This window comes from Diabrotica virgifera, chromosome 1 (assembly GCF_917563875.1).
Source record: "Diabrotica virgifera virgifera chromosome 1, PGI_DIABVI_V3a".
Classification (NCBI taxonomy): Eukaryota; Metazoa; Arthropoda; class Insecta; order Coleoptera; family Chrysomelidae; genus Diabrotica; species Diabrotica virgifera.
The window spans coordinates 124,144,001-124,288,179 of record NC_065443.1 but is presented as its reverse complement, the minus strand read 5'-3'; positions in this window follow the sequence as shown (position 1 = coordinate 124,288,179).

Below are 144,179 nucleotides of genomic sequence, written 5' to 3'. Positions count from 1 at the left end.
GTATTTTGTCGGACTGAACTTCCAATTGATTTGTTACCCTTTCATTGAACTCTTATGCAAAAATCAGACTGCTATTACTACCCAGCATGATTCATGTCATTTGACATGTTCCTCCTGTTCCACTCATTAAAATGCGCAGTTGGTGATAAACACCAGTCTGATTTTTGCATGAGAGTTTAATGAAAGGGCAACAAATCAATTGGAAGTTCTGTCCGACAAAATACATCTGACGTTTTCGTAGACTGACGTTCCAAATTTTTAACCTGTTCCACCATTAAAACTTCCCCTGTTCCAGTGTTCCCATATATCAAAGTTTGTCCGACTTGACACCGTTAAAATATTAACAAATTTTCAGCTTGCTATTAATCAACTTTTTTTTCTTATACGGGATCCAGACCTATTAGTGTAATGTGTAGTGTGTGTTGAGTAAATATCTTGTTACTTTGAAAAGTCTAGTTCCCTGTTTTTACAAAAAAAGCTTATTGTGCTCTCCGGTGAGTACTGATCTCATAAGGATAGAAACTATTTTCATTTATTAATTTTTAATAACCGAACAACTTCCCACCCCTGATGAGATTTAAACTCGCGACCCCTTAATTCAAAGAAAATTGCAAAATGAGATGAGCCAGTAAAAAATTTCGGTGTTTTATAAATGTTGATAACTCTTTTAAAAATGAACATAAAACCTTCATATTACATTAAATATAGCACAACTTTTTTCTTTTAAAATCTTCTGAAAAAAGGAAGCTTTCCAAATATGACAAACTAATTTTCCTGTACTCAGGGGTTAGAAAGTTAATTCTAATTGTTCTATTCTAATTCTATTGTGCTAGTCTAACATGTATTGTGTGTCGAATATGTAAGCAAACATCGATATGTTTTTGCAAAATGCTATTGCAATATTTAGGATCGCCTTTAAATTTTTGTTAATCATGCTGATAGAATAAACAGTCTTCTTTCATAAACTACACCTAGAGTTACTTGAAACTTTATTAGTTTTTGGGAAAAACAGATAAAATAACTTTTAAACTATTTGACTGACCTCTTTGACATTTTGAGCATATTAAGCACCTTAGTCCCATCGTTTCATGTGATTTTAAAAAAGTTAAAAAATATTACACAAAACCGAAATCTTACAATTTTATAAGCAACAGATAAGATTAGAAACGTCTAAAATACAGTAGGAAACATGAAAGAATACCCATGATCGAACATATAAAACACGCTGTATTTTCCTGTCACCGTGTCATACAAAAAATTGGCCAGCGCAAGTACATGTAATAATTATTATTACATGTACTTGCGCTGGGCAATTTTCTTTGCGACACGGTGACAGGAAAATACAGCGTGTTTTATATGTTCGTTCATGGGTATTCTTTCATTTTTCCGACTGTACGTCAACTTAAAAGCATTTAATTTTAACTTTCTTAGTCTAAAATTTGTTTTAAATGCTTGACTTTTTGCTGACAGACGAAAAAAGCGAAAATTAGCCATTTTGATCTTAATTTATTAATTAAAATTAAATTTAAAAAATCGACTGCAGAAAACATATTATAAGTTCTTGTGATATAGGTCCATCATACTACTGTCGTTCTCCTGACCGAGTTTGTGTTCAGAATACTTTTTACGTATTTCTCTGAACTATTGCAATTACATAATTAATAGTTTTAGTCCTGTCGCCAGGGGGGTACAACGGCCTCCTTTATTCAGATGGACTTACCCAAGTTTTTTTTATGTATTTTGACCCGTAGAACATGAATTTTTTGGGTAACAGTTAATCCGGATGCCGATAAGATTGTTATTAACAAAGAACTTGAGGAATTTTATAACAGGGATTTTTCGCAAAACAGAACATGTTTTTGTATTTTTTGGGCCATTCTAACCAAAAAATGTTCTTACAAGTTTCTTTTGTAGGATGCATAATTTTCGCAGGAGCGTCATTTGAAATTTTGTTTGGGGGGGGCAAGCACTATATATACAATACATTATATATGATGCTATGATGAATATTGATGTATTTTTTGTAAATTTCAGTCATTTTCAGGGCCAGGGGGGGGGGCAAATGCCCCCCCCTGGACGCCCAAATGACGCCCCTGAATTTTCGAGATAAACGCGGTTGAACTATCAAAAAATCGAAAACTTGCAATTTTTGATCCCGAATAACTTTTGATTAAAAAATAAAATAGCAATTATGCTTACCGCATTTGAAAGTTCAAGTCAAATTATATCGATTTTGATTATTTGCATTTGTAAAAATTAATTTTTTTTATTGTTAAACAAAGCTATAAACACATAGTGCTTGAGTGATGTTTTCAATGCATCTCCCATATATCCTCCCGAACTCCCGAACGAGTAGGCGCTCCTACAAACAGGTAATTTGTACGTTAATTTTTAGCAATGCAAGTAACCAAAACCGATATAATTTGGCTTGAACTTTCAAATGCGGTAAGCAGAATTGCTATTTTATTTTTTAATCAAAAATTATTCGGGTTCTAAAATTGCAATTTTTCGATTTTTTGAAATTCAACCGCGTTTATCTCTAAAATTATGTATGCATCCTACGAAAAAACTTGTAAGAGCATTTTTTGCTTAAAGTGACCCAAAAAATACAGAGAAATGTTTTGTTTTGCGAAAAATCGCTTTTATGTCATTCCTCAAGTTCTTTGTTTATAACAAACTTCTCGACATCCGGATCAACTGTTACGCAAAAAATTCGTGTTCTACGGGTCAAAATACATTAAAAAACTTGGGTAAGTCCATCTGAATAAAGGAGGCCGTTGTACCCCCCCCCCCTGGCGACAGCACTAATTGACTAATCGTGTTTCACTGTCTTTATTTACCTAAATGCGTTTTATTTGATCTTTTACTGATAAGTAAAATAAAAAAATAAGACAGAAATCGTAAGTTTCGTGGAAAACTTATGTTTTTCTATCGAGTTAATGAGTATTTATACCATAGGGCCTGTAAAATTGTTCCGGATAAAAGTTTTCCGTTCTATCTATAGAACAAAGAAATGGCCTTAGATTAAAGTTGAAAATCGTTATCAAGGCGATTTGTTTCCCCGACTTTCTTACTTATCCTAGACACTTATGGATAAGTTTTCGCCGGCGTTTACCGTCGAAGTTTTCGACAGTTTTTATTGGATATATATTGACTCCGGTAAAATCTGATGAAAACTTAAGCGTTTCTACGATAAACACTTTATTTCTATTTTTAGGTTAACTGAAATTGACATTACACGCCATATTTATAGCTTCAACATACAATATGAGGCAATTTTATGGAATACAAACTTTTATACAATATTAGCAAATACGTAGAAAATAAATGATTGGTACGGATTTTATTGGAGGATTGGCAAAGAAAAAGGAAGGCAAAAAGGATATACCTTTGGTTTACTTAAACATCTAAAAATTCCCCAGTAACTTCCGAGCAATCTGTTTGCATCAATTTAGAGCCGAAAATTCTCGAAACTCTATAGATGACGTGCCTTGGCAGTAAACCTTAGCGCCAGATTCTCCGAAAGTCGCTTCTGATGTTGTATTCATGTTCAGCGACCCCAAAAACCTCCGAGTACAGAATGTGGCCTTTAATGTACTGATTTTGACATGTCTATGCAATTTTTAATGCATTATCGGCACTATAAATGCAAACATCCATCAACAAGCCGCCAAATTTTATTAAAATCAAGCTAATAGATTTTGCATAATAATTTTGCAATCTAACTTTTTTAAAAAAGTTAAAATTTTTTAAAAACTTAAAAAAAAGATCTGTTTAATTTTAAAAATGATTTGTTTACTTGTGTTTTTGAACCTTGAAAATCGTAGTTTTTCGATTTTTTCAGTTTTAAATTGTTTATAGCTCGGAAACGATTAACTTCTGAGAAAAATTACAAAAGACCTTTTTTGTTCCCAATGATCCATAGAACCTAAAATATTGTCTGCCTGGGCCGAAAAAATTGATTTTTATAAATTATTATTAAAATTTTCTTTTAAAAAATGTAGCAATAACTCCGAAATTATGGAATTTAGGTATAGGGTATATACAATACAATACAATACAATACAATACAAAAAATTTATTTTGCCAAAAAAACAGAATATTACAATATACAACAGAGAATATACAAAACTTTTTAGACAAAAAAATTGTGTCTAAAAAAAAGATTTTTTTTTGTATAACATGCATAATAATAAATATTTTTTAAGAACTTCAAAACGCAAAAAATATACAGGGTGTTCCATTTAAAATAAGAAAGTTCATTAGATTTCCAGAAAAACGGAAGATTTGACAGCAATGTAATTACCATTATAATATCGGCCGCATTAGGACACCCCTACCCACCAAAACTTCGCCTAACACCCACTTCGGCGACACCTAAAAATCGTTCAACCGGTTTCCGAGAAATCACCGTGTTTCCATACTTTCTCTCTACCCTGTATGTTACTGATAACAACAGTAATCAAAACTGCTAAGTATATTATAATAAACTTTATTTTACATGGTTGCAGTTAACGTTGAGTATAGAGAGTGTTTCATCTATATGTGTGAATATAAAAATATATAAATCGTATCTTTTGGACCCAATGAATTCGGTTTCTCTTATTTCTCTTTCTTCGAAAATAAAGTTACCACAACGCTATAATTTGATTTCGCTCCGTATAATATAACGATACTTTTTATTCTACGAAATTATATTTAGTTTTATATGGTAAAAGACTCGGTGAAGACTGGAATAGGGCGGCCGTCACGTCTTGTGTAAAATTATCTAAAAACAACATTTAAAACGAGAACAACATTTAAAAACGAGTGGATGACGGAGGGTCCTTTAAATTCTGTACATGAAAAACATAGATTGTAATGTTGTTCTGAAGCTATTTCCTTGTGGCAATTTTGTGATAAACTATTCTAAATTGTAGCTTCTTTCCCATTTAGAATAGTTTATTACATAGATTGTATGAGCTAATCCAAGATCCCACAAATGACTTGGTAAAACCACGATTAAAAAAACAAATTAAGACTTTTAATTAAAACATAAGAAATAATAACTGACAAAATAAAAACTGCAAATGAATTAAATACACATTGCAGTACATTAGGACAAAAGTATGGACAAAAAATACCCATTTGTAATGATATATCGTCATGATACATGTCAGACATCGTATCATATACCTACCTCAGCCAAAAAGTGTAAATAAAAATAATATACCAAACAACACAGCAAAATATCAAATATCAAAATATCTTCGTGCGACTCAATTCTTATTGTGTGAAAAGGACAAGTGCGTCAAAACTACCGCACGAGAAAACCCACGCACGTTCAAAATTCTTATAATGTGAAACAGCCCTAACTATCACTCTGGGCACTAAATATTCCAAGGCTTCATTTTGATGTCATATTCGTATATATCGAACCCAAAAAACACCGAGTAATCTGTTTGCATTAAATTAGTGTTAAAAACCCTCGAAATTCTAGAAGATCACCGGCTCCAGCAACGACTTTGGGTATCAGGCGCTCCAGGGGAAGGTTCTGATGACATACTCGTATTCAGAAATCCCAGAAACTTCCGAGCAATCTGTTTGCATCAATTTAGAGTCGAAAATTCTCGAAAATCTAGATTCCAGATGACGTGCCTTTGCAGTAAACCTGGACGCCAGGTTCTCCGAAAGTCGGTTCTGATGGTGTATTCATGTTAAGCGACCCCAAAAACCTCCGAGTACAGAATTTAGCCCTTAATATACTGATTTTGACATGTTTATGCAATTTTTAATGCATTATGGGCACTATAAATACAATCATGCATTTTCTCCCATGTTTGTATTGCAGACTTTTTTGCTGACGTCATCTCGAACACAATGCAAAAAGTTGTAAATCGATAGGCGCTGTATTTAAAAATCGACTTAATTTTTCCTAAGTTTCCCGTTCTATAAGTTAATATGATCAACTCTTTCTTCAATTCAGTCCAAACTTCAAATTAAAATTAAAAGTCGAATAAATACAGATTTTAATTCAAACAGTCAAAACTTGAAAGTCTTTAAAAACGTGAAATCGCTAAGAAAAATATTCCCAAGTTTGTGTAACTTTTAAAACGCTGTCGCGCGGTTTTTAGCCGATTCGCATCCTCAGAAAAACCTCATTAGTGTCGCTCTCAACCGACTTCATTAAAAGTAAATTATGACTAAGAGAAATAAATAATAGGACCCATCAAAATATTCATTAAGTGCCTTTACAGCCTGGAAGGCGAAGTCTTCCTCAGCTAATGATGCATTATTTTTGTTAAGCCAAACGACAAGAAGTGGTAGTCGATAAAAATATCGGATGCCTTTTAAAAAGCTTTCATTTTGTGTGGTGTAATCTGTAGATATTTATTTTGTTTAGCATATGACAAAATACATGATCTTTTTAAGCTGCCATTTTCTCAATGGAGATTGGCTACTACAATTATTGCAAACTCTTCTCTGTTCTTATTAGCTCTTGAAAATTTAGCCCAGTCCATATTTCTAAACCACGATAGTCTTTTTCTTCCTAGTTCTTTCCTTTTGTTGATCTTTCCTTTTACCGTTAGTTTAGCATATTGGTACTTATTATTTCTAAGTATGTGGCATACGTATGATGTTTTCTAACTTTCACTGCGTTAAAAATTTCTCGTTTCTTGCATATTATATATCACTACTTCGTTTGAGGTATAGGATGTCAATGACATTTTGAGAATTTTCAGGTAGATTTATGAGATTTCTACTAATTGGAGTATACCTCCACCAATATATTTGCGATTGATTATTGACTTACTTATACAGGGTTAGTTGAAAAAAATTTTGCTCAAAGGGATGAACACTATGGCAGAACTATTTAAAGCTTTTTATCTCTGAATAAATATGGATTATGATGTTGACTTGTTTATTATATAAGATGAGAGAGTGGTAAATCTGGCTCAAATTATCGATGTCAGTTCTTTCATTTAGGGCAGATGGATGTTTAAGAATTCGGCACATTTCGAGGAAGGATCGTTTTTGACAATTTGAGTATTTTGACTTTCGTGAAGTCGATCTGATGTTTCAAATGTTTGATGAGTGTGGCAAAATAACGCAAAAGATGGAAAACATAATATGTTGTGAATTAAAAAGAGATGAAATTAGTAGTGGTGCGAAATTATCGATAGACATTATAAATTTACATTATATTACATTACCACTGTCGATAGTTTTCCACCTTTAGACGTAGTGGAAGAATATGCCACTTACAACGACACGATGAGAGGAGAATTTTATAACATTCTCCTGTCACAGTGTTAGTTGCCATGCTCGTTCGGTACGGCCAAAGGTGAGAAACTATCGATAGTGGTAATGTAATAGAATGTAATTTATAGTTTTCTATCGATAATTTTCCTTGTCTACTAGTTTCGTCTCTTTTATTTCACAACGTATGATGTTTTCCACCTTTTGTGTTATTTTGCCGATTCTCAGCGCACTAATCACTGTATAATATAGGTACAGATTGGGAAAATCTAATGTTGGTATGTTCCTTCAATCGGTATGTCTACGTTAGAACAGCGTTGCCAAAATAGACTATAAAAAAAGGAAATTAACAAAGTAGAAAAATAATATCTTTAACTTTTTGTAAACGCATACAATAAACAACCAAATTATTTAAAAGAAAAAAAGTACATTACAAAATTAGTGCAATTTTATCGCAAATTACAAGTTGTAATGGTATGTATTTTCTATGCTTTGTGCCATTTTCTCAAGTAGCTATTTACACGACGATATTTTCCAGTAACTTTAATTTTTACGTTGACGTTCTTTGCTTAATCAAAAGTTTAGTTTGTGTTTGAAAACTATGAGAAAACTTCTCCTACTTTGTATAATCTAGAAAATTACTTCCTAGACTACTATATCATTTTTCACCCTGACATGGCTTCTGGAAATGAACTACGTCACCAAGATACTCCACTTCAAAAGTAATTAGTTCTGACCTTCAGAGACGAGCATATAAATAAATTTTTATGTGTTTCCGCTTTAGAATAAATTTTCTTTGATATCAGATAAACAATAATTATTTATAGACTTAGAACAAAGTTGTAAATAAAGGGTGGGCCAAGGAAAATAGTCCACCTCGATATTTGGCAATAGTTATTCGATTTTTAAGAAATGCCAAGACAGGCCGATTTTTGTTCTAAGGGGAACAGATTTTTACGATACATATATCTGTCATTTGTCAACGTGCTCCCTTCCACGTCCTAAACACCTTATTTTTAAATAAAGAATAGGAGTCGTATGGTTGCTCATTTACAAGGGTATTCAATTATCTTTTCAGTAATATAAACATTATCATAATTATTTACACAGGGTTCCCAAAAAATATTTTTTAATTAAATTAATCCACAAAAAAAGAAGAATGTATGTAATTTATTTAATTTATTTAAAATATATTTTACTGTTGTCAGAAAACAGAAATAAATGTTTATTTCACAAATAAAATAAAAATAGTATATTATTTCGCCAGGTATTAATGGCACACGAGTAAAGAGTCATGGGCTCAACTGTAGTTCAAGGGCAATTCAGTTCAAAGGTAGTGGTTTGTCTTTAGTTTCATGTGTGGAAGACAATGATGCTAGATAAATAATATGATAAATAGTATATTATCTCGCCAGGTATTATTGGCACACTAGTAAAGATCCATGGATTCAACTGTAGTTCAAAGGCAATGAGGTAGTGGTTTTTAATAACAGGCGGTACCTTGTTTGTCCATAGTTTCATGCCTGGAAGACAATGATGCTAGTTAAATAATATGATAAAAAGTATGTTTTCTCGGCAGGTATTAATGGCACACGAGTCAAGAGCCATGGACTTAACTGTAGTTCAAAGGCAATTGAGTAGTGGTTTCTAATAACAGGCGGTAGCTTGTTTTTCTTTAGTTTCATGCGTGAAAGACAATGATGCTAGATAGATAATATGATAAATATTATATATCTCGACAGATATTAATGGCACACGAGTAAAGAGCCATGGATTCAACTGTAGTTCAAAGGCAATTAGGTAGTGGTTTCTAATAACAGGCGGTAGCTTGTTTGTCTTTAGTTTCATGCCTGGAAGACAATGATGCTAGTTACATAATACGATAAATAGTATATTATCTCGCCAGGTAGTAATGGCACACGAGTAAAGAGCCATGGACTCAACTGCAGTTCAAAGGTAATTAGTGGTTTCTATTTTCTGATACCCAAATTAGATGGCGCCTACGTAATCATTTTCACTCCGTAATGAGAAATTTGGTTAAGATGCTTGCCTTTGTTAATATTTTTTGTATATTGATTTTATTTATAATTATATTAAATTTATTTAATTTCAATAAATTTCGTTAAGAGCTAACTATTTTATTTTGTTGCAGGTAAGAACTTGAAATATGAGACCATGAGACATATAGAGTTTGTATTGATTATATGTATAAGTAAGTAAGTAAGCTACAATAAACGATTTTATACGAAAACTGCTGTCTCTCTTGGACCGTCACTCCTAATGGAGTATTGGGCGCATCTGAGTTTCTTGGCCGATAGTGTAAGAGGGCTGGTGGCCAGCTTAGCGCGTCTGCTTGTGTTTATTCTCTGGTGTATCTGCGTACCAGTTCCTTCCAGTTCTCCTCTGTTTCTTGCTTTATTTTTCACTTCCCCCCAACTTAAGCCGATTACGTTGTGTTCTCTGGTTACTGTTTTCTTCCAGGTATTATCTGGTCATCCCCTCTTCCTTGTCCCCTCAGGTTGATATTCGAGTGCTTGTCTTGTGATGTTACTAGGATCTTTCCTTAACGTGTGACCAATCCATTTCCATTTCTTCTGTCTGATTGTTGTTATTATACTGGTTTGTTGCGTTCCCTTCCATAGTTCTTCATTCGTTATTTTATTAGGCCAGTAAATTTTTAGGACCTTTCTTAAGGACCTATTTACAAAAGTCTGTAGCCTTTTGTTGTGCTTTCGTCGTGCTTCCAAGTTTCTGCTCCGTAGAGTAATATGCTTTTTACACAAGTATTGGTTATATTGATTTTTGTTGACTCTGTTATTTCACTTGTTTGCCAGATTTTATTTAACGCATTGAAGGCGAATAATGCCTTCGTTATTCTTGCTTGTATGTCTTTCATGCATCCTCCTTTTCTTTTCATGATTGATCCCAAATAAGTGACTTTCTCTACTTCTTCAATTTCTTTTTATTTTATTAATTTGCGGGTTATCATTTTTTAAGATTTTTGTCTTCTCTGTATTTATCCGGAGACCAATCATATCAGAGTACTGTGTTAGCTTATCGACTTTTGTTTGCATGTGAGTTCTGTGTTCTGTTAACAGGCAGACGTCGTCAGCAAATTCAAACTGAAAAATAGTTTTAATAATTAAAAACAAACAACAACATAGTAGTTTTTATTTGTAGTATGGGATCGTAAGCTTAAGTACATATCATTCTTTTCTCACCGACGCATATCGACATATCTTGTATAAGTAAATGCATTAACACTTACTTCCCAACATTTTGCCTAAATAACGGGCTACGTCAATCACTGCATAGCTGATAAACTAAAGATCGTTGAGAATACATCTTGAGGGACATGCAGGATATAACAGAAGGTGCTCAGTATTTTGCTGTGTTCCACACTCGCACAGAGAGTGATCAGTTGTCCGATTTAATCTCGCTGTATAACAAAGAAGTATATTGTTCTATCATTATATCTGCAGATCAAGTTAAGATTAAAGAAGAAGAAATAATTTGGTTTGTTCTCTTCTCCAAAGCGATGACAGTTGTATATTTTTGTAAAAATGTAAAGACCAAAGAATAATTTTTCCATTGTTTGCTATGTAAGCCACAAATCTTTTACAGTCAAACCAATTCTCGTTATAATAAATCTCGAAGTATTTGTACTATAAATTCTATGTAAAACATCTTCCAAGAGCATCAGAAAACTATGTTGTTTGCTATTCCCATTACTATAATTTAATTCGCATAAACGGGTCTCCGAGAATTTTTGTAGTGCGGTTCACAAATCTCCTCGACGATGCTCTAAATCCCCCTTTTCGTAGTATTAACCCTAATAACACCAATAATTCTATATATGTTCCTAGAATGTACACACAGGACATTGAAAACATTCCTAGAATGTCCTCAAAAGCACAAGAACGTCCCCTAAATGTCCCAGGAAAGTCCTTTGTCAGCATTTTAAACATTCCTTGAATGTCTTGTTGGAACATTCCATGAATGTCTACGAATGTTCTTTGGACATTCACAGTATATTTTTTAGACAGTCCTTGGATATAGTCGCTGATGTGACATAATACCTCCGATTTTTTTTTCATGAGTTTTGTAAGAGATACTAAAAACTTTTCTTAGAGTCACCTCCTGTTTTCATATGATATTTTTTGACATGTTTTGTAGTAAATTCAACTATCTATTTACCCAAATTAGTTTGGGACATGTTTTTGACAAAACATATCAAAATTTACATGTGAAAACAGGAGATGACCCTAAAAATGATTTTTCGTCTCCTACAAAATTCACATCACAATTCACGTATTGTCACATCACCGATGATATACCAGAAGTATATGTGACCATACCAAATAATACATCCTTGATAAATATAAAAAATTTTATTGCACAGAATCTTGTCATACATTTTTTTCCATAATCATCACTACGCTGATGATTCATTGTATTGAATTATACATTACAATTACAATCTGGTCATAAATGACCAATGAGCAATTTTAATTTAACCTAAATTACTACAATTATTACATAGCGTCTCTTATCTAATCTAACAAGATCGTGCACTATTTTAACATACACAGGCACACAAGCACTATGCTTTGCTTTTCACTATCACCTATCACTCAAACTAGTTCAAAAGGTTTTGTCCTCTTCAATCTTTTAGTTTGCCCAGAAGTATCGAGGAGCTGGATTTCCTCAATATTCTCGTACTTAGGAAGTTGTTGCTCATGACTTCCTGCCATCTTCTTGATGATTATATCCAGGTTCCATTTCTAGGTCCTTATGGAGATCACTGTTAAGAAGCATCTACAATATTTCTCAGTATTTTGTTCTGGAATTTTTGTATAATTTTTATATTACTTGGTCTAGTAAGTACACCCCCATAGTGGGCATCCATAAGTCCATACAGGTCTTAATATTTGCTTATAAAGTAATAACTTATTATGCATCGACAATGTGGAGTTTCTTCCAACTAGCCAATACACTTTTTACAAATTTCTTTCTTTTGTCTTTCATAGCCTATACGTTTCCTTCCTTTTTTTTGTAGACCACTTTCAGCTGATTCTAATAAAAATTAAAAGGGATGGTCATTTTTCTATTCTTTACAATTAAGCATCAAAAGAAATAGGTACTACCTACAGGTAATAATATGCATATATAATTCGTTTCATAAAGAATATAGAAAATTGAAAACGGATTTTATAATATGTACTTACATAACTGTTTAAACAAAAGAGATCCAGCCAGAGCAAAACTAACATACAGAACAGCATAAAAAGCCACTATATAATTCTAATTTCCATTTTCCATCCAATCATAAATTTTTAGGTTATCATGAAATACCACGCGGCACGCGACCCTACTTACATAGAACACGCGCGGCAAATTTGAAAATTAACGCAAATTGAAATGTAAATGGCCTCACTTAAAAAATATAGGATATTGGTACTATGTTCATAGAATGTCTTGTGGTAACATTTCACCAATAATTTAATCAGATGTTCACCGAATGTTCCTTGAATGTCCACGACATTCAAACATTAATAGAACTTTGATAGTACATTCCTGGAATGTTTTGTGTTGTTAGGGAAAAAATTATTAGGAATTGGGACATAAAACGTTGTTACATAAAATGTTGCTATGGCACTGGTAATCAAATAATTTCTACCTACATAAAACGTGCTGAGTAACTTGCTTCCAAGAAATCAGTTAGTGTCAAGTTAGAATTCATCCAGTTAGGACGTAACATTTATTAGTTTAGAGCTACGACTCTCGCTAATTTTATATAGATATTGTGTATCTCGCGTGTAGTTTAAAAGCTACACGTTTCGCAAACGCTTATGATTGATTAAGTTTATTAGTACTAAAGTAAGCATCATTAGTTCATGTTCTAGTTAGTGACCTTTAAACTCTAAAAGTGCTATTGTGTTTGTATTTCCAAATAACAAATTTTTGTAAAAATGTTCAGATTGAAGAATTATTTTTCCATTATTTGCTATATAAGCCACAAATCTTTTCCAGTCAAACCAATTCTCTTGATAATAAGTCTCGAAGTATTTGTACTGCAATTTCTATGTAAAACATCCTCGAATAGTATCGGAAAACTATGTTGTTTGCTGTTTCCATTACTATAATTTAGTTCGCACAAACAGGTCTCCGAGAATTTTTGTAGTGCGGTTCACAAATCTTCTCGACGATGCTCTAGATCCCCCTTTTCTGAGTATTAAAAAGTTATTGGGACATAAAACGTTGATGGGAATCGCTCTTGGAGAATCTCGTTCTCGTTCTACCGTTTTCTGTGTGACGATTGCCAACGAGTCGGTGAGCACTTTCAAAAGGTAAATTTAGATGATGATACTATTCGATACTTAACCAGAGAACGTTGTAATCGATCCATTGTAGATACTGATTTTCAGTAGTAGCGAAAAGTACAGGGACGGGGGCGAAATGGAATTTTAGATTTTCATAAGAATATTAATGTTCAATTGAATTAGACCTAAGAATAATAAGAATATTAATGTTTCGTGGACCGTAAGAAAGCATTTGACAGGGTCACATTAAAGGACGTTATCCATTGGTTATATTTTAGAGAGGTACCTCTAGGAATAATTAAAAAAATCGAAAACATCTACCAGAATAACACAATAAAAGTAAAAGTGGAAGATGAACTAACAGACCCAATTGAAGATAGCAATAGGACAAGACAGGGGGATTCCTTGAGTCCTTCAACCTGATCATGGACGAAATAATAAAAAAAGTAATAACTAAAAAAGAATACCAAATGGGAGAAAAATAATTTAAAAAATAATCTGCTATGCGGATGATGCAATACTAATCTCTCAAAGTGAAGATGATTTACAACGTATGCTGCACCAATTCAACATAATCGCCAGAAATGTTAATTTCCTCAAAAAATACAAAATGCATGGTTATAACAGCAGATCCAATAAGATGTAAATTGGAGCTGGAAGGTCAGATAATAGAACAAGTGATGGAGTTAAATACCTAGGCATAATCACACTATCTAGCTACGGAAGGCTCTAAACAGAAGTGGAAGATCAAGTTAATAGAGCAAACAGAGCCGCAGGTTAACCGGATGACACAATATGGAGAAATAAAAATATAGGAAAAGAAACGGAAGGCAGAATTTACAAAACAGTCATCAGACCAATTGACCAATAATGACATATACGGCAGAAACACGACCCGACACAGAGAGGACAAAAATATGGCTCGAAAGAGAGGAGATGAAAACCCTTCGAAAAATCGATGGTAAGACTCTATGGGACAGAGCTAGAAGTAAAGATATACGACGGAGGGGCAAGGTGGACAACATTAATAACTGGGTAAGAAACAGAAGAATAGAATGGAATGACCACATAAGCCGAATGACAACAAATAGGGTAGTCAGGACAGCGAGAGACGATTCCCCAATAGGAAGACAATCAGCGGGAAGACCACGAAAACGATGGAACGACAACTTACTAGAGGCACATTGAAAAAACACACAGAGTCATGTCTATACAAAAAGAAGAAGAAGAAGAAAAAGAAGAAGAAGAAGAAGAAGAATTGAATTAGATTTTAAGATAAGATATTTCTTTTCTTCTTCTTAAGCTTTTTCCCATTATGAGTTCGCCGTTTTCGTCCTCCAGAGCACTCTATTCTCCCAGGCACCTTCTGTGAGGTCTGTATCTATCATAGCATTTTCTTTGTACGTTTTCTCATAGCAGGTCTCTTTCGTGGCATTAATTGTATTTGTCCGTAGCACTGCAGGGCTCTGTGCAGTCTAGGAAAAAAATTCAACGAAAGTTGGTTCCGTGTAATCACAATCTGAGTAATCTGAGAAAATAAAAAACAGCTTATGTTGCATTTCGGTCCAAAGATGATCAGTCATTCTCTTACGTACATTTTATTCTCCTCAGACCTCATCAGAGGGGCTACATGATCACCTTTGGTTTTTCAGCAATTTTATTGGTTTTCAGGTTTTCTTAAAATTCTGTTTTTTGATTCATTCCCTTATGTTGGACAATACAAAAGTTAGGTAATTTAACAACTAGCCATGTTCTTCATCAGTACAGGGTGTGTCTAAATAAAGGAGACAAACTTTAAGGGGCATTTCTGCATTAAAAAATAATGACAATTTGCTTTATAATCGTATGTCCGCAAATTATTCGTTTCCGAGATACGGGATGTTGAATTTTTTCTTATAAACTGCCGATTTATGTATTGCTTTAAAAGCGGTTGAGATATGCAAATGAAATTTGATAAGTTTTAAGAGACAGTTATTGCGCATTTTTTGACACACACTTAAGAATTCTATATTCACCATTCTCGTGCATACGGGTACAATGATCGGCCATATTACCCGTATGCGCGGCAATGGTGAATATAAAATTCTTAATTGCATGTCAAAAAATGCGCAATAACTGTCTCTTAAAACTTAGCAAATTTCATTTATTCATTTGCATATCTCAACTTGTTTTAGGACAATACATAGATTGTCAGTTTATAGGAAAAAATTCAACATCTCGTATCTCGGTCATTATTTTTCATGCAGAAATGCCCCTTAAAATTTGTCTCACTTATTCAGAAACACCCTGTACTGATGAAGAACAGGGCTAGTTGTTAAAGTACCTAACTTTCGTATTGTCCAACATAAGAGAATGAATCACCTGAGGCTATAGTTGGGTTTTAATTTAAGTATTTTATAAATGCTAGTATTCGACAGGGTGTTGCGAACTTAAAAAAAAACACAGTTTGATTCGTACACCCGGTATATAATGAAGATTTACTTATTTAGCAACAATATTATTACAGCGATATTGTTAAAGAAGAAGGCAATAACATGTTAAAAAAACTACTTAAAACGGACATCAGGTTTAGGAGATACAAGACATAAAAAATGACCCATTTTTTGGGGTGCCCGTTTTCTCTGACGCGCAGTGTATTTAGTACTTACTCGTTACTATTTGGCAGTAGATAAGTAGAAATCATCCTATATCTACAATACAATACCACAAAATTCACTTAGACAATTGTTTCCACGCCACTGACCGTTGTAATACGGGACGACGTGATTCCATCAAATTTTCAGTTGCGATATTATTTCAAAATCTCGTACGTGCTGACTTCAAGACAGTGCTTCTTTAGAACACTCCAAAAGGGCATAAGGACGATAATACTCTTGTCTCTTCTACAGCGTTTTTTTGCATGAAGACTAAAATAATATGGCTACTTTCATAAACAGAATGCTTTTCTTTTCTTTATATTTTTATTGCCGCTTTTTAAGTATACTAATATTTAAGAAATATTAACGTTTTTCTCAGTGAATAAAAAAATCACATCACTCGAATTAGAAAACAAAAACATCTCCAAAAAATTATTAAATGGCTGGTGGATGTTTCCAAGAAATTATGATACGAGTGCTATATACACGTATATCTATAGATAGATGGCATTAATGGATAATATACGTAAACCATGGATAATATGGACAACCCACACCACCAACGAAAACATTCTAAGGAGAATATGTACAGTTAGGGAACTGCTAAAAATTATTAAAATCAGGAAAGTTAGCTATAGTCGGTTCGCTAAACTCAGACACAACTGGCTAGTGATTTTAGTAGGTAATTTTTTTGTTTTTGGCCAATTTTTTCAAAATTGGCAAAATTACTAACTATTTACTAATTATTAACTATTTAATACTTGTTTTTTGACAATTTTACCAAATTGGCAAAATTACTTAATAAAATCACTAGCCAACTTAGCGAACCGACTATACCTGGGACACATAATGAGAAACGAAAAGTAACACCTTGAGCAACTGATCATCCAGGGTAGGATTCAAGGAAAACGTGGTACCGTTAGACGCCAGATTTCATGGCTTAAAAATATCAGAGACTGAACCGGCCTTGATTCAACATCTTTATTTAGAGCCGTATTGGACAGAGACAGATTTGCCTGTATAGTCGCTAACCTCCACTAAAGGAGAAAGCACCACAAGAAGAAAATATGCAAACCATGAGTAACAGACGCAAAATACCTTGGCATCATGTTGACCCACGCCTCACTTGGAAGAACAAGATTCAAACCAAAAAAGTCAGGTTGATTTAAAGTTCCGGTAAATGTACCGGCTTCTTATATGAAATTCAAATCATGATCATCATCCAGCCTTCTGTGTCGAAAGTTAAACATAGGCCTTCCCGAATTTCTTCCAGTTCTGTCGGTTTTGATCTTCCTGCAACTAATTACCAGCAATTCTTTGGACATCGTTTGTTTATCATGTAGTTGATCTATCTCTGCTTCAGCTCTTGGACTCCACACTGTAATTGTTTGGGTCCACCACCCGTCATTCATTGTGGCCACATGATCCGCTCAGTTTCACTTTAGCTATGCTTAGGGCTCTATTATATCTGACGCCTGAGCCATTATAAGAACTCAATTCTTAGCAGTACTTTTTCTACATAAAATTTGTATCCTTCACCCAGTTCTTTAGCTCCTTGTCCTTTCCACCTAGTCTGTTAAATGTAAGCAATTTGAAATTTGAATGAAACAAATGCTGAAGTCTTGGACCAAAATATTAATTTTATTGACAGCTAATGAATTATTACACTACAGTTGTTGGTTAGGTAAAATTTTATTATTAACTGATTTAAATTGACAGCTACTGATAATAATTTCACTCTGTCGGCGTAACTTCACATAATGATTTACGCACTAGAGTTATTAATCACGTAAGTATTCTAAATAGACTGCAACTCTAAACAGTCCGGATTGCTAATTTATAATCTCACCAAAAATATACAAGTCATCAATAAGTTTATTGGCTTTTGCATAGTAACAAACAGCTTTGTATTTTGAAAGCTTACAAATACAATTTAAACGTGGAAGCGACTGCAACACTATTAAGTACAATTTAGAAATAACACTATTTGGCAATTTATTCAGTTTTCAGGAAGACAAATAAACTCTAATTAAAATAATCGATATGTTGTTCTAAAGCTATTTCCTTATGGCATGTTTATAATTAAATATTTAGGTGGGAAATAAGCCACAATTAAATTTAAAAAATAATTTTATTAACGTTTCGACGCCCAAATCGGGTGTCGTTGTCAAAATACAAAATACTACCAAATTAAACAAAAATGTTGTTGCTTAGTAAAAAATGTTTCTAATCATGTATTTAATCTGACTCCGACAATAATAATAATAATTTATATGATAAATATATTTAAATGATAATTTAATAATTTATTTATTCTGAGTCAGATTAAGTAAATTATTAGAAGAATTTTTTACTAAGCAACAACATTTTTGTTTATCTGAGTCAGATTAAATAAATTAGAAGAATTTTTTACTAAGCAACAACATTTTTATTTAATTAAGTAGTATCATTGTGTAGTATTTTGTATTTTGACAACGACACCCGATTTGGACGTTAAAACGTTAATACAATTATTTTTTAAAGTTAATTGTGGCTTATTTCCGATCTAAATAGTTAATTATAATCGATATGTTTCACAATTATACACAATTATACAAAATAAAAAATCAATGTAACTGAAGTTTAATGTGGAAACAAAGACAATGTCGGTAAGAAAGATATATTGGGATGGATGTTTGGGTTTGCTTGGAAACCTGATGTTTTTTGGGAACATTAAATTCCTATATGATAAATAAAATAAAATTAAGTTTCATTTGCCGATGGTCGAAATACTAATCAACTTCAAACAACTAATGGAAATATGGTCATATTTCATTCTCCGCAAAACCTGTGAATCCATTTGTTTTAAAAGGATCTGCCTGAACATGTAGCTTTATTTCAGCGTATTTCCTTATCCTTTGGGAAAATATATCAATTGAAATAACAGAAGCTTAAAGACAGACAATAATAAATACGAGAAATATTCAAACGGCGATTATGGTAAATTTATAAATGGATTTTTTATTAGGTTTGTAAATAAACATATCACGGTTATTTTAACAAAAGCGATTTTAATTAAACTCATTCAAAAGAAATCCTCCATGAATATTAAGACTTAAGTCACTGTATAATCAATCTATAAATAATTTGCTAATTAAATATTTTAGAATGTTTGCAGAATTAGTCATCTTCCTCATCGGAGATTGCCTACCATAAACTGGAATCTTCTCTATCTTGTACTAATCATATAATTGTGCTGGTTTCACTTATATCGAGCTGTTGGCAAATATCGTAATCAAGAGAACTTCTTTCATTTGATGCCTAGTCTTTTTCCGATCAACTGCAGAAAACCATAACTTCCTTTTCTAAAGATATGGCCAAAATAAGCTACTTTTCTTCGCTTAACTGTTGTCAATTTTATTGCATTCCAAAACTCAATAATTTATTATTCTCTCGATCCATGGTATTTTCAGTAACTGCCGGTATAACCACGTATGAAATAATCCAGATGTGACATGGTTCTTGGCTTTAACGTCCTTCATCCAACTCCATAAAATAGTGTAGTGTAGATAGTACAATAATGACATTTAATTACCATCGAGTTTTCAGACTTAGGTCTCCATTTGATAGGACAAACCTTAGACCAAAGCGGTCGCATTTCGTCCAGCAAATTTTAAAATATTTTATACTGTAACCGTTAATGTGATTTTAATTATTTTAATGTGTTTTTAATATCATATATTCGAATGACCCGGTACTTGTTTTAAAAATAATAAACTCAGTTTTTATTATTGATAAATTGAAAGTGATTCCAATGACAAAACGGAAAAAACTCTCAGCGAAATGGATTACAATATTACTTCGCCGTTTCAACCGATGCAGCCACAGCCACAGCAGAATTTATACGGAGTTCCAACACCAGCGATGATTCAGCCAGGCCAATTTACAACTCAGCCAGTGGCGTACGCTCCGCAAGTTCAGATCAACAACGACCAACTAGTACAAGGTAACGTTTCATTTCCTCAGGTTTTACCCACACCATATTACCAAACAACACAACAACCCCTATACTTTAGCAATATCCCAGCCTTGCCAAACAAAAATAGCCAAGAAATTAGCCAAGACGAAGAATGGAAAACTATAGAAAACACTAGGAAAAGAGTCAGACTTAGCCCTGAACACAGAGTAACTAAACAGACCAAAATTAATGACTACTGGCTAAATTCACCTGTTCATACATCAAATCGATTTGAGGAGTTGTCTAACGACGCAGATAACGAAGCAAAAAATGAAGAAGTTCAAACTGAAAGAACTGAGATTCAAACTGAAAAAACCTCAAAACCACCTCCCATATTTGTAAATGGAGTGAAAAATGTGACCCCACTCACCACACTATTAAATAATATAGCCAAAAATGGATACGAAATCAAAGTTTTAAATCACGATCAAGTTAAAATACAACCTAAAGAAAAAGAAAATTATAGTACAATAACTAAAGCTTTAACTGAGAAAAAAACAGAATTCCATACATTTAGGCCTCGTGACGAACGCAGCTTCAGAGTAGTATTAAAAAACATGCATTACTCAGCCAATCTGACAGAATTAAAAGAAGAAATCGAAAAGCTGGGGCACTCGGTAGTAAATATGTGGAACATTAAAAATTACAAAACTAAGCAACCTTTATCAATGTTCTTCATTGACTTAAAATCAGCAGAAAATAATAAAACAATTTACGACGTTGAACACTTGCTAAACTACAAAATTAAATTTGAACCACCATACACAAGGAGGGAAATTCCACAGTGCAGTAGATGTCAAAGATATGCGCATACAAAAAAATACTGTCAACATAGGCCCAGATGTGTAAAATGCACCGGAGATCATGCTACTGAACACTGTACAAGAAAAGAAAGATCTGACGATGTTCAGTGCATTCTTTGCGAAGGAAACCACCCGGCAAATTATAAAGGATGTACTATATATAAGGAACTGCAGAAAAAAACATATCCAACCCTACGGCAAAAACAACCTACAACCCCACTAACGAGTAATATTGGAAGAACCATCAATCCAGGCATTAGCTACTCACAAGCAGTAACAAACCAACTACCTCAAGCAAGCACATCTCAGAATACTTTGCAAGCACCAAATTTAACGCATCCTACTCCTGCTAACGACCTGTCTGAACTAAAATCGATGTTTAAAGGATTTGCGGAACAACTGTCCACACTGCTAAACCTCCTAACGATAGTCGTCAATAATTTAACAAAATGAATAAGTTACTAAAAATTGCACTTTGGAACGCCAACGGGCTTGCCAAACATTGTCTTGAGGTAAAAACTTTCATCATTAGTCACGAAATTGATATAATGTTAATATCAGAAACTCACTTCACAAGTAGAAGCTACTTTAAAATACCTAACTACACAACTTACAATACTAGACACCCAGATGGTACAGCCCATGGTGGAACTGCTATTATAATCAAAAACAATATCAAACACTATGAGACTAATGACTTTAAAAAAGACTACTTGCAGGCTACTAACATAGTTATTGAAGATTGGCATGGCTCACTAACAATCTCTGCAGTCTATTGCCCACCAATACACAAGATAAAAAAAGAACAATTTGAAGAATTTTTTAAAACATTGGGTAACAGATTCCTGGCTGGAGGAGATTACAACTCTAAACATACACATTGGGGATCAAGATTAATCACCCCAAAAGGACGACAGCTTCTAGCGGCTATGAATAGTAACAACTACTCGTATATTTCCAGTGGTGAACCTACTTATTGGCCAACCGACGTGAACAAAATACCCGATCTACTTGACTTCTGCATAACAAAGGGAATTCCAAAAAGATCGCAAAGAATTGAATCTTGCTTTGACCTTTCCTCGGATCACTCGCCTGTATTAATCACGATAAGTACTGAACTTGTTGAGGTACAGCTACCACCGAAACTGGACAACAAATATACGGATTGGGAAAGGTTTCGGCGGGTGATTGAGGACAACCTAAACCTAAACATACCTTTAAAAACAAACTATGAAATAGATGAAGCCATACAAAATTTTAACGTAATTATACAGGAAGCAATCTGGCAAACAACACCCCTAAAAAACACGACGCTCATGAAACAAGAGCTACCAAACATAATCAGACAAAAAATCAAAGAAAAACGATATTTAAGAAAAACATGGCAAAGAACGCACGCGCCTCAGGACAAAACCAGACTCAACCAGGCTACACTTCAACTTAAAACTCTCCTAAATAACTACAAAAACGATGGGATTAAAGAATATCTTAGCAACCTATCAGCAACAGAAATTACAGACTATTCTCTATGGAAGGCTACGAAAAAATTTAAACGACCTCAATCAAGCAACCCTCCTATTCGCGCAGAAAACGGCGAATGGGCCAAAAGCAATAAAGAAAAATCAGAAGTGTTTGCAAAATATCTCACAGACGTCTTTCAACCTTTCCCTGCTGAGAATAATCAAAACTTTGAAGCATCCATCCAACAATTTTTAGAATTTCCATACCAGTTAGAACTTCCACCGGAAAAGTTTAAGGTAAATGAAGTGATCAAAATAATACAAAATCTTAAATCGAAAAAGTCCCCAGGCTTCGATCTTATATCCAGTAAAATTATTAAACAACTACCCAGGAAAGGAATTGTGTACCTCACTCAATTATTCAATGCAGTATTAAGAACCGCATATTTCCCTCTCCTCTGGAAAGTCGCAAAAATTATACTAATTCCCAAACCAGGAAAGCCGCTGGAAAATGTCAAATCATATCGACCCATAAGCTTACTGCCGATAGTGTCAAAGATCCTAGAAAAACTGATACTCTCAAGAATTCAACCACTCCTATCAGATCGAGAACTAATCCCTGCACACCAGTTTGGATTCAGATCCCAACACGCAACCATAGAACAGGTTCATCGGATATGCAGAACTGTTAATCAAGCATTGGAAGACAAAATGTACTGCACTGCCGCTTTTCTAGACATCTCGCAAGCATTCGATAAAGTCTGGCACACAGGCCTTCTATACAAATTAAAAAATATGCTTCCTCTCACTCACTTCCTAATTTTAAAATCCTACCTCCATAACCGTTACTTTTTTGTACAACATAGAGATGAGTGCACGTCTCTATTTCCAGTTGGATCTGGAGTTCCACAGGGCAGTGTTCTGGGGCCAGTGTTATACCTATTGTACACAGCAGACTTACCAACAAACTTTCAAACCACTACAGCTACATATGCAGACGACACAGCAGTGATGTCAGTACATCAGGACCCACGGATAGCTTCTCAACTTCTGCAAACCAGCCTCAACAAAATGCAAACTTGGTTAAAACGGTGGCGTTTTCAAACAAATGAAACAAAGTCGGTTCATATTACCTTCACAAACCGTAAAGGTCACTGCCCGCCTGTATATATCAACAACCACCAACTAAAACAGCAAGCAACAGTCAAATACCTTGGAATGCATCTAGACCAAAGATTAAACTGGAGAACACACATTTTTATGAAGCGTAAACAACTTGGTCTCAAATTACACAATCTTTACTGGCTGATTGGTCACAAATCATCACTTTCGATGAAAAATAAAGTACTTGTCTACAAAGCAATTTTGAAGCCAATATGGACTTACGGGATCCAACTTTGGGGTACTGCATCAAACTCCAATATCGAAATCTTGGAGAGGTTCCAGTCGAAGGTTCTTCGAATAATCACAAATGCCCCATGGTATGTTGCAAATATTATTATTAGACGCGATCTAGAAATTTCAACAGTAAAAGAAGAAATTACCAACTTTGCACAGAAATACGAAGACAGACTGGCACAACATCCAAATGTACTAGCCAGAAACCTGATGAGCCAACCAGTCAGACGGAGACTTAGACGAAATACACCTAGTGATTTACCATCGCGATTTTAGTTATATGTGCCGTAATTCCCAGAGACAAACAATTTTATATCTATGTAAAATATTTGTAAAGAAAATGATTATTGAATCATTTTCTCCAAGTCACCTACACTAGTGGTCACAACATTTACTTATTGTAACTTGTTTTACAGATTGTAAATAAATTAGGACGTTAAATAAAAAAAAAAAAAAAATATTTCATTCTCCGCAAAACCTGTGAATCCATTTGTTTTAAAAGGATCTGCCTGAACATGTAGCTTTATTTCAGCGTATTTCCTTATCCTTTGGGAAAATATATCAATTGAAATAACAGAAGCTTAAAGACAGACAATAATAAATACGAGAAATATTCAAACGGCGATTATGGTAAATTTATAAATGGATTTTTTATTAGGTTTGTAAATAAACATATCACGGTTATTTTAACAAAAGCGATTTTAATTAAACTCATTCAAAAGAAATCCTCCATGAATATTAAGACTTAAGTCACTGTATAATCAATCTATAAATAATTTGCTAATTAAATATTTTAGAATGTTTGCAGAATTAGTCATCTTCCTCATCGGAGATTGCCTACCATAAACTGGAATCTTCTCTATCTTGTACTAATCATATAATTGTGCTGGTTTCACTTATATCGAGCTGTTGGCAAATATCGTAATCAAGAGAACTTCTTTCATTTGATGCCTAGTCTTTTTCCGATCAACTGCAGAAAACCATAACTTCCTTTTCTAAAGATATGGCCAAAATAAGCTACTTTTCTTCGCTTAACTGTTGTCAATTTTATTGCATTCCAAAACTCAATAATTTATTATTCTCTCGATCCATGGTATTTTCAGTAACTGCCGGTATAACCACGTATGAAATAATCCAGATGTGACATGGTTCTTGGCTTTAACGTCCTTCATCCAACTCCATAAAATAGTGTAGTGTAGATAGTACAATAATGACATTTAATTACCATCGAGTTTTCAGACTTAGGTCTCCATTTGATTATAGTGCTTTCATTTTGAAGAACGTGCTCCTAGCTATTTAGATTCCAATGTTAACTTTACCATCAGGATCCCATTTGTCGTTTAGCCAGCTTGCCGTGTATAGTATAGTACATAGTATATAATATGTATATATTATATAGTATATATGATGCCATACCTCATCATCATCAACCCGTACGCGTCCATTGCTGGACATAGGTCTCCCTCAGCTTTTTCCATCTGTCTCTGTTTTGTGCGGCTTGCATCCAGTTACCGACGCGATTTTTTCGACAGCATCTGTTGTTTTTGTTCTACGGTGTGTTTCTTCGTTTGCGATTCGGTCTCTCAGGGAGACACTCAACATTTGGAGCTCCATATCCCTCTGAGTTACGCAAATCTTGTTCACCACCTTTTTTGTGAGTGTTAATGTTTCGACTCCTCCTAAGTGAGTACAGGCAACACACACTGGTTAAAGATTTTCCTTTTGAGGCAAATGGATAAGTCCGATTTAAATACATAGTTCCAGTTTCATAGTTTTACCAAACAGTGCCCAGGCTAATCCTATGCGACGTGTCTAATTATCGAGACTTCCACGTCTAGTTATCTCTACCCAACTGAATTGAATGTTACAAGTACTTATAAGATGCAGTCTGCTCAATATCCCTTTCATCAATAACAATATTACGATTTAGCACCAGATTAGTCATTATTTGCGTCTTGTTGATGTTATTCTTTAGTCCGACCTCTAAGGAAGCGTGATATTATTTATTCATCATTAATATTGCATCATCCATACGATCGGCTATAAGGACGATGTCATCTGCGAATCTCAAATGACTGAGCTTCTCTCCATTTATGTTGATACCATATTCGTTTAGATCTGCCTTACTATGCAATACCTATCCAGCAGTTAATAAAAATAAAGTTAGTATTATGTTGCAGATCAAACTGATTTTATTAATTAAATAAAAGTTCATCGTATAATGGAATACTGACAATGGTAGAGGAGCAAACAAAGTATGCTAAATTTGCAGTCACTCGAGCGTTATGGGGACCTATTGGGTTGTGATTATTAGGTCCTAAAACTAAAAATCTATAGTGGGGACTTTCCACTTTTTAATTAAATTTTCCATTTCCAACAATCGTTTTTTCCGATTATAGCGCCATCTATCCATAATTCGTAAAAATATCTCGAATAAAAGTTGCTTATTTTTACGTAAACAATTCAAATTTACAATAAAAATTTGGGGGTCCCATTTAAAATTTTAAAGTAACCCCACACCCCACCTCCGCAGGGTGTCGTGTTTGACACCATTCGATAGATTTTTCAAAAATATTTTGAAAATGAATTTTGCAGTTTTTCGATCTGATGTTCATTTTGCGAAATATCGCGGGGTTTGTATTTAAAATTTTAAATTTACCCCCACCCCTCTCCGTGGGGGGTCATGTTTAGTACATTCAATATATTTTGAAAAATATTGAAGACGTATTTTTTAGTTTTTCGATCTGATGTTCATTTCGCGAAATATTTGCTTTTTTGTGAAACTTTTTGACTCACCCATTTCCTTACGCCCCGCTCAAATCGTCAGATGTTTGAAATATACACTCTTTTGCATGTACTTTACTTACCTTATCTTAATCTGACAATTACGAGTATTTTTAAGGATATATTTTTTTCGGACCTCCCTTAACAAACGTCCCTGTGTTAAGAGCCAATATATGATAGAGGTACATCTGCAGGGTACCAGGTTTCTTCCCATATGATAATCTGACGCGCTCGAGTAACTGCAAAAATCCCCTCTTGGGCTCCTTTACCACAAAGAACTATTTAATTAACAAATTTTAAAAATCACTAACATTTTTTATTTTATGTATAAAATACTAAGTCAAAAACATAGTTTTATTTGTGTATGTACTCCCAAGCTAGAAAATAGCTTCATAGTGATGATGTAACTGCAGTCCATCACCGCCTAGACCATCACGTTCTCTGTCAACCGACGTGTTTGAAAAGGTCCTTCACGATCTCAACTCGAATCCTAATTACGCGTCAAGTTGTCTGCAATCTGGAGAAGTTTTCTTGCCCTTCCGCCTTTCCATCTCCAATCCTACGTTGTGACACACAAAATCGAGAAGAAAAACCCTTTGAAGAAGTCCCTGGCGCTTCCTGTGGTGGGTTTTAAAAGAACGACGACCGATGAAGTTAGCAGAATCGGGTCTGGCAGGGGAAAATTGGGCTATTGGAATAAATTTTACTTTTAAGGGACGTATACTGAAAAAGAACATTTATATAGTCGCAGACAAAAATATTGAATTTTTTATTATCGGTGTTCGCTTTTTTTGGATTTTGTATTAGTAAGTAATTGAGATAAAGACAAAATTTTGAAATAATATATGTTTTAATTAACAAAAAAAAAATGGATTATTTTTACGGTCATTCATTCTTTTGATAGTGAAGTGCGTCTTTTATAATGATGAATAAAATAAATTGTAAGTTTTAGATATAAAATTATGTTTAAGTATTTATGTTATAGTCACAGCCCGAATTTCAGTCACACCTAGGTTTGAGTAGGCAATCCTCAGGTCTGACTGACGGTCTTAGTCAAAGCCCGAAATAAATTACAGTTTCGGCCTTTGATCCTTTGACTAGTCAAACCTAGGAGAGACTAAGTTGGTCAGGCAAAGGTCGAAATTTAATTTTATGAAATCGGGGTTTGACTAGTTAAACCCCGATCATCTATTAAAATGTCGTAATTTGTTAGATTAGGTTTATTATAACGTCATTTTTTTATTTTAATAAAAAACTAGTGTTTATTCTCACATATTGGGGCAGTATGGCATTTAGTGTTGCACAATACGTTGACCTTTTACACTTACATAATTTTGAAGAGCATTTCTTATTGCAGTAGCATTTTTAAAAGTCTTGTCCTCCAAATTTAGAATATTTTGTACTAATTTCTCTTAGAGACAGCTTAACGTCTGGAACATCTTCGAAATTAAGAAAATGCTCTTTGCATTCTCTTACTTGATTTCTTGAAAAAAGTGTGTTTATTGTTCCGTATTTCGTACCAACTCTATATAAACCGTCAATTGTTTTATCTTGTAAGATACCCAAAATATTTCGAGCATCTCATTTGGCTCTATCAAAGCTGGGGATAGGTATTGTTACATTTTTTTCGATCGAAATTGGGGGAAATTACACCAAACAAATGTATGTTACACCATAACAAATGAGAAAAAAATTTCATTAAATAATTAAAAATATTATTAAAATTTTTACACAGAATAAAAATATTTTAAGGAAATAGCTTCCACAGAATTGTATGAGTTTAGTATACACTCCCAATATTTCCAATAATTCTCCTTTTTTTTAATGAAACGTTATTTAAGCTTGTAATATTGTGAGGCAGAAAATTTTGTGTTGTACGTTTCCCACTCTGAATCTTTCAAAATCCGTCTGAGTTGAGCGAAAGGAGTTTAATTATTATTTACACGTAATTTGGTAATTTCTTCAGATGTGGTTTGTTGTATTTGCCAAAAAGAGAGCTCTGACGCATATACGTGCATAATTTGTAATCAGGAGGTACATGTTGTGTGCGCTTGCACACTTGGTGCATACTATGAAGGTTTTGAAAGAAAAGTTACATGCATGCGTTGTGCACAGACAGAAAAATTAAAATAAATAAAGGAAAGGCGATTGAAGGTCTTCATGTGCAGGCTAATGCTATGAAACAATATAGTGAAAAAAAATTCTCCAATTTCGATCGGAAAAACTGTAACAATACCTATCCCAGCTTTGATAAAGCCAAAGGAGATGCTCGAAATATTTTGGGTAACATACAAGATAAAACAATTGACGGTTTATATAGAGTTGTTCCAAATATGTTCCAGAGGTTAAGGTGCCTCTAAGAGAAATTAGAACAAAAGATTCTAAACTTGGAAGACAAGGTTTTATAAAATGCTACTGCAATAAGGAAACTGCTCTTTAAAATTATGTAACTGTAAAAGGTCTAACGTATTGTGCAACTCTAAATGCCATACCTACTGCCTCAACATGTGAGAATAAACACTATTTTTTATTTATTTTAATTACGACAATATAAAAATAATAAACACTAAAATTAAAAGATGACGTTTTATTAAACCTAATCTAACAAATTACGACATTTTAATAGCTGAACGGGGTTTGACTAGTCAAACCCCGATTTCATAAAATTAAACTTCGCCCTTTGTCTGACGAACTTAATCCTTCCTGGGTTTGACTAGTCAAAGGCTGAAACTGTAATTTATCTCGGGCTTTCACTAAGACCACCAGTCAGACCTGAGGATTGCCTAGTCAAACCTAGGAGTGCCTGAAATTCGGGCTTTGACTATAACATCTATATTTTAGTATTTTAATGGAAATCAAAACGTGAAAGAAATCTTCAAACCACGATTGTAGCTTCTTCCCAATTAAAATAGTAAATTTCATAATATGTCACAAGAGGGCATAAGCTACCAAGCTTCAAAACAATAAATAGTTAATGTAATATATAAAGTAAAACGTATCAAGTGATGCATAAATAGGCTATTTTTGTAAATAAATTGTGTGAAAATGGTTGCAGTTTATGATTTGAAGGTTACTGATTTGCGGAAAGAGTTGGAAGACCGAGAAGTGCATTCTGTTGGAAATAATAATAATTTACTTCAACGTCTGAAGAAGAGGGAAATGATCCAGAAACTTATGTATTTAAAGACAAGCATTCTGCTATGATTGCGTCGATTAAATCTTAAGAAAACAAAATTTCTGGTAATACTACGTCGTTAGAAAATAAAGTTTCTGGTAACATTGCATCCCAATAAAACAAAGTTTTTTGTGATACATATTTAGAAAGTTTCTCTCGATCTGGCGATATCAGCTTCTGATGATCATCATATCACACCTGAAAAGCAAAATTTTTACTAACATGTGGAAATCTCTGCTAACATAATTGGAAATCTCTAAGTTCCCCTCTGATTTCGACAACAAAGTATCATCATGAAAAACCAAGTTGCTGCCTATATTTTGGGTTTCGAAGAAAATATAACATAAAATATAACAGGGACTGAGAACAGAGCAATTGAACCAATTTCAATAGAGACAAAAGAGAAGGAACCACGGGAATATATTGGGAAAATTTTAAGGGAGTGGAGGTTCTATTTGTGTTACAGTCCCAACCATCGACTGCAAATTATCATGGAACAACTCCATGAAACAGTTCGAATCAGGTGCAAGAGCAAATGGATGATCTCAAAAAGAAAATAATGTAAACCTGACTATTGCTCTTTGAGGAGATGCATTGTATGTGTTCTTCAGAATATAGCCGTAGAAGAGAAGCTAATTACGCGTAATTGTCTACAATCTGGAGAAGTTTTCTTACCCTTCCGCCTTTCCATCTACATTCCTACGTTGTGACACACAAACTCGAGGTGACAAACGTAGTTGTTACTAGGAACAGATCTTTTTGGAAATTGACATTAAAATAAACTCAAACAACACCACATTTTTAGTCTTTAATCATAACCCACATCCCGATGCAGTGCATCAATTAAATTAAGTCAAAGTTGAAAAAATTCACAAAATAAACATACACAAAAATTCACTTATATAAATAGAACGCACCAGGATAGCAATGACTAAAAGTAATTTTATGAAAATAAAGACATTTCTTTGCAATAATTATTTCAGTTTATAACTAAGACAAAGAATGGTTAACTGCTATCTTTGTGCTGTTCTTTTTTATGGTGCAAAAGTATGAACACTAAAAGTATCGGATATGAACAAAATTGAAGCATTAGAAATGTGGATTCATAGACGAATGCTGATATCAAAATATTTTAGAGAGCAAGAAAAACTAATAAGGAAGTGATAAAACATTCGTGAGGAGTCTCAGATATATCTAACATTATTTTCCATAATTATTATTCCAGGAAACTTATTCCATATTGCAGAGGATTAAGAAGTCGTCGAAATGGTGATTGCCAATGTTAGATCATTTTGATATGGCACGTGAAGAAAAAGTTTTTCATCGAAGCCTTCTTTAATGTGTTCTATTAGTGTGCTAATACTTGACTTGTACAAGATTTGCCTGTACTTTGTTACTCTTTTATACTCTATATTGTTTTTTTGCGAAGGTAAATAAATACTTTAATTTCCTAACTTAAAGAAAAATATATAATAAGAATGCAAAATCGAAGAAAACAAAATATTTATTCTTATTTACAAAACTATAAAATCAATATATATCTGTAATTATTTAATCTTAATTAATAATATAAAAAAAACTAAAGAAAGTGATAAAAAGCTCAAATAAAGTTTATGCTTGCCTCGAAAAATATTCTTTTTGGCGTACACCAATATTAAACTATGTAATAATATGTTACTATTTACAAAAACCAAAAGAAAAACAAGTTATCTAACTACTGTATCTGTATGTGGCGGTGACGGCTTAGACTGGTAGAACAACGTTTTCTTTGGGATAAAAATTTATCTGATCCTACCTTATATTTTTCTCGATGTTTCATTTGTCGTACGGGAAAAAACACACAACACTCTAGTTTCCTTTATTTGTTTCCACGGGCACTTAATAGTTTCTCCAAGTATATATCGGCCCTGAACAAGGTGTCTCAAAAAAATCCACAACATACAATTAATAGGGGAGAAAGAAAAATTGGCCTGAAATAAATAGTCACATCAGCATGCAAGTTCAAAAGGTATATATTTTAATAAAAACAAAGCTGCTAAAGGTTTCCTTTTAGACACCGAATCAGGTGTTAAAAGACAAGGCTTACTTGAAGTATAGCGAGTGGCCAAAAGAGAGAAAGGTCGTGAGGACCTAAATATCCGAGAATTATAAATCCTTGACAAGCAAGATACCCTAAAACTTCAGAAAGTTTAATATTTCTTGGTTAATTCTCAAGATGACTTCTTATTTAAAATCCTTACAAAGTTCCATAAGGCAACACTTGTCCTCATGAATTACGAATCAAAAGTGAACAAAACATGACACTAGATAGGTAAAGACAAAGAGATGACACTTACTAGACAGGTAACAATTTATACCTAAAGCCTACTTCATGCCTAATTTCCTATATGATTTCGGACTTAAAAATAGCTTGATAGCAGCTAATATTCAAGACAATATTATATAAGCTATAGTTCCTTAGCGACTTTTAACCCGTAACAACTTGTCAATTTTTTTTTCTATTCTGGAGAGGATGAGTCTCTCTAGTCGAGGAAATAAAACTGAAAAAATGGCAAAACCTCGCAATTTGTTCGTCCAGCATCGATTTGTACAAAAATTTGGGATAAGGCTCATTTCACCCTCTAGTTCATTTCCTATATTGAGTTGTTTCTTAAGGGTGAAAACTACCCCTCAAAAACTACTTGTAAAAAATTATAAAACAACATTTTAAACTTTAATATTGTCAACATGTGGTTCTTATTAGTTACATAATGATTGTTTTATGCTTTAAGGTATACTATCATAATATTTCAACCCTTAAAACCATCTTTGTTGGAGCTATATATAAAAATTACTTATCCTAAAAGAATAATTTCGGCTTGCATCGATTTACATAAAAATTTGGGATTAGGATCATGTCACCCTGTACTTTATATTCTATAACATGCTCAAGGGCGTCGATTATTTTTAGGGGTGTAAACTACCCCTTATTTTCAATAATTAAATAAAAACATTGTAGACTTTAATATGGGTATAATTTGGTTTTGACTGTCTAAAAATAATGATTGTTTTATGCTTTAGGATATAATATCATAATATTTCAACCCTTAAAACCACCCTTAAGAACATTACAATTTTTATAAGTAGATAATTCAATAGATCTATACAGAAAAAAAGTAGAATTAAAGAATTACAAAAACATTTAATTACACAAAAATACGATTTTACAAATATGTAGAAGTACAAATATAAATGGTTTTTAAGTCATCTTTCAGTATGCGAACCAGTTCTGTGGTATTATACATGCATTGAAAATGTTTCATGAGCGAACTATTCGAATATTTCGAAAAAAAGTTTTTTTTATACACAGTGCTCCTTCATTTTTGGCGATAAAAAGTTTTTTCAAAAATGATTTTGTAGGATTTTTGAAGAACTATAAGAGTGTGTAAATTAAATTCCGTTAGATCCCTTACTTTTTAATTGAGGTGGGGTTTAAAAGGCTCGGATAAGGGGGTTTGCTCGTAAATAGAGGTTCTAAACAGCTATATCTCGCTTACTATTCACTGTAATGAAAATCTATGCATACTATAAATTTAGCTATTAACAAAGCTACAATTTAGTAGTCTATCATTTTTTTTGTATATCCAGTATTTTCGGAGATATTTGGAAGTAAACAGTGAAAAATATGAAATTGCAAAAATCAATTTTTCTTTAAACGCCAATTTTTCTAAAATTAGGCATTTTAAATAGGTCAAACTTCTTAAGTGTATTGACAATACAAACATACAATTAATTACAGAAAGGTGAAGACCAATTTTAATTTAAGAGGGTAGTTAGGGGGTTATTTTCACTAATTTTTTCGTAGAGAAAAGCAGGTACCGACCTTTTTTTGACCATAAGTCGCTATATTTTTATGACAAAAATTGTTATTATTATTCTTTGAAAGATTTAATTGTATGCTTGAAAAAAGATAGTTCAAGTTTTCCTCGAAAAATACAAAGTTTTCCCATTATTTGGCTTTGAATATTTCAAATTATGCATTTGACGAGAAAAGCTAACCTTTAACTTGCCGTATCTCGGTTTGTATTGGTCATAAAGATATTATAGAAAAATAATTTAGAGTTTTTGTTACTAAAAGATACAATTTTGTTATCTGCAGTATTTTTGATTAAATGCATATTTTTCAAGGTATTCAAGGATTTACATGGTTATATATACAGTTCAGCTCAACAGGCCTTAGGGGCCCAAGGCTTCAATTGTTTTCTTCCATTTCTTTCTGTCTTGTGCTAGGTTTTTCCAATCTTGTACCCTCAGCGACTTCAGATCTTCTTTTGCAGACTCCAACCATCTTCTTCGGGGGCGTCCTCTTTTTCTTTTTGTACCAGCCTCCGTGTTTATTAGTTGATTGGGAACTCTTCCTTCTTCCATTCTTGCTATATGCCCAAGCCATCTTAATCTTTGAATTTTGGCGAGTGTTGTTATTTTTGGTTGTCCATATATTTGCATTATTTCTTCATTCGTTCTTCTTCGCCAGATATTCCCCTCTTTTAAACCTCCATATATCCTTCTGAGGATCTTTCGTTCCCATCTATCTAATTTTACTTCCATATCTTTATTTAATGTCCAGGTCTCGCTAGCATAGAATACCGTAGGTCGGATAACTGTTGTATATATTCGTTTTTTTGCTTTTCTGGATATTATCTTCGACCTCAGTATCTTATTTAGACTTCCAGCACTCTTACTACCTTTCGCCATTCTTTTTGCTATTTCTTGGTTCTCTTCGTTCCTATTTGTTAGTGTTACTCCCAAGTAATCAAATTGGCCGACAATTTCGAAGTTATATTCTTTACTTGGGATTTGTATCTTAAAGGACTGTCCCAGATGATTTTCATTTCCCTTCATCACCATATATTTCGTTTTCTCTTCGTTTATTTCTAAACCATATTCCTTGGCTGTTCTTTCTAGTCTATTGAAGATTTCTCTTAATTCTGCAGGTCTCCTTGTTATTAAGGTAATATCATCTGCGTATGCTACACATTGATGCCTGTGATGATAAACTGTGCCTTTAGTATAGATATTGCATTCTCGTATAATCTTCTCTAAAATTAAATTGAAGAAATCTGTTGATAACGGGTCACCTTATCGCAGGCCTCTATTGGTGATAAAGCTATCCGAAACCCGTCCTTCTATCATAACTTTACTTTTAGTGTCACTAAGTATGCATTTAGTCAATCTTACTATTTTTGGTGGAAATTCAAAATATTCTAGCGTTTCATATACTTTACTTCTTTTTATGGTATCGTATGCCTTTTTAAAATCAATAAATAACATATTTAATACTAGGTTGAATTCATATGAGCTAGATAAAATTTGTTTCATTGCAAAAATTTGGTCTATTACCGATCTTTGTGCTCTAAAACCCGCTTGATATTCACCTAGACAATTTTCCACTTTTGTTTTAATTTTATTCCTAATTAATATGGCCAGAATCTTATATACAGTCGGAAAAATGAAAGAATACCCATGAACGAACATATAAAACAAGCTGTATTTTCCTGTCACCGTATCACAAAGAAAATTGTCCAGTGCAAGTACATGTAACAATAATTATTACATATACTTGCGCTGACCAATTTTTTGTGTGACACTGTGACAGGAAAATACAGCGTGTTTTATATGTTCGTTCATGGGTATTCTTTCATTTTTCCGACTGTACTGTATCTTGTAGAGCTATTCCCCTGTAATTTCTACAATCTGTAACGTTTCCTTTTTTATGTACAGGACATAGGATAGCTTCTTTCCACTGATTGGGTATATTTTCTTTGATCCACACTTCGCATATTAACTCGGTGATTTCTTCTTGAAGCCCTTCACCACCATCTTTTAAAAACTCTGCAATGATACCGTTTTCTCCCGGTGCTTTGTTGTTTTTTAAGTTTTCTATGATATCTATAATTTCTTCCTTGGTAGGTACTTCTTCATTCACATTTGGGTCTCTTTCTTCTTCATGTGGTAGTTGCATTTGCTCTATTTCGTCTTGATCGTCTGTGCATAATATATTCTGGAAATAATTGGCCCATCTTCTTAATTTTTCATCTATTCCACCTATCAGATTTCCCTCTTCATCTTTATAATATCTTGATGCGGTTTTGTACTGGGTTCGGTCGCGTTTTATTTCTTGGTAGAAATTCCTGACTTGTTTATTTAAAAAATCTTCTTCAATTCGGTCTAATTTCTGCTCTAGATTTAACCGTTTCTTTCTTCTACAGATCTTCTTTGCTTCCCGTCTTTTTTCAGCATAGGCTTGTTTACTTTCTTCATTATTTCTCATTATGCTGTTTATTCTGGCTTTATTTCGGTCCCTAATTGCTTTCTTACAATCTTCATCGTACCAGTCTGTTTGTTTACTTTGACTTTTTCTTAGTAATACTAAGTCGGCTGCCTCTTGAATGTTTCCCCTTAGCTGTACCCATCTGCTTTCTATATCATCTACTGTTGTCTGGCTTTCTATTTTCTGTTCAATTTTATGCTTGAATTTTTTCTTAATCTCTTCATTCTGAAGTAGTGCACCGTTATATCTTTTCATTTTTGTGCAACTGGTCTTAGGGATTGTGGGAATTATTTGCTCCATTTTGACTCTGACCAAAAAGTGATCAGAATTTGCATCTGCACCTCTATAACTTCGGCTATCTTGTATGGCTCTTGCATGTTTGGCTTCTATTAGCAAATGATCTATTTGATTTACTGTTTGTCCATCTGGTGATACCCAGGTACCTTTATGGATTTCTATGTGGTCGAAATAAGTGCTCATATTTCGCATATTGTGTTCGAAAGCAAATTCTATTACTCTTTTTCCATTCAGGTTACTCTCCCTGTGTTTACTTTTCCCCCCTGTTATTTGTTTGTATACGTCCTCTCTGCCAATCTTGGCATTGAAATCTCCTACAATTATTTTTGTGTCGTATGATGGTATTTGGTAGAACAGATGCTCTAACTGTTCATAAAAGCTATCTTTAACATCTTCTTCTGTATTTTCCGTTGGTGCATGTACATTTATAAGGGATATTTTTCTGTATTTTCCCCTCATTCTTATTTTGCATAATCTGCTTGTGACTGCCTCAAAATCTATCACCAGACTGGCAAATTTTTTCTTTATAAGGAATCCAACTCCAAATATACGTTCATTGTCTCCACTGTTGAAGAATACATAGCTTCCCACATCTATGCAGAAATTTTCTTTTTGTTTAGTTTCTTGTATAGATCTATCTCATATTTCTCCAATGTATCTGATAAATTTTTTAGTGCCCCTACTTCAAAAGTCCCTCTAACATTCCATTGTCCTATCATAATCATATTTCGTGCCTTATTCGTTTCCGTATTTATCTGTCCACTGTGTTTGTTTAGACTTAGTTTTTTTCCATTTTCTCTAATTTTTCGGTACTATGGTTCCATTTCCACCATTCATCGTTTATACATATTTTCTGATAGCCGACTTTCGTTTCATTACCTTTTCCTTTTTCTTCTCTCGCCATATCTCTTAACTCTTTCTGTAGTCTGGCTTCGGTTTGTGTTAGATCACTTTCAATGAAGTACCGCGTTCCTCTTAATTTACTCTTGTTCAGTATTTTTAGTATTATTAGTGCAGTATTTTTGATTAAATGCATATTTTTCAAGGTATTCAAGGATTTACATGGTTAAAATGTAATAAAAAATTCCCACCCCCGAGATGGGGTGGCAACCACTCCCAAGGTTTTAACGTACAGCGGCATGATATAGGAAATGATCCTTGGGCTATTCCCTACCTTCTGTGAAAATTTCAAATAAATCCATGCTGGACGAAAAAATTGCGAGCCAAAATGCTTCATTTCCTTGACTACTCAATTAGTTTGAAAAAATGACAGCAGGGAAATATATCTGTAGTTGCTTGGATTTTTTCAGTCCTTCTCAGGTTTTTCCTTGGTTTTAACTCAGTTTTTACAGAAGATAAAACAACCACACTAAAAAATTTAAAAAATATTATTGTGTTTTCAATTTATCAATCAAAGGCAAAATGAAAATTAAATTAAAATTTTTTTTAAATAACGCGGGCACATAAATTTGATACACCCCGTATATTGATCTGTAAATATTTATTAGAATTTAGTTTGGATGTAAGTAGATTTCACTTTTAATGAGCTTTCCGATGAACCATTAAAGACTTTTCTGAATAATTAAAGTGAAAAGGACGATGTATTTAGTTTTAAAATGTTAAAAGATTGTTTATTACGGGAACTATAGAATCTACAGTTAGAGGTAATTATCATTTTCTAGAAAAATGGTTTAAAAGAAAGCTTGGAATTTTAATATCTTTGTTTCAACCCGAGTAAATGTTGTAGGGTTCCCCGAAAGTAATTAGGATGGTTGGAATAATTTTGAAAATTACTGTTTGTTTGTCGAATGGAAAAGAGAAATGTTTCTCATTCTTGGCAAGTTGGAAGGGGAAAAGTGGTTTGAATGTTGAGTGAATTTGAAAAAGAAGGCATTATGTTATTGGCATCGCTGAGGAGCAGTTCGACGTTTTCGTGGATAAGTAGTTAGCAAGTACTAGTGGTTGTTTGATAGTGGAGAATAGTGCTGAAAGTGGAACGAGAGACAGATCAAATTGAGACGAAATACCTCTATGGTTCTGTGTTATTGTGAGAAGGAGAGCAGAGAATTTTTGGAGTTTGTGTGAATCGAGTACTGGTCAAAAGAGGCTTTGGCTCGTTGGAGAATTGGTGCTGGTATGCTGATAGTTTTGAAGCTGGAGAGCGGAGAGGGCTTTGATGAGTAGCCTTTAACATAGTCAAGGAGGGAGAGCTGTTTTGGGTCACGAGAAGACATCAGAGTGAGTGAAGCAAAAGGTCAGTCAACTTATGTGAAAGATATTTTTATGTTCGGAAACTAAAATTTTGAGTAAAAAGCGTATGAATTAAAATTCCAATATTTCAAAAAGTAAATAGGAAATATAGGTAATATTGCGAATACATAAATTTGTTTTGTTTAATTTTGTTTTACCAAAGTCATCGGGAACAAACCGATAAATTGTTTTTTTTTTAACTATAATAAATTTAAGGGGTAAAAATTTCATTCGGACATCTGTGTCCACAGGTTTTAGATTTGATAGATTTTTAGAGTATTGATTTTGATAAATAAAAGACAATTCTGTATGTTTATTTTATATTTTGCTTTATTTCTTTTTCCTATTTTATCCCGATTAGGATCAACTAAGAGATACTGAAACCACGAGAGAAGATAAGTATAACGTAAGATAATTTAGACATTTTTTTAATATTATAAAAAGGCACCCTGAGATTTTTTATTCATTTTTTTATGTATGATTTGCGACAATTAAATAATTAATCAAGTAAATAATAATTAATATAAAATTAATAAGAAGCAGATCATAACAACATGGCGAGCCAACGTAGGACATTAAAGTATCTCTGGTTGTGAATTTGAAGGGAATAGGAAACGGAAAAACAGGTGAAGGAAAATTTATTTGCCCGTCGGAAAAAGCTGATATATTTAAAATTTTTGAAATATTTGTTTGACTTAATTTTTTTAACTAGGTACAGTTTTTACATATTTATTTTATTTTTGATTGATTTGAATTTTGAAACATTTAAAAATTTGTGGGATAAATTGATTATATTTGGGGAGAGAAAAATTTTCGTCTCGACAGCATACAAGGTATTTTCGGATTTCATATTAGGCGGGGATAAATTTTAAATACATGTCGATAACAACCAGAAGCAAAAGCAAAGAAAACAAAAAACAAGAAGAACATTTGGAACAAGAAGAACATATAGAACAAGAAGACATTTTTGAAACAACAATCATGGCATCAGAACAACAGGAATTATCAGGAATAGATAAAGTAATACAACTGATGCAACTCCAGTTACAAAAATGGGACGAAATATTAAATAAAAGGGATAAAAATCAGGAAGAAACATCAAAGAAGATGGATAAAAGGGATAAAATGCAAGAAAATCAGGAAGAAACAAAACGAGCGATGAAGGAAACACAACAAAAAATAGATAACAATCAACAGGAAACAAAACAAGCAAAAGAAAAAGAACAGGACATTCTGGAAATGGACAAGGAACATGAGAAACAGAAAAAGGATAATTTTGACAAAAAACAAACGGGGGAAATGAATTTGGCAATGAAGCAAGGACAGAGAAGAAAGAGGAGAAAGCAACAGAAGATAAATAAAAACAATGAAGCCTGGGATTCCTCGAAAAAAGAGATGAGCCCAGAAGAAGGAAAAGAAGAAAAAAGAGTGACAAAGGAAATTGACGATTGGAACTCCTCGAAAAAAGAGATGAGTCCAGAAGAAGAAAAAGAAGAAAGAAGATTGATAAAAGAAAATGAAGATTGGGATTCATCGAAAAAAGAGATGAGCCCAGAAGAAGAAAAAGAAGAAAGAAGATGGATAAAAGAAAATGAACATTGGGATTCATCGAAAAAAGAGATGAGCCCAGAAGAAGAAAAAGAAGAAAGAAGATTGTCGAAAGAAAATGAAGATTGGGATTCCTCGAAGAAAGAGATGAGCCCAGAAGAAGAAAAAGAAGAAAGAAGATTGACAAAAGAAAATGAAGCTTGGGATTCCTCAAAAGAAGAGATGAGCCCAGAAAAAGAAAAGGAAGAAAACATATTGACACAGGAAAATGAAGCTTGGGATTCCTCAAAAGATGAGATGAGCCCAGAAGAAGAAGAGATCAGAATAGAAAAAGAAGGCGAAAGAGATACCTTTGAAACTGTGTTATTTGAAGAAGAAGTAAACAGGGGAGAAGCCAGAATTGAAAAAAGTGGTATTTGCTTGCACAGCAGTCGCGCTGAGATAATATTTTATTTACGAAAATGTAGGCGGAGGAGAACCTGAACTTCGTTTTGTGCAACATCCCTTAATCGAACTAGAAGTTGATATTCCAAAAGAGGACAAAGAGGAAGAAGTAACTCAAGAAAACGTGGACTATGAAGACGATGTAGAATATTTGAGAAGTTTAGACCCTAAAGAATGGAAGTCACAAGATCATTACAAACTCCTAGGTATTCCAAATATAAGATACAAAGCAACAGATGACATTATCAAAACTGCCTACAGGAAGAAAGTCTTAAAGCAACATCCTGACAAACGTAAAGCGCTAGGGGAAGAAATCAAAACAGATGATGACTATTTTACCTGTATAACAATGGTTTATGAAACTCTAGGAAATATAAGTAGGAGAAGAGCGTACGATTCTGTTGATCCACAATTCGACAACGATCTACCTTGTACTAGTGATATAAAAAAGACTTTTATAAAGCGTTTATGTATTATTTTGTCTTAAACTCCCGATGGTCTGAAAAAACACGGGTGCCCAAATTAGGAACTGAAAATTCGACAAAGGAAGAGGTGGAACACTTTTATTCGTTTTGGTATGATTTTAAATCATGGAGGGAATATTCCTATGAAGACGAAGAGGATAAAGATAAATGTCAAGATCGTGATGAGAGAAGGTATGTGGATAAGTTAAACAAAGCTGAGAGATTAAGAAAGAAAAAAGAAGAAATAAAATTGATATGTGGAGAAGAAAAGGAGAAGGAACTGCGTGTAATATTGAGGGAATGTGAAAATTTAATAAATGAAGAAAACAGAGTAGCCAAAAAGTATGAAAATTCATTTGAGACTAAAGACTTAGGAAATTTTCGATCGAAAACTTACCATATCCCATCTAAGTACAGACACTGGGAAAAAGAAAGCAATTGTTTTTCAGGTGGGACTCAATATTTTGACACAATAAAAAAGTGTTGTTGTCGAGAAAAAATCATTTTTTTGTTGCACTTATTAATACTGATTTTATCTCAAAACAAGGCGGGGATGTTATTGTGTTTTCAATTTATCAATCAAAGACAAAATGAAAATTAAATTAATTTTTTTTTAAATAACGCGGGTACATAAATTTGATACACCCTGTATATTGATCTGTAAATATTTATTAGAATTTAGTTTTGATGTAAGTAGATTTCACTTTTAATGAGATTTCCGATGAACCATTAAAGACTTTTGTGAATAATTAAAGTGAAAAGGATGATGTATTTAGTTTTAAAATCTTAAAAGATTGTTTATTACGGGAACTATAGAATCTACAGTTAGAGGTAATTATCATTTTCTAGAAAAATGGTTTAAAAGAAAGTTTGGAATTTTAATATCTTTGTTTCAACCCGAGTAAATGTTGTAGGGTTCCGCGAAAGTAATTAGGATGGTTGGAATAATTTTGAAAATGACTGTTTGTTTGTCGAATGGAAAAGAGAAATGTTTCTGATTCTTGGCAAGTTGGAAGGGGAAAAGTGGTTTGAATGTTGAGTGAATTTGAAAAAGAAGGCATTATGTTATTGGCATCGCTGAGGAGCAATTCGACGTTTTTGTGGATAAGTAGTTAGCAAGTACTAGTGGTTGTTTGATAGTGGAGAATAGTGCTGAAAAGTGGAACGAGAGACAGATCAAATTGAGACGAAATACCTCTTTGGTTCTGTATTATTGTGAGAAGGAGAGCAGAGAATTTTTGGAGTTTGTGTGAATCGAGTACTGGTCAAAAGAGGCTTTGGCTCGTTGGAGAATTGGTGCTGGTATGCTGATAGTTTTGAAGCTGGAGAGCGGAGAGGGCTTTGATGAGTAGCCTTTAACATAGTCAAGGAGTGAGAGCTGTTTTGGGTCACGAGAAGACATCAGAGTGAGTGAAGCAAAAGGTCAGTCAACTTATGTGAAAGATATTTTTATGTTCGGAAACTAAAATTTTGAGTAAAAAGCGTATGAATTAAAATTCCAATATTTCAAAAAGTAAATAGGAAATATAGGTAATATTGCGAATACATAAATTTGTTTTGTTTAATTTTGTTTTACCAAAGTCATCGGGAACAAACCGATAAACTGTTTTTTTTAACTATAATAAATTTAAGGGGTAAAAATTTCATTCGGACATCTGTGTCCACAGGTTTTAGATTTGATAGATTTTTAGAGTATTGATTTTGATAAATAAAAGACAATTCTGTATGTTTATTTTATATTTTGCTTTATTTCTTTTTCCTATTTTATCCCGATTAGGATCAACTAAGAGATACTGAAACCACGAGAGAAGATAAGTATAACGTAAGATAATTTAGACATTTTTTTAATATTATAAAAAGGCACCCTGAGATTTTTTATTCATTTTTTTATGTATGATTTGCGACAATTAAATAATTAATCAAGTAAATAATAATTAATATAAAATTAATAAGAAGCAGATCATAACAATATATAAATTAATATTACATTTATTTTTTCTGAGTAACCAGAAAAGAACCATATATTGTATTGAAAAGATACATTGTAAATACATAGAAAGTGTTTTAGTTTTTTTTCTTTGGGTTAAACCGTTGATTGATATATTGGGGGTTAAACCATATTAATGTTTCAATCACCGGTTAAACCTAGAAACTCCCAAATATTTAGTTTTATTAACCATAGCAAACACCGATATGATAAATTCAAGATAATTTTAAAGATTATATTTTTATTATCAGATGCGTTTGTACTCGAGATTATATAAATATATTAAATATTTCCTAAATGTTCCTTACGGACCACTACTGCCTTGTTAAAAACAAAGAGAGCGTGTCAGTTTTGCCCTTTCACCTCATACACACGAAAAACGTGATTGAAAAAGTTGGAGCTTGTTGAGAAGACGAATGTCTAACAATTGTAGCGATTTTCTTCTTTTTTTATTTTGGTATATTTCATTTGGGAACCGTGTCTCTGTATTAGTTCATTATATTACAAAGTGAGTACAAAATGTATTGTTTGATTTATTGGTTGCTAATATGTGCAAAACGAATACTCTTAAATGTGATTGTATTAAATGTAATTTCTGTGCAAAAACAGATACACGAAAGTTGAGCTATACCGCAAATCGTTCTCACAGGTCTCACCGGATCAAAGGTACAATTTTTTAATAACTTCATGCTCCATCTGTATAAGGTTGATAGAAAACTACCTCTGTAGTTTCCCTAAATTACGTACAGTATACTTACATCATACATTTAGCTTTTAGTTGCATACACACACTCACACACATACAACAAAGTAAATCCCACCTATACTTTATTTCACGTTAAGAATAGAACGTTACGCTTATGGAGATCATTGTTGACAAACCTCTCAGGCACGGGTAGCTACTCGACTGCCGATATACGATCCATTTCAATCAGTACGGCGTGGCAGCGGCGCGCTTCTTCGCTATAGGGATGGGAAAAACCTACCGGTTATAACCTAAAACCGTTTTTTTTACTCCGCAATAATCGGTTTTTCCGGTTGTTTGTTTGTCCAGGTTATAACCGGTTTTTTCATTTTTAAGTAATAACCGGTGAGCAACCGGATAAGTGGAGAAAATAATGAATTCAGAGAAAAAATGGGAAAATTTTTCGCCGCTCGCACGCGAACGAACAAGTTTAAGCTGACTGAAACCGACTTGAAAACACTGATGACTGATATCGATTCGAATGGAGTATCGCAAAGTAAAGAGCAATGTAATTGTAGCCTACTGGGTATTGCCTATTGACTAAAAAAACCTAAAACCAGTTTTTGGAATAACCAGTTTTTTTGACCGGTTATAATCACCAGGTTAAACCATAGGTAAAAAAAAACCGGTATAACCGAAAACCGGTGTTTTGTCAACAACCGCCATCCCTACTTCGCAATGTTCTATTCTTAACGTGAAATAAAGTATACACGGGACATTAGATTCTCGGAGTGGGTTAGGATACGAGTACGTACATATTTAGCCACAAAATGCGCTGAAATTCTTTTGGAAGTGGAGCTAATCTTTTCAGCTGTTTCTCCTCGGTCACCATGGTTTGGTGATATATCCACACCATGAAAAAAGTTATAATGTGTTTGTAACGTTTTGCCAGTTTTTTCTGTTAAGGCTTGTATAGAAGACAACAGCTTGTAATGCGAGAAACTCTGGAAAATTAAACAGTCGGCATAAGAGCAAATGGAGTCTTAGTTAACAACATCAGATATGCAGATGATACAGTAATAATAGCCGATCGTTTACAAAACCTGCAAATACTCATGAGTAAAATAGTAAGGTGTAGAGTAGGGAGTACGGACTCTCTTTCAATATCAAAAAGACGAAGTTTATGAAAATTAGTAAAAACAACCATAATACTAACGAAATCTTGATAGTAGAAGGCCAGCAGATCGAAAGAGTAAAAAAGTACACTTACCTAGGAACACTTATAACCGAAAATAATGACTACTCTGCAGAAATCAAAGTCAGAATCGAGAAAGCACGTTCTAATTTTATGAAAATGAAAAAGGTCCTATGTAGCAAAGATTTAACATTAACTCTTAAAGTACGCCTAACAAAATGTTACGTATATAGTGTACTATACTATGGACTGGAATCATGGACGTTAAATGTAGAGACAATGAGACGACTTAACGCCTTTGAAATGTGGACCTATAGAAGAATTATGAGGGTTTCCTGGGTAGATAGAGTTACGAACAAAGACGTACTGAGAAGGACAGGTAAAGAGAAAGAAGTTGAACTTACAACTAAAGGAAGAAAACTACAGTATCTCGGACATGTGATGCGGGGCGAGAAGTATGGCATCCTGCGACTAATAATGCAGGGAAAGATATATGGCAGAAGAGGCATCGGCAGAAGACGAATTTCATGGCTGAAGAACCTCAGAGAATGGTTTGGATGCAGCTCAAAACAACTATTTAGAGCTACTGCCTCAAAAATTAAAATATCTATGATGATTGCCAACCTCCGTAGCGGAGATGGCACCTGAAGAAGAAGAAGGAAGACAACTACCGTGCACATAGTGCATACATGATTATATATACTATTATAGTCATACAACTAGATACTATTAAGTTGCTCATGCACATAACCTTAACTATTGGTACTTCTTTACCTTCTTTCGACCATTACCTCCGATGATAACAATTTTGTCAAAAGCACTTAGCTAAGGAACTAAATACATTTTACACATTTTGACATATCATGTTTTCACTTCCTCAAGAATATTAAAACTATGTGCTTACTTTCAAAAAGTATAATGTTACTGCTGTATTGAATAAACTCCATCTTTAACTGCGGAAATTTTGGTACCACGAATAAGCAACTTAGTATTGCAAAGAAAAAAAATCATCCTGTGGTTGATAAGTTATGTTCACGGTAACATTATCTGAGCTAATTAAAAATCGTGTCGTCCCGTCTTCATTCAATGCATGCGGAAATGAGGGAAACTAGAAAACTTTTTCCAGGTAGACTTGTTGAAGAGGGTTAAGACATTTTGATACGAAAGTTTTACTCAATGTAGGTACTCTAGTTATGGTATGTGTTGGTTCGTCCATTGAAGGTACAGGTATGTTATATTAAAGCAAATATTCCCTATGAGAAGCACAATGAGCGTAATTAGTAAATATAAGGCTATATTTACTCCAGAAAAATCAACAATTGACCAGGTTCATTCAATAAGGGATATCCTCGAGAAAATATTAGAATGTAACATTGAAACCCATCACCTATTTGTCTACTCCAAGACCGCATACGACAGTGTCAAGAGAACAGTACTATACCAATCAATGTATGAGTTTGGTGTACCAGAAAAACTTATTATCTTCTTCTTTTTCCTCTTTTTAAGCAATTCTGCTTGTTCATAGATCCCTCTGTGAAAGGTTGTCGCTCCATCTTTTGCGCCGACGGCCGATACTTCTTTTACCGATTGGTGATTTATCTCTTGCTATTTTGACCCCACGTGTCTCCCCCATTTTAGTTACGTGGTTATTCCATTCTCTTTTTCTATTTAGTGTTCATTCGTTTATACACTGTACGTTACATTGTCTTCTAATATCTTCACTCCTCTTTCGATCTCTCATTGTATTTCCTGTAATTCGTCTCAGTACTCTCATCTCTGCCGTCTCCAGTAGTCTTTGTGTTGTGGCTGTATCGGGTCTTGTTTCTGATGCATATGTCATTATTGGCCTTACACTGGCTTTATAAATTCTTGACTTCATCTCAGTGTTAATTTGTCGGTTTCGCCAGATAGTGTTATTAAGGCATCTTGCCAGTCTATTTGCTTTTTGTACTCGATTTCTCACTTCTTTGTCCAGGTCTCCGCAACTTGACAATGTAATTCCAAGGTATTTTAGAATGTATTAGAAAAATTTATTACAATAACGAGAATGATAATGTCTAACCTAAAAGTCAGTGTTAGGCTACAAGGAGAGAATTCTAAAACTTTTGATATACAGGATGGACTTAGACAATTTAATATTGCTTAAGAAAGGACAGTCTAAGACCCATGAATTTGAAACGGCAATACTATTTGAACTAAATCAATACATGTTGTTCTGAGGCTATTTCCTTGTGGCATTTTTATAATCAGTTATTTTTAATGGAAATAAGCCACAATTTTACCAAAAAAAAAATGATTTTATTAACGTTTCGAATCCCAAATCGGGTTTCGCTGTCAAAATACAAAATACTAAATAAATCAATACAAATTTTAGCATAAGCTAATGACGTTGAGACAGCGAGATATTGTTTAATATTTCACAGGTCGGTCGGATTAGTCATCAATCATCAAGACAAATCCAATTACATGTTCGTTACTAAGGACTAGGGATTGCAATCCAGCAGCATTTTCAATCCAGCTGGATTATTGCAAGATTGGCCTGAATCCAGCTGGATCCAGCGCGGATCCAGCAAAATGTGGAATCAAAATAAAAACACGGTTTTAATGTTTTTTTTGTCTGTATGCTAAATTTCTAAACAACAGAAACCTGAATTATTTAATTTTTTGAAAGTGATACCTTAAAAACATAGACCTTACCTACTTGGCACAGAAAATCCTTCCGGCCTCGGTGCTGGTTGGTTTTAAATTCATCAAATAGTCATAGACCATTGACAAACGATCGTTTTTACTCCTTTGGTCTCATAAACCGCCAATTCCTTTTCCAAAACCTTTTCGTTAATGATAAAACGTAAAATGATTCAGAGTTGGACCACCATCTCCATATAGCTATTTCAGCATCCTTATGCCTCATCGGTGAAGCTCAGAAATCTCAACTCTTTTCGTAATCTTTTTGTGAACCAGTTTCTTTGGCTATAAATGTTTTTATTTCTCGTTTCAATTCAATCTCAAGTTCTTGTTCCAAAGTAAAATTCACGGGCTCCGCATTAGTTGGCACTCTTCTTCCATTATCTCTTGCACTGGTTCCACAGTTACTTGTTTATTTATACCAATCAACAAATTTTTCATCTCTTATCGCATTTCATTCTTTTTCGGCTTGGGGAAGTAACCAGGTTTGTTTAGTCCTTCGTCATACTTTTTTTTTGATTTTGTAAATGCACTAATTTACCTGTAATGTCAGAGGCGCCGTTCCGTGATTCTGTTGCGTAGTGCTTCATATAGATTGGCATTAAGGGTAGAGTTCTGGCTATTTAGTTTGTCTAAGACAAATTTCATGGTTGTGTCGGCCGTTATCAAAGTGGACTCTTCTATTCTGCAAAGAGCTTCTACAGCCGGTTAAAAATGGAGATTAACTCATTGATTATTGACTACTCGCCAGCAGAGAATTTTATCGCAAAATCAATGTATATCAACGCTTTATCGATGCAAACTTTCAAGCTATAGAAACTTTCCAGCATACTGAGCTACTGCCAGCGCGATAGAATGGCAAGTTGCCGACTCACGGCTTTGATTAAAGTTGCTAATGAAGACATTAAATAACTTATTTCGAATTTGACATGTTTACGGATCCGCGCTGCTGGATCCAGCACCGTTTGCTGGATCCAGCATGTAAAAAAAAGCGCTGGATCCATCTGGATTGCTGGATGCTGGATCCAGCAAATGCAATCTCTACTAAGGACCTTATAGCAAACAAGGAACGGAAAACAGTCTTTGAAAGTCATATCTTTGAACGTGTTGACAGCTCACATACCTTGGCTCCCTACTAGTGACTACTATCAACAAAACAAGCGTTGAAATAAAAAAACGAATAAGTCTTACAAATAGGGTATACTATTGGCTCCAAGACAATTCCACTGAATGAACATCCATAGAAGGACTAAAATGATTGTACGTATACAAAACACGGCTGAGGCCGATCCCCACATATGGGGCAGAAACATGGACTCTAACGAAAAAGGATGAAATACTTTTGGAAATGTTATATGTATAATAATATTATATAATAATATTAAATTACTATTATCTAACTTCGAATTATACCAACTCTTTAATGAGCCAGAAATCCTAACGTTTTTCAAAACACAGCAACTTACATAGACTGGGCAAAGTATACGAATAGCAGAAAACAGGATTGCTACAAAACTAACTACAGGTACACCTTTAGGAAGAAAAAGCAGCAGCCCACAGTGAATTGGGTGGTTAGATAGCGTTAAGAATAACTTAGGGATATTAAAAATCAGAAGATGGCAACAGATTGCCAGAAACTGAACGTAATGGCGATGAAACTTAGAGCAGGCCAAGATCCACAAAGAAGTATCGAGCTGAAGATGATGATGATGATGATAATTATTTTATTTATCCTAACTTTGATCTATAAACAGTTCTTGGAAAAGTCAAAGAAAGACGAGGGAAAGTTTTATTAAATGAAAGCTGTACTGTAGTAGTCTTCATTTGGAAAAAATGTATAAAAAGTTCACATCTTTAGCATCATTTTCTGACAAATGCCACAAGTGTGTCATGAATAGTAACATGCTACTTGGTACCTGCTGAGTAAATAACTTAGTTATTTTTTGTTAATAACTGGTTGTTATTGAAACTAATTATATTAATAACTGTAGGTCTTTAGATTTTTCCTTATTTCGTCGTCGTCTTCTATTAGATCTACACGCCTTCGTCTTAGTAATACGTTTATAGTGAATTTGTGAATATGTTTATTGATAACACTTACAAAACTATGGTTAGCTTTTGTTACTAGGCACAAACACGTCTTTCTGCTGCTGATGGTAATATTCGACTCTCCTCTCCCGTCTCGCGCCTTGATCTTTTACTTAGCGGCGAACGTTATGAGCGCATATGTGGGGCATGGATATATACACATGTAAAACTTAAATTAATATACTGTAAAATATCTACATAACCAATTATTTAAAAATTATTGAGTACTCTATAATTTAAAGTCAAAATAATACGAGGACTGAAAGTCCGCACGCGTGATAGCAGAAAATTTTTAAAGCGCACCCGCTGAAGGGTAAACTATTTCACCATCTTTTGTAGCGTTGGTAGACGCTGCCTTACCCCTTACTGCCACGCAAAAACCCATTTTATCCTTATGAAGTACAGAGTCAGTGAACACCGCAAATTAGCGTAGCCATTCTTTTACATTTCGCTCCTAAAAACATCATTAAGCTTGCATTCAGCCGAAGAGCTATGGGGCTATGGCGTCGAGTAGAGAAAAAATGTAGCGCGATATCCTGTGTCTACCATCTGTGAAAAATCCGCCGTCCATCAAGCGAAGGGGAAATTTCTCTTTTAATGAGCTCATTTTAAAAATAAATTGTTGGATTTTGTATAAAGGAGACTTTAAGAGTTTAATAGTTTATATATACATATACATCAAAACGGAATCCGGCGGAACGTTGGAGCTGGTTGAGTGAAATAGAAAAATGTACCAGAAAAAGATAAAAACTGAAGACGGAATTCAACGCAACGTGAGATAGATTCGACGCAACGGGAAACAGCGAAATTTCTCTCAAAATTTATATTTATGATCCGTAAGGTAAAACCAAACTCTAATTTATTACTTTTGTACCCTATTTTATTGTTCTGAAGAGCGTGACTCTTTTTCCCATCATTTGTCGATAAAATGACACGGTTCAACGAAATTTAACATACAGGTGCTAAAGCGTCCCCCTTTCGACTGAGCTAGGGAGCTGATACGATCAGTGCAGTGGTAATTTTAATATGTAGTGGTCTGACTATGTTGTGTTAAGATTTTTATCATTGTACATTGTACACACTGGCGCTGTACCTTGATATTCTTGGGATATCGTCCGACTGATTTTATCATAAAAGTAAATATTTATTACTTTTACAGTACTCTGCGGTGCAAGCTCTGCTCTCTTTCCTTTTCACTATTATACATTTTATATATGTCCTTGCCGACGTTTATATTGGTACACCGCTTCAACACGCGCTTCAAACGCTTCGTTGGAATTGGGTTTTACATGGAAACTTATTTGAACACCGGATGGATGGGACCTTAATGATGTTGAAATTTTTATTAGAAAGGCAAAAGGCATTTGTTCGAGTCTTTAAGTCTTTTCTCTTATACAAATATGAGAACTCGAAAGAGAACTAGAAAGATAAAAATATCACAAGGAAAAATTCCTGTAACTGGCTGTATACCATAAATCACAAAAAAATAAAAACCTTATCTTGTAAAAGGTATATTTAAAATCCCCAAAAAGAGCTATATCACAACAAAACGTTTTCGGAATCAATATTCCATCTTCAGTTTTATCATAGGTTTACATTGCTTTAAGCCATCAAAATATACGGGTAAAAATCCTTGAGTTGTTTTTAAACAGTTGAGGTTACATTATATTATCCGATTTTAAAGGATGTTAAAAATATTTCCAGATTAACCCCTGGCATCACATGACATCAACCATATTGGTTGGAAAATTTGTAGGTAGGACCTTACCTGGCAGAGTTTAGATGACAACTCACTCGCTCACCAAACATATGTTTGGTCTTTTTGTTTGGCTTACTTCTGTTAAAAAAGAATTAATATTTGTCCTTCCTTCCATATTGACTGCGCAAACACGACTGTATATCTAATGATGTTGGTATATTTGATTGCTTTCATCTCGGATACATGTAATCTTAAAATATGTTTTTTTCTTTTTCATATTTTTCCTTTCTCATGTTTTTTCTTTCTCATGTTTTTTCTATTTTATTTTTTTTACCACTTTCGTTAAATCAATCCTGTAGGTAAATTTTTATTGCGGCTAGTTGTCTTTCTTTAATATTTTCCTTAGTTTTTTGACATACAAATAATATAATGTAGATATAAACCCACCAAATGATCACTACACTCTTCAAACAACTTAAAGATTCTTGAAAATACAAGACTTTAAAAGATTCTTGAATATAATACTCCTACCTTAAAGAACATAAACTTTCTAAAGGTAATTCACGTAAAGTGACCCTTACGAAAATTGCTCCAATCGATAGAGTGTTAGAGGTAACCATGAGCGTCGTTTTATTGAAGGATTGGGGATTTAAATACCTAAATTTAAATTTTGCAAATATTCTGTATTCGAAGAGACACAACAAGTATTAAAAAGATTAGTCAAATGAAAGATTTTTGCATATGTTTTTTGAAGTTATACTTCTTTACGATCCGGGCGCATGCGCATTATAACTTTGTTCTGATTGGATGTTCAAATGACATGTCAAAAATTATTCAATATATCGGCTGTGGCAAAGCTGTGGTTTGATTATTTATGGTTGTTGCGTTTTGAAATTTGTGTGAAAAGAAACAACAAACAAAAGTTAGTTAATAGTTATACTACCTTTTTTAAATTATGATTTTTTGGCGTAGATTTATTTATCTAGTTGGTATATAATGTTTTGATTTACATGCTTAATTTGATTACCAACAAAAGTTCTACCAATCTTCATCTAATATATTGTTTTCTTACTGTTTTGTTATATTTTAATATTTTCTTCCACAAAAATCAAACTACATAATTTGATTTAAATTCAGAATAACTGTCAAACAGTAAAACGTTCAGTTCCGTATTTTTCCACATGACAAATAATGAGTAATTGGATGAGTGAGTCTAGGCTTCGATTACGAATCAAAGCGTCCCCAAATTCGCGGGTTCCAATCCCGATGCAGTTTTTATTTTTTTTTTAATTTTTTTTATGCATTTTATGATTGTAAGTATATTTATTATATAATTTTTTTTTCAGAAAATGCGTATTTAAAATTTTTGACAACAATTATTATCGTTCAGAAATCATTTTTTCTTTGTGGCATTTGTCAATGTGTTTGTGTGCGTTTTATTCTTTTATTTTTTTTTAAATGTTTGGTATTGTCTTATAAAAAATTTTTGGAAAGTAGTAAGTATTAAAATTAGTTTAATATTTAAATAAAATATAAATATATTGTTTAAAGTACATTATATCAATTTCGTTAAAATCACATAATATGTAATAGAAGTATAACTTCTTACGTGCGTACAAAGTACACACACACACATTCTTTTTACCCATAACAGTTGTTGGAATTATCTACCGTACCTTTTTATTTACTTAAGTTAGATGTATATAACTTTTGTTACTTATTTATTTTCACTTTCCACGCTTTTATTCTATTTCCGTAGCTATTTCAAATTTCTAATGCTTATTCTTCTCACAGTATCGTCTGTTTCACATTGCCTTTAATTTTTTTTTAGGAATTTCACCTCTAGTGTGATTAATTGCCCTTTTAGTGTTCAGGTCTATTTATTTTTGCAGTAAAACGATTGTGTCTATTGCAACTTTACGAATACTTACTACTACTTTACTACTATATAGTTACTACTTTTTAAAAATTGCTTTTCTTTTATTTTTGTATTATCATACCTTTGCATTGAAACTATCAAAAGGCAGGTGTGTGGCTCTTTAACATTTAATTTAAGCGAAAAGCAATGTTTATTTATCAAATATTAAACATTTATTATTATTTCTGACAGCAGTAAAATGCATTTCGAGTTGAATACATTATATATATTCTTCTTTTGCCTCAGTTATTTTGATTAAATTTTTTTTGGCCACCCTGTAAAATAATGATGTTAATATTCATATTACTAAATAGAACATTGAATAACCTTTCAAATGAGCTCCCACACCACCCCTACTCCCATTTACAAATATGATCGATTATGTCATCACGGCCAAATGGATGACGTCACTATTATGGCATATAAATGTCAAAAAATCATAATTTAAAAATAATAATCGACCTGTCGTGGGATTTTTTCCAAAGTGGCCTATTCGAAAATCGAAAGTCTAAAATCTAGAGTAGTCTAAATCGAAAGAATGGATTTATTCCATAATTTTGAACCTCTCTGTATATTTAACAGAGTCTAAAAATGTACAATACAATAATACTTTTCCATCTCCATTTATCTACGCCTATGTTGTATGTTTCCCAGCCAGGCACGTATGTTTCAATAAAAAAAGAATAAAGCAGCATAGTCTTTGTTATCGTCTCTAATCAGCGTACTCAAGAGAGCTGTATAAAAATTAAATTTGAGTCAAATACAGAGAATCAGAATCAATGAGCAGAAGCCAATATTGTGTGGGTAAATATGTTCAGAGATGCAATCCTAGTTTTTATAATATACCCGAGGAAACGAAACTTTATTTATATATTTTTGATCAATTCATTATTTGAGTGCGGTCCTGAACCTAGTTGATTAAGTACACCTAAATTTAGTCTCGAAGTTTTTCATCGCTTTACCATAGTAAATCTTTAAATTAATTATAAGAAACATAACCAGTAGTTTAGTTATTAGTTGTGATTTGATTGCCGTAAGTACTTTTATCAATATATTTACGGTCTCATCAAAATCTTATAGAATTTCAATCCAGTCATACAGTTTCGTAAATTCAAAGGTGTTTAACAAAAACTTGTTTTTTGGCTTATCTTCGATAAGTTAGATACTTTGTAATTGACAGAGTCGTACTGACCCAATTACAATATAATGAAACGAAATTAGAAAATTAAAATAAAAAGTATTTAACAATTTTATCCGATGGCTGGTACTTCTGATTACAGGGGTCCTCCAATGTTACCCGACCAACAAACACCATCTTACTCTACAATTACCCAACAGAAAGCAGCTACATTCCCTTCGAAACTACAAGCCGTTATTATCCCAGCAGTAGACACACTAAAATTAGAAGACTACGTTACAGCAATAGGATCACTAGTACAACCCAAAAATATACTTTTTTCATCACGAATTTCTAACGACAGAATCTGCATCTACCTTTCCAGCAAAGAAGTTGTTGACACTTTTTTAACAGACTACGAAGGTATAAAAATAGGAGATAATGTTATCAGAGCAAGAAGACTAGTCACTCCTGCTAATAGGTTACTGCTGTCTAGTGTCGGTCCGTCTATTCCTCATCACATCCTCGAAATATATCTTGCCGAGAAGGGCTTTCATCTTCTTTCACCGATGTCTTTCTTAAGAGCGGGAATTCAAGATCCTCAATATAGTCACGTATTAAGCTTTCGTAGGCAGGTGTACTATACACCTAACGACAATCTTGTTATTCCTGAATCAATTCTCATTGACTTCGATTATACATCTTACCGAATCTTTCTTTCTGATGGACTCACTTGCTATCTCTGTCATCAATCTGGTCATATCGCCTCAACATGTACCTATACGGCCATCCAGTCAAACCCGTCCATACCTACATTCCAAACTGACCAAGACTCTATTATAATGCAACAGCTGAAGACAAAAATCACTCTGTCCAGAATCAAACAGAAAACACTGGTGAAGTAATAGACTCCCAAGAACTCCCTATAGAAATTACTATACCGAAAAGTTCTCATTCTGAAATATCGTCTCCACTTGATACACCACCGGTAGAAAACACAGAAATAGATTTTACAAAACCTAAAGCAAGATAAAAAAAAAGCCAAGAGTCACTAAATCTGATACAAAAACTGGAGAAACAGTTTCTACTGAATCACTTATCCAACCTGCAAAGGAATTTATTCATAAAGCTTTAACCCTGTTTGAATTAAACTATACAGAGATAGTCAGCTTTCTGGATAATGCACACGGTTCCCCCAATCCATTAAGTATCGCACAAGAATACACGAAAAACATAACAGCACTGTTGGCAATGCTAACAGAAATCTACCCCAAACTTGAAGAGAGACGCATTAAATCTAGAATTACACGAATAAGGAAGAAAATTCGTCGTCAACTAAATCTAGATAAAACTGAAGGTGATAACTCCGAAGATACAGATGTTTCCCAAAAAAACCTCAATTAAAAAAATCAATAAATGTGCTACGCCTGTGACGCCAATATAACTGTAGGTCACATTGTTATAGACTGTCCATTATATCATCTGCAAAGACAAGCTACTGGACTACCATGTGATATAAAGTGTGCGTTAAACAGTGCGGATTGTGACAAAATCATTAGGTTTTTAAAGGAAACTAAATTATATAACCAAATATGAGTACTACGTTTCAGAACAATCATAAATTAAAATCAACTTTGTAAAAACTGTGTAAAAAAACTTTGTAAAATAGTTTATATTTTGTATCAAATTAATATGTATCATTGTACCACCTCTAATAACCTTTTATGGTTGATGCGGGTTATTTCTAATAAAAAAAAAAATTTATTATTTGGTTTGATTATTTTTGTGTTTAAATTTTATGAAAACTGGAAATATTTCGGAGCAATAATAAATAATGGTCTAATGATAATACAGGAAATAAAGGCGAAACCATCATTATTTCAATACCTTTTTCTCTAATTTCCTTGAGTATCTCAACTGTTATTCCATTTACCCTACATGCCTTTCTGAATTTTAACTTTTTTATCGTCGCCTCTGAGAAAGCCTTCGACAGAAGGCGCAAAACTTTACAGAACACAGAAATAGATGATCATGATGTGAAGATAAGTGTACATTTGAGACAAAATAGTCTCGAGAGCAGCCTCGAGACTTCACTCACAAATTGTATATGGGTCTGAGAGGACTCTCCGAAACAAGCTGTGACTTGTCGCTGAGACTACGCTTATCACAAGTGGACATGCTTATTTATGGTCTCGAGATCTAATCTCTCGTCTTCGTACTTTGTCAGAAAAGCTGAGACTAGTCTCAGGTTGGTGTTTAGTGAAAAAGTAATATTAACTTGTTAAAAAATGAGTGCGCGGCATTGGACCTATAATGAAATTTTGAAATTGATTCGATGATGAATTTTAATAAGAATGAAACTAGTAAGCTTGTTTATGACACTTCTTGTTTTTGTTTCACGACGACATCCTTCTGTATTCGTTTTACTCCTATCTGAGTATCGAGACCTACTTTTCGTTGAAATTTTGCCACGTTGAATAGACGGGTAGTAAGATGCAAATTTTAGATCTTCTCTTTAGTCCTTTTAGTTCAACATTCGTATGGTTTACAAGTAACTACCATGAAGTTGTAACCAGAAAATAGGTCTCACTATAAGTTCATTTCTTCGGAAATAAAACTTTTATTTATTGTAAGCAGATATCGCTACGGCATCCGTCACTATCCTAGTGGGCTCGGTTTATTTTAGTTTGTTCAGAGATATCCATATATAAAATATCTGATGATTATTATTTATATGTACTGTTTACATTACGTAAATGGGTGACATTGCTTTTGCAATGTAGGCCACTCGTTTGGAAAACAACGGAGTCAGCAATTATGTTACTATTAGTATTTTCGCGGTCACATTCAGGTGTAGTCAATCATAACAAAATAATTACGATTTATTTATAGATACGGAGAAAGTAAAGAAGAGATTATTCATATTCAGACAGCGACGTGGTTAGATCAGATACGTTGTCCACCAACTAGTTACTGTCGTATTAAGTGTTCTAAATAAAGATATTCTGCTAAAAAGTGTTTTAAAAAATCAACCCCATCATCGGGGGTAACAACTCCCAGTACCAAGATACACCTCTCATTTTCGTTTCACGACGACATACCTTTGTATTAGTTTTACTCCTGTATGAGTATCGAGACCTACTTTTCGTTGGAATTTTGCCACGTTGAATAGACGGGTAGTAAGATGCAAATTTTAGATCTCCCCTTTAGTCTTCTTTCATCGAACATTCCTATGGTTTACAAGAAATAGAAACCACGAAGGCGTCACTAGAAACTAGGTCTCATTAAAAGATTATCTCCTCGGAAATAAAACTTTGAATTGTAACAATACAACTCTTCATAACCGCTGCAGACAGAGTAAAACGGACCATGATGATTGCCAATGTCCTTAAAGGATGAGGCACATCATGATTAAGAAGAATCGCATCAATTATTTCTAAGTTGTGTTTTTTTTTGTATAACTGCTTTTCTATGTATTGTTATCTGCCTTCTGGGTTTGTTATGGTATCTCCACTATTTATTATCTTTGATGATCTATATCTGCAGTTTAAATTATCTCGATAGATATTTGACTTTTGAGAAATGCTCTCTCGATGCTAGGTGGTCAGTATGTTCTTCTAGTAGTGCACATTTATATTTTTAATATAATTATTTTTGTCTCTTTTGCATAAGTGTTATATATGTAGTTGTATTTATGATGTTCATATCTATTTCATTCAGTACTGAATTTGATGTGACGCTGGCCGCTACTAAGTTTTCTTGTTTCTTCTATAATATTGAAAGTCTCTTCAGTTATCCAATGGATTTTTTCTATCCATTTTTGTTTTGGGATTTGTGTTGTTGATAACTTCAGTGATCCACTTCTTTACACATTGACCACGTTTGTTCAGGGTCTTCTGTAATCACTGATAGGTCAGCTTTTGCTAATGATTGTGTAAAATTTTCTGAGTATTTTGGGACCCATTTTTGTTTTGTATTTGTAACTATTGTGTAGCTTAACGTGAAATTCTCCTTGTAACATTTTGTGGTAGGAACTAGAGTCTGCAGCTGGTTTTGTCTTCACATTGATTACTGGGCTTCTTAATTGCTTAGTAATAGGAATATAATCTATTTGGTTTTTGTAGCGTTCTCCAGACGAACATGTTCATAATCTTTGCGGATGATCTTTAAACATTGTGTTTAGTTTATTAATATCTGAACTGAAGGAGCTGTTCATCCTTGTCATTTCAGTCGCCTAAGCTAGGGATGGCGGTTGTTGATAAAACACCGGTTTTCGGTTATGCCGGTTTTTCTTTACCTACGGTTTAACCTGGTGGTTATAACGTGTCAAAAAACCGGTTATTCCAAAAACCGGTTTTAGTTTTTTTTAGTCAATAGCCAATACCCAGTATTTTACAATTACATTGCTCTTTACTTTGCGATACCTACTCCATTCGAATCGATATCAGTCATCAGTGTTGTCAAGTCGGTTTCAGTCAGCTTAAACTTGTTCGTTCGCGTGCGAGCGGCGAAAAATTTTCCCATTTTTTCTCTGAATTCATTATCTTTTCCACTTATCTGGTTTTTTACCGGTTATTACTTAAAAATGAAAAGACCGGTTATAACCGGGACAAACAAACAACCAGAAAAACCGATTATTGCGGAGTAAAAAAACCGGTTTTAGGTTATAACCCTAGCCTAAGCCATGCTCAGTTATCGTTCTTTTCAAATGGTCATCTATTTTCGTCTTTTCTATTTTTGCATTCCAATGTCCTATTATCATAATCGGTTTCTTCTTTGGAATGTTAAGGATGGTTTCAGGTATCAGATGGTATGTTTCTTCTACTATGTCTTCTGCCCCTTCGGATGGTGGCGTATACCTGTATAATGTGCAAGTATTTTAACATCGTGCTTTGACATCCTTTTCGTACACTAGTATTTTATTATTTTCATTTGTTGATTTCATACAATGGTAAATAGACACAGATACATCATATACATGAGACAAAAGACTAGCAAAAGAATAGCTGTTGTTCAATTCGTGTAATATTATATTTTTGAAAACGTCTGGTCTTGTAATATGCATGTAAAGTTATTCGAAATGTTTCAAACTGCGTAATATATAGATTTTAAAGGGACACTACACAGCGTTTGAGAGGTACATGATCGAAATATTTGAGATTGTTTCCTGACAGATATTTTACAAGCGTACATTCTGCCGGAACAAATTTCGAATACCTTTAAAGTTCCCTGTAGCGGCCAGAAATTCGTTTGACAAATTAAAAGGACGAAATTAAAAACGTGGATTACTATTTGTAAGTCAAGATTTAATATATTTCGTTTTAATAAATCATAAAGAATTGCTACTTGAAAACTGTGTCAGCATTTTTTAGCGAAAAAAAAAAAATGAAAAAAAAAAACGGAAATGCGGAAAAGGTTTATTGCTACTAGGTTGTTCAATAAGTCTTGCGATTCGATAAGAGAGGGCGTTGCTACTAGTAGCCTAATTTTTTTTTGTTTTGTTGGTACACTCTTCATATGAACGTACGTGAAGTTTCATTTCAAACTGTCAATTCGTTATTTTTTTAAGAAGCCATTTAGTATCGGTGTGTCACAGTAGGGTGGTTCGAAAAGAACTTTTTTTTATTTCAGATCGCTATAGTGCGCAAAAGTTGCCATTGGTATAGACTTGAAAAAAGCACTAATTATTATTTTTTTATTAATTTGTCTTCCGGCCGCGCAATGCCATCAAAGTTAGCAAAAATTGTGAAAATCCTTAATTTTTCATATATTTTTTTTAACAGGCCAGATGGTTTTCATTGCGTTCCTATACCATGAATTGACTACTAAAAGTATGTAAAATCAATATAAATGCACTTATTATACATTTGTTTCCTAACTTCCGGTCGCGCAACAAAATACAAAATGAGTAAAATTAGTAGTTTTTGCAAAATTTCAAAGTTTGACTATTTGGTACAATTTAATCATACGACTTTTAGAGATGGTATAGTTTAATTTAATTACTATAATATATTTAAAATCCAAGCATAATATAAGATAAATTTTGGTATTCAAGTAGAATTCGGTCGCGCAGCTTCGTCAAAAACAGCAGACTACCGAGAGACGAGGCGAAAGTGACGAATGCCAGCGAAGCGCGCGCTGCCACAAATAAAGATACATGTGGGGATACGTTTACAATGGAGTATTTGTCTTCTCCATTACAACGAACTGCCATTCCACCACCTTTTCCAACACTTAGGTGAAAATACAACAGGCCCAATAGGATATTCCGGACCAATTGGAAAGGCCCTACCTGATTGTGAAAGACTACCACTTATTGATTTTAATCCTCTTGATTGTGAGATTCCAAAAGTTGACAAGCGTATTCTTAGCAAGCACCAATAATTGTACTTGCTTAAGATATCAGAAGTCACCAAGTCAGGACATTGTTCAGAAGACGTATCAGTGGGTACGTGATCCTATCCCAACGTCACATTCAAGGTGGCTTACTACTGCAAACCGAGTTTTGCGTTTATACATCAGTGTGTCCAATCCTTCTGAAAATCAGAGAGAGATTGTCACATTCATTCTCAAATGTTATAATATGCCTATGTGGTTTGCCACAAAAATAAACCACAAATTCACAGATGGGCCTAGACAGGATTACAAAATCATTGAATATTCAAGGTACTTACCAGAAGAGCTTCTTCAAGTTGTTGATCCCGTTTTACAACGGAATGCTTACTTTGCCTATCCCAAAAATTTACTTTTGGCTATGGTAACTGATGACATAAACCATATCCGAGAGCTGGGCTTTAGGCGTATCATGAAGGAAAAGCAAACAATATCTGAAAGTGACTCTATCAGAATCTTTAAACCACCAAACTGAAACTTTGAAGCTAAATAGTATTACGAAATTATCAAATGGAACACCAGTACACTGACTCCCCTCTAGTGCTAAGAACATTGACTAATGAAGAGATAAAACAGTATGTGAGCAATGACTTCAAGCCTGTTATGAGTATAGATACTTTGCCATGCCATACACAGGCAGTTGAAAGATGCGTTAAACTGGTGACCGTAGCTTCAAGTAAACTGTGTGGACACAGTTCCAGAGACCAATATTAGAACTACATTATTGCACCGGTCAGCGATGCCAACGATTAAAATCAACAACAAATGGTAGTCTTTCACAATCAGGTAGGGCCTTTCCAATTGGTCCGGAATATCCTATTGGGCCTGTTGTATTTTCATCTAAGTGTTGGAAAAGGTGGCGGAATGGCAGTTCGCTGTAATGGAGAAGACAAATACTCCATTGTAGAGGTCTTCCCACATGTATCTCTATTTGTGGCTGCGCGAGCTTCGCTGGCATTCGTCACTTTCGCCTCATCTCTCGGTAGTCTGCTGTTTTTACCGAAGCTGCGCGACCTAAATCCACTTGAATATCAAAAAGTATCTTAGATGCTTGGATTTTAAATATATTATTGTAATTGAATTAAACTATAGCATCTCTAGAAGTCGTATGATTAAATTGTACTAAACAGTCAAACTTTGAAATTTTGCAAAAACTACTAATTTTACTCATTTTGTATTACGTTGCGCGACCGGAAGATATGAAACAAATGTATAATAAGTGCATTTATATTGATTTTACATACTTTTAGTAGTTAATCCATGTTATAGGAACTCAATTAAAACCATCTGGCCTGTTTAAAAAAAAATTGAAAAATTAAGGTTTTTCACAATTTTTGCTAACTTCGATGGCATTGCGCGACCGGAAGACAAATTAATAAAAAAATAATAATTAGTGCTTTTTTCAAGTCTATACCAATGGCAACTTTTGCGCACTATTGAGATCTGAAATAAGAAAAAAAGTTTTTTTCGAATCACCCTAGTGTGACAGTATTTTTTACTACGGAATTAGTCCAGTATAGCACAGTGATTGCATTTTTATGTTTGGAAGGTTTAAAGACAAAGAAAATTTATGAACGAATGTTAAAAGTGTATAAGGACTCTTCGCCTTCAGTTATTACTGTAGAAAGTAAGTTGCTTAATTTAAGCGTGGTCGTTCAAGCCTTGAAGACGATCCACGTCAAAGACGCCCAAAAACGCCACCAGAAATCGTAGAAAAAACACAGGATATGGTATTGGAAACACGTCGAGTAACTGAAAATGATTTATAGGGTGTCCGGAAAGTCCCTTTACACTAATGAATTATTTTTTTTATACAACAGAGGGAAAAATAATAACACAATTTAGTTTGTAGGTTATTTAATAAATGTTTATTTATCTAAAACATGGGTTTGAATACCTGCATTGTCGCAACACAACTTGCAACACAACTTGCTTGAAGCCATGTTCGTATACTCATCCATCTCAGCATGTCCGGAGTTACTGACGTAAAAGCTGGGCGCAATCCGTTTCACAAATCCTCATTCGAAACATATCTGCATTTCTAACCTTCTCTTTAATGAAATTCCACAGTGAATTGTCCGGCGCTGTCAAATCTGGATGTCTTGGAGACGGAGAAATTGGAGAACCACGTCCAATCCATCGGTTCGGGAAGATTTCATTTAGGCGTTTGTGAACAACGAGAGTGAAATGGGATGAGGCGCCATCTTGTTGAAAAGAAATAGTGTCAGCAGTGCCCTGAGCTGTCGATTGCAATAATAATCTTTTTCTACGACCGTTTAATAACATGCTCATTATTCGCTATTTTTTCATAGATAATAGCACCCATTACTGTACCCGTGAGTAATAATTCATTACTCACGGGCTGAAGTTACTCACGGGTCTTTACTCACGGGCTGAAGTTAGATTCAAGTAGCGCATGCCACTTTTAATATTAATCGTATATAAACTGCAAATAAAATTACTTAAACTTGTTTATTTAATACAATAATTGTTGTAATTTATACCAATAATTAACTTCGAAAAATTTTTAAATGAATTTTAACTGTAACAATGTCAGTATATTTTTTACGCTTATATCTTGTTTACTAAAAATTTTGACGTTTATCATTTAATTTAGTGACAGTGACATTAGCGCATTTTGTTTATGTTAATTGGAATTTATAACTAATATTGTGTTTGTTTTTCAAGTTATATTGTGTTAAATATGTTATAACATATTATGTATAGTTATATTATTATATTATAATGTATACCTAGTTAAATGTAAATATACATTATAACTATATATGAAATACGTCCACCGAAAACAGCCATTTATTAGATTCACTGACAGTAGGTACAAATTTAAGCTTATAATTTTTCGAAAACGAATAGAACTTATATTGACTATTTCTAGTTGTATTTTTACAATAAATAAGAGTTTAGTAATAGTAGGCAACCAATTTTTCAGCCACGTACTAGGGGTAAATAGCATTTAGGTATTTTTGTAAATTATTATAATTTAAATCTAGAGTAGGTAGTTAATAATTAAATTTTTTACTAATTAAAATAAAAAAAGGTCGTAGAAAAAGTATAGTATTCTACTCGCATGTAATGGCTATTACTCACTCTGATGAATTACGACACTCGCCTACGGCTCGTGTCGCAAACTTCATCATCGTGAATAATAGCCATCATTACATGCTCGTTGAATAATATACTATTATTTGATTATCTGCAGATAAATAACTGTGATAAGTTATGGAACCTTCAAAAAAATATGGTCCAAACAGATAAGTTGAAATAATTCCAGCCCATGCCATAAGATGGGGCGGGTTTTTCACTTCCTCAAAGTAATGGAGTTTGTCATTTGCCTAGAAATAAATATTTTAATTTCGAGAAATCGCAAACTTATCGGTGAACAGAACATTTTATTTGTCATATTCTCTCGGAAAGCGTTGAAGCAGTAATTGACACTTTTCAATTGTAGACTCACTTGTGGCCGCCATCATGTTTCAATCGCATCTATTGTTGTCTGTCTGCATGACCAGACAGGTGCCCTTGAAGGTGCGCATGCGCCGAAACGCAAATAAATATTGGCTAGGTGTTGAAACATTATTATTATTATTAGTGTAAAGGGACTTTCCGGCCACCCTATAGTAGATAAAGTAGATTTTGTGCATCGATTCATCACAATGGATGAGACTTGGTCTATCGCCATGATCCTGAATTAAAACAAAAGGTTAAAAAGTGGTAGAATCTGGTTTCTCGGCTCCAAAACGAGTTTGTGTCCAGAAATCGACCAAGAAGGTTTTAGCATCAGTTTTTGGGATGCGAGAGGAAATTTGTTTTGTGAATTACTTGAAAACTGATAAAACAATAAATTCTGGATATTATTGTTACCATTTAGACGAGCTGAAGGAAAGAAATCGTGAAAAAAAAGCGGTTTGCAAAAGAAAAATGTCATTTTCCATCAGGACAATGCACCGTGTTATACGAGTATTTTACTAATAGCTAAATCCATGAATTAAAGTTCGAATTGTGAGGGCATCTACAGTATTAATCAGATTTATTTCCTAGCGATTTCCATTTGTTTCAATACTTAAAAAAATGTATGCGTGGAAAGCGTTTTTCATCAAATGATGAGTATATAACAGTGTATACCATTTTTATTCAGTTGCAATGCGAAGCCAAAACTGTCTTAATTTTCACTTAGTTCAGAGAGCGCAAACCAGCACTCTAATCGACGATTTCGCCTCTTAGTAGAGATATCATCAGCGAGGCATAGGCTTGCTATCTATGACCCAAGTGAAAAAAAAAACATTCACTTAAGCGCAATTTTTCGATTCTCCAATACTTTCTATGTAAATAGTATACTATTGATTGGTAAAAATGAAGTCATTAGTTTTCGAGATATTTGAATTTAAATATGAAACGGCACAGTTATTTTGATTATGTAATGTATTTTGTCGCTTCATTTTTAACTTCAAATATCTCGGGAATTAATGATTTTATCGTTACGAATGAAGAATATATTTACATAAAAAGTATTGAATAATCTAAAAGTTACACTAAAATAGCTAGTTAGTCAGTGGTGTAGAATTTTGAAAGGGTCAACCAGTCAATTTCCCCTGTCGTACGCCTCTGGTAGTAGACAGAAAGGATTATTTAACATACTTTAGTAGGGAGTACAGTACCCTCACTTTCTACCAAGTATGATAAGGATACGTCAAATAGTTTTAAAGTACTGGGTACAAATAATTTTTAAATATTAATCATATGAATCAATGAATCATATCATAAATTAATCAAAATAACTGTGCCGCTTTATATTTAACTTCAAATATCTCGAAAACTAATGACTTTAGCGTTACCAATAAAGAGTATACTATTTACATAGAAAGTACTTCAGAATCGAAAAATTGCGCTAAAATAGTAATTTCGCCAATGGCGTAGAATTTGGAAAGGGTCAACCATTCAATATCCCCTGTCGTACGTCTCTGGTAGTAGCTACAAACGTTTATTTATCACAATTTATTAGGGTGTATAGTAGTCACACTTTGTGCCAAGTATGATAAGGATACGTTAAATGGTTTTAAAGCACTGGGTTAAAATAATTTTTAAATTTTTAAATAAAACACCCTGTAACTCAGTAAGGAGCCATATTTTATTTAAGTAATTTGGGTCAAATCTTAATATTTTGCGGTCTACAATCTAGAACTTAGAGATTGGATATTCTTAATGACACACCCTGTATATTCCGGTCTCTAGGTTTGACATAATTCGGTTTTAAAATATCTCGTTAATATTAAATTAAATTCTTTCGATTATTTGTAATTAATCACATTGATTTTGCATATTTGAAAAAAATGTACATTATACCACATCTCGATGTAATTGATTGTTTCTCATCTTCTTATCTAATTAAAGACAAATGTTGTCATTTGGTTGGTACAGAATCCTTTTAGAAAAACCTGCGGTTATTTATTCGAATTTTTTGTCCGCAATATACAGGCTGCAACCTATTACTCTCTTTTATTTTCTTTTCCTTCTCTTCGCTATGTACCGAGGTGCTTTATTTACTCTGAAAATCCAAGTTTTGTTTGCCAAAGTCAATTAAATGCTGTAGTCGTAGTCGCATCTATGAAGCAAATTTGCTTTGTGGAAAAACTCACGGACACCTTTGCTCAACGGGGCAGGCAAAAGTACAGAGTGGACATTGCCAATACGAGAGAATCTACAAAATCCATACCTCGTTAACTTTCAATCAAGGATCAACCGAAATATCTAAAAAGATCAGCTTAAGTTGCAATGCAAAATTACAGGGTGTCCAGAATCTCTACCGACAAGCGAAGACAGGAGATTCCTCAAATAATTTTAAGAAAATTCAACTAAATTCACCTAGTCCGAAAATCTAAGGGAGCTAGAGCTCTTTGAAGATGGCGTCTTGTAATTAGTTTTTCTTAAATACCTCCAGAACTCTTCTGGTTAGAAAAACGAAAATTGGTACATATTTTATCTTCCAGAGTTAAATCAATTCCATCCATTTTGAATTTCTAGTACCAGTCGTTGGCGTCCGTTTTGGGTGGGGCAACGGTTATTTTATCGCATAACTTTTTCTAACTATTAAGCATTTTTGATACTGGATTATTAAATTGTGAGGCATTCTAGTATTAAAAGGTACTCTTGCATTAAGTCGATAGGACACACCGTTTTCTAAAAAATCGATTTGAAAATTTTTCGTTTCCCGTATTTAAAAAAAAGAATTTCAAGAAAAAAGGGTGTTTTTTACCAACTTAAAGCAAGAGTAACTTTTAGTACTAGAATACCTCATAATTTATTAATCTTGTATCAAAAATTCTTAAAAAATAAAGACAAAATTTATGCGATAAAATAACCGTTGACCTACCCAAAACGGACGCATATGACCGGTACTAGAAATTTGCAATTAATGAAATCGATTCATCTCTGGAATATAGATAAACGTACCAGATTTACTTTTTCTAAATATTTTTTTTGAATTGTTTTTGATATTCAAAAAACGAAAAATTTTCATATTGATTTTTCTAGAAAACGGTGTATCCTATTGACTTAAAGTAACAGTACCTTTTAGTACTATAATACCTTATATTTTAATAATCCAGACTATTCCAGACTCAAAAATGCTTAAAAATAAACAAAAAAGTTATGCGATAATATAACCGTTGCCCTACCCAAAACGGACGCCTATGACCGGTACTAGAAATTTGAAATTGATGTAATCGATTTATCCCTGGAAGATAAATATGTGTACCAATTTTCGTTTTTCTAAATGGAAGCATTCTGGAGATATTTAAGAAAAACTAATTACCAGACGCCATCTTAAAATAGCTCTAGCTCCTTTAGGAAGCATTTTCGGACTAGATGAATTGGGTTAAATTGTCTTAAAATTATCTGAGGAATCTGCTGTCTTCTTTGTCGGTAGAGTTTCTGGACACCCTGTATAAGTTAAGAACACTTAAAGTTTTACTGAATAAACGACAGGCTGTTTTTTTTCTTACCAATATAGTGGCATCTACCTTTGATATCATTATTGACAATGGATATACAAGACATAATTTCTTCTTGTTCGTCTTCTGTATTGGCTGTACAACTCTACAAGCTCCTTTACTATTATCCTCCACTCTTGCCGATCTTCTGAAATAATCTTCCATTATTGTACTCCAATCTTACGTAGATAATTCGGTACTGCATCCTTCCACCTCTTTCTTTGACCACCAACTGGCCTTCTGACGTTAGTCAATTTTCGTTTTTCTAAATGGAAACGTTCTGGAGATCTTCTTCTTTAAGTACCGTGCCCAAATTTTTAGGCGTGGGTAGCTTCCATAACAATTTGCCGATATCGTTCTCGATCTTGTGCGGCATGTAACAATTGATCTGCTGATAAGCCAGTCCATTGACGAAGGTTTCGGAGATATTTAAGAAAAACTATTTACCAGACGCCATCTTCAAATAGCTCTAGCTCCTTTAGGAATCATTTCGGACTAGATGAATTGGGTTAAATTGTCTTAAAATTATCTGAGGAATCTGCTGTCTTCTTTGTCGGTAGAGTTCCGGGACACCCTGTATAAGTTAAGAACACTTAAAGTTTTACTGAATAAACGACAGGCTGTTTTTTTTCTTACCAATATAGTGGCATCTACCTTTGATGTCATTAGTGACAATGGATATACAAGACATAATTTCTTCTTGTTCGTCTTCTGTATAGGCTGTACAACTCTACAAGCTCCTTTATTATTATCCTCCACTCTTGCCGATCTTCTGAAATAATCTTCCATTATTGTACTCCAATTCTACGTAGATAATTCGTTACTGCATCCTTCCATCTCTTTCTTTGACCACCAACTGGCCTTCTGACGTTAGGCCTTTCCCAGAAGATTGTATTTGGTAGTATTTCATTATTCGCTCTCAGTACATGTTTTGGTCATCAATTTGCCTTGATATGTCGTACTCTGTTTTCGTCTCCACAAAGTACTTGGAGTTACTGGTTGTGCCTTCGTCTCCAGTCTCCTGTTAGCTCGTCTCTCCAAGTCTCACTTCTTAATGTTGTTCTGAAGCTATTTCCTTGTGGTATTTTTATAATTTAGTATTTTCTATGGGAAATAAGCCACAATTTTACTAAAAAATGAATGTATTAACGTTTCGAAGCCCAAATCGGGTTTCGTTGTCAAAATACAAAATACTATTAAAATAAACAAAAATGTTGTTGCTAAGTAAAAAAATTCTTCTAATAATTTATTTAATCTGACTCATTTATATTGGCAATTCAGACGTATATTATACATTTTAAAGTAGAAGACTTTAAAATGATATCGCCAATATTTATGAGTTGCGTTCCAGTGACGACTTTAATAAAAGATAGTTCATTCGATTACATAAAATCATACAAAAAAATCATAGCATGTGATCTGTCTTTAAAAAGACAACCAAATGCAACGATGACAGTAAAATTCTCGCGTTAGAGATTCCATAGTAAATCACGAGGGAAAACCAGGAAAAAACCTCGTGATATATAAAACCAACACACACCAACAGATATCTCAATTACAAATCAAATCACAACATCAACGTTAAAAAGGGAATCATTAAATCCTTATATGATAGAGCCAAAATTACTTGTAACGAAAATTCATTTTTAGAAGAAAAACAATTGTTAACATCTGTTTTATTAAAAAATGATTATCCTTTATCGTTTATAAATAAGGAATTGACAAGATTGGATCGAATGGAACAGAACAACTTAGAACGGGATCCTACAACATTCACAAGAAATACTACGAGAAAAATAACAATACCATATATAAAAGGACTATCCTAGAAACTTAAAACAATAGGAAATAAATTCAACATTTAAACAACATTCAAAACAACAAACACATTGAGATCTATTCTATCTAAAACTAAACCTAACAATGAACAAGAAAGAACAAAGAATTGCATTTATAAAATACCTTTTCAATGCGAACAATTTTATTTATGTGAAACATCAAGACCATTAAACGTTAGAATAAGTGAACATCAGTCTTATATTAAAAATAGAGAATTTGATAGATCTCAAATATGTCAACACGCATGGGATAATGAACATAGAGTTCAGTGGAGAGATTCAAGTATAGTCCTGAAATAATCAGATAGTAAAAAGAGAAAAATCAAAGAAGCGGCTCTAATTATGCTAAATGAAACCAATTGTGTCGCAAATTCCTCGGTAGAATGCAGTCGGATGTGGTTACCCATATTGAAAGAGGAAGTCAATAGAAAGAAAATACCACGATTAGTAAGTCAATAACATATCGAGTTAGTACAAATTTTATATTTTAGTATTACTTATTGTATATCTATGCATTATTAATATTATTTATAATTTAAACATATTAAAATCAGAATTTGGTATTAGTTTTTTGAAAATAAATTAAATGTAAGACCAAATACTTACGATGTCGGGATAGTATCACGAGGTTTTTTCCTGGTTTTTCCTCGTGATTTACTATGGAATGTCTAACGCTAGAATTTTACTGTCATCGTTGCATTTGGTTGTCTTTTTAAAGACAGATCACATGCTATGATTTTTTGCGACGGATATTCTTGAGTTGGGATTGATTTCATGTAATCGAATGAGCTATATTTTAGTAAAATTGTCCCAGGAACGCAACTCATAAATATTGGAGATATCATTTTAAAGTCTTCTACTTTAAAATGTATAATTTACGTCTGAATTGCCAATATAAACGAGTCAGATTAAATAAATTATTAGAAGAATTTTGTTTACTTAGCAACAACATTTTTGTTTATTTTAATAGTATTTTGTATTTTGACAACGAAACCCGATTTGGGCTTCGAAACGTTAATAAATTGATTTTTTAGAAAAATTGTGGCTTATTTCCCATAGAAAATACTTAATTAAGTCTCACTTCCATGCGTTATTATGGGTCAAATTATAGCTTTATATACCTTTGTAAATAATTTAGTTTAAATAACGTCGCTAGGGCGTCTTCTTCTTAAGGTTCCATCTTCTATTGAAGGTTGGATCTCAATATGGCAATTCTTATTTTACTTACTTAGCTGGAGAGGGATATGCTATGTTTTCTGAAGTGAATGTAGCTTCTAAACATTTTTCATACTGGTTATCGGCTCTTATCGCTACTCCCAATTATTTGAATTGCTTGACAACTATTTCGTTTAATTTTTTAGTAACTACAATATACCTACTTAGTCATATATTCGTCAATTCCCTAGCCCCCTTTAAAAAGGGTAAAAACTTCTTTCGCATTTCTGGTGGATTATGAAATTGTGTCGACATCACTAGGAAAAGCTAACAGTACCTTTGGTCCCTGTCCATGTGTGCCCAAAATGCGAAATCCTTAAAATATCCATGTCTGCCTGTCCGTTTACAATTTCTCTGTTAATTGGAAACAACGAATCAAAGTTTGTAACGTAAAGATGATGGAAAAGTGAGAAATTTTATCTTGGACTTCTGGCTCCAGAGTTGCAATCAGAAGTAATGTTTTATAGTCCCTGAAATATTACAGCGATACATTATTCGACGAGCCTCAGCTACACAAGAACAAATATATTATTATACCTCCTGTTTCATGCCTGTCTGTCCATCAGTCTGTCTGTCCCATGAACGCAACCCTTCCGTCATTAGAACAAATAGAAGGACAAATGACGTATCGCATGAAAGCATCAGAGAAAATTGACTTCAAACTTTCTGTTACAGACCTGCAAACGGAGATACTGCTTTAAAGTCGCCGACATAGTACAAGCAATATATTATTCGACACGCCTTATCAACACAAGAACAAATATATATATATTTCTGGTTTTTATATCACTTCGGTGAAAGTTATAACCGTAAGTGCCACATTAAGGAAATATTATACGTGACATATATTATCAATCAACACAACATATTGAAAAGTCGAGATCGAATATTTATTTCCATTTGTGATGTCCTTTCCGTTTGAAAAGTTATGACCGGAAGTTTGTCAAAAATGACTAAAAATTATTAGTAAAACTGTATACTGTCTGTATATCAATCGTCGCAAATTTATACGAAGAGTTCAAATATCGATTTCTGATTCTAGTTCCGGTCACATTGTCTGAAAATCTAGGACTTACGAAGTCCAATTTTTTTCCAGTTTAATTTATCGTCATTTAACCCTCGCTAACCTTTTTTAGTAGAAACAGTGAGGACCAAGAAGGGTCAATAAATGTCCACACATAAATTAATCAAAAAGGTGCTTCTTTATTTAAACTAATTTAAAAATAACACTTTTATATTATTCCTATACGTTAATGGAACAGTTAAAAGATACTGATTTATAATTTACTCTGAGTCTTCGGCTTCAGTGGAATTGGCATCATCGTAGGATACAGAAATATTTTTTACTTCTTGCTGTGCCTACCGCACACATACTTGCATTTTGAACAAGCTACTAGGGATGGCGGTTTTTGACAAAACACCGATTTTCGGTTATACTATCTACCACTTATCCGGTTTTTCACCAGTTATTACTTTAAAAAGAACAAACCGGTTATAACCGGGACAAAAAAACAACTGGAAAAACCAATTATTGCCGAGGAAAAAACCGGTTTTAGGTTATAATCGGTAGATTTTTCCCATTCCTACAAGCTACGGTAGTTTTTGACCAATTATTGGCCTTTTTTCTTTTAGATTTTGCTAATTTAACACATGAATGATATCGTCCCTTTCCATTTTGGGATGATGATGAAGGTATTCAAGGGGATTATTTATAGTTCACTGTCAAGTTTTTATAAAAGTATTAGGAAATAAATTAAATTATAGAAATGCTAATTATGCCATTAGTCTGGGCTGATTATCGGAGAATAGGCCATTTTTGGGAAAAGTTCTTTACCAGCAATTTTATTGCTGGAATAGAATTATAAGATCCTATATATTAATAATATAGGTATGCAAAGTCCTCAGATAGTGTGCTACTTTTTTTATAAACAAAATGGCGCCCGAAAATCGTGTTTATTTCAATTATTGCTCTATAACTCCGAAGATTTTAACTTTACAACAAAAACACCAAAATCAAAATTCACCGTGACTAAAAAAAGTGCATAGAGGTGTGTTTTTCCCGATCTGCTCCGACGAAAACTTTCCTCGGAAAATGCGGGTTTCCCAACAAAATCTTTAATTTTCAAATAAAGTTTTATATAATTAATTATCTACCAATAATTAAATAATTTGGTGACTTAAAATCCTTTTTGGTTTAGATTATAGTTCCAGAAGCTGGTGAAAATTAAACCAATATATTAGCAACAATTCAATTGTTAATTAATAATTTACGGTCGCAGTAATAACCAAAATAATTATGATACACTGATCAAACTTTGAAATCTTATAAAGATGAGATGCCTATTTAACATTTTGTCGACAAAAAATAAACTTTTTATTTTTTTGCATAATCTTTAAATGTTTAAAAAAATAGTTATAAACAAATTAACGTTTCTCAGAAAGTTTTTATTACATTATAATTTAAAAAAATAGCTAAAATGCGCATTTCAAATATCTTGAAAATGAATGCTTTAAAACTTTTTTGCAACCATTTGCAAGAAAGTTATGAAACAGCAGAGTAAACATACGATTACTACGGTATTTATAATTTTTTTAAATTCTTTCAAAGCGTAGAAGTGAGTTTAAAGTACAAGCTAATTATTTACAAAAAAATATCGATTATCAGTTTAATGGTTATATTTTAATTAAAGATTATATATATATATATATATATATATATATATATATATATATATATATATATATATATATATATATATATATATATATATATATATATATATATATATTTTTCTGTAATTTACACGCGCGAAAGTAGACTAATACAGTACTGTAGCTAAAATTTTCACTCGGAGCGACGATCGGCCGCGCGACGTACACTTTTAATAAATAATGTATGCTGCGTGTCAGTCGCTTCGAGTGAACATTTTAGCTCCGACTCTGTATCAGGCCTACTTTTGCGCTAAAAATTACAAAAAAAAGTATTTTTAATCTTTGATTAAAATATAACCATTGCACTAATTTTTGAAATTCTTTGTGAGTAATTAGATTGTACCGTAGACTCACTTTTAAGCTTTGAAACAATTAAAACAAATTATAAACAACGGAGAAATCGTATATTTACTTTGCTCTTTCATAACTTTTTTGCAAATGGTTGGAAATTTTTTTTAAAGCATTCATTTTCAAGACATATGAAATACGCATTTTAAGTATTTTTAAAAATTAGAATATAATAAACAATTTCTGAGAAATGTTAATTTGTTCATAACAATTTTTTTAAACATTTAAAGATTATGCAAAAAAATGAAAAAATTATATTTTGTCGACAAAATATTAAATAGGCATCACACCTTTATAATATTTCAAGTTTGATCAATGTCTCATGATTATTTTGGTTGTTATTGCGACTGTAAATGGTTAATTAACAATTGAATTGTTGCTAAAATATTCGTTTCATTTACACGGCTTCTGAATTTATAATCTATACCAAGAAAGCTTTTATTTCACCAAGCTATATAATTATTGATCAATAATTACTGGCCCAAAAAATTTATTTGAAAATTCGAGATTTTGTTGGGAAAACCCACAGTTTCCGAGGAAAATTTTCGTCGGAGCAAATCGGTATGTAGAATTAAATTGGAGTGAATTTTTATTGGAGTGCTTTTGGTGTAAAGTTAAAATCTTCGGAGTTATAGCGCAATAATTGAAAAAAATACGATTTGTCGGCGCCATTTTGTTTATAAAAAAAGTAGCACACTATTTGCGGACTTTGCATACCTATATTAATAATATATAGGATCTTATAATTCGTTTCCAGCAATAAAATTGCTGGTAAATAACCCTTCTTTGTACTTTACTAATTAGACCAGCGTATTAAAATTTTTTTTTTCAAAATTTAAAGATTATGCAAAAAAAGAAAAATTTATATTTTGTCGATAAAATATTAAATAAGCATCTCATCTTTATAATCTTTATAATAGTCCTGTCGCCAGGGGGGTACAACGGCCTCCTGTATTCAGATGGACTTAACCAAGTTTTTTTATGTATTTTGACCTGTAGAACACGAATTTTTTGGGTAACAGTTGATCCGCATGTCGATAAGATTGTTATAAACCACGAAGTTGAGGAATCACATAAGAGCGATGTCTTGCAAAACAAAACATTTTTTTGTATTTTTTGGGCCATTCTAACCAAAAAATGTTCCTACAAATTTTTTCGTACGATGCATAGTTTTCGAGATAAACGCGGTTGAACTTTCAAAAAATCGAAAAATTGCAATTTTTGAACCCGAATAGCTTCTGATTAAAAAATAAAATAGCAATTCTGCTTACCGCATTTGAAAGTTCAAGTCAAATTATATCGGTTTTAATTATTTGTATCGCTAAAAACTTATTATTTTATTGTTAAAAAAAGCTATAAACACCTAGTGCTTGAGTGATGTTTTCAATGATTTCTCATTTAAAATCGACCGAGTAGGTAGAAGAGGTAAAAGTGCGAGCGGGGCTATTTCTACGTAGCATGCATTAAAACGCATGTATTAGGCACGGGAAACACTATGTGTTTATAGCTTTTTTTAACAATCAAAAAATAAATTTTTAGCAATGCAAATATTCAAAACAGATATTATTTGACTCAAACTTTTAAAGGCGGTAAGCAGAATTGCTATTTTATTTTTTATTCAAAGGTTATTCGGGTTCAAAAATTGCAATTTTTCGACTTTTTGAAAGTTCAACCGCGTTTATCTCGAAAACTATGCATCCTACGAAAAAACTTGTATTAACATTTTTTGGTTAGAATGACCCAAAAAATACAAAAAAATGTTTTGTTTTGCGAGAAATCGCTGTTATGTAATTCCTCAACTTCTTTGTTTATAACAATCTTATCGACATCCGGATCAACTGTTACCCAAAAAATTCGTGTTCTACGGGCCAAAATACATAAAAAAAACTTGGGTAAGTCCATCTGAATTAAAAGGCCGTTGTAACCCCCCTGGCGACAGGACTATAAGTTTGATCAATGTATCATGATTATTTTGGTTATTATTGCGATCGTAAATTGTTAATTAACAATTGAATTGTTACTAAAATATTCGTTTAATTTTCACCGGCTTCTGGAATTACAATCTATACCAAGAAAGCTTTGATGTCACTAAGTTATTTAAATATTGATTAATAATTACTTACCTAAAACTTTATTTGAAAATTAGAGTTTTTGTTAGGAAAACCCGCATTCTCCGAAGAAAATTTTCGTCGGAGAAAATCGTGAAAAACATATATCTATGCAGAATTTAATTCTGGTGAGTTTTTATTTGGGTGTTTTTGTTGTAAAGTTAAAATCTTCGGAGTTATAGAGCAATAATTGAAAAAAATACGATTTGTCGGCGCCATTTTGTTTATAAAAAAAGTAGCACACTATCTGCGGACTTTGCATACCTATATTATTAATATATAGGATCTTATAATTCGATTCCAGCAATAAAATTGCTGGTAAATAACTTTTCCATGAATTTTGCTAATTAGGCCAGAGTACATCTAATAGGGCACTAGTACGTCGACAACTACTAATTATTTGAGATTTTTAGGAACAAAGGTATTTAGAAAATCGGATGTAATGCAATGTTGTGGATAGTTTTTAACCCTCCTTGGTCCTTCTAGGGTTAACCAATATGTTCAATAGGTTTGGAGCTTTTTTTTTTTATTTTTAATTAACGTGTCTCGACAGCTACTGGTCATTGACACGGGAACAGTTTACATAGTTTACAATATTATAGATACAGATTATACATATACATTCATTATACATACATTATAAATACAAAAATATACATTTGGTATGACCAGTTCTTATTAGTGAAGGCAAACAATAAAACTTACAGATTAAACACTGTACACGTGTTAGATTAGATGGAATAAACCTGTTTCTTTTAGGAATTTTAGAAGACAGTCAAAACCATTTGGAACACTGAGGATGTCTTTTAAATTCCCTTTTAACTTGAACTTGTTTCTAGGGAAATCATACTGACAGCAGTCTATTACTACATGTTTAATAGAAAGGAGAGTATTGCAGAGATGGCATACTGGACGGTTTTCTGACGCCATAAGGTATCCGTGTGTGAGACGTGTATGCCCTATTCGTAGTCGGCGAATAACTGATTTTTCCTTCCTGTTCATGGAAGACATATTGGGCCGAGATAAGTTAGGTTGAATTTCGTGCAGTTTAGTTTTTGTTCTATTCCATTGGTATGCCCATGAGCTGAGAATATTTTGTTTAAACAATATTTTAAGGTCCGCGTAGGTTTGGACCTGTTTGAAGGCTGTGTCAGAAGAACATGATGCCTTAGCGGCCTGGTCTGCTTTTTCGTTTCCCAATATACCAACATGGGTTGGAGTCCAAATCATTGTGATTGTTATGTTATTGGAGTATAGTTGGTTGCAGATGTTGTGAATTTCCTGGACTAATGGATTTTTTGTGAAGATGCATCTTATCGAATGAATCGAGGAGAGAGGATCTGTACATATGGCGATTTTCTTGCTTTCATTTGAAGTAGGGTAAAGTGAAGTCTTTAGTGCCTGAAGTAGTCCATACAATTCTGCGGTGTAAACACTACAGCTTCTAGGTAGTCGCACAGAGCTTATTGTCATCGTCGTTGTGGACACAGCACAGCCACAACAGTCTTCATTCTTGGACGCATCGGTGTATAATATTTCATCAAATTGTGTTGAGTTGAGGATGTTTTGAAAGGATTTTCTGAGGAGTGAGTTTGGGGTTTCTGTTTTATCGAATCTGCATAAATCGGTATTGAGTACTGGAAGATTGTGTAGCCAAGGGGCTGTATTAGGAGTACAAATAGCAGTAGTATGCGAAAGGTTGATAGAATTCAATAAAGGAGATAATATTTGTGGTAACGTGAGAGTGTGATTGGATGCATTTTCTGTGGGAGGCTCTATGGATTTGATTAGATTTATTACCGGGTTACTTGTATTTTCTGATATTCATGCAAAGTATGTAAGTAGAAGTTATTGCCTTCTTAGGTGGAGTGGTGGCTCTGAAGCTTCTACACAGACACTTTCAGCGGGGCTGGACTTAAAAGCACCAAGACATAGTCGTAGTGATTTATTTTGAATTGGGTTTAGAGACTTTAGTGAGGAGCTACTGGATGTCATATAAAGAATACTACCGTAGTCTAGCTTAGAGCGAATTAACGCTCTATATATTTTAAGAAGGGATTCTTCATCAGCTCCCCAAGAGAAGCTCGAAAGAGATTTAAGTAAATTGATTCTTTGGGCACAGTTTCCTTTAATTTTCTAAATATGCTGTCTCCAAGTGAGCTTTTTGTCAAAGGTGACGCCCAGAAGTGTCAAATAGTTAACTGTTTCTAAACGAAGTCCGTTTAGACTTATAGAGGGTGAATTTGGTCTATACGTTTTGGAAAAGTGCTGGTGGTAGCTGAGACTCTGCCTTGGCAGTATAATATAATGTCATCGGCATATATCGAGTATCTGATTGGTGGTTCAATATATGAGTGAAAGTCATTCATACTAAGTATAAATAAGGTAGTACTTAAGACAGAACCCTGGGGTAAACCGTTGTCTAGTGCGTGTGGTTTTGATATTTTTCCATTTGTTAATACTCTAAAAGATCGATTTGTTAAGAAGTTTTTTACAAATAGATAAATGTTACCAGTTAGATTGTATTCTTCTAATTTTTTGAGGATTAGAGGTCTTTGTACAGCGTCGAAGGCACTTTGGATATCTAGAGTTACTGCTATGACTTCGTTTCTCTTCGAAAATGCGTCAACAATTTCGGTGTGTAGTGTGACCAAGTTGTCCATTGTACTTCTGTTTGACCTGAAGCCTGTTTGGAAAGGGTCAAGAAAATTATTTCTTTCTAGATGCCATAGCAGGCGTTTATTGACCATCTTTTCCAACAGTTTGCATAATGAACAAGTGAGAGAGATTGGTCTATATGACTGTAGAAGATTTGGAGATGAGTCATTCTTTCTGATAGGGATTGTAGTGGCTTGTCGCCATAACGTTGGGAATTGTTTTTGAGACCAAATCTTATTATATAACTTTAGTAGTTTGAAATGTGTATCTGGATGAAGATTTTTTAAGAATATTGATGGTATATCATCTGGACCAGCAGCTGAGTTTTTTAGTGAGGAGATGGCTTCGTTTAACTCTAGGAGATTAAAAGAAAGATTAATAGGACTACTGCTAAGCAACATTTTCGGAACGGAAATATTGATATCTGAGTTATTGGAAAGATTGGAAATATTTGATTTTTCTGAAAAGTGTGAGGCAAAGATGTCTGCAATATGTTGATCATCGGTAATTGTTTGATTTTGCAGAGAGATGGCAGAAATTTTGCTGTACGTATTATTACCTTTCATACGTCTTATCTTTGACCACATTTGCGAGGGTGAGGTGTCTGTTGTGATTGAACTAACGTACTGGTTCCATGAGGCTTTCTTACTTTCTTTTAAAATGCGCCTGGAATTGGCCCTAAATTTTTTGAAATTTATTAGGTCTGTAATCATACGAGTCTTCCGGTATTTATTTAATGCTTTTTTGCATTGTTTGACTGCTATTTTGCATGATCCACTCCACCATGGAACATGTTTCCTGAAAGGATCAATCACGCATTTACCGATACATTCCTCAGCAGCTTCAGTTAAACAGTTATTTAATAGTCTTACATCTGTATCTATATCATCGTTTAAGTGCAGTTCATCAGTTTTTTCCTTAACTGTGGTTCTGAAAAGTTCCCAGTTTGCTTGAGCGATTTTCCATTTTGTTATAGTTCTAGAAGGTATTTTTGACTTGTCGGAGATATGAATAGGAAAATGATTACTATCATAGAGACTGTTTAATGTGTACCACGAAAGTAAAGGAAATATTCCGGGATTACAGAAAGATAAATCTATGGAAGAGAAATTACCAGTTTGTAAGTGAAAGTATGTACTACTTCCTGAATTTAGTAGGTTTATATTTGTATTATTTAAAAATTTTTCGATGATTTTACCTCTACCAAATGTGTTTTCGGAGCCCCACATAGTATTGTGTGCATTAAAGTCACCCACTAAAATATAGGGTGTAGGGAGCTGAGAAGTTAAATTTTCAAGATCGAAACTTGTTATATTACGGCTTGGGGGAATGTATATACAACAAATGGTAATTTTGTAAGGACACCAAGCTGTAACGGCTGTAGCTTCGAGGTTTGTGTTTAGTGGAAATTCTTTATGGAAAATGTCATCAGAAACAAAAATTGATGCTCCTCCACTGGCTCGGATTTGAGTAGTTCGAATGTAGTGGTAACCAGTGAAACTTTTAAGTTTTCCGGAATATTTATCGCTAAAATTTGTTTCTTGTAGGCAAAGGAAGTCGGGAGAAAACTCAGAAATAAGCTGTTCAAGGCGTGGACGACGAGGATTAAATCCATCACAGTTCCATTGTATCAATGTGAAGACAGAAATTAATAGGTAGAGTGTTTGGATTTTTGCGAACTTTGTGAACTATCGGACAAGTAATCTTTATCAGACACATCCTGGAGATTATCTTGACTGTCTATACTTTCAGAATCATCTGTTGCGGGATTTATTTTAGATTAAATTTTTTTTATTAAGCGTGTAATTCTGACTTTTGGGGATCTTTCTTTTAAAGTTGGGTTTATTGATTGCAAAGTTAAAATGAGGGATTTAATATCTGTTGTGAATCTTAATGCTTCTGAGACAGGGTCACAGCTACCATAAGCGTTCTCGATAAAGGCAATTATATTATCAGGAGAGACTACAAACGCCTCCGGATTTTTTCTATAGGCCTCCTTTATTGCTTGCTTAGAGACAATGGATAGACTGGGGTCGACAGAAAAACTACGTTTTAATTTCTTTTTTGTATTGGAAGAGTTAGAGGAACTAGGAACTGTTTGATTGGGAGGAAGCATGGCTTCTTCTGTTGCAGGGTTTTCCCCAGATTGGATGTTTTGATCTTTTACGGATGATACAGAAGAGCGTGGCCTCTTCTGTGAAAGTGGAGATTTTAAACATGGTTTATCTGACTGTTCAGATATTGGTTCATTTTCGTAATTTTCTGTGGATGAAGAGAGATATGGTAAATTGGTTTGAGGGGAACACATTTCAGTATGGGAGAAATATTGTGTATTCTGTTGCTGTGGCGTAGATTCGGTGGTGGTGGTTAGGTCATAAGACATAGTAGAGTTTTGGGATAACACATTGTCTGTCACAAGTTGTGTATGCTGTTGCTGTGGCGTTGATTCGGTAGTGGGAGTTGGGTCATGAGAAAGAGTAGAATTTTGTGATAACAAATTGTCAGATGAAGTATTGGGGCAATTTGACGCAACGTGTCCAGCCTGTTTGCATACGAAACATTCCATCTTGTCCGTTGAAAGAAAAATTCTATTATCAGTGCCTTCAAAAAAAATTAACAAGGAGGTGTGAAGCTCGAAATTATCTGAGGGTGAAAAGACATACACTTGGCGGCGGAAACTGAGGATGTGGGAATATTCATCACCTGGAATTCCTGCTCTAAGGAAAGACACTGGGGAGGCTATTTGAAGACCAAGACTATTGATTGCATTTTCTGCAAGTTGGTGGGGAATATAAGGAGAGATATTCGAGATTAATATTCTTTTTGTCGGGGAGACAAGTTTTCTAATACTTAAAATTAGGGATCCGATTTGGATAGTTGGGTGGGAGTTCAGAAGTTGATCAACGAGATTTGGGTTGGCTAGATATATGCAGATTCTATTATTGGAGATTCTGGAAGCAAAGGAAATATTTTTTGGTCCGATGACATCACCAATAGCTTTAACGTAATCTAGAAGTTTAAGGTTTTCTTCTGCGTGAAGGACTATGGCTTGCTCTTTTTTTGGTAGGGATGGTGGTTTCGGCGAAGATTTTGCAGCGTTTACGTACGAAATTGATCTAGTAGCTTGAGTGTTTGTAGCACTTTGAAGGGCCATGGTTGAGGTAGAAACTGTAGGATTACTGTGTATGTTTGTACTTGTCATGCAGATACAGACAATAGCTTCGTGTTATATTTTTTCTTTAAATGGTTCTGGTATCAGAATTGCATTCAAAGCCATTATGCTGGATGGTCAGCAAGAACCAGCAAACTGGTGAAACCAGCCGCTGGTATGCACTTTTTTAAATTAAATACAATTTATAATGGTTTAATAATATAAAGAAAGCAATACGTACAAATTTTGTCCAGAAATCACTTTTTAAAATACACTTTTAAATCGAAATCAAATACACTAATTACTACTGATAAGGTAAACTAGATTTTATTTATACTTGGCACAGGTCTTACTCGTATGAAAGCTAGAACAAGACTCGTTTGGAGCTTTATATTTCATAAATTTAGCTGATTTTAGTGTAAAATTTTGATGAAAAAATTCTAATATTTGTCATGTTTTATTGTTTATTAGCCTCACCCTATAAACCACAACAACAACACCGACATTGTACGTACATATAGCGCTGAGGCTGCAAAATTTGCACCCATTAATATGTAGCGTACAAATATGGTAGTAGCATAATCATTCGCCCGAACAACCCCTTCGTTGGGGAACATGTTTGCACTGTTTTGTTTACCAGGAACGCAAACGTACGCCTTACAGATTTGGGGCACACTAGAAAATGTCTTCGAGAAGGTATTTTGCATAATTGAGTGCAAGAGTTATTAAGGTTTTGTACTTCAATATTTAAATACATCAATTATATTATTGGAAAAAGTTTGAATTAAAATTTGTACAACTGGTATTTAATGGAATTGGCTGTCAAAAATGGTCTTTTACAAAGATCTAAGAAAAAACTTATGTCAATGTTAGGTAGTGCCTTACATATTATGTCAAAGTAAATGACTGGTGATAGAATTCTTAATAAAAATAGTTTCCCGTTTTATACCGCTTTCGTGGGTTTGGGATTATATCAGGGTAGTCTGCTATATCTAGGTCCTACGGTATACAAGGAAGGTAACAGGAAGGAAGGCCTAATTATTCGTTGAAATCTCTACTTTCTTGTAGTGGAAAAATGTTATACATTACCATTGTTTAATAACTACAGGAGGAATATTTATAATCAATGACATTACTATACGAAGCTTTTTCAGAAAATATAAAAAAAACGAATACCATTTGACTTTGAAATTTCGTTTTTAAACATATAATATTATGTAAAAATTATGAGCTGTTTATTAAAATTTCCAATTTAATTAGTCGCAAGACATAATATTTCATGTTATATTAATAAATGAAAACATGTAGGTTCATGAAACAGAGATTTAAAAAATATGCGAAAGTAGTTGATTACCTAAATATTAAAAATGGGATTTAAAGGGGATTCTACCTAAAAAGTGTGACTGTTGACATTTTTTTCTTTCAGTTTTTCGTCCAGTCACTGGACTGCTCGTCCAGTAACTCGACGACCCCTTTTTCTCTCAGGTTTTTCCGTATAAAAAGTTTTTTTTTTGTTTTTTTTTGTTTTAAGCTATAACTTGCGTGTCAATTAGCCAGTCACAACTTTTTTCCTATTCATACATAAAGAAGGCAATTAGATTCTTAGAGTTCCGTTCCATAGCAAATTCTTCCACAGCTCTCTACTGAGTTCAACAGTTGCAGCTGGCCGCTATGGACTATCCAAGTTGCTCACCACATTTTTCCATTATACATCTTCTTCTTCTTCTCTTTTTATATGTACATGTATCAAATTATCAGGATTAATAAGTTTAGAGGTTTAGTTTCACAGATAACTTTCATTAAACAATCATTTTTTTATATTTATTTATTATTATTTATTTATTTATATTTTTGCTGTTCAGAGACAATATATAGGATATATTGAAACGTGGAAAACATTACATTTTATTAAATCTTCGATTAAATTATAAGTGTATGAAATGTGTTTTTTGCACTCAAAGAAAATGTGATTCAAATCACCCACTTTCTGACATTCAGTACAAAGATTTGAATGAAAAACTTTAATTCTTGCTAGATTTAGAGGGAAACATGCCTGTCCAAACTTCATTCTGATTAATGTTGTTATATATTATCTTCGAGGTACTTCATAATTTTTAAGCCAATATATATTTGGAACACAAGGTTGAATCAGTGAATACTGAGATTTGGATTGTTTACAAAGATCTCGCCATGATTGACTCCACTGATTTTTAACTCAATGCATAATATGTTAGCTAAATCAGATATACAAAACTTACGATTATTTGAAGTACCATACTCAATAGCTTTTTTAGCCAAACTATCAACATATTCATTATGCGTAAGTCCTATATGAGCCTTAACCCATAAAAAGTTCACTATCCTTTTATTTTTATGAATTTCAAAATGGATTTTCTTAACTAGTAGGATATAAATATTTGAATTGTTATTGGGAGATCTATAGTTTGAATAGCAAGAAAAACAGAGAGTGAATCGGAAATAATTGTTTCAGATATGTCTTTTGTTAGTTATAAAAAGTTGGAATAAAAGAAGCAGTATGACAATGCGCTTTTACTGCGATTAAATCAGGTACATTTCTCAAACGAGCTAAAATGTTTTTATCGAAATCATTTAAAGTGTTTTTTTGTGTATTTTTTTAGCAAAGTTGTTTAGTGCTTTGTACCTCAAATACTGGTTAACGGATTTTGCAGCTGCTACAAAATAATCTACAAGTAGTAAAGCACACCCCCTCTTAATCCTTCTCCACTTCACTAAAAAACGTCTCTAAGAAACCTTTTGATGACTTAAAATATTCCGTAGACCAATCAGGCATACCTATAGTTTAAATTAATAAGATCCTACAACTTTCGCAAAATATTGTACATTTCTTAAAAAGTTAAGTGTTATGTTTATATGGGATTGAGCAACAACTATTGGTGTAACGAAAGTAACATTTTTAATTAACTAATAATGTTTGACTTTTCGATTTTCGCTCCGGGAAAAAAATTATCTGGGAAGGTTGTACAATATTCTTCTTCTTCTTAACGTGCCCTATCAAGTCACCTTGACGTTGGCGATTAACATGGCGAAACTGTCTCTGTCTCGAGCTATTCTAAATAGTTGTTCTGCTTTCTTTATTCCTGTCCACTCTCGTATATTCTTCAACCAAGAGGCCTGCTTTCTACCAATTCCTCTGCGTCCTTCGATTTTACCCATCATAATAAGTTGAAGAATATTATACCGGTCTCCCCTTACTCCGTGTCCAAATTAGTCCATCTTTCTATATTTGATGTTATCAAGCAGCTCGCGGGCAGCATTTGCTCTCTTAAGGACTGCCACATTTGTCATCATAGCCGTCCATGATATTTTCAGTGTACGTCTGGACAGCCACATTTCAAAGGCCTCCAAACGATTAATGGTGGATATTTTTAATGTCCATGCTTCGACACCATACAAGAGGACTGACCAAATGTAACATTTAATCATGCGCTTTCGAAGTTGAAGTTGCAAATTATCATTACAGAAGAATGACCTCATTTTTACAAATGTCGTGCCAGCTATCTCGATTCTACATTTTATCTCTTTATCTGGATCTAGTTGTTCAGTAATATGGCAACCAAGATATTTAAATCTGGGTACTCTTTGAATTATATGACCATCAACATATAACCGTGAATCTTGATGGGCCAAACGGCTAAATACCGTATAATAATCTACATACATTTATTACGTGATGTGATATAACATATTTTTATATTCTTCTAGTCAATTAGTTGCAGATTTTCTTCTTCTTCTTCTTCTTTTTATATAGACATTACTCTGTCTGTTTTTCAATGTGCCTCCAGTAAGTTGTCATTCCATCTTTTTCGTGGTCTTCCCACTGATCGTCTTCCTATTGGGAACCGTCTCTCGCCGTCCTTACTACCCTATTTGTTGTCATTCGGCTTATGTGGTCGTTCCATTCTACTCTTCTGCTTTTCACCCAGTTATTAATGTTGTCCACTTTGCATCTCCTTCGTATATCTGCACTTCTAGCTCTATCCCACATCGTCTTACCATCGAGTTTTCGCAATGTTTTCATCTCTGCTATTTCTAGCATTCTTTTTGTCCTTTCTGTATCAGGTCGTGTTTCTGCCGCGTATGTCATTATTGGTCTGATGACTGTTTTGTAAATTCTGGCTTTCACTTCTTTTCCGATGTTTTTAGTTCTCCATATTGTTTCATTCAGGCAACCTGCGGCTCTGTTTGCTTTATTCACCTGATCTTCCACTTCTCTGTTTCGAGCTTTCCGTAGCTGCATAGTGTGATGCCTAGATATGTAAACTCCATGACTTGTTCTATTATTTGACCCTCCAGCTCTAATTTACACCTTATTAGATCTGCTGTTATATCCAGGCATTTAGTCTTTTTTGGGGAAATTAACATGTTAAATTTTCTAGCGGTTATATTAAATTCGTGCACCATACGTTGTAAATCATCTTCACTTTGAGAGATTAGTATTGCTTCGTCTGCATAGCAGATTATTTTAAGTTGTTTTTCTCCCATTTGGTATCCTTTTTTTGTTCTTACTTTTTTACTATTTCGTCCATGATCAGGTTGAACAACAGAGGACTCAGGGAATCTCCCTGTCTTATCCCATTGCCAGCTTCAATTGGGTCAGTTAGTTCATCATCTACTTTTACTTTTATTGCGTTGTTCTGGTAGATATTTTCGATCGTTTTAATTATTCTTGGAGGTACCTCTCTTGCGTACAATAAATGGATAACGTCCTTTAATTTGACCCTGTCGAATGCCTTCTTAAGGTCCACGAAACATAAGTATGTCGGTTGTATTCTAACGATTTTTCTTGAATCTGCCTCATTATAAATATAGCGTCGGTGCATGATCTTCCCGACCTAAAACCTTGTTGTTCTTCTGCTAATGTCATAATTTTATTCAGTTTGTTTGTTATCACTTTGGTCGTTAATTTTAGTGTTGTGTTTAATAAATTAATTCCTCTGTAATTCTCCGGGTCCGATTTTTCTCCCTTTTTGAAGAGAGGTATTAGGATGCTTGATCTCCATTCTTGTGGTATTCTGTTTTGTTCTATTATTTTTTGGAATAGTTTTAATAATTGTTTGGTCAGGTCTTGTCCTCCATACTTTAGGGGTTCATTCGATATTCTGTCCTCTCCTGGTGATTTTCTATTTTTTAATTCACTTAATGCTTCCGTTACCTCTGCTTCTTCAATATTTGTTTCTTCGTTTGTTGTCACTTCAGGTGTTGGTGGTTCGTTATCGTTATCTTTAGCAAACAGAGATCGAAAATAGTCTGCCCAAGTTTCCTTCTGAATGTGTTTCGTTTTTATTAGTTCGTTCATCTCTTTTTTTGTCCTCTGATCACTCTCCATATTTCCTTTTGTGTTCCGTAGAAGTCGTGTTCCATCTGTTTTGAGAAACTCTCCCAGTGTTCTCTTTTTATTTGTCTGACTAGAGTGTTTGTTTCGTTTCTAATTCTTTTATAGTGGTTGTATGCCTGTTGTGTTTGTTGTGTTCTGTATTGTAAAACTGCTTTCTTCTTTTCTTCACATTTTATCTTCACTTCCTCTCGAAACCATGGGGTTCTCTTTTTTGATATATTGGTATTCGTTACTTTCCTCTCTCAGTTGGCAGATTTTCAAGAAGGATAAATATTTGTCTCCAATGGTTTTTAACATTTCAACTTCTGTTGAATATTATATAGTAGCGGATCCTCCAAAAGTACACGTAAAAATAATAAAGTTATTTAGCTTATTCATTTAACAAAAAAAAAACAAATTCATTTATTTCAGTAAAGGCCAGAACAATATTATCGTATGAAACATATATGAACCCATTCTAAAAAGTTTGAGATAACTATGAGCTTTAATTGCAATGTACGAACAACCTGGAAAAATAAACAGAACGGTATAATATTGTTGAACACTACATCAAAAGTTTGGGAAAATGTGAAATATTCATTGTTTACTAGTTTTACAAAAAATCATAACTCCATAATAATGAGAAAAAATCTGTATTTCACATCAACAACATCAACACCACTTTTATTTTGACTGGGCCCCTACTGAATCCACTCTCACACTGTCTATTATCCTGCTTTTTTCGGAAAATACTAAATATAAACATTTTTAAAAGTGATTGATGGATTCGACCGTTACTTGATGGAAGAGTTTCAAATTCTGCATATCCAAAATAAAGGCCTTAAGCTATCTTTTTTAGAATCTATGGAAATTAATAAACTGAAAAATACAGATATAATTCTGAATGACCAACTCGAGACAAACAGCTCCCCATTCCTCAACCTCTTCAGTTAGAGACTTAAAAAGGCAAACACATTGTAAATTATATCACTTGAGAAAGGCACTCTGCCGAAACAGCTGTAGTCACATAGTTGTAAATAATAAATTTTGTGGAAGTATAGAAAACAAAAGTTTTCAGTGTTTTATTGTGAGATTTTTAAAAGTAGATTTCTGGAGAATTCTGGAAATTATAAAAATTTAAATAAAAAAGTAAGTACCTATATAGAGCAGTAAGGATCTGTTTTTAGGTGGATGTGAGAGGTGTCATTCAGGTTTTTGCGGATGAAGTTAGGTGATTAATAATAATTGATTTATGCTCCTTCTCAAATATGACCGGAACATTAATAAAAAAAATCAAATACTTAAAAATTTCAAAAAATTTGTTTTTTTTTCTAATTTTTTTGCTTATAACTTTAAAACGATTCATTTTGGAACAAAGTCATATAGGAATAAAACAAAGATAATTAAATTTTCCATCAGATGCGATTGGTTAAAAATGTCTGAATTTATCACCCTTGCTGAAAAATAGCAATAAATATAAAATATGGGGGCAAAACAAGCCTCTCCTTATTCAATGATTTTCCATCACTTAGGTTATACTTTGAACCTTCCTAATTCGCATAGAAAATTTTTGTAATGTGCTAAAACCGTACACCAAATTTCATTAAAATTGACTTACTAGATTTTGAATAATAATTTTGCTATCTAAACTTTTATTAAAAAATTAAAATTTTTTAAAATCTTGCACAACAGAAACTAGAACTTGTCAATTTTTTTACATATAAATAAGCACTCCACCTATCTAATGCACTTTACAGAATTAAAATCGGATAATTTAAGCAGTCTCAGCAATGTTTTAAAGTTATAAACAATTGTTTGGCTGATAAACAAATTAGTCCTGTGGCCAGGAGGGGGTGCTACGGGCTCCTTTATTTAGATGGACTTACTTAAGATTTTTATGTATTTTTTGACCCGTGGAAAACGATTTTTTTGGGTAACAGTTGATTCGGATGTCGATAAGATTGTTATAAACAAAGAACTTGAGGAATTACATAACATCGATTTTTCGCAAAATAAAACATTTTTTTGTATTTGTTGGATAATTCTAAGCAAAAAATGTTCTTAAAAGTTTTTTTCGTAGGATGCATAGTTCTCAAGATAAACGCAGTGGAACTTTTCAAAAATTCGAAAAATTGCAATTTTTGAACGCGAATAAATTTTGATTAAAAAATAAAATAGCAATTCTGCTGACAGCATTTGAAAGTTTAAGTCAAATTATACCAGTTTTAATTATTTGCATTGCTAAAAGTTAATTTGTTTATTATTAAACAAAGCTATTTTTTATACGCCAAAAATTGTTTATAAGTTTAAAACATTGCTGAGGCCCCTTAAATAATCCGATTTTAATTCTGTAAAGTGTATTAGATAGGTAGAGTACCTCTTTATATGCAAAAAAAAATTAGACAACTTCTAAACGGTCCACTTTTTGTTCAGAAAGATTTTAAAAAATTTGAACTTTTTAAAAACGTTTATATTGCAAATTTATTATGCAAAAAATTTGGTACACGGTTTAAGCATGTTACAAAGAATTTCCTAAGTGAATGACTAAGGTTCTAAGTGCCACCAAAGTGGTTAAAAACATTGAATAAAACAGGCGTATTTTGACTCCTTATTTTGTATTTATTGCTATATTGCAGAAAAGGTAATATGTTAAGTCATTTTTGACCAGTCGTATAGCATACAAAATTCAATTATCTTTATTTTATTTCTCTACGACTTTGTTCCAAAACGAATCGTTTTAAAGTTATAAGCAAAGAAAGCAGAAAAAAATCGACGTTTTTAGAAATTTTTAAATATTTTAATTTTTTTATTAATGTTCCGGACATATTTGAGAAGGAGAAGTCAATTATTATTACTGAAGGTGTCACCTAACTTTATCTGCAAAAATCCGAATGCCACCTTTCACATCCAAAAATAGAAGTTTTTTCACAAATCCTTACTGGTCTAATAAGCTAAAAATAAAGCATACATTATATTTGTTTGATGTGGGAAATTTTAAAAATGTTAACCTGTTGCCAAAATAACAATTATTATATGTAATATTATTTAATATAAATGAAAATGATGTTGGGTATCGGTAATAAAAAATTTCAAATTTTTCTTTTAAATTAGAAAAATGTAGTTGCATTCCAAACAACTTTTCATAATAACAATTTTCAATATTTTGAAATATAAAAGTAGGTACTTTAGGTACTCCTAATGGACAACCTCGTATAAGATTGATAGAATTTTATAACTGATGGTTGCATCTTAGGTTTTAGACCATGCAGAGGTTTTTATTAAGAATAACATTTTTTCGTAAAATTAATAATAGAAAGGTTTCCCATACGGTTCTAAGTTACGCAGATACACTGCATGATATACAAGAATAAAAAAGCGCTAAACGCCGTAAAAATGAGTGGCGCATACAATATTCCAGCTACAAAAGAGCTGATATGAGTATTAAGTGGCGCGAAAATGTATTTTCATTTTGATGGAAAATAAGATTCTAGTTTTATTTTTAAAGATTTTTTCCATAATATGTGCTTAATTTGAAGTAAAACGTGCCACAAAAGAATAACTTTGATACAGTTTGGATTTTGAGGCTCTTTTGTGGTGCATTTTACTTCAAATTTAGCAAATATTATGGAAAAAATCTTTCAAAATAAAACTACAATTTTATTTTCCATGAAAATGAAAATGCATTTTCGAGCCACGTAATACTCAAATGAGCTCGTTTGTAGCTGGAATATTGTATACGCCACTCATTTTTACGGCGTTTAGCGGTTTTATTCTTGTATCAGGAGTTTTTCCAAGTTTTTTATAAATTAGATGTATGAAGTTAAATTTAATTTTCTCGATTACACGCTAAGCGTTATAAATGGTCGCCTTTGTCGCATTCTCTCCAAAATGATCTAGTAGTTACGACACCAGACTTGTGATGAGACAATCCGGGTTCATATCCCAGCCATACCAATAATATGGCAGGCAAAATAACTCGAATTGCACGATCAATCTTAGCGTCGTAACCACTACAGCTACATAAACCATTAAATGGATTATACTTTTGGAGCTCGATTACTTCTGAACGGCTTAACCGATTTTGATCATTAAACATGAGTTTGAAACGTATTGACAAGTAGTATCTTACGCATTCAAGGTCAAGTATGATAACTGAAGGTATTACAGGAATAATTCAACTTGAAAAACCGTGTTCCCCATAAGAAATAAATTTGATCATAATTATGAAGCCTATAACTTAAAAATTTGAATTTTTCCAGATAAGAGGTATATACCGTTAGAGACGTCTGGAGTCCTCCTACAAACGCTTAGTTATTGGCGTAATTCGTAGGTTGAAATTTTAATTGTCAAAAAACCAAAATTATCAAAGTGTACTCTTTCAGTTTTTCGGCTATACTAAGCCGTATGTATGTCTGATCCTAACCGCTTAAACACCATTTGAAAGCTTAACTCAACGTTATTGATTTGGTATATTTGCGGTTTTCCTGTCTCTCGCTGAATCTAAGATATATACGCCCAAAAATACGCAATTTTGTATATACCAAGCCCTATAGCTGGCTTATGGGTGGTCAAAAGTCACAAACTACACCGGTTCTGAGTCGGCCCTGACCCCCCTTGAAAGACATGTTAAAATACATAAAAAAAATTCAGATCGGTGTAACTTTTCCACATACATACTATTGTGTTTCAATTTATCAATCAAAGATAGAATAAAATTTTTTATTTTTTTTTAATATAACGCGGCCACATAAATTTGATACACCCTGTATATTGATTTGTAAATATTTATTAGAAGTTAGCTTTCACGCAAGATGGTTTCTCCTTAATGAATTTTTCCATGAAGAATATTAAAAACATTTGTAAATAAAAGTGAAGTGAAAGTTATTTAGGATTATTATTTTAAACCTATTGTTTATTACGGGAAAGGTAGAAGCCATAGGTAATTAGTTCTTAGAAAATTAAGGTAAAGAAAGTTTGGAATTTTAAACACTTTTTGTTTAACCCCGAGTAAATTTTGTAGAATTTCCCTAAAGTAATTATTATGATGCTAGGAATATTTTTGAAAGTATGAGTGGTTTTTTTGAATGAAAAAAAGAGTGCGGAAGAAGAAATGTCTCTGACTGGTTTAGCAATTTGGAATGGGAAGGAGAGAAGGTTGAATTTTCAGATAGTTTTGGAAAGAGGGATTATTGTGTTACCGGCAGCAGAGAGGAGCAGTCAAAAGTTTTCGTGAGTAGTTCAGAAGCAAGTACTAGTGGTCGTGTTGATAGTGAGAGTAGCTGAAAAGTGGAACGAGAGACAAATCAAATCGAGAAGAAATACCTCTTTGATTCTGTAAAGTTCAAGAGAGTAAGTTAAAAGAATTATCGTTATTACAATTATTTGTGACACCAAGTAAAAAAGATACTTGGGTCTCAGGAGATTATTGTTGAGAGAAAGAGAGGAGAGAGTTTTGGAGTTTATTGAACGAGTACTGGCAAAAAGAGGCCTGGCTTGTGTTTTGGAGAAATAGTTGCTGGTGTCCTGCTAGATTGTTTGCTGAGAACGGAGAGGGCTTTGATTGGTAGCCTAGCATAATCAACAAGGAGGAGCTGTTTAGGTCAAAAGGAGACATCATTTTGTGTGAATAAAAAAGGTCAGTCAATAACCTATGTAATAGATTTTCTTTATAATCAGAAGTTGAATTTTTTTCCGAAAAAGCATATGCATTTAAGATTCCAATATTTTAAAAATTTAATAGGAAGTATAAGTAATTTGCGAATACCAAATTTGTTTGTTTAGCTTGTTTTTTATTAAGGGTATCAAGAACAAAGCGATAAATATTTGTTTGAATTAGATTAATTTATATGGTAAAAGTTTCTTTTGGACAGCTATGCCCACAGGATTTAATTGATAAATTTATAGAGCATTGCTTTTGATAATAAAGGTATTTGTATGTGTTTATTTATGATTTTTCTATTTATTTCCTTTTCCTATTTTATCCCGATAAGGATCAATTAAGAGATACTGAAGCCATGAGAAAGGATAAGTATAACCTAAGAGAATTTAATTAAATTTTTTTTGACAAAAGGCCACCCTGAGATTTTTTCTTAATATTTTTATGTATGATTTGCGTTAATTAAATAATTGATCAAATAAATAATAATAATATAAAAGTAATAGAAAGCAGATCATAACAATACATATCCACAAACATTTTCCTCTTTTTAAATAAAAATTAAATCATAGTTCTGAGCTCGGTAACTTTTGAATGGTATAACCGATTTTAAAAATTAGACATGCGTTGGAAAGGTAATGATCAGTACTATCAGAAGTTGTACAGGTCGGACTTAAATTATTGAAATTTTTGGGAGTTTTGGGGACGAGAACGAAAATGTGTATTTGATTTGAATATTCACATAAATTAACAAAAACTTATTTATGAACAACTGATTACGCAATGGGTTGTAATTAATTTAATATTATGTACAAAGTGAATATTAGTCGTAACTATCAGCAATCATAGTCTAACATTTAACGTACCAATGTACGAACACTAGGGGTTAGATGTTTCTTATTTTTCTTAAAGTGCAGTGAATGTCCGCTATTACAATAATCGCAAACTATCCTCTGTCTTCAGCTGTTCTTATTAGCTGTTCAAACTAGCCCTGTCTATTGTCGGATGTTTATTAGTATGTATTTTTTTATTTTCGGAAGCCACGATAGTCTTTTTGTTACTAGTCCTCTTTCCCTCGATCTGTCCTTTCAATATTAGTAAAGCATATTTGTACTTATTATTTCTTAGTAGTGTTGCCCAAAATCGATCTTGGTCTTGCAGACTTGGTCTTGTTCCTGCGTTTTCGCAAGAACAAGACCAAGACCGCCTAATTTTAGCAATACCAAGATCAAGACTTACCGTGCAAGACTTGAGCAAGAACAAGACTAAACCTACAAGACTCTTGCGTCTTGCAGTTAGAACTAGAGGGTCATTTTAGGGAGTATATAAGTTCGGCTATATTTTTAGATACTCTATGAGAAATAAAAAAAATTGTAAAAAACATTTTGAAAATTGGATTTATGCGCACTAGAAACAATACCATAAACATACATAGCGAATCAAAACATCCATTAAAAAAAACACGACACATTTGACATGTACTCAGAGGTCATTATTAAAATGTAAAAATAAAATATTTTGTACATGCTTTCCCAGCAGCCGAATTCTTCGCTCTGAAATAATTGTCCAGATTTTGAGAATAGTCGTCTTCTAAAATCATAACATAACATTTCTGCGTTGCGACGCCTACAGTAATATCGAATATCGTATACAAACTTTTTAAAAATGTGTCACCTTAGCTAATAGAAAATAGATTTAATAAGTATATAAGTAATTAATTTTTTTCATTATTAGTTTTCTAGGAATCCAAACACTAGAAATCTTATCGGTATACATAATATTATAGTAAGACTATTGTGTATTGTCTATGCTGACTGTGTTATGAGGTCACTCGGCTAAACAAAATTTGCCGAAACAGCGCGGCTATTATTTAAAAGTAAAATAAAATAATGATACGAGACAAAAGTACAGATAATACCAGATATCGTTTAAACAAAATACCGAAATATTATTTTAACGATATACATTTCTCCAAGAAATTAACGCATTACCTTAAAAACGGGTCATTTTTAATGTCTCAAATTTTCTAAACCTGTTGTCCGATTTAAGTGATATTTTTTAATATGTTGTCTTATTCTTTATAAATATTGCTGTAATAATATTGCTGCTAGACAGGTCAATTATTGTCATTTTATACCGGGTGTACCAATCAAACTGTGTTTTCTCTCACTCTGTGGAATACTCTAGCATTATGCTAACTTATTATTCAAGCATGTAATAGCATACTGAAATTAAAACCCAACTGTAGCCTCATATTTTCTTAGCATTATGTTTTTTTATTCATTTACTTATATTGGATAATAAAAAAGTTAAGTACTTTTTTAACCAGCCATGTTTTGCATCAATACAGGATATTATTAATAAGTATGACAAACTTTAATGGGTAATTCTGCACGCAATAGTAATGACAGTTTGTTTCATAAACGTTTGCTTTTAAATGCTTCGTTTCCCAAATAGGGGGTGTTGAAATTTTTCTTACAAACTGACGATTTATTTATTGCTCTAAAACCGGTTGAGATATGCAAATGAAATTTTGTGGGTTTTGAGAGGTAGTTTTAACTTTAGTAAGTTAGAAAATATGCAGGTATCACTTAGATCGTGGGTTCAAACCCCACCCGGTGTCAGTTGTTTAGGTATTTATTAATTTGGCTAGTCTTTACTATGGCTATGATACTCAAGCTTAAAATGTACCTCCCTGTTACGTTGTTCTAAGATATGCAATAGGCTAATGGGCAGCTGCGAGACTTGCAAGATACTTTCTACAAGATCAAGACCAAGACCAAGACCGGGAGCGCAATACCAAGACCAAGACCAAGATCAGGTGTACTGGCGTAAGACCAAGACCAAGAAGTCTCGTCTTGGTTTTGCATTTGGGAAACACTATTTCTGAGTATGTGGCCTAGGTTCGATGTTTATTTAACTGTAGTGATAAAAATATTCTCATTCCTTGCGTATTCTATGCAGTACTTCTTCGTTTGAGGTATGCGATGTCCATGAATTCTTGAGGATTTTCCGGTAGATGTCCAAGAATGAGGACCACCAATTTATTTACACTTGATGTTTTAAGGGTCCATGTTTTAACTGCATAGAGCAGAATCGACCAGACCATTTTGATAAACGTAGTCGAATTTTGAGTTTTATTCGAGAATCACATAGCAGTCTATTTTATTTTTTTTTTGAAAGATTTTATGGTCTGCTTGGCCAGGAGGGTGAACTTGTTAATCTGTTCCAAAATATGCTCGTCCATTGTGCAAACTTAAGTTACATTTTGGTTTCTTCGGTTTGATATCTTAAATCAATTGACAAATCTTGACAAGTGCAATCTTTAGGATAATATTATTAGTATTTTACTAAAAAAACACCATTTTCAGTTTTTTTAGTATATCCTCGGCAGATTTTTGGTTTAATAAAGCAATAATTAATTATCATATTATGACCTATTTGTCTGCTTTTATTTTGTGTATTACCTTAATCCAATGTGAGCAGCAAAATAAGTGAAGACACGAATAGTACCCTGTTTGAGTGTAGCCGAGGGCTGTAATATTGTATATTTTTAGAATAATAAATGTGAACAATGGACGCCTTTTCATTGCTATTTTACATATTCTGTGTTCTGTTTCGCATTTATACTTAAATAATGTTTCGAACTGTGTCCCTAATTTAAATTTGGAATTTCGTATATTTACATAATATTCCCTTATAATGGAATTAAAACCCTTTTTAGGTTTGCAGGGGTTCCGGCCAAAGCGATGACAAGATATTTCAATATTTCTTTAACGAGTCTGACCTTTGAATGTACGGTACAACGTGAAACATAGTTTGTAGGAATTCATAATTCATGCCGGCTTTAAATTTTTTGAATTATTAGGCGAGTGGCAGCAACCCCTAAAATTACGTTACACCGACCACGAAAATCAACTTTAAAGTGAATGACCAATTTTGGTCATTATTTATGTTTTCGAGGTCCCTAAAGCCGAATAGGAAGTTTATTTTTATCTAGATTTGGTGGAACAGGTTAAAAAATCAAATTTTATGCAAAAATGCGAAAAATCAATTTTGATGATTTTTCAACTTTACCTCGCTGTATATTTGGTCGCTGCAAATATTTTTTCTTTTGAAAATGTTACTGTGTCATCTTTGATGTATTTAGATAAAAATGCTATTTTTCCAAAGTGTTTAAACATATTCCAAGAGAAATTGTTAATTTTCAAACATTTTGTCGTCAGATTTCCTTAGTTTCGTTTCCTTAAAAAAGTTGAGTGACAAACTTTTTAGTTTATTTGTAATTTTAACCGACACAGCAATAAAATATAATTCATAAAGAAGTTTTTTGGAAAATTTTAAGTCAATATATGCAAAAAGAAAAAAGTTATGTGACTTTATAGACGAGCGGCACACCCCAAAAAACGCTTATTTCTCGAGATACTGACCACGGTGTGGTGAATGGCTAATTTTGATTATACTTGACGTTTTTGATGGTGCTGAAAACGAAAATTAGGTTTATTTTGAATTTTACATGGCGGAGCATTATCGAAATCGCAATTTTACCCTAAAAATAAAAACTACTAACTCATAGTATACTTGTTTGATTTCTTTGATCTATTTGTTATTTACCAGCCTATTTTTCCGTCGTTAGTAATTATACTTCCCAGGTATTCGTTATTCGTTAGTTGTAACTATTTCTAGTTCTGAGTTTTTACATTTTATCTTTATTTCATTAGATATCTTCCTTATCTTTTTTGCCGTTGATTATCATTACCTTACTTTTTCTTCGTTGGTATACCAATATACTCATTAGTTTCTGCATTTGGAATCTGCTATTATTGTGAATCTGGTATCCTATTATTGTCTGTAGTTTATTGGTTCTTACTCTAGTATTTCTTATCAATTTATCCATTACTATTTTAAATAACAAAGGACTGATACTATCTCCATGTTTAACATCTCTCTTCCAATTAAATTCTTCCAATCTTTCCTCTATTATTTGTACTCTTCCTTTTACCTCTTTGTAACTACTTTCTATAATTTTTATCAATATATTTGGTACATTTCCTCAAGCATTCCCCTATAATTTGTCTTTCTTTCGTATCAAATGTTGCTCTTAGGTCTATGAATCTTAATACCAGTTCCCCCCCCCCCCCCTTGTGTATATACTTCTTTCCATTAGGTTCCTAATGCTATACCTGTATGTTGTCATTTGTCTGTCTTACTGATCTAAATGCCGCTTGTTCTTTTCCCATTTCCATGAATTAAAATGATTTTTTACATGAGAATAGTATTTAAATACCAAAAAAAAATTATTTTTCAATCAAAATGTTTCGTATTCATCGCACTTTTTTAATTTCACCCCTCGCTGATACCCAAAAGCCTAAGAAACATTCCGGCATTTTTATGTCCAGATTTGCCCCTAAATTCAGATCACCTTCATTCTGTTTCACAAAAAATTTTAATTACTCCCTTAAATAGAGTTCAAACTGCTGTCAGTTGGGGAGAAGGGAATCTGTAATAAACGATAATCGAGAAGTATATAAAACAAATCTTCGATCAGCGGTGATCCACTCGCTGATCTACATTTACCCTTCTGTTTTATCGTGTTCCCCCCTTCACCGGCTTTCAGTACGGCTGTCATCACTGTCAATTCCAGAGCCGAACTTAAAGGGGAGAATTAATATAGGAGAAGAGAATGGTTTTTATATTAGATTATACTAAATGTGTAATGTGATAACATAAATTTGTTTTTAATATCAAAAATTCTGTACAATTACTATTTTAAAAAGATGGCTTTTGTGTTTGTTCTTGGTAACTAAAAATGGTGGAGGATGTCTCTTTTTTTATTTTTCTTCTTCCTCTTAATTTGGGATTCTGGGAATAACCTGTCTTGTTCACTCTTACAGCTAAGTCTTGGAACTCCGATATCTAGCTTTCTTACTATCGTTTTAGAGGTCTTCCAGGTGGTGTCGATCTTACAATCATCCATTCTATTGATGTGGTGTCCCCACTTCCAGCGTCTCTGTCTAGCCCTTCTTACCATATGCCGGATATTTCACTGTTTTATTATACACTACCTTTTTCGCTCCCTTAGAGTGTCACCAGCAATATATTTGTAATAATGGAGTACTTGGTTGTAACTGTTTCCGCTCTGATCTTGATCATATAGGTCATTATTGGTCTAACGCAAGTTTCATAATATATTCTCATTTTACTTATTACATATTTGTGCTTGCTTCTCCAGATACCTTCACGTAGGCATCCCGATCTCATTATTGCTCTGTTACTCTGTGATTTGATTCACTTATTGATGTTTCTTCTACTGGCAATGATATTTGGACAATGACTCCTAGATATTTGAACTTTACAACTTGCTTAACACTTTGGTTGTTTGCAGCTAGTTTTGCATTGCTTAATTTCTTTGTTAATCATAGGTAACTATGTCTTCTCACTGGACAAAACCGTATTAAATTTTTCTGCCATATTTTGGAACCTTTATAGTAATTCTTGTAAGTTATTTTAATCCTATTTTTTCTCTTTCTCCAATGGCGCTATCGCACAAATAGAACCTAAGCATCCTGCAAACTGTACCTCCAACCTTGCCAATGCCACGCCAATCTTCTCCAGTTTCTGGAGCAAAGGCATACGATCTTTTTGGCAATATTTTGGTCTCCATTCTCACTACCTGACCAGCTCATCGAGTTCTCTGAAATTTTTTCGAATTCTGAGATCGGTATCTCTTCGAACAGTTGGTAAAGTTCCTTGTTGTACCTGGATCTTCGATCTTCGGTGATATACTCGTTGATCTACATTTACCCTTCTCTTTTATTGTGTTCTCCCCTTCACCGGCTTTCAGTACGGCTGTCATCACTGTCAACTCCAGAGCCGAAATTAAAGGGGCGAACTAAACAACACTCGGCAATCGTGAGACCGTATACGGAAGACGACATTGGATAGATGATAGGCAAGGCGAGGTAGTGTGCTGTGCACATCAATCCGGCAGGTTGTGAAGACTATTTTATTAGTTCAGCGTACACAAGTGAATTGAATTTGAGTGATGGGTGATATCGGTATTAAAATGCTAATAACCTTTCTAGTCAAGATATGTCAGCATAATTTTTTTTTAAAGTAGTTAAAAAACTGTTCTTGATCTTGATTTAAATCATCAAGAAGTACATAAAATAATTCAGTCAATTTGTAGTCTACGAATCCCCTAGTGGGAAAGTTTTGGGGTAGTTCTGATTTCTCTCATTATATATGGATTTTGGGCTGCTAAATCCGAATATAAGGTTTGCGGACAAAATTTCGTGACGGAACATTGAGTAAATCGCGAAAAAAGCGAAAAATTTCTGCTTTTTCCCACTTTATTGCTTAAATCTCGAAAACTATTACCTTTTAGTAAATGGTCTGTTCATAGAAATTAAAGAAATTAAAATTATCTGCAAATATTTATTTTTTTTTCAGACGAATCTTTCGCTCTAAAGTGCAAGTTGAAAATTGCCAATTTTTAACGGTCTCTGCAAAACCCACTTTTTACATTTCAAAACTTTATTTTTATTAAAATGATAAATTTGATAAATTTCTCCTAGTTTTCTGCACAAATAATTAAAAAGAAAAAAAAAGTCGAAATTGTAGAAATTCAGTAACACAAATAGGCCTGGAGCCCACATACCAAACAAAAAGTTGATGAAAGCAAGCTGAAAATTTGTTAATAGCTTAACGGTGTCTTGTGAGACAAACTTTGATGCATGGGAACACTGGAACAGCGAACACTGGACAGAACTTCCAATTGATTTGCTACGATTTCATTAAACTCTCATGCAAAAATCGGACTGGTATTTATCACCAACTGGGCATTTTATTAAGTCCGACACGTAGAACATGTCAAATAACAGGAATTATGACAGGTGATAAATAGCAGTCTGATTTTTGCATGAGAATTTAATGAAAGGGTAATAAATCAATTGAAAGTTCTCTCCGGCAAAATACATGGGACGTTTTCGTAGTCTGACGTTCCAAATTTTTAACCTGTTTCACAGTTAAAACTTCTCCCGTTCCAGTGTTCCCGTACATCAAATTTTGTCTGACTAGACACCGTTAAGCTATTACCGAATTTTCAGCTTGCTATTAATAAACTTTTTTGGTACGAGGGATCCAGTGCTAAAAAGGTAGGACTCTAACAAAATAAAACTTAAAATATCGTGATTAACAATATTACAAAATAAAATATTTACAAAACAAATTAGAATAAAAAAAATAAATAAATAAATAATAATATTCTGCTTGTTCTGGGAAATAAAAGAGATGGTGTCAGTTCTAAAGAAGAGATAACGATTGCAAAATACATTGTGAGATTAAACATATCTTCCGCATTGTGCACATGACATTTTCAGTCTTTCACGTGATGTGCAAATTAAGGAACAATGGAGGCTCGCTTTCCTGCATCCACAATTACGTTGACAAGAGATATTTTACATTTACAAGAGATATACCGTAGTAGTGAGTTTGGTGCAGGGTCCAAAGTGGTTGGCACTGGCACGAGACCACTAGTAATTTTTTCCAACCCCACTCACTTGGACATTTTTGCTGCTCGTCAGGTGTGGCTTGATAAAAAGATAACCATTGCTGCACCTGATAGTAAACTCTAAGTGAATGCTCTCGTGCAGCAGATTCAGTAGGAAGTAATGAGGCAATGTTGGTCTTATTTTTGTATGGTTAGGATACGTATTGTCGGTAGCTCGAATCGTTCAGACTGGTCTCTTATTTTCTTCCATATAGAGCCATGAGAAAAATGTTTCCTGATGTGGCAACCTCATCCTAATATGCATTAGGGTCTTTAAAAGCCTCAATGGTAAGTTGCAAGTCTGTGTTATTCTGCAGGACTTTAAGAAATTTCAGTTTCCCCTGATTAAACAATGCAAAAGTATGGTATCACAACCACTCATAGCATGTAGGAATAAGATATGGTCCATTAGGATTTTTTTAGCAGCCAGATGAGGTTTGTATAAACTTTGCGGAACCTTTCTTTTTCCTGGTTCTCAGAAAAAATACATTTTTCGTGTTAGGACTACACAGGCCAATATAACTGATCGATATCTTCCCCCACCATAGTCACATGTTCATTTGATGGTGCCATCTCAAGAGCTGTTGTGGTAATTAGGATATCAGCATCCTCACAGGATGAGGGATGTAAATTTATCAAATTACAGCATTCTAATAAAAAAAAGTTTTGAAATGTAAAAAGTGGGTTTTGCAGAGACCGTTAAAAACTGGCAATATTCAACTTGTACTTTAGACCGTAAGGTTCGTCTGGAAAAAAAAATAAATAGTGATATTTGTAGAGAATTTTAAGTTCTTTAATTTCTATTGACACACCATTTACTAAAAGTTAACAGTTTTCGAGATTTAAGCAAAAAATCGGGAAGAAGCAGATATTTTTCGCTTTTTTTCGCGAGTTACTAAATGTTCCGTCACGAAATTTTGTCCGCAAACCTTATATTCGGATTCAACAGCCCAAAATCCATATATAATGAGAGAAATCAGAACTACCCTAAAACTTTCCTAGTCAAAACACAATTTGATTGAATTAAAAATGCTCCGGAATCTTTCCTTCCCATGTTGATTGGATGCACCCAATGCAACCTATTTCTTCTCTGTCTTCTTTTTAATCTTCTGTACAGCACTACCCAAAGTAGAAAGTCACTGCGATCCATATTACTTCTTACTATGACAACACTATCTTGTCAAATGACGCGTTATGGACTGGACACGACTGTCAAGGTGAATGTCGTGTTGGTGTGAAATGAGCGTAGGAATATTAAAAATAGACAGGGCGTACTGAGCAAATGAGCGTAACGTGGAAGCAGTTGGTCGGTGGTCTATCTATCTCTTTTAACCAAGCGATGTGTAACCGCATGTGACAGACAAATATGGCTAGACCACTCAATCCTTAATATTGACGTTACACCTCGATGCACAGAGCGGCCCACACCTTGCCTAATCTACTATAGTCGAACCTGCTTATTGAAATAGCATTCGTGCCAAGCAAAAGTATTCCTATAACTGATCATTAGCGGCTAGGAAAACCGTTTCGGGACCTCAAATTTCTATTCCTTAAACCGGGATATTCCTATAACCGGTATTAATTGGAAATGGGCCAAATTTCTGCCGTTGTCGTGGCCTTAAATTACTACGCGGCCTTTTCAAATATTGGGATACATTAACCATATGAAATACTAAAAACCTTTCACAGTTGTAATTTCTTTGTAAAGTATACAAGAATAAAAAACCGCTAAACGCCGTAAAAATGAGTGGCGCATAAAATATTCCAGCTACAAAAGATCTGATATGAATATTACGTGGCGCGAAAATGGATTTTAATTTGATGCAAAACAAAATTCTAGTTTTATTTTAAAAGATTTTTCCGTAATATTTGCTAAATTTGAAGTAAACGCGCCACAAAAGGGTAACTTTGATACAGTTTGAATTTTGAAACACTTTTGTGGCGCGTTTACTTCAAATTTAGCAAATATTATGGAAAAATCTTTTAAAATAAAACTAGAATTTTGTTTTGCATCAAATGAAAATCCATTTTCGCGCCACGTAATATTCATATTAGATCTTTTGTAGCTGGAATATTTTATGCGCCACTCATTTTTACGGCGTTTAGCGGTTTTTTATTCTTGTATCAGGAGTTTTTCAAAGTTATTTATAAATTAAATGTATGAAGTTGAATACAATGTTCCTCTATTACACGTCAAGCTTTATAAATGGTCACCTTTGTTGCATTATCTCCCAAATGATCTAGTGTCCATCGAATGTACACTAGATTTTTTTTTTATTCGAAATAGATTGAAAAAAAAATATTGAGATGGCCGGTAAATGAAGTCAGATTGCCCGTTGCCAGATCAAATTTAGCGTCGTAACCACTACAACTACATAAACCATTTCGGGAATAATCGTTAATTGGATTATACTTTTGTAGCTTAATAACTTCTAAACGGCTTAACCGATTTTGATTAGTAAACATGAGTTTGAAACGTATTGACCAGTAGTATCTGATAGATCTAAGGTCAAGTATGATAACTGAAGCTATTACAGGAATTATTGAGCTTGAGAAACCGTTTTTCCCACAGGAAATAGATTTTGTCATACTTATGAAGCCTATAACCTAAAAAATTCAAATTTTCCGGGATATGAGGTATACACCGTTAAATTCGTCTTGAGTCCTTATGTCCTTATGCTAAAAAATATGCTATTTTGTATCTACCTAGTCCTCTAGCTACTTACGGGTATTCAGAAGTCAAAAATTAGACCGGTTCTGAATCGGCCCTCACACCTTCTTGAAACACAGAAAAAAAATTCAGATCGGTGTAACTTTTCCACACACATACATACATACATACATACATATCCACAAACATTTTCCATTTTTTAAATAAAAATTGAGTTATATTTCTGAGCTCGATAACTTTTAAATGGTATAACCGATTTTCAAAATTAAACATACGTTGGAAAGATAATGATCTGTGCTATCAGAAGCCGCAAATGTCGGGCTTAAATTTTTGAAATTTTTGGGAGTTTTGGGGACGAGAACGGAAAACAGGCTTTAAATGGGAAGGGCCATAAAATCCACACCCTTGGACCAAAATGGAGAGGTAACATATGGATGGACGAGTCTTTTCCTAAACTTTAAGATGGGATTTGGCCCAATTTTCAATTCAGTCAGGTTTAGAAAATCTAAAATTTCGTGTATATATAGTGTCGCTTGTAGGGGTGTTGTGCGCCACTGGTGAGAACTGTCGTTCTCTGTGGATAACCAATAGACCATTATATGGAGTTGTCCATATTAGTAGAAAATAAAATACCAAAATAATGAATTCTTCTAACCATCAATAGTACGGATATCATATTTTCAGTATTCACATCAGGATCTCGTATTGTAAAACTGCACAAAGCTCATAAAAAGCTCCGTCATAATTCCTGGTATATTTTCAGTTGTGTAAGCCGTCGATTTGAAAAAGACTTTTTACAGTTTCTAACCCCATATCACATTAATCCATGTTGAAACTGCTAATTGTAATACGCTTGGTAATTAATAGGGTATTTTCATGACGAAACAATGCTCCGGTAACAATGCACTTCCACAATGCATCGCACTGTTTCTCCACTACAGAGCAGAATACATTTTGGATAAATATTAAAGGAAACATAACAGGGATTATGTTTTGTAGCCTTTTTCAATTTACTAAAATGTATATAGCGAAGCTTTTAACCAAATGACAGAATGAATTTTATGTTATAAATCAGTGTGAAAACGGCAACAAAGACGCGCTGATTTCATAGTACTTGCGGATATTAAATATTGTATTTTGTTATTAAACAAAAGTAGAGGAAGACACAATTAAGAAAAAAATGTTGGAAGTAATAAAAAGTATTTTAGAGTTTGTTACAAACATATCTGCAATAGTTTTTTGAAAATAAGACGAATATGCTAAAAATTGAAGAATGTAAGAATCTAACAAAAATAATAATTCATTTCGAAATGTGGTGCTGCAGAAGAATTTTAAAAGTTTCTTGGGTGGAAAAAATTTAAAATTCCACATTACTAGAACATCTCAGCAGGACTACTGAGATTATAAAAAGTATCAAGAAAGCTGGAGTATATCGGACATGTAATGAGAGGTCAAATTCCATCGGACTGGTTGAAATCTACATTTGTGCCCCTTCCCAAGAAATCCAATTCTAAGACGTGTAGCGAATATCGCTTTATAAGTTTAGTGAGTCACACCCTTAAAGTATTCTTGCGTATTATCCATTCCAGAATACGAGCAAAATTAGAACACAGCATAAGTAAAACACAGTTCGGTTTTCGATGCCGTTTTAGAACTCGAGAGCCCCTATTTGCAATACAAGTCTTGATTCAAAAATGCCTGGATCAACAGAAAGATGTTTACGCCTGTTTTATCGACTATGAGAAAGCATTCGATACTATCAAACATGACAAACTCATAGAACTATTACATCTTTGAGGACTTGACACTAAGGACAACCAGATGATAAAAAATCTATATTGGAATCAAACAGCCCACATAAAGAATGGACATATGGTGAGTGAAAACATAACCATTTCTAGAGGGGTTAGACAGGGCTGTATTCTTTCACCACTGCTTTTCAACCTGTACACCGAACAAATATTTCTAGAGGCACTGGAACAGTACAATGAGGGCATCAAGATTAATGGCGTACCAATAAGTAATTTTCGATATGCAGATGATACTGTTATACTGGCCGATACCATCGAAGATTTACAGATGATGCTAAATAGAGTAAATACAACTGGCAACCGATTTGGACTGAAGATCAATAGAAAGAAAACTACATTTATGGTGATCAGTAAAAAAATATTCAACATATCGACCTGAATATTGAAGCCGAACATATTGAAAGAGTACACCGATTTAAATATCTGGGATATACAGTAAATGATAAGTGAGACTCAGACGTAGAGATTAGGATCCGAATGGAAAGAGCAAGATCCAAATTCATAAAAATGAGAAAGCTCTTAAGCAACCGCAACATAAGCGTTAACCTCCGATGGCGCGCCACGAAATGCTACGTACTCTCTACGCTACTTTACGGAGTAGAAGGTTGGACGTTAACAGCAGCAACTATAAAGAAGTTAGCGGTTCTAGAAATGTGGCTGTATCGACGCATACTGAGAATACCCTGGACAGACAGAGTGACCAACACAGATGTGTTGAGACGAATGGGTAAAGAGGTGGAATTGTTAACAACTGTTAAAAGGAGGAAAGCGTCATACCTGGGCCATGTGTTCCGTAATGATAAGTACAGTCTGCTACAGCTTATCGTGGAAGGCAAGATTGAAGGTAGAATAAGTTTGGGCAGAAAGAAGAAATCCTGGCTGAGAAACTTGGGAGAATGGTTTCAAATACCAGAAGCTGCGAACATAATACATGCGGGACAAAACAGAGAAACCTATTGTTTGATGGTCGCCAACCTTCGGTAGAAGACGGCACATAAAGAAGAATATTGAGAGGTCCCAAATAAAGGTTGCAACAATATATTATTAAGGAAAAATAGCAGTCAAACGCAATCCAGGAATAAGGAGAACCTTATGGTTGAAAAACTTGCGAGATTGGTGTGGGGTAAATACAAGCATGCTATTTAGGGTGGCAGTGAATAAAATTAAGATAGCTATGATGGTAACCAACGTTCTGAAAGGACATGGTACATGAAGAAGAAGAATGAGCCACAACTGGCTATTTACATTTCTTAAATATACTATTGTTTGACATTTCGATTTCCACTGCGGAAGTTGTTCTCATAAATAAAAAGAAAATTAAGTCTGAAAATTGTGGGAAATTTCTTACAACCCGATCTTTTTAAATTATGTGTACCTTCCTTACAAATGAAAATTTGGCCTCGATCTTTAGGGGATGGGTACGTATTTTCGGCTGCAATGCTAATAAAATGGGGATTCATTTTTTTCGGATCCTAAGAAAACTGATAAGTATTTTTGAAAAATTTAAACGCAGAATGAAATATTACGTGATAAGCGAGGGCCAAAAGCCCCTGAGAACTTTTATAATGTTTATTTTAATAAGTTACAGGGGTGAAAATCTAAGAGAAAATTTAGTGTGATTTTTAATTTCAAATATCTCATTCAAAATAAACGTTTTATTTTTTGTAATGGACTTTCGGCCCTCGGTAATAATTTAGTCTTTCATTCTGCGTTTAAATTTTTCAAAAATATTTATTAGTTTTTTCAGGATTCGAAAAAAATGAACACAGTGTCCGTGGTAATATTTTCCAAATCTATCTTTGTCATACAACGCACTCAGTCGAATAGAATATTGTCAGCATATTGTCAGTCAGACAGTGGCAGTCAGTGACAATTTTAAATATTTGACATGAATCGGGAATATTGTGAGTTGTTGATTAAAAAATATTGATAATATAGTGTATTTGATAAATAATTGATTTAAGACGTGAACTTTATAAAAAGTTATTTATTGTGTATTATTTATGGAAGATCCAAGCAGAGAATACATCAAGATAATATATTCTGTGTGATCCAAGTATTTTGTTGTTAAAGATGTTCAAAATTTTAATCGTTCTATAGTAACAATATATTATTAAAAAATCACTTGAACACTTTTCCTCTTTTCTCGATTGAGTATTAGTTTTTGTTGTACATATAAATTATTACAATCACTGAATACATAGTTAGTGAAAAAATCATCAGTATAGTAACTGCACAAGAGCTCTAAAATTCTATATTAATTTTAAAAATCGAGTGCAACTTTTGGCGGTTATTTCATGAATAAAATGTTCAAAACCAAAATTTTATTGTAATTTATTTATGTAAGTACAAGTTAGTACAATTAAACAAACAGTTGTTATAAATATTAATTTGACGGTTAAAAGACATTACTTTTATAATTTTTAAAACATTAATTGTCATTAATGTCACTGCATGTATTTTTTCGTAGCAACGAAGGGCATCTGACGTAATATACTTGACGACGGGAAATTATCAAAAATTATCGATTTAATTTAGATTTCTGTAGCTTTCTATTGGTCAGAATCTCCTATGAATAAAATAATCACATTTATTAACTGAATTAATAATTTGCAATTATACAGTTATCCAAGAACATTCAAAAGCCATCTCTTTAAGTAAATTATGACATTGTCAAGTATAATGAAAAATGACATTCTAGTAATATTTAATTATCCACACCAGTGTGAATTTTACTACACGTAATTTGCCATGTAAAAACAGAAAAGGTAGGGATAGCCGTAAAATATTTGCGAATTATGTACCCATGGCCTTAAGGCATCTTGTAATCTGTGGTTGAAAAACATTGTTTGAAATAATGTTACTGCCACTCCTGGATAGCAAATTTTGACTGTTTTGTGTATTGTATTTTGTTGGTTTGTTTATGTATTCTCTTTTCTTAAATGCGATTTTTTGAAAAAAAAAAATCATATTCAAAATTAAAGCTATTGCTATCCAAAATTAAAATTTTAGACTCAATCCCATAAACGTAATACTAAGTTTAACATGCCACATGAAAACAGTTTCAGAATTTTGATAATTTAACAATTTATAAATTTAACGATTTGATTATTTATTCACGATTTATTTATAACTATTTACTAATTAGTAAATAAAGAATTTGACAAAAAACTAGTTGAACCAACAGAAAAAGTATCATCAATAACCAGTAAAATATTACATCAGCAAGTTTCTCTACTACTTTAAAAATGTAGCTAGTGAAGCTTCTATTAAATGAAGCTAGGGAACAATGATGATTACGGCCGCAAATTAATACAGTTTTATTGTTCATCTAGTGTAATGTATTTTTGCATTTGTCATAAAAGTAAAAGAAACAGACAAGAAAAAAAATGCAAATAAGCAGCTCTCATCATACTTAATGTAGAAAAATGTGTGTCATATCAAGACTTAGGCAAATATGTAAATTGCATATTTTGCATATAATGCATAAAAAATGCAGAAATGTCAAATTTTGCATATTTTTATAAAAGTGAGCATAAAGTGCATATAATTTGAAAATTTGATGTGAACTGTATATTTTTATATTCAAACTTACAGATAGCATGAAAATACCAATATTTAATATTGTTTTATAATAACTTTGTATTCAAATTCTTGCTATAGTAACTAATAAAAGTCAGTGACTTATAGTTTTTGTCACGTTTTCTCCTGGAATTAAGGGTTTGTGTTTGCCAGTTTAGGTCTCTAGGTAAAAATTTTTATTTTGACGGTCAATTTCACTTTTTTCACTTTTGTTGTAAAATTGGAGGCGTAAACAACGTGTATTTCTAATTGTGAATAATTATGGTGCTTTGAAAATGCCGAAAATAAGCAATGTTTCAACTTGGATAAAACCTTACAAAGAGCTATCTATGTATTTGGATAAAGTTTATTGCTCATGTTTTGGCAAAACCGTAAGTAAATACGTATTACTTTTATTTTATTCTAAAAATTTACATTTTGGTACAAACAAAGATTTTAAAATTGGAGATTCTGTTTAAGAAAAGTACCGACACAAGGCTAGTGTTCGCAATAGATCGATGTATTGTTTCTTTTTTCAAGCATTTTTAAACTCATTGCGATAAAAAATAGGATACCTATTTAAAATTCAAATCATTCAATAGTATACTGAAAGGTCGCTAACATTTTTTTCTAACAATAGCATTGTTTGTTTTAATTTTGCTAAAAACAAAAACATATCATATATTGGACCTAATTAATTAATTAAGCGCTTTTAATTTATGCTCACAGTATTTTTTCTTTAAATGTAAACAGAAAAGACCAAGAGACTTTTGTAAATATTTGGAGGTTCTTCTTTCTTGCACAGTCATTTCTTGACATTTTCAAAATTACTACACCGATTTTTATTTGATTTAATTTAAATATTTTAATTGTGTCCTTCAGTGTCCAAGTGTCCTACATGTCACTTGTTTAGCGCATGGAAAAAACAGAGTTGCGGAGGAAGTAAGAAAAAAATTTGAACTGATTAACAGTTTAATAGCGAGCGTCAAAAAGGTATTCCTGAAATCACCTGTAAGAATACAATGTTACAAAGATATGCTTCCTGCTGTTCCACTGCCACCGCAACCCATTTTAACACGTTGGGGAACATGGTTGGAAGCAGCTAATTTCTATGCTGATAATTTTGTTGATTAAAAAAAATAATTAATCTTTTAACGGATGATAGTTGCCAATTTTTATTGGAAGCTAAGCAAGCCTTCAAAAATAACATCCTCCAACAGCAACTGTCATTCATAAAATCAAATTATAGTTTTGTCCAGAAAACTATACTCAATTAGAATCCTCAATTAGAATTTATCATTGTTAGAGAGTACAGTTTTAATAAAAGAATTTGAGTCATTGTGTCAAAACGTTAAAGGTACTATTGGAAAGGAAATTTTTCAAAAATTTAAAGTAACCATGGAAAAATAGTGGTTACCAGGTTCTTTCTGAAGTGGTTCAAGTACTAGCTGGGACATTTTCCGAACCACTTAATTTAGAACCATCTATTATAGTAAATTTGAAAAATACAGTTACATCAGTTGATGTCCAAAGAAGTTTTTTCTATTTACAAATATATGTATTCAGATAGAAGCCATAAGTTTTTATTAGAAAATTTTGAACATCATTTGATAAATAATCTAGTGTTACCACAATTCAAAATAATATTTATAAGTTAAAATAATTGTATATGTTTTTATAAAAGTATTTTTGTAAATAAAAAAATATTATAAATATTTTTATTACATGCATATTTTCTAGATAAATATGCATATTTTGCATAAAATACTGCATATTTTTGCATAAATACTGCGTATTTATGCGCATATTTCATACATTTTATTTGCATATTTGCCTAAGTCTAGTCATATCCATCTGCCGAATTTAGCAGGCTTTAGTTGCCGATACTAAAGGGTAATTCATTTAGAGGTATTTAAAAAAACTATGAAAAAAATGAATTATATTTGAAAATCTTTATTGTCGTAAAAAAGAACCATTCTTTACAATTACTTCTTAAAGATAATTTCTTTCAGATGTGGACCATGACTGCGGTTAAGACGGTCCATTCTAAAGGTCTAATTCTCGATGATGCGTTCCAGGGCCGTGCGGTGCTATGATGCGGTGAGGCAGCCGCATCAGGCGGCATCACAAGAGGGGCGCCATAATCAGTAAAATCAAAATACAAATTGAGCCATTAAAAATAATTAAAAATATATATAGGACCAAGTGTCAGCCGAAAATATTTAACTGGTGAAGGTTTAACAGTACTTATTTTGACAAATTTGGAAAATTAGTTCTTGATTTAAAACGGCTCAGAGGACAAGGCTATGATAACGGGGTTAATATGAAAGGAATAAGAAAGGGTGTGCAAAACAGAATATTTGAAAAATATCCGAGGGCCTTTTACGTGCCCTGCGCATGCCACCTTAGTCATAAATGACTCAATGTCTTCTTCTCAAGGGCGTCATTTGATAGGGGCAGGGGGGAATTTGCCCCCCCTGGCCCTGAAAATGACTGAAACTTACAAAAAATACATCAATTTTCATCATTACATCATATATAATGTATTGTATATATTATGCTTGCCCCCCCCCAAGCAAAATTTCAAATGACGCTCTTGCTTCTTCTACAAAAACAACAACCTTTCTTTTTGTATTATACAAGAACTGTACACTTTTTTTCTGGTTTTACAAAGCGTTGGGAAGTTCTGAAAAAAACATGTTTCACAATTAACACTAAAACCGTTGATATGAGTACTACTAGATGGTTAAGTCGAATAAATGCATTGAAACCTCCAAGATTTCAATTTTGTGAAATATATAATGCCTTATTCGAATTCTAAATAATGGAAGACGTCAACAATGACTCAGGAACTAAAGTCAAAGCACGAAGATTAGTAAAAAATATTAAAAAATATAAATTTATATGCCGTGTAGTTCTTTGGCATGATATTTTATTTCATATTAATATTTCAGTCTCGAAGAAGTTGGAAAATGTAACTATAAATTTGTCAGATTGTGTAAAAATGTCAGAAACAATGGAAAAAATGAAAATTTACTGGCAATTTGGCTACGAACAAATGAAAATTACTGATAAAGAAATTGCAGAAAATCTTGTTAATAAGTTCCGAATTTCATACTGAAAATGAATATTGAGACAAGAGAAAAATGCGTCAATTTGATCTGTGGATCAGCTCTCAACAGAGGAAGATAAATTTATAGTAAATTTTTTCATCTATATTTTTAGACATTGCCTTTAATTCTTTGATTGATCGATTTTCGCTTTTAGAAACTCATAATAAGGATTTTTAATTTTTATATGGTATTTTTAAATTGAGGGAAATATAAGAAAAGGGAAAAGGGAATGATGATAAAATACTAGAAAAATACTAGAAAACCTTCATTCAATACTTTTCATAGAAAAAGAATCGGATATAGAGGCAAATGATTTTCTAGAAGAATTATTGCATGATTTATCCCAAATGATACCATACTCCATGAAACCTTTAGAGGTTTTGAACTATTTGTGCCAAAATAACCTAAAGAATTTCTTTATATCTAAATATAGTTGTATCATTAAGGGCCGGTATTATCTGTCCCGATTAAACCCAGGTTAGAGGAAAGTACCGGCCCTAAGAATTTTATTGATACTCTGTGTCTCGGTAGCTTGGGGAAAAGAGTTTTTCAAAATTAAAAATGATTAAAAACTATTTACGAAGCTCCATAAGACAAACAAAACTAAAAAAAATAGCACGTATTTAGATAGAGTCCTCACTACTGCTACTTTAGACCAGTGATTCCCAACCGGGGCGATTTGAGATTTTCAGGAGGCGATAGAGCGAAGGGGGCTATATGGGGGGCGACAGAGAAAAGGTGGCGATAAGGGGAGCGTTAACATCCGGGAGACGAAAAAAGGGTAATTAAGAAAAAAAATACAATCGATACTTTCGATCGGATATCCATCGGATAATAAGAAGTAAATATGTATACCAATGCAGGTAATAAAAACAAAACATCTCGTCTAGAAACAGAAGGCTATAAATCATAATACAATTTAATTATATAGGTATAGCCGCCTCGCAAATCGGCTAGAAAATTTAAACCTATTATAACAAAATTTAGTTTGGCAACATTGTGTGAAGGAAACACGGGAACACTACAGCGGAAAAAAATATGGCCAAAGCGAAAGGAATAGTCGGATCATTTCCCAACTTAAAATCTTCTTGTGCTGATTCTGAGGATCTTAAAACATATTGCCTTTACCGTCAAACATTGAAAGAAGATCTGCAGTCTCGATTTCAAGATTTAACTAGTCTAAAAGTGCCAACTTGGTTTATCAATCCTTTCAGCGCAGAAGCTTTAACGGCATGTTTTTCTCTTCAAGAAAGCGTGATTGATTTGAAACATGATGTTGAAATTAAAAATCTGTTTCGGTAGTGTGGGGGCAGTGTGGGTGTGAAATATTTTGCCGTGGATAAAAGAAGCTTATTCAATCTTGTGGAATGAAATCAAATTACTATTACAATTAGCATTCCCCACAACATATCTAGTGGAGAAAGGTTTTAGTTCGGTGTTTATATTGGAAAACAAACAAAGAAATAGGCCCGACATAATAGAAAGAGCGGATTTGAGGCTGATGCTATTAACCAACGTTGAGCCTGACATAAACAAATTATGTGAGGGACACCAGACCCAAGGAAGCCATTAACAATTCTGTTAAATATGACCATTTATTATTTTACGAAATGTAAAAATAAATAAAATTTAATGGGGGGGGGGGGGGCGATTGGAGTATTCACAACTGGTAAAACCTGTCTAAGGGGGCGATCATGGAAAAAAGGTTGGGAGCCACTGCTTTAGACTACACCAATCTGATTGACGAGTTAAAATAAAATCAAAAGGATAAAATTGTAATTTTCATAAATGTTATTTAATGTTAATACATATTGTATTTAATTTAAAGTATGTTTTGTATTTAAAAAATAGTTTTCGTTCATTTTGTGTAATTTCATTTAATAAAAATAAATCCTTGTATGTATTAAGTTTCAATAATATTTAGGGGGCGGCATTTCGAAGACTTGCATCATATTGAAAAGATGTACCGCACGGCTCTGATGCGTTCGAGCTTTTCGATTGGTATTTGACCAGTGACTTGAGTAATACTGGCCTCCAACGCCTCAATCGTAGCCGGTTTATTCATGTAGGCGGCTAAGCTAAGTCACTGGTCCGAAGCGTAAAGTAAATTGCTCGCCGAACCGTTTTCTCAGTGAAGCCATGCTTTCACGGGATGTATGGCAGTTGACGCCATATTTTTGGAACCAAGTGTATGTCACTTAAACTACGAACTTCAGTTTCTGGTAAGAAATAGTCAGTTATCATGGCGCGATAATAGTGTCCATTCACAGTAACATTCTGACCGATCCAAGACATGGACCGACGATGACACCGGCCCATAAACCACACCAAACAGTGTTTTTTTTCTAAATGTATTGGCAACTCTTGAACCCCTTTGAGTTGCTTATCAACCCAAATACGGGCATTTTGTTTATTAACATCCTCATTAAGCCAAAAACGGGCCTCATCTGAAAACATTCTTTTGCTCTAAGCGCACGAAACACATTCCTCATTGAACGCCTATTTTCGTAATACAGCTAAATAATTTCTGGACGTTGTGCCCAGTTAAGTCTTTCTAGAATAAAATGTCAAACAATACTGAATAAAAACACAACGTCAGGTGATACGATTCGTGCACGATCTCCCAACAAATTCTCACCAAAAAAAGTACCTCTAAATGAATCACCCTTTAAAAGAAGATGCGAAGTAATAGGAAGTGGAGAAAAATCATCTACGATCTTATACACAAGACATATGCAACATACAATACACAAACAACAATCTACGTTACACAACTTACAAAAAGTAAGTTACAAAACCACAACTATGATACGGATTACACAAAGATATAACACGAATGACACACAAAACAGACACAATTGGATATCTCTATGGTAAACAACACCACCCATTGATTTTTCAACCATATACATGCTATAGCCTACAATATCGACACCAAGTATGGAAATTTTGATAAGACATAACATCAGAATTTAAAAAAATAATCTTTTTAGACAACGATTTCCGGAGTGGAAATCGAAGCAATAAAGAGTAATTATTAAAAAATGTAATTTTCATTACATGAATATCTGTTTACCTATATAAGGATGAAACTAATAAAGGAAAGACGATAAACTACCCCAGCTAATTGAAATAACATTCGAAAATAATATTTCAACCAACTAAGATAGCTATTAGTCTAAGAGCTGGGAGCGGATTTTGTGCGTGATAAGTAATATGGAAAAACTATACGGGGATATGTTGAATTTATTTTGTACATGACTTTCCCCAACGGTTGGAAACCAGAATGGGGGACGAGAGTAGTTATCAGGGGTCAAAATCGCGGTTTTCATTATTTTTTTTTTGTGACGCTCATGATCGAGATAGTGCACCAAAATTTAAGAATAAGTAGGTCATGACGTAACTAAGTAAAATCTCCAGGGGTGGAACGCTGCGTGGGCGACAAAGGGGTGGGGCATGGGTAAATATAAAAAATATAAGGTGTTTTTTTTCGACGTTCGTGATTGAGATAGTGCACCAAAAGTTGAGAATAAGTAGATCATGACATAACTAAGTAAAATCTCCAGGGGCGGAACGCTGCGTGGGGCACAAATATTGTGCTGCATCACAAAAAACATAATACAAACTGCGACTTTGACCACTTAAAACTACTCTCATCCCCAACTCTGCTTTCCGCACCTGGAGATTTTGCTTAGTTACGTCATGATCTACTTACTCCCAAATTTTTGTTCACTATCTCGATCACGAACGTCACAAAATATTCCTGATAATTTTTATAATCACCCCTGCCCCCACACCTTTGTCGGTCACGCAGCGTTCCGTCCCTGCAAATTTTACTTAGTTACGTCATGACCTACTTGTTACCAATTTTTGGTGCACCGTCTCGATCATGAGCGTCACAAAAAAAAATAATAAAAACCGCGACTTTGACCCCTTATAACTACCCTCGTCCCCCACTCTGGTTTCCGGCCGTTGGGGAAAGTCATGTACACTAATTCAATATATCCCCGTTTAGTTTTTCCATATTACTTATCACGCACAATATCCGCTTCTATCTCTCCGACTATATCGCTCACCCTAGCTTAGCTCAGTCTCTCAGGGTGTGTGTTCGTCTTGTCCTAATCATAGATATGAACTCTGAAAATTTAGAATGGAAGCAAACAATATATTTTTAACTAATCATGTTTATTATTCAATAAAGATATAATAAAAATATGACTTATTAAATGCATTAACAAATATATTCAAATTCTTGCCAAAAACTAACAATTTGTAGATTATACTTATGCGTGGCTTGTGGTATTTGATGGTAGATCTTCTTGATGTCGGATGGTACAGCTGTAGACTTGTAGACCTGGGCAGATGTTGTGGCCCTAGGTCGCTGCAACTAGAGATGTCGTGTGCTGCTGTCTGTTTGATGCATCTTGTTGTCTTGCCTGATGAGTAGCATCACCGGTGATGAAGGCAGGTGGCTCCCGAAGGGAGAAAAGTGATTTATTCCCAAAAACTAGAATACAAAACGTGTATAAGTTTTGACATCAAGAAGAAAAGGTACCCTTGCCAAAATGTATTTAAAAAGTAAGGCAAGGGGTAAATTAAATGGAATTTAGATGGGGAGAACAGTTAAATTATCTGATTACTAAAATCATATCAATAAATGAAATGACATATTCAAAATTAAGATATCAAGACACGTGGAGAGTCGAGGTTAGGTATATAAAAAATTATTATAAAAAGCTAGGTATGCATGTAGGAATATAATGATTGTAATTAATATGATAAAAATAAGAACTCACCCCAAGAGAATATCAAAGTCTGGAAATAGATAGCTATTATCAACCGTGTAATTGGCTTTTATACCAAAATTAATTTTCCACCACCATTTTGAGAATTGAGAGACGAAGTGTCACTGTCATGACAGTAGGAGGTGGCAGGCATGTTTCGTATTAAAGGACAGATATCTAGAGAGTAAAGGTATACGGGGTACGTTCAGTATGTTCAGTTGATGATTTAAATGAAAAGAGACGTAGTAAATTGAGGATAATAAAGGAGGGCGCTACCGAGATTTTAACGAAGAAAACAAGTAAAACAAATAAAAGAAAATTATTAATGAAATATTACAGAAAATAGAATAAAATAATTATTTAAAAATAAAATAGCCAATATGTGACGTTTGTAACGTTACAAGGATTTTTACAACTGTTGCCGCCTTCTTTCTTTCAGCCAACGCAACGTCTCCAGTCCCTTAAGTTCTGCCATCTGTAAGGTCTCGCCTTTCCATGGCCTCGTCCAGTTCATTCCTTTTCTTCTCTTTCCTATTGGGCTCCAGTCCGAAATCTTTGATATCTACCTTGTACGATCTGCTGTTCTCACCTGACCATACAAAATTAAACGTTTTTCTTCGATGAGGATGTATTATCCTACTGCCATTCTTGGTTCTATCTCCTCATTTCTAATGCCATCTATTCTTGTCACTCTGCATCTTCTTTTTATAAACTCCATTTGATTTGCTGTAATTTTGGACCTGTTTTGTTTATTACCCAATTCTCTGCTCCATAGGTCACTACACTACGTATCAAGGTGTTATATTATTCTCTTCTTTGTATTTCTGGTAATCTGTAAACAAATGAAAGGGGTACTATGGGATGTACCCCTTTCATTTATCATGTTCTTTTCTGTGCTAATCTGCTGGTTATCTTTTGCTCAGTGATTCCATTCTTTGAGAGTATGAATCCTAAGTATTTGAATTTTTGCACAAATGTGCCCCCAGAAAGCAGTTTCATAACCTTGCTAAAACTTCTTGTTTTGGCAGCATGCTCAATTTTGGAATATATAGTAACTGCGCCATTTTTTTTATTTTTTTTTATTGAATAATATTATATGAGACAACAAATATAACCCAAACAATATACTATTATCTACTCTATCTCATATTATGTATAAGTTTTTAGTTTGTGAAAACTGTCATTATAGATAGCAGTGCGTGAAGGATTTAAAGCATGCGTGAAGTAACAATGTATTTTAAATGGGATTTACTTTTTCGCACTCTTTTATGACACACTTTCATATAATCAAATATCCAACTTTCGCGTTGCCATGGTGATGACATGTGAACAATAAATTACAACAAAAGTTTTGACAGTTTTGTGGTTTGAAAGAAGTTAGAATTTTTAAATGTCAAGGTTCTAAACATTGTAGAATAGAAATTAATTCCAGTGACGGAGAGTTTTTTTATTTGTTTATTTGAAGATGAAAAAATATTGTATGAAACTGTGCGTGAAGTACTTTTTGCGATCTTACTCGATGTATAGCACTCGCCCCGCTGTCGCTCGTGCTCTAAATATCGCGTGCGTTCGCAAAAAAAATACTTTACGAACTGTTTCATAAATAACTATTTTGGAAGGGTATAAGGCTACCATAAATAAATATTTTACCTAAAACTTAAAATAATTACAATTCATTATTTTATACAATATATTATGCAGTTTGTAATTAATTTTTTCTGATTTCAGGTACGAGCGAAACTCGTCCGTTTGTCATCCTCCTGCCAGCTGCCACCTCTCATGCCAGTTTTCTTTACCAGCTTTTCACCATGCCTATCCCCTCTACCTCCACATCCTCAATACCACTGAATCGAAACGTCTTTGACGACGTTAGCTCGAACTGGCAACTGTGGATTTCCAAATATTCCTCTGCTTTCTCTTCGTGCCTGTGGTCTTCATTGCTGTAGGACATGGCGTGATGTCCACTGCGAAACGGCTCGTCTTGAGCTGGCGGGGGGGTATGTATATATTTGTGTTTAGATATTTATGTTTGGCAATAATTGAAAATATGCAACTAATAAAACAAAAAAACAACATCTGCTGAAAGTAGACTCAGATAAATTATAGGTATTAAAAAAAGAAATTATATAATATTTGAAAGTACAAAGAGTTGAAACCGAAGTTAAAAAGTAAAAATTAGAAGAAATAACGTGTCCGTTTAAGCTAAACAATATGAAAATAGTACCTTTATAAACCATGATATGAACAAGAACAAGATTAACATAAATAATGAAATAAATGTCGACACGAATCAAGTTTTCTGCTAAACCAGATGAAAATATCAAAAGACGCCGCTAGGGAAATATTTCAACATGCGATCTCAGAGAACCAATATGAAACGAGTCTTTTGTACTCGAATACGGAGTATGGTATAAATGAAAATAGACAGTTTCGTTTTGGTTTAAATCTGCCTCCTGCCATCCTTCGATAGCTATTTCTAGGTCTACATGTTGCCAAGAAAGCTATGCAAGAAGACAAATCCAAATCAAAACTTTTGATAGTCTCGGTATAAAATAAACTATTTATACCGTACCTAGTTAAGATTAACATAGAAATACAAGAAATATGGATAAACAAAAAAAAAAGATATGGAAGACAAAAAATAAGAACAAAGAGATACCTTAACTTCAAAATTAAAAGAGTTACAGCATTTAACTAACGGGGAGTGATGACAAAAGCAAATAGAAATTTTTTTGAAAAGAAATATGCTCAAAAACGAAAAAAAAACTAAGCAAAAATACAAAAACAAAGATATGCAGATCACTTGGAACGCCAATAACAAGAAATAAACAAAAAATTTTAAGAAGACTTAAAAGTAATATAATCTAATCCTACACCCTTACGTAACACCATATGAAGAAAGAAAATTAGAAAATAACGGGTACATAAAAAAAGAGTTGGAAAAAGAAATATGGTTAGTTATTAAATCACAACGATTGGAATAGATGGGACACACCAGCAAAAAACCGGCACGATGATCCAAAAATTTATGAAAGAAATCCTAATCCAAAAAAGAACCAAGGCAGGCCGAGAATAAGATGTTGAAAGAAGAAATACATTACAACAAGGAATACAGAGAGATTTCAACTAAAATTGAGATATAGAGGAATAATACTTCTTAGAATTATTGAAATAGTATATTTCGCAACAAGTGCAGAAAGGTTCTAATTTCTCACGAGTTTGAAAAGTTGCGGTACGAGCGCAAGCGAGTACCGCAATTCAAACGAATGATAAATTACTTTTCTGCACGTGTTACACACTATACTTTTTCTACAACCACAGTTTTTCCAAAAAATAGAAATCACAATTTCCAAACGAAGATTAATTTTATAATAATATGTGATAAATTTTAAATTGTATGTAATTAATACTAATCAATTTAAATTCCTTATACCTAAAAAAATTGCACAGAAATCAGTTAAAACATTAATGCACATAGTCCTGTCGCCAGGGGGGTACAACGGCCTCCTTAATTCAGATGGACTTACCCAAGTTTTTTTTATATATTTTGACCCGCAGAATACGAATTTTTTGGGTAACAGTTGATCCGGATGTCGATAAGATTGTTATAGACAAAGAATTTGAGGAATTACATAACAGCAATTTCTCGCAAAACAAAACATATTTTTGTATTTTTTGGGTCATTTTAAGCAAAAAATATTCCTACAAGTTTTTTCGTAGAATGCATAGCTTTCGAGATAACCGCGAATGAACTTTCAAAAAATCGAAAAATTGTAATTTTTGAACCCGAATATCTTGTGATTAAAAAATAAAGTAGCAATTCTGCTTACCGCATTTGAAAGTTATTTTGAAAGTCAATATTTGAAAGTCAAATTATATCGGTTTTGATTATTTGCATTGCTAAAAATTTATTATTTTATTGTTAAACAAAGCTATAAACATCTAGTATGTGAGTGATGTTTTCAATGATTTCTCATTTAAAATCGAACGAGTGGGTAGAGTAGCTACAAGTGCAAGCGAGGCAATTTCTACGTAGCATGCGTTAAAAAGCATGTATTAGGCACGGGAAACACTATGTGTTTATAGATTTGTTTAACAATAAAAAAATTAATTTTTAGCAATGCAAATAATAAAACCCGATATAATTTGACTTAAACTTTCAAATGCGGTAAGCAGAATTGCTACTTTATTTTTTAGTCAAAAGTTATTCGGGTTCAAAAATTGCAATTTTTCGATTTTTTGAAAGTTCAACCGCGGTTATCTCGAAAACTATGCATTCTACGAAAACACTTGTAGGAATATTTTTTGCTTAAAATGACCCAAAAAATACAAAAATATGTTTTGTTTTTCGAGAAATCGCTGTTATGTAATTCCTCAAGTTCTTTGTCTATAACAATCTTATCGACATCCGGATCAACTGTTACCCAAAAAATTTGTATTCTACGAGTCAAAATACATAAAAAAACTTGGGTAAGTCCATCTGAATTAAGGAGGCCGTTGTACCCCCCCTGGCGACAGGACTAACAGCCTTAATTTGTTTAAATTTAAACTATTTTAAAAAATTATAAACAATAGAGTCATATTTGACGTTATATTTATGCAGTCACGGATTTACACAAAACCTACTTCATTCGACTTATCTTGCAGAGGTTGCTAAATCCTTATTGGTTATTTGATAATTATAAAATGTTTAATAAGAATAAAATTGTAAAATAAAACAGTTGTAACATCCATAATTTAATTTCTATTCTATAGTTAAATATAATAGTCTTATAGGTTATACAGGGTGTTTCATTAATAATTGTCCATATAGCAATTGGAGAAACCTTAGCACAAAATACGAAGATTTAACCTAAAACACCTAAATAAAATGTGGTTCCTTACCGAGTTACAGGGTGTTTTATCTAAAAATTTAAAAATTATTTTTGCTCAGCATTTTCAAACTATTCGACGTATCCTTTTCATACTTGGCAGGTAGTATAGGTACTGTACAAACTACTAAATTATGTTAAACAAACGTTTCTAGCTATTACCAGAGGCGTACGACGGGGGAAAGTGAATGCTTGATCCTTTCCAAATTCTACGCCACTGGCGAAATTGCTATTTTAGTTCAATTTTTGGATTCTCCAAAACTATCTATAAAAATAATATACTCTTCATTCGTAACGATAAAGGCATTATTTTTCGAGATCTTTGAAGTTAAAAATGAAACGACACGGTTATTTTGATTAATGTATTGTGTCGCTTCATTTTTAACTTCAAATATCTCGAAAACTATTAACTTTATCGTTACGAATGAAGAGTGTATTATTTGCAGAGAAAGTATTGGGGAATCTAGAAATTATGCTAAAATAGCAGCTTCATTAGTGGCGTAGAATTTGGGAAGGGTCAACCAGACACTACCCCCTGTCGTACGCCTCTGGTAGTAGCTAGAAAGGTTTATTTATCTTAATTTAGTAGAGTGCACTCTAAAGTAAAGTAAAGTAGTAGAGTGCACAGTACCTACACTTTCTGCCAAGTATGATAAGGATACGCCAAATAGTTTTAAAGTACTGGGTACAAATAATTTTTAAATTTTAATCATATTAATCATATCATAAATTAATCAAAATAACTGTGCCGTTTCATATTTAACTTCAAATATCTCGAAAACTAATGACTTTATCGTTACCAATGAAGAAAATATTATTTACGTAGAAAGTATTGGAGAATCTAAAAATAGCACTAAAATAGTAATTTCTCCAGTGGCGTAGAATTTGAGAAGGGTCAACCATTCACCATCCCCTGTTGTACGCCTCTGGTAGTAGCTAGAAACGTTTGTTTATCATAATTTAGTAGGGTGTCTAGTGGTCGCACTTTCTGCCAAGTATGAAAAGTATACGTCGAATAGTTTTAAAATGCTGAGCAAAAATAGTTTTTAAATTTTTAGATAAAACACCCTGTAACTCAGTAAGGAACCACATTTTATTTAAGCGTTTTAGGTTAAATCTTCGTATTTTGTGCTAAGGTTTCTCCAGTTACTGTATGGACAATTATTAATGAAACACCCTGTATATTTGTCTAAATTTTAACCACGGATGTAAACAGAATATAACGTTACTCAGAATGAGGTAGTCAACTGTGCAGAAAAGAACTTTCCGGCACAGTAACGTCACTTTTCTGCACACTAATGTCAAATATCTTATACTGTGAGAAAATATCAAGTTTGCTAACATAAAACTGTGCAGAAAAGTGCATTTTGAATAGTGGTTGTAGAAAAAATACATTATTAAATGACAGAAATAATAAAAATGCTAATAATTTTATTTCTAAGGCTAAGGCCAGACAAGCAATAATTTACGGCGTCGCAAAAGCCTTAAAATGAAGCGCGAAAATTGTTCCCACTGCGAGAGTAGTGGATGGCCATACTGAGCTTTAAAATATTGCGCAGCAACATCGAACGGGCCCATCTTTGGCGTCGTGTCGAAAACGAGACCTGGTCCAAATTTGTAGCTCATCTCGCCACAACAACAACCAAAACCTTTTATTTTATTTTTATTATTACAACTCGCGACACACACGGGCTAAGGCCACACGGGCGATAATTTACGGCGCCGTAAGAGCAGTAAACCTGACGAGGCATTTGTTGACTATCTCCTATTTCATCTACAATTGGTGGAGGAGTTAGTCAATCAATGGGTTTACTGCTCTTACCGCGCCATACATTATCGCTCGTGTGGCCTTTCGCTTACTGCTCTCACGGTGCCGTAAATTATCGCGTGTCTGGCCTTATGCTTAAGGAAACATCAAGAATAGATTAAACTCTTAATTTTTGATATTTAATACATATCTAAACTTTTGTATTATCTAATATTAGTTGTACTCTTATTTATAATTTGTTTCTAGGTAGAAAACAGTCTCACGATAGCTCGTCAGGGCGATTGGTGGGACATCGTGTCGGTCCAATCAACGATTGCCATGAACTGGATGAAATAGCTGTTGTGTCAAATGCTGAACAGGGCCACATCAAATATGGCAGTGGGACTACTTTATCTACAATCAATGGGCCCAGACTTGTACCAGGTAAGGTATAGAAAATCCTAAACCGCTTAAGAAAACTTTCGAAAAATATTAACCATAAGAATTCTAGTAAACCTATATGCCTTTAGGGAAAGTTTACATTTTTTGGAGAACCCTATTTGTATAAACTAGTAAAAATATCTACTAACTTCTAAACATCTAAAGAAAAACTGTAAATGCCAATATACTCAAAACAGCAATAACAAAACTCTCATAAGTTATATACTGTCTCAGCTACCTATTTAGGGCATGATAAGAAATGTTAAGAACCTCCAAATCTGTAGAAAACCGTTAGCTTTTAAAAAATTAAATATTTTATTAAAAAATTGAACTTTTAACGCATTTCTGAAACTTTAAAGTAACTAAAAAATTCTTCTTAGATATTAGATATTGTATGATCTTTTTTAAGTAGGGATGGCGGTTTTTGACAAAACACCGGTTTTCGGTTTTTTTGCTTACGGTTTAATCTGGCGGTTATAACCTGCCAAAAACTAAGAAGGTTTTTTTTCCAAAAACCGGTTTTCGTTTTTTTTTAATCCAATAGGTTACAATGTTACATTTACAATGCACTTTAGTTTGCGATACTCCACTCGACTCGATACTCGATATCAATATGATCAAAATTAGTACTATCGAAAGAACATTAATATCAATATAAATAAAACACAATTTTTAATAAAACCATTTTATTCTATTAATTATTATATTTATTATTTTATTATTATTATATATTTATTGATAATTATTAAATATAATATAGCGTAAGATTAATATATACATATTGCAATAATATACAATTTAACCCAACCATTTTAACTTATAAAAAACTTCCCAGACTCTTTCAAAAGGGATTTAAAAAAAATAATATCAACATAAATATTTTACTTAAAAATAAATTGGATAATGCAATTTATCTTTTATTTTTACTACCATCAAAAAAATTTATCATGTATTTCTTTTAAGCCCGCACTTCACTCTCGCCAAAGTCGATCGAGGTTCAACAAGTACGAGAGTGTAGACGGCCACCTTGTGTAACTTTGCTTGAATTCGTTCTACTTTCATTCTCTGTCGGTCTGGTCAAAGGGATCTTTGTCGGTATCGCACCGCTCTTTGTCGGTATCGCACTTCGAACGAGTGTGTAGAGAGGTTACTTCGGACTTCGGTCAACTTGGGCGAAGTAACTTCGCCAAAAGTGTGGAGCCCGTTTTACACGTTTGTATATTTGTATAATAGGTATATTTTAACTCATTTAATACTTCCTGTATGGGTGTATCGTTTTGAAAACGTAGGGAAATCCTTGGAGATTTGTATTCTTAATCGGTAATTCGATATTCATAGTCAGAACATTATTTTTGGTAATCAGAAAAAGTCATTCACCCAATTTCAATGTCAAGAGTCAAGTGTGAAAAATAGATGATGTTTGCGTCTACTTCAACCAGATCACTTCCCATGTAAATATTATGATTACAAATACCTTTTCAACGAAATATTATAATAAAACTTAATTGTTTCTGGCTGATGTGAGTTTGCACTTTCAGTTTACTTCCGTATTTACAAAATAAAATTTGAATTATGGTTTTGTTTGGAATAATTACTTGAGAAAAATAATTATGATTGGGATCCAAAATAATACCTAACCTAATCCTAATCACCGTAAAAACCTAATAACCGGTTTTTACTTTAAAAAGAAAAAACAGGTTATAACCGGGACAAAATATCAACCGGTAAAACTGGTTTTTGCGAAGTAAGAAAACCGGTTTTAGGTTAAAACCGGTAGGTTTTTCCCATCCCTATTTTTAAGTAATGCCTATCCATTTGGGATTTGGGCGACCATCATGGCAATCTATAGATACTTTTCACTCTTCTACTCTGAAAAGATTTGTAATTGTTGTGTTGAAACACGTACGTAAATTTTTCAGCCAGGGATCCTTCACCTTCTTTGTCCTCGTTTTCGTTCTACTTTTCCATGTAAGGACACGGACATACTGAAGACACATGATTGTGCGCGGTGTAGGTCGCGGTCGCGCTCGAGGTTTAGATCGATGACGGGCAGAACATACCGAAGATACATTCTGTTCAGTGTTCTTTGTAGTTTCTGAGGTGACTGACAGGTATTCCGGGAAAGTTAGCTTTTTTTCATTATAAAATTAGGTACATCAGAAACAGAAGCAATATCGGAGAGAATCATGTCAGTTGAAATAAGGAACGGAGACAACAGGTTTAATACATTTATTGTTACTTATGGACCAAACAAAGACGAGAGAATTGTGAACAAAGAAAACTATTGGGAACAGCTAACACAAACCAGAGAAGGAGCGAGAGGGATGGTATATCTCCTAGGCGATTTTAATGCTAGAGTAGGCTGTGCGAACCCAAGGTATAAGGAGATATTAGGACCACACGGAGAAAAAGCGTGCAACAGCAATGGAGTAAAGCTTTTAGACTTCTGCACAATAAATAATATGATGGTAACAAATTCCTAGTTCAAATATAAAGAGATATATACTTATACAAGAGAGGTACCAAAAAGATAGATAGAGAAAATATGAAAAATGTTTTAGACACAAAAGTTAGAAGAGGACCAGAGATTGGTAGTGATAATATTATGGTTATATCTAAAATAAGAGATGTAAATGAAAAAAAAAGCAGAGAAGAATGCGAAACAATAAGAAGTTACAAACTAAATGACAAACGAGTAGCTAACACATTCAAAGAATTAGTCGAACAAAAATTAGGGACTACTTCAATAGGAAGAAGACATAAAAATGTAGAGCATTCCTGGGTTATATACAAGGAAGCAATCTTAGAAGCGGCAAAGGAAGCTTGTGGAACCTGTAGAACCGTCAAAAACAAGAAACAAACATCTTGGTGGACAGAGAATATGAAAAATGGTATTAAAAATAAGAAAACCGCTTGGAAAAAATACTTGGACTATAGGAACGAAACTAGTTAAAAAGTATACAAGAAACAAAGGAAAAAAGCAAAGGAACTAGGTGTACAGGCAAAAAAAGTGAATTGGGCAGAATTTGGAGAGAAAATGGAACAAAATAGCAAAGAAAACCAAAAGCTGTTTTATAAAATCCTTAAATCATTCAGGCAGTATACAAAAGAAACAGATACATATATTAGAGATTTAGAAAGAAAAGTGGTAACCGAAAACAAAGAAATAATGAGCAGATGGAAAGAGTATTTTCAAGAACTTCTGGAAGCAACGCATACAGATACAGTGGAGGAGGAAGTAGGAAACATACTACAACAGGGGAAACAGATGAAATAAAATTAGAAAAGTTAGAGGATGCTACTAAATGGCTAAAAAAAGGAAAAGCAGCTGGGTTTGATAGAATATCGAACGAAATGCTGAAGCACATGGGTGATAAAGGTAATGAACTACTCTTGGAGATTTTTAATGAAATATGGAAGGCAGAGATAATTCCAAAAGATTGGGAAATGACGCTGTTTTTACCCACTTACAAGAAAGGAGACAAGAAATGTTGCAGTAATTATAGAGGAATTTCTTTACTATGCACATCCATGAAAACCTTCGAAAAAATAATCGAGAGGCGACTGTACAAGAAAATTGAAAGTTCACTGCATGAAGTGCAAAGTGGATTCCGTAAAGGAAGAAGCACCCAGGACCATGTATTCACACTGAAGCAAATAATAGAAAAAGTTAACCAACAAAACCAGACAGCGTCACTGGCATTTATAGATTTGGAGAAGGCTTTTGATGAGGTGAAGAGGGATAAATTGTGGGAAATACTGAAGAAAAAAGGTGTAGAGGACAAAACATTAAATGTTATTAAGAGCTTATAAAAGAACAACAAGAATAGTGTCATTTGGAGAAACAACATCTCGGATATCTTTGTAACCAGTGAAGGACTGAAGCAAGGAGGAGGGCTGAGCCCACTATTATTCAATATATTTATGGACGAAATTATCAGAGCCTGTTCAAACAAAGCGAAGAAATTAAAAGTAGGGTACAAAAATTTACAAATGGTGAAGATTTCGGAAGGAGCACTCGCGGATGATGTGATGGTAGTTGCAGAAAGTGAACAAGACCTCCAAAATAATATGGAAATCTGGAATGAAACACTGAAATGGTATAGAATGATTTTGAATAAAGAGAAAACCAAAGTAATGAGGATAGGGGACAACAAAAAAATTAGCATTTCAATTGAGGGAAGAAAATGAGAACAAGTCGACATGTTTGAGTATTTGGGCACTAACATAGAGGATTCGGGAGATAACGAAATGGAAATCAATTCAAGAATAGAAAAAGCTATGAAAACATACTATCTAATGAACAGGGGTTTAATAGGAAAAAGATAAATTTCACGGAACACCAAGATGAATGTATACAAGACGATATTCAGACCAATCCTCACTTTCGGTTGCGAATCGTGGGTATTAACAAATAGACAGAAAAGTAAATTACGGGCTACCGAGATGAAATACTTGAGAAGAGTAATAGGAGTCACGAGAAAAGACAAAATTAGAAATAATGTAATACGGGAAGAGCTAAACATCCAACCCTTGATCTCATTTATCGAACAGAAACAGCTAAGTTGGTGGGGACATCTGCAACGTATGGAAGACCAACGACAGGTTAGAAAAGTATGGGAAGCCAAAACATGGAAGAAGGCAAAGAGAGGAAGGCCTAAAAAGACCTGGAACAAAACAGTTGGGGAACTGCTTGTAAGAAGAGGAACCACTTGGAATGAAGCAAGTAGAATGAAAAGAAACAAAAAAGACTGGTGAAAATTGGTATACCAGTAATGGTATACTGACTGCCACACACCATTATATGGTATAAGTGGCTCCTGATTATATATGTACATCAGAAACAGCAGTGACGACAGTGATTGCGTGTCTTCAAGTGAAAAGTGTTGAATCATTTGTAATTCCCCCTTTGGTATTTCCGTACCTTAAGATTAGTTGTAGCAGTCCATATCTCTCGCTATTCCTCATGATGTGACCTAGATATTCGATTTTGGCTGATTTTATTGTGGCTAACAGCACTTTTTCTTTGTGTATTCTTAATAAAATACCCTGGTTATCGTAGGATGCTTATCGAAATTACAAGAGAAATCCAGAAAGTTTAATAGATTTTGTGGAACTGTAGAGAACGTAAGCAATCTGTAGACATTATTCTTCTTCTTCCAGTGTCATGATGGCTTTCAGGGGTGGGTTATTTCCACGATAATTTCGTTAATCCCCGATAATTGATGCACTGCTCTAATTCTTGTCCGGTCCAATGTCGTATGTTTTGTAAGCACGGTAGTTTTTTACAACCTAAAAGGAATTTTTAAATTGGGGCTCATCAAATCAATCGAACGGAAATCATTACATCTACTGGTTCTGTTGTTTTTTGGAACAGCAATCAATATCGAACTCTAACCCTATTCTGCGCCAAACAGATACGCCAAACGTATCTGGAAACAAACTCTCTTTAACACTGACAATGAGATTCGTCAGATGTTACAGTGATTAGATTAGATGTAAGTGAATAACTATTATTTTATTATCATCATCATCCAGCCTTCTGCATCCAAAGTTGAACATAGGCCTCCCCTAATTTCTTCCAGTTTTGTCTTTCAGTTTTGTTTTGGCTTTCGTAGACTTTCGCAAAGCATTTGATACGATAGAAATTAACAGCATAATGAGAGCATTGGAGGAAAGTCGTATAGATAATTGGTACTCCAAACTGATAGCGAACATATACAATAATGCAACCATGACCGTCCGACTACACAAAGATACCAAATCTATAAAAATCAAAAGAGGAATTAGACAGGGAGACAAGTTATCTCCCAAGCTCTTTACGGAAATACTTGAACATGCCTTGAAACAATTGGATTGGGACGCCAAAGGAATAAATATCGACGGTGAAAGGCTCTCCCACCTACGATTCGCAGACGACATAGTTCTTATGACAGACAAGGTACCCGGTACCAAGCGAAAATCCTAAAGTCGACGTCAACGAAATAGCATTGGTCCATAGATATAAATACTTAGGGCATGAAATCCAAATTGCCAGGGACAATCAAACTGCTGAATTACAGAGAAGGAATACCTTAGCATGGGCCGCATATGGAGCTCTATCAGACATCTTCAAGAGCAACTTGCCAAATTATTTGAAAAGGAAGACGTTCAACCAATGCTTCCAGTTATGACTTACGGCGCCGAAACATTATCGTTAACCCAGGCCACAGCAACGAAACTTAGAGTGGCCCAAAGAAGAATGGAACGGTCACTACTTGGACTGACTCTCAGAGATAGGGTCAGAAACGAAGAAATCAGAAGAAGGACAGGCGCCACAGATGTCATAGAGCGAGTAGCATGGCTGAAGTGGAATTGGGCGTGCCATGTAGCCAGAATGAAGGACGGGAGGTGGACCCAAAAAATTACAGTGTGGAGACCAAGAGAAGACAGAAGAAGTAGAGGTAGACCACCGACACGATGGACAGACGACGTCAAAAGGATTGCTGGGAATTGGTTGCAGAAAGCCCAAGATCGAAAAAACTGGAAGAAATTATTTTATTATAGAATGCCAAAAATTAGAAGAAAATACTTTTCAAAGAATATAACATATTTTATAACTAAAGACTGGATTATATGCAAAATGCATATGCATATATATGCTGCATATTTCTCATGTTTTTCATAAATGCATATGCCTTGCATATTTGGAGATTTAAGAGCATATAAATGCATATTTTGATGGGAATTTACTCTACCCCATTTAAAAATAAGGTATATATTAGTAACATCAACATCCATTAAAATAAAATGTGAAAGTAAATATTTTGCTGTTAAGCTCCTTTGTTGTTGTACCCATAAACATAATGGGCGTTATTTATAGCTGCAGGTATCATTATCCGGATATTTAAGATTTATAGACTTCTCAGAATTTACAAATTACCTAAGTAAATACCGATTATATTTTGAATAACATTACAAATATTACCTGTACTTTCTGCTGGTGTCGGCCAACTATGAATTATTCTGGGAAAACCAACCAAAACGAAATTTTAAGGCAGCGTTGCCAATTTAGCTTATTTTATGCTAGATTTGGCATATTTTTGTGTTGTTTAGCTTATTTATTTCTTGTTTAGCATATAGCATATTTTCTAGCATATTAAATAATATAAAAATTATTTAGTAAAAATCGAAAATCTTCTAATTCAGAACAAATTTTTATGTTGGCCTTACAATTACTAAAACAACTTAGGAACTCTCTCACAGGAACTTGAAACTGATATCAGTGAGTCAAATCTGATTCCTAACAAAAAATGTTTAACCATTCACACATACACACCTACATCAGCAAATCCCTTCGCCTTCAATAATGTTTATATTAGTACTTATGTCTGTGGACCATGAGATTACTATTAACTACAGGATCATGTTTCAGCATTTTTTAAAACAAATAATTTATCTGTACTGGGTTATGCTTGCTATAGGGATTTTTTATTAGTTGATAATGGAATACCTACTGTTGAACTGATCATTCCATCATTCTTGTGAGGTTTGGCAAATACTATATTGGTCGAGTTGGCAACACTGTTTTAAGGGTAGGATAGATTATTTTATTTTATGAATGGTTAGTCTTAAATCAATCGCCGATTATTCAACTTTTGTGATTGCAAGTTATTGACTATACTGTGTAAAAAAATCATTTTATTATTATTGTGAAAATGCCTAAAGTAGCAAGGGAAAAATCAAGTCTTCTCAGAAGTTGGATTGGAAGTAACAATCATCTAAAAGTTATCGACAGTGAAAGTATGTTTTGCACCATTTGTGATAAAAAGGTAAGTTCTCCACTTCAATAGATTTTTAAACTTATCAAACTTCTTTGCACATCTATGTGTCTGTCTATTCTAAAATGACAAACCGTCCCATTTCTTCAAAAACTGTTTTTTAAAGTTCGCAACGGTTTGGCTTATACAGAGCGAGGTGTTGAGAGTGGCCCACCCTGTATACTACGGTACACTGACTGTACTTTATTGTTTGACGATTTCAATTTCACTTTGAGAAATAAAAAAAAATTGGGGGAGGTTTAAAAAGTTTGATCATTTTAATGTAGGTATCTATTTACGAAAACATCTAAAACATCATTATCATTATATTCCAGATTCCATGTCAAAAGAAATTCCAAGTAGTTCAACACATAAAAACTTCACTTCACCAAACTAAGCTATCAAAAAATGATAATAAACCTCGCCAGCAGATTCTACAGAACAGTTTGCAGATTCAGAATACGTCAGTTGGGCAAGAAACCTTTGCAAAGGATTTATGCCATTTTTTTTTGAACTGCAATATCCCTCTGCACAAGTTAGAACATAAATCGTGTCAAAACTTTTTAAAAACTTATTGCAAGATTAAAGATAAACCAGCTCAAATACCAAGTTCTTCAACTCTTCGGAAAAAATATGTCAGTGCATGTTACAAAGATGTGATGACGAGTATTAAAAATCAGTTAAAAGCCGATTATCTTTGGATTTCCGTCGACGAAACAACGGATACAAAGGGTCGACAAATTGCGAATCTAATTGTTGGAGTTCTTAACGACTCTGGCGATTTTAAAAACTCATACTTAATTAGTGTAAAATGTTTGGAAAAAACAAACTATGCTACAATAGCTAGATTTGTTAACGAATCCCTAACAAATTTTTTTTTACCTGATCAAGTACCATTTGAAAAAATATTATTAATGCTTAGTGATGCCGCCTCATATATGATGAAAGCTGCATCCAATCTTAAAATCTTTTTCCCTAATTTAATTCACTGTACATGTTTGGCGCACGGCCTAAACAGAGTTGCAGAGAAAGTTAGAATTGAATTTCCCAATGTAAACACCTTAATAAATAATGTAAAAAAAGTATTTCTGAAAGCACCACTACGTGTACAGGTATATAGGGAGATGCTTCCCGATATTCCTTTACCACCAGAACCAGTATTAACCAGATGGGGAACTTGGCTTAAAAGTGCTATATTTTTATCTGAACACTACGACGACATCAAAAGCGTTATTTCAAGTTTTGATCCGACTTGTACCGCTATTGATAACTGTCAAAATATTTTTAAAGAAAAGTCTATTAAAAATCAATTGTTGTATATAAAATCGAATTTCGATATCATTGAAAGTTCAATTACAAAACTAGAGGCTCAAAATTTATGTCTTCACAATAGTATGTCTATTGTTGATTCGGTTAAACAGAAAATAACAAATCTGAATGGGGAAATTGGAGTAAAAATTAAAGATAAACTTGATGACGTTTTAAACAAAAATGAGGGTTTCACTTTATTGCGTTCAATAAATAATATAATCAATTTTGGAAACTTCGATGAAAATATTAATATGGATCCGTCTCTAATAGCAAAGTTTAAATATGCCCCAATTACATCTTGTGACGTTGAGAGATCTTTTTCTGCCTATAAACAAATATTAACAGATAGAAGACATAATATTAGTTTAGAAAATATGAATCAATATATGATTATTTATTGTAACAATAAAAATATGTAAATTTGTTTTATTGGACTCTTTTTATAATATTAGTTTAGAAAATATGAATCAATATTGTAACAATAAAAATATGTACATTTATTTTATTGTACTCTTATTTATCTTGTGGTCAAAATAAAATATTTTGCCGTTTTATTTGTCACAAAACCTGAAGTTAAAAAAATATATTAAGAAATAATAATACAATTTGGTTTAAATTCAAACCTATTTATTTATTTTTATTATTTTTTATTTATTTATGTATTTAACGTAAACCATAAAATTATTCATATAAAAATAAGTGCATATATAAATGCATATTTGCATGTTAATTGTGCATATTCAGCTTGTTTTAAAATGCATATTGCATGCATATTTTAGACATTTTTTAGTGCATATTTTCCAGTCTCTATTTATAACATAGCATCTTTTTCTTTTTTTTTAATGAAAAATATGATATTTTCTTTTTAAAACAAAATTAAGTCTATTATCCCCTTCAACGCATCTTAAATATTTTAACAGAAAATTATTACGGACGTATCGATTTTATCAATATTAGATAAATTTGATAGACATCTTGTAGCCTCGTCTTAAATTCAGCTAGATTGTTCCTTAGGGCTGTCTCTTTTCCTTCCTTCTACCCGGCGAGATTTTCCCGGAGGACGGTCGCTTTATTGAATTCATTTTCTAGGTAAACATTGTTTTCTTGGTGATATCGTTATAGTGATAGTAAGTAAAATAAAGTTTCCTATAAAATGGCTTTTAAAGTAATAAGGAGAAATTTAGTTCAAGGTTAATTCAAAATTAATTCAAAGAAATTACGATTTTGATTGGTTCTCCTAAATAATATTACATTAGTCAATTTCAGCCATTATTGATGAGTAGAATAAGGAAAGTAAGTTATCAATCGAAGTAGCACAGAAAACGACAATAAATGTCGTCTTGATACCACCAGATTTACAATAGGTGGAATACTTTCTTTGGTTACACCTCCTGAGATTTTCAAAATTTATAAATCATACAGGATGCCGAGGAAATTAAGATGAGAGAATTTTAAATAATTCACAACTCATCTGGTCAGCGTGGTAAAAGCTCCAACAAGAAAGATTCCTTAATACTCAAACAAAAGAGTAAATGAATAAAAAATGTATAAACATTCTCAATTTCTTTGCAACACGAAAATGTAGCAGCTGCATAATACTATGGTCAAATCTGAGAGTGCAGGAAGAGTCTATACCGGTTTCGGGGGTTGTTTCCCCCTCATCAGTAGTCCCATATCCTCCTCTCTCAGATTCTTCCACGTACCACACTTTGGGCTTTTCTGTGCTACTTCTATTGATAACTTACTTTGTTTTTCGGTAGATGGCCCTAGTTTATCCGTGACATTTCTTTCTTTGCAATTCGGAAAGGCCCAAAGTGTGGTACGTGGAAGAATCTGAGAGAGGAGGATATGGGACTACTGATGAGGGGGAAACAACCCCCGAAACCAATATAGACTCTTCCTCACTCTCAGATTTGACCATAGTATTATGCAGCTGCTGCATTTTCGTGATGCAAAGAAATTGAGAATGTTTATACATTTTTAATTCATTTACTCTTTTGATTGAGTATTAAGGAATCTTTCTTGTTGGAGCTTTTACCAAGCTGAGCAGATGAGTTGTGAATTATTTAAAATTCTCTCATCTTAATTTCCTTGGCATCCTGTATGATCTATAAATTTTGAAAATCTCAGGAGGTGTATCCAAAGAAAGTATTCCACCTGTTGTCAATCTGGTGGTATGGAGACGATATTTATTGTCGTTTTCTGTGCTACTTCGATTGATAACTTACTTTGTTTTTCGGTAGATGGCCCTAGTTCATCCATGACATTTCTTTCTTTGCAATTCGGAAAGGCCCAGAGTGTGGTACGTGGAAGAATCTGAGAGAGGAGGATATGGCACTACTGGTGAGGGGGAAACAACCCCCGAAACCGGTATAGACTCTTCCTGCACTCTCAGATTTGACCATAGTATTATGCAGCTACTGCATTTTCGTGTTGCAAAGAAATTGAGAATATTTCTACAGAGTAGAATAAGGCTTTAACCTAAATGGCGCATTGCATGACGCTAAAACCGGGACGCATTGCGTCTAAAAAGGGCCAAAACTAATTTCTCGGCTAGTTCTGTCTGTCTCAGAAAATATCTAGAGATACCAGGACCGGCCTACGTGATGTTGAGAATTGCAACATTGCTCCCGCCTTAAGAGGTGGTTTCTCCTGGGACCTTGTCGGGACTTAAACTGGATGCTGGTATCGGCAACTAGCCCCTTTTTACAACTCCTAGTTGTATAAAAGTGGAAAGGGACGGTTTTCGCTACGCACCAGTAACAGCCTGCAACCTCGTCTTAAATTCAGCTATCTTGTTCTTTAGGGCTATCGCTTTTCCTTCCTTCTCCTGGCGAGATTTTCCCGGAGGACGGTCGCTTTATTGAATTCATTTTCTAGGTAAACATTGCTTTATCGGTTATATCGTTCTAGTGATGGAAAGTAAAATAAAGTTTCCTATAAAATGGCCTTTAAAGTAATACGAAATGAAATTTAGTTCAAGGTTAATTCAAATTTAGTTTGAGGAAATTATGATTTTGATTGGTTCTCCTAAATAATAGTATGTTAGTAAATATCAGCCATAATTGATGGATATAATAATGCTTATTTACCCCAGGAAAATGAAGTTAAAAAAGCCCTTAAAAATATAAAAATTACGGCATCTAGTTTCAGAAAGATGGACAAATCTCCATTACACATCTTTCTTACGTCGACAGGTGTAGGCTAGGACTCGCCAAACGCATACGCTCGTATTGATAACTCAGGACATTCACATTAGTCTAGGCGCCAAATAGAGGTCACCGTGTCCTTTTCAATTCTGATGGACAAACTCAACGGTTTCTTATGAATTTTTGGCTGCTGATTACGAATTTTGAGGGTAGATTTCGATCCGAATGGTCAAAAAATTGTTATAAACCATTTAATAGTTTATAAATTGTTTATAAGGCTCTGGCTCATAAACTAAAAGAGACAAAAAAATGTTTTAAATGAAATTTGTTCCTTAATAAAAAACGAAGAAAAACCGTTTACTAAAATTAAATCCAACAAGTAGAACTCAAGATATTGTAAAATTAGTGCACAATGCAAAGCGAAAATTGCAAAATAAGTATTTTTGGGAGCTTTATCGATCGTAACTCGGCTTCTACGCATGGAATGGGTCTTAAAGAGTCTCATTTTAAAGTTTAATTAATAGGCTTCCAAAAAAAGTTTAATAATTAAAATTACTTTGTCTTAATTTGTTTTAAAGTTATACCCGTTTGAAGTTATAAATTTCTTTAAAAAATTGTATAATAATTTGTTTATAAGAGTTTCAAGCAAATTTGCGCTATAAACATTTATAATTTAAGGCAAAGCAAAAATGGAATTTTTATTTTATTTTTATATTTATACTTTAATTAGCAATAATGGTAGAAGAACTAAAAAGGAACATTTTGAGCTTACGAGAATGTTCGTACGTTTATTTTTGCGCAAGATATCGATATTTTAATAGCGCGCTCTGAGGCGCAAGATCGGCTCAGCGCGGAAAGGTTCACGGGCTAGCTTTTTGTTGCAAATTATAATTTCTATGTATATATACGTTATCTTCATTTTTCATTTTTGAAGTTCCTAATAAAATTTTATCATATATGTAATTCTTATAACTATATTATCATACTGTACCTCGTATCACCTTTTATACTATTTACTTTGTCTTCTATTTTTTGTAGTAAATGAGAAAAAACACATTAAAAACTAATATTTCAGAAATATAACTAAAAAGTAAGTTGATATTATTTATTAATACTATTTTTACAAACATTTTCTTTTATGCATCTGCATCGAGATATACAGGGAATCTCAGCTTTTTTACACCTGCATAAGATCTTAGAGCAATTTTTACAGTTACATGGTGATACTAAGTTTGTTCTTGTATGCAGTAAAACTAAAACTTTTTGGGGCTTCAGAGTCAAATTATCTATACTCTATATGATATCCATATAAAGTGGATTTAGTTCTTTTGCAGCATCATCAAGGCACTTCAATTGTGTGTATGCCGCCACATCATAAATGCACGTTTTATATGCAATGATGATGCTGCAAATAACTCGATCCATTTTTATATGGATATCACATATTGGCTCATTTGCATGCGTAGAAGCCGAGTTACGATCGATAAAACGTCGAAAAATACTTGACTGTGAGCCGACCTTGCGCCTCATAGCGCGCCATTAAAATATCTATATCTTGGTCAAAACCAAACTTACGAACATTTTCATAAGCTCAAATTGTTCCTTTTGAGTTATTCTATCATTATTGTTAATTAAAGTGTAAATGTTTATAGCTCAAATTTACTTGAAACCCTTATAAACAAATGAATGTACAATTTTTTTAAGAAAATTGTAACTTCAAACTGGTATAACTTTAAAACAAATGAAGATAAAGTAATTCAGCAAACTTCATTTGGAAGCCTATTAATTAAGATTTAAAATTAGATCTTCAAAGGCTCCTTGCGAAGAAGCCAAGTTACGATCGAGAAAGCTTCGAAAAATACTTATTTTGCCATTTAAAATTTGCATTTTGCACTAATTTTACAATATCTTAAGTTCTACTTGTTGGATTTAAGTTTAGTAAACGTTTTTTATTATTAAAATAGCTATGATGATTGCCAACCTCCGTAGAGGAGATGGCACCTGAAGAAGAAGAAACGTTTTTTTTTTCGTTTTTTGTTAGGAAACAAATTTTATTTGAAACATTTTTTGTTTTTTTTTTAGTTTATGAGCCAGAGCCCTATAAACAATTTATAAACAATAAAATTGTTTATAACAATTTTTTGACCACCCGGATCAAAATCCACCTTCAAAATTCGTAATTGGCAGCCAAAAATTTATAAGAAACCTTTCAGTTTGTCCATCAGAATTGAAAAGGACACGGTGATCCCTCTGGGGCCTAGACTACATGGAGCCTGCTCGACAGTTTCGTCGTCTTGTTCACACTTCTTTCATATAGGTGTGTTTACTAGCCCCAGTGTGTGGAGGTGTTTTCTTAGTTGACAATGGCCAGTTAAAAAACCAACTGTCAAGCGCATGTTTTTCCTGGTCATTCTCAAGTACTTTTCAGATGTTGACATTCCAAGTTTTCTTAATGTTACCTTGGCAAGTTTACGTCCTGGTTTTTCTTCCCATATTTTCACCATTTTCGTATGGGAGCGACATTTGGCAACTTCAGTGATTGTTAAGATTTTTAGGCATGCTATCTTCCTAGCTAGCTGGTCAGCAATGAGGTTACCTTTATTTCCATTGTGTCCTTTAACCCACCTCAGGATAATGCTGCTACCATCCGAAGCTTCACTGGTGACGCATGAAATTCCCTTATACTAACTCTGCTGTGGCAAGTGGTTAGTAGCGCTTGTCTGCTGGTCGTGCAGATTATTATAGTTCTACCGGCTATATCTTTTCGAATTATTTGCTATTTTACCAATACCTAATTTTACACTAAGTAAAGTAATCTGAACTATATATCGCATCCTGATCCTTCTTCCATTTTGAAGACATCATTGTATATATGCAATACGCACAATTTGCCATGTATGACTGTACCTATGTTGCCTTGTTTTGATTTTGTATAATTTGTATAAGAGAAGCGTGGGTTTAATTGAGTCACAGCCTCTATACAGGAGGGGTAGCGCGTCCAGCTCTCCCCGCCAGAAACGACATCTCAATTGTCCTATTCCTGCATCATGGTTTGTACCTGCTGAGCGCAATCGCATTATAGTCATCTGCGACACCTCTTTTTTAAGAGTTCTTGTAGCCTCGTCTTTAACCCGTCAGCGGGTTTCATTTCCAATATTGCAATTTTCATTTCCAATATTGCAATTTGCAGTAGTGGAAATTAAACAGGTGATAATTTTTTGGGTCTCTTCTAACTACTTGTATAATGAAACGATCGTGGCGAGCTGTTGTAACTTTTTAGTGACTTTGTCTTAGTCTTTTTTGAAGGTTTCCTAATTCCTAATACAGGGTAACAAGACAAAAATATACCCTGTTCGTGACACTTCAGCAGCCAGGGTACTGAACGCTTTTTCGACAGGTAATACCTATGGGATCAAATTATAACTATTTCGTATGTAGGATCTGGCGGCCATTTTTATTTATAAACAATTAACTGTCAAAAAATGGCATTTTCCCTTTTTTTTTCAAATCGACGGAAAACAGTGAAACCTATGATTTTTTTAGTACAAATATCTTCGAGATTATGGAGAAAGCTTTAAAATGACGTATTATTGTTAATATAATTGCGAAAAAAGGTCGGAATTGCAAGAAAAATATTTTCTCAATAACTGTTGCAAAAATTAGTGTACAGCTTTGAAATTTTTGTCAAATGAGGGTTCTTTGTAGCTTAATATGTGATAAAAATTTCAAAGCGATTCATTCAATTGTTTAAATTTTATTCAAATTGTTTATCCCAGAGAACATTTTTTTGCAATAACATAAGTCAGAAAACAATGACCTTAGAACCATTCGACAGGTGTCAAATCGAAGAGCATGAGCTACATTTTTAACATGGTTTAAAAAAGTGAATAAAAAATGCATTTATCAGTAATAAATAATTATGCAAAAGTATCGTCAATTTTTCTTTATAAACTTTTTAAAAAACTTTTTCCAAAAAAATGAACTTTTTTACCCTGTTTTAAGTGCACAACTACCAAGGAATGTTATCTATATCATACTTGATAAAAAATTGTAATAAATATGTATAATTTCTTATATAACAAAATAAAAACTTTATAAGGAAAGATTTACGATACTTTTGCATAATTATTTATTACTAATAAATGCACTTTTTATTCATTTTTTTTAAAACCAAGTTAAAAATATAGCTCATGCTCTTTCATTTGACACATGTAGAATGGTTCTAACGTCATTTTCTTTTGACTTATGTTATTGCAAAAAAAAATGCTCTCTGGGATAAACAATTTGAATAAAATTTAAACAATTGAATGAATCGCTTTGAAATTTTTTTCACATATTAAGAACCAAAGAACCCTAGGGAGGAAAAGTAAAAGTGACATCATGGTATTTCATTCATGAAATATAACTTGTTGACGCCCTGTACAATATCTATTTTCTATTACGTAAGTATCTATACATTTTAATGTTTATTTAAAAACACTCTGTATTTTGCAGAATGGTAAAAAACAGTAAATTGTTATTCTAATTTAACAATGTTTACATTAATAATTTGACTTATATTTGACAGTTGACAGTTATATTGTACCTACTTGTTAGTTTTAGTTCTAATAAATTTTGTTGGTTAGTTACATAAATAAATTAAGTAAAAATGAAAAAATGACTTGTTATTTGAGGAAGGTGGAAAAACCATATGTATAACATGGGAGTAAAGTGCCTTTTCCTCCCTTGAATGATTACTGCCCTCCGCTACGCATCGGGCAGTAAACTTCATTCTCGGGAGGAAAAGTAGCACTTTCCTCCCTTGTTATACAAATAGCTATTTTTTGCAATTCTGACTTTTTTCGCAATTATATTAACAATAAATGAGCATATCAAACTTTGTAATACGTGAAATGCCAAATGTAATAAAAGTGAAAAATGCCATTTTTTGACACTTAATTGTTTATAAATAAAAAAGGCCGCCATATCCTATGCAGGAAATAGTTACAATTTGCTCTTATAGGTATTACCTGTCGAAAAAACCCTTCAGTACCCTGGCTGTTAAGTGTCATGGAAAAAACCTTATTACCCTGGACTACTATTGCAGGTATTTGACACAACGCCCTGTGTTTTACCTACATTCCTTGCTCTACAAGGTCAATAATTTTTCCTCTTTGTACGTATGCTAACTAAATACATGTAGCCCCAAAAAGCATAATATATTTTCGTTTATGAAAGAAAAATTAGTTTTTTTATTTTCATTCAATTTACAACTAAAGCAAATATTCTATAACGTACCAAGCTTTGTTTTCTGATTATTTTATCGGTTTGTTTATTTTCAATATAAACCTTTATTTTATTCTTCGCAAGAGTAACAATTTTTTTCAAAAGAAAATAAATATTGGTTTGAAATACATTGGTGATTCCATTTATTTGGTTGCGTGTATATTTAACATAAAGAAATTCATGCATTTTAAAAATAAAAACATAAATTATTAACATAAAAATGTAAATATTATGTCTCTTTTACTTTTACTATTATTTTATAATTATACTTGTAACCATATTACTGAAAAGAACTATTCTATTGTAGTTTTAGTGCAGTCAGTGAGGGCATTTGTCTCTCAATTCCCTCCTACTGATTTAATTTACTTGATGTTTTCAGTGTAAGTAAGGAATATCACAAGAAACAAAGTCTACCGTATATTTTATGGCACTTTTATCTTGGGGGTGGTTCCCACCTCCTTTCGAGGTGGCAAATTCTATGGTCAAAATAACCACGGAGGTGGCTAGAGAACGTAATTTGAAGCAAAAACTATTCTATAATATTTTTTGAAAACTAAATTCTTTTTGAGTTATTCGTGGTTGAAAATTTTCAATTTTCATTGAAAAATGACACCTTTTCGGAGGGTTCCCATCAGTCATATTTCTTAACTCTCTATAGGAGGGGAGTTATGAATTTTTTATAAAGAAATATTCGAGTGCCGCAACTCTCTCTGTAATATAAACTAAAATTTAAAATTTGGCAGACACAATATAATGGTACTTTATTATCTATTATCACATTAAATTTTGCTCAAAACATGGCTTTCGTTTTAACCGGAAATGAAAAAAATCTTAATTTTTTAGACATATCCTATAAATTTTTACATATTTTTAAGTGCGAAATTACTTTTCCAATGTTATAAAACTCGTTGCTGTAACTTAAAACCCCAAAAATTTACAGTAAATAGAAGTTTATAATCTCGTGTGTCGTCTCACATATATATGGGCGCGATCATAGCAGCCATAGAAACATAATAAAATACAAATATCATGTAAAATATTAATTTCTGAGAAAAAATTAACTAATTTGAAATGAAAGTATGATTAATATTCTATTGATCTATGTAATAATCTATAGGGTATTCCCCGAGATATGGCATCGAACATATTCTCAAAATATATTGAAAATTTTACAAAAATGTTTATATAAGAGTTGCAGGAATTAATGATGCGTAGAACCATAAAATATTTTCAAGTATACAGAGTGTTACTACAATATCAAAATAACGAGCAACTTTGTTATTTTTTATAGAATTCCATTATCTAATAATCTAGTACTATAACGAAAATATATCGGTACGATAAAGTTCTCGGGCAGTCTTTCCGTCCAGCGTCTTTTCTCGTATTAACGCAATACTTTCTTTCAAAAATGCTTCTCTTGCTCGTATTTTTAATTTTACCGTCTAATAACCGGACTACAAAACGATTGAACAGAAAGAAAATACCTTTAAGACTGCGAAAGAAAGCAGGGAGGCAGTGAATCTCTTTCAATCTGATTTATTTAAATAGAAATAAAAAGAGAAACGCAAGTAAAAAAGTTCAAAGTGTCCGCTTTTGTTCTCATTAACTTAGTTCGGAGCTACCAGAGCTCTTAATTAAGGTCTCTCTGACCCCCTGAAGTCTCTCCTGGGGGGTTTGTTGTACATTCGATATTGTCGTTCCGTTTTGGAGTTTTATCCAAATAAAAGACGTGGATTTAAAAAGACAAATAAGTTAAAAGTCAAAGCATTTTAACCTACAAAAAACACTACTCTCCGGCTTTTGTGTTTTGTACTTGTTGCTCTGAAAAAAGAAGTTTCTGTCTTAAATAATATAAGGTATATTCAACTTAAAAATGTGTAGGCACAATTCACTAAGGATCATGAATGGGTGTTTCAAACATAAGGCAATACATACATATACATGGACTCAGCCTACAAGAAACTTGAGATCAGTAATTGATTACCTAATAATGAAACAAAAATCTAAAATAAAGGTGCATGACGTAAGAGTGTTTCGAGGAGCCGAATGTGGAAGTGACCACTACTTAGTAAAAGCCAAAATGATACTACCTCTAAGCGGAAATTGTAAACACCAACAAAATCAAAAACTTAACGAAAATCACTCAGTAGAAGTTGAACAA